The 144,179-nt window shown below is 42.0% G+C and overlaps 2 long non-coding RNA genes and 1 pseudogene across 2 annotated transcripts in view; 2 read left to right on the forward strand and 1 right to left on the reverse strand.

Moving 5' to 3' along the window:
- The first annotated feature begins 13,814 nt into the window (after positions 1-13,814).
- On the forward strand, positions 13,815-59,399 carry LOC134730415 (uncharacterized). Its single transcript, XR_010112171.1, has 3 exons — positions 13,815-15,298; positions 40,370-40,485; positions 57,708-59,399. It is a non-coding gene; the product is annotated as an uncharacterized LOC134730415 (long non-coding RNA).
- Positions 59,400-85,666: 26,267 nt separating this feature from the next.
- On the reverse strand, positions 85,667-87,429 carry LOC103786475 (heterogeneous nuclear ribonucleoprotein A1-like; annotated as a pseudogene).
- Positions 87,430-106,230: 18,801 nt separating this feature from the next.
- The window catches only part of LOC117980204 (uncharacterized), a 290,540-nt gene continuing 252,591 nt past the window's right edge, over positions 106,231-144,179 (forward strand). The window contains exon 1 of the long non-coding RNA XR_008625312.2: positions 106,231-106,896. This is a non-coding gene — a long non-coding RNA (uncharacterized LOC117980204). The remainder of the gene's footprint in view (positions 106,897-144,179) is intronic.

A 144,179-nucleotide genomic window follows, 5' to 3' on the forward strand; every position in this document is an offset into this window, starting at 1 on the left:
TGTTTCTGTGTTTGGTGTTTTTTGAATGAGGTAAACATTTAAACAGGTGCACTCTGAGTAAATCAGATTCCCTCCCTAATGTGGGTGAGCCTCAACCCACCAGCTGAAGGCTGGAATAGGACAAAGACGGAGGTCCCCCGAGCACGAAGGAATTCTGCCAGCAGGTGGCCTTTGGACTCCAGCTGCAACTCTTTCTGGAGTACCTCCAGCCTGGCAGTCTACTCTACCAGATTTTGGACTCATCAAATCTCCAACAAATTCCTTGCAATCTCTCTGTCTCCCTATATATAAATATATGTGCACGTGTGTGTGTGTTTATGTGTGTCTGTGTGTAAGAAGAGAGACAAGAAAGAAAGCCTTTATTGTCAGAGGAGAAGTAAGAGCAGGTGGACTCAAAGATCTCAAGCTGTGGTTAGTACCTTCCTAGTATTCAAGACCATGAAAAAGAACAACATTTCTTTTCTTCTCGTACAGCCATCTCACCTTCACAAGTTGAATGCACTCATGGACCACTGAGTGAATCCAGCGTATCACCCTAGTCTACACTTTGGGTACCATTTTTATCTTTGTTTTTTGATGGTTTGTTTGTTGGTTGGTTGGTTGGTTTTTGCCATTCCACACTAAACAACACTGTCTATTGTTTTACCCTGGGCTTTAAAAAAAAGGCTTGATACAAAATGCCTTTCCTTTCCCTTAAGTCTCTCCCTACACCACATTTCTCTGTTTGCCTTCCCATAAAAATGACTTTTATTGATTTAGTATATGCACCTGCAAGGCACTAAGAAAGGGAAGGTCCACTCTATTGTAAGAATTGGCACAAAAATCAACCCCAAACTAACCTTGATCTTATCTAGGAAGTGAAATAGCCAAGAATCCTCTAAAATTAAGGTGATTCCAGACTATAAGGGTGAACGCAGAAGCAAATGCTGTCAAGAAATGCGGCGTTTCTTACCTCAGTCATTAATGACCCACTAGCATAGCATGGTGGACAGGTATTGATTGCAACCTTCCACACAGTTTTGATTCCTATCCTGTCTCACCATGACTCAGTTTTCCTATCTATGACATAAAAATAAAAAGAGAGAAATTATCTCAAAGTTTCTGCAAAGATTAGTGTGAGCAATGACAAACACTCAATCTCTGGAAAATGCCTTAAATCACTAATGGAAAATTCATGAACAAACGTTACCTCTAAGAGAATGAGTATCACAGCTAAAGAGAACCTTCCTTTTCCTTGCAGCCATTCTCTTCAAAATAAGGAGCCTGATGTTTCACAAAACCATCTGTTGCCCTCTTCTGTTATTACAGCTGAATGCTTCAGAAATCATTCTGCACCACTAAAAATAAAATCCACGTAGAACCTGAAAGAACCAATGCCAATTACTGGAGCCAAATTCAGGTTGTATTTTTAAAAGTGTCTATGAAACCATCTATAAATAGAAAGGCTTTCCTGTTATTTTTAATTACTTCATTTTAATGGAAACAGACTCCAGTTGGTGAGGATGTGGTTAGGATGCCATGGCACAGGGCCTGCCCTTCCGGACAGAAGGCTGACTCCAGCCAAAGGAAGCCAGGGGGTGGCTCAAAGCAGTCAAAGCATCTTCAGTGCTTACTCTTGGTTGTTGATCCCAAAGCCTCCTTAGAAACCTCCTAGCGTGTCTCCAACCCTTTCAAACATGTGTATATTTCTATAAGTCAAATGACAAGTTGATTTTCTTATATTTAAGGTAAATGTGGACCACAGAGAGTTTCTCTGTGAGCTGGAAGAGGAAACATTCCTGAGTCAAATGCTAGGGCAGTGCCACAGCTCCAGGGTCTGCTGGCAGAGGAGTGTGTCTCAGACAGGCATCTCTGAGAGGCAGTGTGCCAGTCCAGTCCCCCAGAGCCAGGGAGCCTCCCACCGCATGCCGCCTCACAGGGCAGGAAGAGGGCGCATTACTGCCTCACACTGGCTTAGGGAGGACAGGGAACAAGGAGACAGCCCAGGGGACTCTGGCAGTGGCCCTCATCCCCAGACCTGGATGGGAAGCTAAGAGTCTGGGCAAGTCCTAGCTGGTGGCTCTGGTCTGCCTGTGTGCCACCATGTGCCACCATGAGCCACAGGAAATAAGCAGCACATCAGATGGGAAGAGTGAGGCCCTAAGAAATCTATTCTGCTTCTTGTGGCAAAAGCTGAGCCTTCATGCCCCCGGCCTCAAACAGCTCCATCTCCTGCTGCAAAAGTGTGCCCCAGAGCTACAGCCTGACTGGCCAGGCAGATATTAGAGTTCCTTGTCTCAGATTTCCTGTCTGGGTCACTAACCTGAAGGCCATGACAGACCAGGTAATACTCATCCACCAGTATGAGGGTGTCACTCTGCCAGTTACCTACTGTATGGCCTTGGGTGTGTTCCTTAGCCCCTTTGTGCCCCTCGCTTTCCTCAGCCATAAGAGAGGGGAGATAACTGCAGCTGTTCATAGGGCAGTTGTGAGGATTGAGTAAGTTAAGTCAGTAAGGACCCTGGGGTCATTCCTGGCACATAGTAAGCCCTATAGAAGTTTTTGGCAATTAGATCATTACATGTACAAGTTAACGTAATTGAGAATATCATGGATCCATAGGATGGACTGATTGTGTGTTAACAGGAATTTCTTCTAATCAATTATGTTCTGTCTCTGACAACAGCAGTGAAATGTGAAATGTGAAAGTGTAGGTGTGTGTACTCCTGCTCATGAAGGACAAGTTAGATAACTTGCAAGTATTATGATGCACCTTATTTGTTCCCAGGATGATGATTTTGTCATGTTCCTGTCTCTGTCTCATGGGAAGCAGGTAACGGGGCCATCCATTTGCATGTGTAAAATAAAACAAACCTATAAAAGCAAAACGTGGCGACAAACCACAAGTGCTTCTATCCTCATGGTTTCCACGGTGCCTGTCAATGAGCGCTCATCATGGCCCTCTCCTGGCCTTCCCACTGAGTGAGAGCTCATTTGACAGGCAAGACAGCATCTCCAGGCCCTCTCCTGCCACTTGAAGGAGGCCTCTCAATCTCTCTGGCCACTAGCACCCCAACTCACAATGAGGATTTTAACAAGATGAACCCTATATCCCCACCTTGACTTCTAAATTGTATATTGCAGAGAGAGTGCTGGAAAAAAAAAAAGAAATGAAATGAAGTGAAAAAAATGAAAGAAAAGAGAAAGGATTTGCTAACCCATGACATTTATGTCTAGAGGACTCACAAATGAAAATTTGAGAAAAAGACATGGTTATTTCTCAGCAAGTAGAGTTTCTTAAACATCATGTGCCAACCCCTCCTTCGAGGGTTGCTTGTATCTTCTTGGGTGTTGGTGATTCTGGTGCCCACGTTTCATGATGCTGACACAATTCATTTTATTATCAGTAGGAGAAGAGCAGTTACTCAGGACAGCCATGCTAGCCTGGACTAATTTGGATAAATTGTCCCACGCCAGAAATAAACAGGCCATCAACCCCAAATGTCAAGCATGACACAAGGAAGCTGGAAGGACCCACCAAACTCAAGGATTCTCCTAGCACACAAACTGAGGAAGAACAATACATAGGACTCCAAGACTGGAGATGTTCCTTCAGTATGCTATCTTTTGTATTTATGCTGGGGTGCAGACGGGGAATTAGAAGCAAAGCACTGTAGAGTCCCTTTTGGAATATTGACCAATAATTTTATAAAATGTACAATTTTATTCAAAATTAATCATAGGTCATTGGAGTGGATCCTATATGAGTGGCTTGGTGCTGTCCTCCCAGTAATGAATGAGTTCTCACTCTTAATTCATTCAAGAGCTGGTTGTTTAAAAGAGCCTGGCATTTCTCTTGCTCCCTCTCTTGCCATGTGACACGCCAGCTTCCCCTTTGCCTTCTGCCCTGAGTAAAAGCTTCCGCACCAGAAGACAAACAGATGTTTGTGCCCTGCTTGTACAGCCTGCAGAACCGTGAGCCAAATAAACCTCTTTTCTCTACAAATTACCCAGTCTCAGGTATTCCTTTATAGCAATGCAAAATGGACTAACACACCTGTCTACACCACTTAGTTCAATTTATTAATTATATTTTGGGGGTTGTTTAATCAGCATATGTTGGCCTTTGCATGTCAGCAATTGAATGAAGGTGATATTTAGTTGGTTTTGAGTCTTTGCAAGCGAAGACCTGGCATAAGTCACTTAAGACATCTTATTTCTATTTAGATCAGATTTCCCAAATCTGTGACACATGTATATTATATAAATATATGATATATAATATTATATATTATATATTTTATTTATATATAATATATATAATATATAATATATATTTTATTTATATTTTATTTATATATAATATATATTATATATAATATATATTTTATTTATATATAATATATAATATATATTATATATAATATATATTTTATTTATATATTATATATAATATATATTTTATTTATATATTATATATAATATATATTTTATTTATATATTATATAATATATAATATATATTTTATTTATATATATTATATATAATATTTTATAAATAAATTAAATATTATATATAATATATATAAATTGAAAATAGCCTTCTGAGGCTTGCTGTATTCTGCCTGGACTATTTCAAGCTTCCTCAAGAGGGAGATGAAGGTGGTTCCACGTCCCTGTGTGATGCGGACGCTGCAGGATGTGGCCCCTCGTTCTGGGAGCTCCTGGAACTCTCTGAACTTCTTACCCAGGCTGTTCTGGTGCTAGAACATTTTTCTTCAAAGATAAGTTGAAAAATCTTGTTTGCAAACTGTCAAAGCCCCAGAGGCACCACTTTCTCTGAACATCCTCATCTGTAGCTAACATTTCTCTTGTGACAGTAAACCAGGTCTAAAATTCAATTTCCTGGTATTCTGACGTAAGAGCATGATGACGCAGGTACCATTAGACAAGGCCTAGGAAGTTTTGGCCAGGAGCAATTCTTTGTGTGATGGGTTGAAAAGAAAAGCCTCATGTAGATAATATTTAAGTATATGGAGCTATTGAGTTATCCTTTCCAAAAAGTGATACTGTTGAGAATACTTTTATTGAAGAATTTAAAAATTCCATGGCTATGACTTTCTTAAATTTTTAATCATTTATATAGCTATATTTGTGTTGTAATTTGAAGGAGATTGGGCCATGACCACTGGACAATGTCCAGGATACCCCTTGGCCATCTTGACCTGATCGTGGTCTTTAAATACTGAAAACCTTGGCATACTGCCATGCTTCCAAGCTCTTTGCCCTACTTGCCTACCAAGGGAAGCCTCTAGATACAGAAAACATGGACTGAAGAAGGACTCAGCGTTTCTCAGAGGCAGCAGTGCAGAGAAGAAAGGATGTGAGGCAAAAGGCAAATGACTCTAGAGAGGGGGTGAGTGTGTGTGTGGTGTTTGGACAAAGTTGAGGACAACGTGGCCCATGGCAATGAGTGGCTGGTGTGTCTCTGCCTTGTGCTGGGTGGGTCTGGCTGTGTGGCACTTGGTGTGGCAGGTGACTGAGGACTTTTGCACCCACCTTGGCAACGTGGCCTGAGGAGTGTGCCTGGAGCTGGCTGGAGTCAGGGAGGCTGGGGATTGCTTATGGAAACCCAGGGGGCCTGGGCCCTAAGGCAGCAGTGCTCACTCACCTCCATCTCCCCCAGATTGGCAGCTGCTATGGGGGCTGGGGTGCTGCAAACACAGCTGGACCCAAAGTCTGAGTGTAAAAGACAGCAGTGCACTTTCATAGCTGTGGCCAGACATAGCAACTGCTCCTGGTAAACCATCAGAGAAATATAGATATATTCTGACAAAAATAAGAATCATCCTCTTCTCTCAGTTCCATACCCCGTGCTAACCAATATTAATGGTTATATTTATATTTGTATAACTGTTATTTTTTGGGGGTGACCTTTTCTTTTCAGTGTGGACAGTAATTATATGCTGCATTTCTACAGTTCTGGGAAGTGTGCCATGTTCGTTTTATCTGATTTACCTGCCTTAGGTCACCATCTCTGGAATGAGCCACGGAGGGTGAAGATGGGATGGGATGGATAAACGGGCTGGAGATCAGCAGGCCAAGAAGGGTCTGTAGCCCATCAAAATTGAGAGGGAAATCTGGCTCCCGCAGTGTCCTCCAGCGCCCTCTGCTGACAAAACTCAGCACCGCACCAGCGGGTGAAGGAGGAACGTTTGCCGGGCCCAGAGCCAGGATCACAAACAGGCATTGAAGGGTGAATTTGTGGCTGTAAGACAATATTTTAGTCAACACCACAGAGTGTAAAAGTGAGCATTCAGTAAGCAGTAAAGAAGACCAAAATCCTTGCCCCCCAAGGGCTTGCATTCTTGCCAGAGGAGACATGTCAACTCAACAAATAAGTGCAATGCACAGATGTGGGTGGTGATGACTGCTAAGGTGGGAAATGAAAGAAAGGAAGTGGTTGGGAGTGCATGGAAAGTTTCAATGTAGACTCCGTGGGGGCTGGGAAAGACTCCAAGACATATAGGCCTGACAGCAGTGAGGGAGAAGCATGTACCAAGGCCCTGTGGTGGGAGCATTCCTGGTGTTACAAAGGTAAGCAAGAGAGCCAGAGTGACTGGGGTGTAGTGAACATGGGAGAGATGAGGTCACAGAGGTAGCAGGCCTGAAGAGTGTGTGCATGTGTGTGTGAATATGTGCATGTATGACAATGTGTGTATGCATGTGTGCACATTTACGTAAATGCATGTAAATGTGTGTGCATGCAGTTGTGCAGGTGTGTGAGTGGAGGCATGTGTATGCATAGGTGCACCTGTGTGAGTGTATGCATGTGTGTGCACATGTGAACATGGCTACGTGCACATGGATGTGAACACAAGCATTTATGCATTATAAATATAGTTTATAATGCATCGCTTATACTGCAACATGGCAAGCATAGTTGTATTATAAACAATGCAACTATGAGAACATGTGCACGTGTGTGCAGTGTGTGCATGGGCATATTTCTGCATGCATATGTATATGTTTGTGTTCTCAACAGGACTTAAGAATCCTTGTAGACCATTAGAGAAACACTAACTTTTACTGTGAGGAAAACAGAAGCCACTGGAAGTTTTTCAGCAGAGGAGTGGCAGAATTATCTCCGTATTTTAACAGGATCTCTGCAGCTGCTGTGGTGGGAGACTTGGCTGTCATGGGTCAGGGCTGGGAGCAGGGGCTCCTGGAAGGAGGTGGGGGACAATAGTGGCTTGGCCCATGGTGGAAGCAGTGGAGATGCTGAGAAGCAGGCAGGCTCTGGATGTATTTTAAAGATAACACCAACTGGATTTGCTGAGGATATGAATGGAGATAGTGATTGGTCTGAAAGTTTCTAACTGAGGGATTGTTTGAGCTGGTTATTTTTTAAAGGGGCCGGAAAGTGGATCTTCCAGCAACTGCAGGATAAGATAAGAAAGAGGTAGTGAAATCACTTTTAGGAATCGCTCAGCTCATCTGTTATCTTCTGGAAGAGGGCAAGGCACCACCAAGGGCCACTAACTGGTGAGGGAGGGCTCCCCCGGGCGATTGTGCCCATCCCGGCTGCTCCCTCTTGAACTTGGCCATGTGACCTAAGGATTCCAGATGAACATTGACATTTGATTTCATGTGCACCATCTTACAGTAGAATTTCTGACTGGCAGGCTAAACTGATCCCTGCACAAGAGAGATTATGTGTCTCCCTATCAACTTGAAAAATAAACTCAGGAAATTCAAGAACTCTGAATTGTCAGAAAATAGCTCTGCCCTTCCACCAGACCCACGAGGAACATGCTGAAGACCACATGAGTGATGTCGACAGAAGCATTTGTCCTTTTCCTGACTCTTTCAAATCATTTGGTGAGAGGTGTTTCGTTTCTGTTCAGATGCAAGCTTCTTCCCGGAGTGGAGGCTTAGAGGCAGGCTCTGTGGCATGCGCTCCCTAACTCTACATGGTGCATTTTGACTGAAGTGAATACCCTGAGAAGGTTTTGCAGAAAAATCAAGGAGATAAATGAAAGGTTTCCCTCAGTGGTGGATGTGCAGAGTCTCCCTAAAATGCATGTATGTGAGCCATAAACCTCTTTGCCTATGTAAATACCCAGCCATCTTCTTTCCTGTTCTGTTGTGAGCCCTCTGAATCAATACGTGAGCATTCAGAACTATGATGTCGCTTGAAGGCCAGGGTTTCAGAAGTTGTCCAGCGTAGGAGAAAATGCAATTCACTTTCAGGATGCTGTGTGAGGGCAGGAAGGATCCTCAAGCCCTTCACCCTTTGCTCAGCGCTGTTAAACACTCTCAGAATTAGGACTTGCTCTTAACCACATGTAAATGTAAATTACTTTCCAGACCAAATACAAACCAACCTTTATCATCTTCAGTTTTGAATTCTTTGTGCCTCTCTAGACAAGCATTAGCAGAGATAATTGAAAATTTGCAGCATTTAAATCTATGTTTTAAAAAATGATTCAGGAAGCTTTTCGACATCTTTAGACTATTACAGTGTCATTTATTCCTGCCAAGAGGTCTACCAAGCAGTTTTGACCCAAATGTAGTATCTCTAAGTATCTGCTTCCTCTGGCCTCCCAGTAGACACAAGTGACTTCACTCTTGTCGCGGATGTGTCTGGCAGTGGCTTGGGTCCCCTTGATGATAATAAGAAGCGTCCCTTGTGTGAGGGCCCCTGGGACTTTTCTGGAGAAGCAGCAGCATTAGCTCAGCCCCACAAATTATGGCTGTCACCAGTGGCTGGTGCAAGGGAGGAGCCCCTCCTGAATGTGCTGAATCTCTCTGCCTTCGGCACAGTTCACCTTGAGAGAGAGTCAGGCTGGTTTTGGGAATGGATTTAGAGAGGAGTACTTTGACTCTCCTGCCTAATGAAGATTTGCTGTGTTAAGGCTCTAAATCATTGAAGCCAAGAACTACTAATAATTAGAGCTGATAAAAGCATTAAGGAAACCTTTAATCCCCTGGTCCTGGGAGCTGGAGGTTTGCACAGCCTGTCATTTATGCACTGAAACGACTGGTCTTAATGGGGTTAGCATGTCTGAGATTGGTAATTATTACAGGCACTGCTTGCTGAGCCTCCATGAGGCATGCTTCAGCCCTGAAAGATCTTCTGGGGTGTTGTTTTATGACTTTCCCCGGCTGCTTTTGGCTGGCTGAAAATGAACACAAACACTGCTGCAAAATTGCTCTTCAGGAAGACTTTTCTGAAAATTTGCCCACAAGTGTTTATTTCTTTTAGGCATAAGGAATCAGAATTAGTGGTAAATATCAGAGTATAATTCTTAGATACTCTCACTGTTAAATCTATTCTTTATTTGTAGATTTTTATTTTCCTCCCTTTCAAATAATTGCATTGATTATATTACACAATAATATCAGCCTTTGAAAAATATTTTTCATTACCAAAAATTTGCCTGACCTGGATTGTGAAGTCATTTTTTTCATAAAGAAGGTTTGATGAACATGTTCATTAATCTACACTATGTTTATTGGGCAAATTTATAGTTAAACCTGTATCTTCAATGCTCGAATAATGTCTTAGTCCTTTTGTGTTGCAATAAAGTGATACATGAGGCTGGGATATATATATATATAGATATATATATATCTATCTCCATATATATATAGATATATATATGGAGATATATTTGGATATATATATATATGGTTTATTTGGCTCATGATTCTGCTGACTGGAAAACTGAGTCTCTGGTGAGGCCTCAGGCTGCTACCACTCATGGTTAAAGGCAAAGGGGAGACGGCGTATACAGAGATCACATGGCAAGAAAGGGAGCAAGAGGGAGAGAGTGGAGGTGCCAGGCTCTTTTTAACAACCACTCTTTTGGGAACTAATAGGGCAAGAAGTCACTCATTACTGCGAGAACAGCACCAACACACTCAGGAGAAATCTGCCCCCGATCCAAATACCTCTCATTAGGCTCTGCCTCCAACACTGGGAATCAAATTTCAACATGAGGGTTAGAGGGGGCAACATTCAAACCACAGCTACTAAGCACTTGTTTGGCTTGCATTTGGTGTGTATTCTTAAAGACAGGAAAAATAAAAGGGCTGGTCACTGGCAGAGGAATTCAGAACATGTTAATATCTACAGTACTTGGGCAAAAGCAGTGAGTAGAAGTGGCAATACACTTTAATAAATGTGCCTTCGAGAATCGCTTGAACCCAGGAGTTGGAGGTTGCAGTGAGCCGAGATCACGCCACTGCACTCCAGTCTGGGCAACAGTGTGAGACTCCATCTCAAAAAAATAAAAAACTAGTGCCTGGAAGGATGTTCTTCATTAACATTGGCTGTGACTTTAGCATGGGGATCACTGACATGGTGACATTTTTCTACAGTTCCAAGGATGCCACCTTCAAGTGTGATTGGACTAAGATTATGAGAACCCCCTCACTGGGGTCTCTGACCTCCACCCCTTTCCATTACTCTAGCATCTCACAACTGAGGGCTTCAGTCAGAGAAACTCTTCCCCACTCTTTTTCCATGTTATTTACAGCCTTGTTCACCAAGATTGCCCTATAAAAATTGGTCCTGCTGGTCGTTGGTGTTTTTACATGGAAATTCAAGTGTTATAATTCTAATGGAATTATTATAAACGATGGTTCTTATGTTTTATTTAGGCACTTCACCAAATGACCTCAGCAGAGTGGGAAAGTCTCACGTAGGTGACTTGCTATGCCCAGTAGCCTGCGTGTCTCTCCACAGATACAGACTTCCCTGTAACTTTACTATTTTGGGGTTACTTATGTTTAACAACCAAAACATCCTGTCAAGTTTTAGTAAATCGGGTGAGATATCTAAATTATGTTAATAATTTTTTTAACACTTTTCATTTTGAAATAGTTTAAGTCTTAAAAGAAGTTGCAAAAATGGTACAGAAAGTTCCTACATGTCATTTCCCCAACTTTTCCCTATAATCTTCCTTAGCCATAGTACACTGTCAAAACCAGGCCATTGATATTGGCACAACCCTATTAGCTCAATTGAAGACCTAAATCAGATTTCACCATAAGTCTGTATTTTTAAATGGTATTATTGGCTGAGTTTGTCTCTTACTTGCAGCCTAAAGCATTCATAACTGAAATATCATGCAACTGTAAGTATATAAGCACACAGACACATCATTTTTTATTTTCTGATTGGATTTTCAGTAGACAGACACTTGGGAATGTTAACTTTAAAAGTATTTAATAGACATTTCTGTCCTACCACTAGAGCTCACAAATGGACTTGTTTTGAGAAACTATATGTTATTATCACAAAACAGGATGATTTCTTTTAGAAATCTCTCCCATGGGTTAAGGGTTCATTTTCACTCCCATCTTCTTTTTTCAATGTAAGTGATTGTCTCTGAATAATCATGTTTGAGTTTCTGTCCTAGGCAAGCCTGAGGCTCACTAGATTCTGCACCCCTTCAGGGTATGAATCTCACTAAATTCATCTTTCTAGTCTCTGTATGTAGTAGGGTCTGTTATACTGTAGGTGCTCAATAAGCTCAATAAATGTGTGTTAAGTGAGCAAGTGAATAAATGACCAGATGCAGATGGCATGTGGCATGTTGTTCAGCCTGTGATGTGGATAAATGGGTGGGTAAAAAAATGGTAATTTTGTTGATGCCACTCTACTAAAACTCACTTTTACATTTCGGAATGTCTGTTCTGGTAAGGCATTCATTATTTTAGTGAATACAGCTGCACTAGGACAGAGTTGGCCAGTCGTACCCCTGGCTGGTGTTGGACATGGGCCATCCATTCAGTTGTCCCTGGGGTGATTCTTAGAGGCAATGGGGGAGGTTTCTTACCTTGACCCATTTCTTCCACCTAACTGTGCCTCAAGACACACCAGAGAGGGTCATACCATAAGTCAGACGCCTATGAGAGGATGAGACACCTATGAGATGATGAGACACCTATGAGAGTATGTTTCCAGACTGACTCACTTTTAGGTCCTTTCAAGCAGCAGCAGCAGGAGACTGAAAGCTGCTCTTCTCAAGACCTGGCCTTCACATGTACCTTGTGGGGATGGGGCGGTCTCTGTGTATAGGAAGGTCTAGAGCTATTGTGAACCTGGACCAGGGCTAGCAGGGCTAGCTGTGGGCAGCTCAAGGGCTGCAAGGGGGCTTGAGAACAGTCAGTGTGGAGAGAGGCTAAAAAGGAAGAGGACAGACGGGGTGATGGTCTGTCTGGCCAGGCAGGCTGGAATGGCACTGAGCAACTTGCTCCACATGTTGGTCCTTTCCTTGCTGCATTCCACTTTTGGCATCAAGCACTGTACCAGTTAGGGATGAGCTTCAGCTGCTAAAAACAGAAAACTCAAAATGACAGTGCTTGAACAAGATTTCTATTTCATGTGTAAGTCCTGGCCAGCACTGGCTCTTCATCACAGCAGGGATCTTGTCGAGCTGCCAAGCACGGCCCTCATCTTCCCAGCCCTGGTGTACCCTCGGCCATCCTGTCCATGCTGCTAGCGGACGGATGGAGCAAGAGGTTGAGGAAGGGCACAAATGTGCATGCCAACTTTCCTACAGAATGCCCTGAGAAGCCGTCTCTGCACACTTCTCTGACATCCCATGGGCTGGAACTTAGTCACATAGAGCACACCTATCTACAAGGGGAGCTGGAAAATGCAGTTTCTATTCTGGAGAATAGAAACTCCTATCAAAATGCCCAGTTCCATTCTGATAGGAAAAAGAAGAAAACAGATATTAAGGAGATATTCATAGTCTCTGCCTAAAGGTTAACCCTGAAGTGTCATTTACATACCTGAGAGCACATTGTCCAAAATTGTCAGTCATTGTTATCTAAATTCAGTGGCAAGAACTGTCCATGGTCCAAGATCTTGTCCTTCTTGTAAGCTAAAATGTTAGCTTGTCACAGTTTCATGGATGCTAGTGGAAGACATGAAACTCCTGGGTCAGAAGGAAAGGACAGTTCATTGCTCATGGCAATGGCAATGGTCAGAGTATCAGCATCTGATTCCCACATGATGATCCTAAGGAGAGCACAGTGACACATTCACACGCAGCAGGTTTTGTTACAGGAGACCAACCCTGAACACAGGGAAGCCAAATCTTCTGACAATGCCTGTCTTTGCTGAGGAGGGAGATATGACCTCAGTTCTCCAAGGCTGATCACTGTCCTTGACAATGACCCAGAGGAATGGCAGACACTGCCTTGCAGACACACCAGGGCCCATGGAAAGCTGTTCCACATTCCGTAATTACGTTCCTCCAATCACATTGTTCCCTAGTGTCTCTGTTTTCATTATAGATCTGTCAGATCACATATCATGCGACATCCAGGTAGCTAAAATACTGTAAGTGAGGGACTTAGCAAGGGAGTCAGGCTGAAAAAGGTTTTCCTTTCCCCCTAGTCTCTTAATTCCTTTTGGTTCTTGGTTTTTCCCTCATTACAAGGCAGATGCTGAATGGCCAGGACTCAAAGCTTCTTCCTCATAGGAGAGAGGCCTCAGTCAGCTGAAAGGAGGAAGCCAGACACTTATCTGATGCTGTAAAATACATGCTTATGGTGCTCTTTGGACAACTGTGGGTTTGCCTTTGGGAAACAACAGTTTCTATTATTTGCAACTCTGTCAGTGTCACCTATTTATATTTTATTAAACTCATTGAAAAATTCATATGTCAGATCATTCGGTTAAAACATTTAAAGGCCTAGTATCTCATCATATGGGGGTTTGGCACCAATTAATCTTACAGGAAATTTGGTTTCCCATCCGTCCTTGTCCTCCCACTTCAGGGTCCACCTGCTGGTGGCCTGGGTTTCTCCAGAGGCAGGTCCTCCCAGCATCCACATTTCCTCTTCTGGAACACTGGGGACAAAGGCTGGAGAGCCCACCAATAGCACTACCATGACCTCCTGGCATAAGGAGACAGATGACTGCGGCTTATGCCTTCAACACTGGCTCTCTCTGAGTACGTTTTACACTTGCTGGTGGGGGCCACACTGGGAAAAAATTTCCCTTTGCATTTTCCTTCCATTCACAAAGAGTCAGCCCCCAGCATCAAGACGGAGCAGCTGTCCAAAATTAGATGCTACTGCTCTCATTTGTTGGTTAAAAATAGCTGTTCTGCACCCTTTATGCCATCACCAGGGGCTGTTTTCAGCCAATGTTTATGACAGAGAAAGACATTTGCTAATTCGCTGCTTATTCAAGGAGAATAGAACTTATTTGTTGTTCCCCTGCAAATAGACAACTGGGGATGTTAGCAGCAATTTACTTGCATTTTCTTAGGATTTGCAGGGTGGTTTTGTGATAGGAAAATGGCTAGTGAGGAGAGAGGAAAGAAGGGCACACATTGAACCTAATATTTTAAAAGAAGCAATGAAACTGGGCCCAGCCAGCGAGGCAGCCTACGGTGCTGGACACATCTGATAAAAGGGGAATCACCAAACTTGCCATTTCAATGGAGTGAAGCCCAAAGGAGCCGGAGCGCCTCGAAGGTTTGCAGTCCTCCCTCCCCTCTAACCTCCGAGGCCTTGGGTTCGTCCGGAGCGCCTGGAAGGTTTGCAGTCCCCCCTCCCCGCCACCCCCGAGGCCTTGGGTTCGTCCGGAGCTTCTAGAAGGTTTGCAGTCCCCCCTCCCCGCCACCCCCGAGGCCTTGGGTTCGTCCGGAGCTTCTAGAAGGTTTGCAGTCCCCCCTCCCCGCCACCCCCTAAGCCTTGGGTCCCCAGAGCGCGCCCAGGGCTTTTTTTTTTTTTTTTTTTTTTTTTTTTTTTTTGAGACGGAGTCTCGCTCTGTCGCCCAGGCTTGAGTGCCCTGGCGCAACCTCGGCTCACTGCAAGCTCCGCCTTCCGGGTTCACGCCATTCTCCTGCCTCAGCCTCCAGAGTAGCTGGGACTACAGGCGCCCACCACCACGCCCGGCTAATTTTTTGTATTTTTAGTAGAGACGGGGTTTCACCGTGGTCTCGATCTCGTGACCTCTTGATCCGCCCGCCTCGGCCTCCCAAAGTGCTGGGATTACAGGCGTGAGCCACCGCGCCCGGCGCAGGGCGTGCCCAGGGCTTCTGATGCCAGAGCCCAGGAAGGAGCTTTTGCCTTTTGGATTCAGGGCTTCCCTGTACTCTCACAGAGTCAGAATGGCCGTATGTTTACATGTGAAGCCCTGGGGCTCCCTGGCCCCTTCCTGGGCCGTTCTCCACCTTTTCTCTTCTCACCCTTTGCTGTTCCCTGAGTCCTGCGATCCATAGTGAAGAGGCCAGAGGCCCGGATGGGGAAGTGCCGGGGGCAGCCGTGGCAGCTTCATCACAGAGGTGCGATCTTTTTATCTCTGGTAATAGTGGCATGAAACTATTTTAGGGGTAGTGCCAGTCTCCGGGAATTTTAAAGTTCAATTTTCTGGGAACAGAGTCTGAAGGCATTTATCTCCAAGGCAGCGTTAACACTGAACTTTAAAAGGCCAAGCATGGAGGAAAGCCTTTTTAACACATGGCTTTTGGATCTCAGGGTGGGCCGCGAAGGCAGCCAGCCAGAGACCAAGATTGCACCTGTCCCAAGACTGGGTATAAAAACAGAACGGTGGACACAACTCCAAGAGAAGGTTTTGGCCAAATGTCTTGAATCATAGAAGATTTGACTGTAAACCTACTCCACAGTTTCTATTCAGTGGATGGTTTTTCTGAACTGAGCTAAGATAGAATTGGATATTGAAGAGCTAAAGTGTTTTGATTTTTAAAATTTTTTATAATTTCAACTTTTATTTTAGATTCAGGGGATACATGTGCAGGTTTGTTACGTGGGTGTATTGCGTGATGCTGAGGTTTGGTGTATGAAGGATCCTATCATCCAGGTACTGAGTATAAGTACCCAAGATTTAGTTTTCCAACCTTTGCTCCTTCCAATAGTCCACAATGTCTACTGTCCCCCTCTTTATGTCCATGGGTACTCAATGTTTAGCTCCCACTTGTAAGTGAGGACATGTGGTATGTGATTTTCTATTTCTATGTTAATTCACTTAGGATAATGGCCTCCAGCTGTATCCATGTTTCTGCAAAGGATATGATTTCATTCCTTTTTATGGCTGTGTATAATGCCATGCTGTGTATGTTCCACATTTTCTTTATCCAGTCCATTGCTGATGGACACCTGGGTTGATTCCATGTCTTTGCTACTGTGAGTAGTGCTGCGATGAACACAGAAGTGCATGTGTCTTTTTGGAAGAACGATTTATTTTCTTTGGGTATTTACCCAGCAATGGGATTGCTGGGTTGAATGATAGTTCTGTTCTTAGCTCTTTGAGAAATCTCCACACTGCTTTCCACAATGGTTGAACTAATTTACATTCCCACCAACAGAGTATAAGCGTTTCCTTTCTCCGCAGCCTTGCCAGCATCTGTTGTTTTTTGACTTCTTAATAATAGCCATGCTGACAGGTGAGAGATGGTATCTCATTGTGGTTTTGATTTGCATTTCTCTGATGATTTGTGATGTTGAGCTTTTTCTCACATTTGTTGGCTGTTTGTAGGTCTTCTTTTGAGAGCTTGTTTGGAGGTTCTAGCAGGGGAGCGCAGCTACTCGTATACCCTTGACCGAAGACCGGTCCTCCTCTATCAGGGATGGTCGTCCTCTTCGACCGAGCACGCAGCTTCGGGAGGGACGCACATGGAGCGGTGAGGGAGGAAGGGGACACCCGCCTAGCCAGCCAGATCAGCCGAACCAACCCTGGCGATCAATGGGGTGACAGATGTCGCAGCCAGATCGCCCTCACATCCAGGTCTTCTTTTGAGAAGTGCTTGTTCATGTCTAAAGTGTGTTTCAAAGTTCAATGAGACATAGACCCAGTAATGCAGACATGAACATATTTGTCCTGCTTGAGAATGTGTCTCAGGACATGGGGATCTTCTCTTTGAGGAGCTGTTCTGCCGATTCTGGGCCCTCTCATACTGGCTGGAAGGGAAGGAAGGGCCCCGTGCCCGCTGATGAACTGCACTTCTGTCTTCGTCTCTTGCCAAGACTTGCTCAGCAAAAACGTGCAGTGGGGGAAGAGCAGGAGTCTAGGTGCGTAGGCACAGCCAAGGGTCTCCTGGATAAAGGGCGGGCTGGGTTCCTGCAGTGTGACCTGTGCAGTCACTTAGGGCTCCTGTTCAAAGGGCCCAAGCCACATTTAGTCTCTGCTAACTTGAAATTCTTCATAATTTTTGAATAAGAGGCTCCAATTTTCATTTTGCATGGAGACCCGAAAGTTATGTGGCTTGTCCTGGTTACAAGAATAATGAGGAGAAAAGCCAAGGGGAGGGGGAATAGGGGCAAATAGGAGTGTAGTTGAAAAAACGGAATGTTTAAGGCAGAAGATCATATATTTTAGGGTACTTTGCAGACAGCAAGAGAGGAGAGTGAGAGAGAAATGACGATGGTTCTTCATCATAAAGAAAAAATAAAAGACTAATTGTGTCATGTGGCCTCCAAGATACTTGGAGTAAAAGATGGGTTGGTTCCAGGTAAATCTTAGCTCCAGGTGCTGCATGGACAGCTTCAGTGTTTGCATTGTCTGGAGTTAAAATAAACATGAGTTTGCCTGCATGGTCATCTCCATTTTCAGCAGAAGTCAATTAGGAAATGATTTTCTTCAAACCATATTGACTTTTTTTTTTTTCAGAAAGATTTGATTCCTAAATGACAGGGTGACTAAAGATCAAATCATTTTTCCGTTACATTTAATGCGGGAGGTTTCCATTTTTTAGGCCTCCCTGCAGAAGAGTTTCAATTGCATTTCCGTTTGTTCTCCAAAGGCAGTTTTACAGTTCTCTGATTTACGCTAAGGTCAAGAGAAGGTTTGCAAGCTGCCACAGAACATAAATTACAGAACCTCCTGACAAAATGGTGGGTCAGAAAAGTAACGTGGAATACATTAGTGAAGGGTAGATTAACATGCCTTTAAGTGCTAATTTATTTCTCAAATGTGCAGCTTGAAGTCTTTCTCTCCTATCACTAGGCTCAAGGCTGAGTGTCTTCCATATTGATCAGGAGCCTCTGCAGCAGGCACACGCAGGACGCTGTGCTGTGCTGTGCATGGTGAGAAGTGTGACTCACTGCTGGTGAGAATTATTCAGCAGACAAAATGAACTGGGAGGAAGTGAGTGATCTTTACCTCTTAGGCGAAAGGATGCAATTATCAAGGAAACCAATGCACAGAGCACAAAGCACCAATCATGTATTTGGCTCTCCTTGGTGTGTTTCGTGGTGCATGGTGAGGGGTGCACAGATCTCCAGGGTTTGCAGTCCTGCTGGGAGAGGAGAGTCACAGACGTAAGTCATTCAGTGGCAACCCATGGCTGATGGCTTGCAGGAGGAAGCCAAGCCACTGCTTGAGGGAGAAAGGCATTGTGTGTGAGATTCTTCTAGAAGGTGGGTCTTCAGTAGACCTTGAGGGAAGAGGCTCGTGGGGGTGTTTGGCAAGGATGGGGGAGGCCTGTGGGGGAGGGGCGCCTAGAGCAAAGGACAGATGATGGTGTGAGTCACTCTGGGGAGTGGCATAAGTAAGGCAAGTAACCCCGAGAACTGTGTTTCCTACGAAGGCAGTGGGCACAGGGTTGGGAGTCAGAGTGGGGACAGACTGTGGGTGGGGTCAGGGTCTCCTTCTTTCTACACTGCTCAAAGTGATCCCCCACCGGGAGGGGGGTCGCGGTGCTGAATCCCCACAGCCATTGCTGACCATGATTTCAGGAACAAAGAAGCAATGTGCATCCCCCTTAGCAGCCCTCATCTGAGCTTCCTGGGTCCAAGGCATGAGGCCCAGGATTAGATATGGAGAGAGGACTAAAACTCCACTGAACTCATGAAATTGGTGATCCGGTTAGAAAGAGAATCACATGCAGAGTGTTAAGGCTAAATATCAAAAAACTGCAGAGGAAGGAGGCATCACTGTGACCTGGAGTTAAGTCAGAACAGATGTGGTGGAAGGGTCAAGGTCCAGAGGAGTCTCAAGCAGGCACATGCCTGGGCTCCTTCATTCATTTACTCAGCAAAGAATGTGGCCACCATGGACCCTGCTGAGTGCTGGGTGGACAGCAATGATGGACAAAGATGTGGAGCCAAGACAGACCACAGATATTTAAAAAACAAATCATTAAAGTAATTTCAGATGCCAATAAAGAAAATAGACCAGCGCGACAGGATAAGAAGGATGAAGTATGGGGAGGAGAGTCTGATTGGATCATCCTGGGAAGTATCTCTGAGAAGCAGCGTTTTCAAGGATACTTGGATGATGGAGATGGGGTCAGGGTGGGAAGAGAGTTCTCCCAGGAGAGAAGGGTGTATGGACAGAAACACACATGGCATGTGTAGGAGGTGAGGAGGTTTGCTGAGCTCCCAGCACTGTTCTAAGAGTTTCACCTGCATCAATTCATAATCACCCTAAGAGAGAGCAGGGATGTGTTTCAGATTAGGAATGCGAGGCTTGGAGAGACTTCACCGCTGCTCCAAGGTCACAGTTGGAAGGGAATGGGGCTGGACCTGGAACAGCAGTCCCTCTGACTCCAGGGCTGACTTGCTATGTGTTTTCTCAACATAATCCTCCAAACAGCCTCATTGATCAGCCAAGTGGGGCTGGGGAAGTGGAGCTCTGTGCCCAAGCTGGGCCCCAAGTGCCAAGAGCAAATAGAAGAGCTGGGAAAAGAAGCAACATGTCAGCTGTATTTCTGTGGTACGCCATTCAGCTGTGGGGCTTTGCAGAGCAGCCTCCTGCACTCATACTGGATGAGGAAGACCAGGAAAGATGATGCACCCTAGGCTGGAAAATGCCAAGCCCCTTAGGGAGTAACACAGCAAACACTCTTAGTGTATTTTTTCTCAGTGGTTTAATGGAAATACCAGTTGTAGGAAACTAATGAATAAAGAAGATCTGAATTTTACTTATAATGAAAATGCAAGGCATGATTATCTTTTAATGAGAATCTCACTTATTTGGGATTTCCCACTGAAGAGCACCAAGACAGGATATTTCTAATTTTTTCAATTATGCAAACTTTAGAAATTAAAATCCAGAATCCATGAAACAGATCTCTGGATATTTGTTAAAACATTTTTGAGCTTTGTTTGAAGTAGTCCATGAGACCCATGAGATCCATATTCTTAATTCTGATTCAATGTCATATGTCCATTTTGGGTCTGTACATAATTGATTCTCTAGGCTGTGCATATCTTTGTACCATCCTTGATGCTACAGACTTCAGGGAGCACTGCAAAGTTTCAGTGTGAGTTCTCACATACAGAGGCTTCTTTCTCCTCTGTATTCTTTCCTCTTGCCTCTAGTAAAGACAAGGTTAGAAGAAGGGTAGAGGTCTCTTTAGAAGCTTGGCTGCTGTCTGTGGCCTGGGGCCTCAGCAGGAAAAGCAGAGAAATCAAGAAGGGACTGTCTATTCTACTTTAAGTGACGTCCACAGTGCATTTAGAATTTTAGGAGCGTAATTTCTTATTCCTGCACGCTCCTTCTTAGTAGCTGGGGCCTATTTTAAAGTCATGAGGAACACAGAGGGCTCCTCCTCATTTGTCGTCATCTGAATTCAGACACTGAGAACATACAGGGGGCAGTGAAGTGTTTCTTCTGTTGTTGGTTTGCCTTAAATTAAGAGATAGCCCCAAATAAGCAGGCCATACCTTCTGCAGAGCTGTGGAAGGCCTCATGTCCATCCCTCCATGCTACTTTCCCTCCTCAACCCCCACCAAAAAAAGATGTGTTCATGTGGAGCCTGTGAATGTGACTTTATTTAGAAAAGGACTCTTTGAAGATATAATTAAGAACCTAGAGAAGAGGGGTTCAGCCTGGATTATCTGGGCAAGTGTTCTCATCCTGGGTTGTTACTTCTTTTCCTGTGTAGAAGTAAAATACCGATTTGCACAAGGTGTATGTTTGAGGGGCACAGAGGTGGAAGTGGGTTCAGAGTCAGGCCCAGGTGAGTGTAGGTGGAAGTCCTGGGGGCTTTGCTTCTTTGCCGAGGTTGCTCCTCTGCAATCCTTTCTCATTGGCCCACTCATTAATTCAGCAGATCATTAGTCCAAAGCCAGTGCCATCCAATTATAGCCAGCTCCCTAGGTGAGCTAAGTTCTTCTGCTCTCCAAAGCTTGAGAATGGCTGGCTGCTGTTTGTCCCAATCTTAAAATGGCTTCTACTGGCCACTTTGAGCTGGTTGTGGACACAGGCTGTGCAGAAGGTCCTGGGGATGCTACCGCCACCTGCTCCCCAGCCCTCTTTTAGTGTGAAGTGGGAATGCTAAACCTGTGTTTCCCTAAATCCCTTGCATTTAGGGTCTGGATATAACTTAGGTTTCGCCCTGTGAATCCTTGAGCTTAGACTCAGTCCCGATGGGGAGGGGTGGGCATGCTCTCTGTTTTTTCATTGCAGAGGTGGTGTGGAGCTGGCAGCTGCTGTGGAAGCTTCTGGAGTCAATGGGTGGCTGCTGCACCCTGCAGCTCCCTCACCATTGCAGGATGGAGCTCTCTTGGTTACCTGGTTTCCCTATGGCTTTGAGCGTTTTTCTTGTGTGTTCATCCTGGAATTTGTTTCTTTACTGATATGGTTTGGCTGTGTCCCCACCTAAATCTCATCTTGAATTCCCATGTGTTGTGGGAGGGACCCAGTGGGAGGTAATTGAATCATGAGGGCACGTCTTTCTCATGCTGTTCTTGTGCTAGTGAATATCTCACAAGATCTGATGGTTTTATTTTATTTTATTTTATTTTTATTTTTGAGATGGAGTCTCACTCTGTCACCCAGGCTGGAGTGCAGTGGTGCGGTCTCATCTCACTGCAACCTCCACCTCCTGGGTTCAAGCCATTCTCCTGCCTCAGCCTCCTGAGTACTTGGACTAAAGGTGTGCACCACCACGCCCAGCTAATTTTTGTATTTTTAGTAGAGATGGGGTTTCACCATGTTGGCCAGGATGGTCTTCACCTCTTGACTTCGTGATTCTCCCTCCTCAGACTCCCAAAGTACTGGGATTACAGGGGTGAGCCACTGTGCCCAGCTGATCTGATGGTTTTATAAGGGAGAGTTTCCCTGCACAGTTTTTTTGCCTGCTGCCATCCATGTAAGATGTGACTTGCTTCTTCTTGCCTTCTGCCATGATGGTGAGGCCTCCCCAGCCACATGGAACTGTAAGTCCATTAAACCTCTTTCTTTTGTAAATTGCCTGGTCTCGGGTATGTCTTTCTCAGCAGCATGAAAACAGACTAACACATTTACCCTTCCCAAGTGATTCTGTGAACACTGGATAATTTATAAAAATTCCCTTTTGCTTAACAAGGCTATAGTGGGTTGAATGCTACTTTCCCTCCTCAACCCCCACCAAAAAAAGATGTGTTCATGTGGAGCTTGTGAATGTGACTTTATTTAGAAAAGGAGTCTTTGAAGATGTAATTAAGAACCTAGAGAAGAGGAGATCAGCCTGGATTATCTGGGTGGGCCCTAAATTCAGTGACAATGTCCTTATAGGAAGAGGAGAAGGCTGGGCGCGGTGGCTCATGCTTCTAATCCCAGCACTTTGGGAGGCCGAGGTGGGCGGATCATGAGGTCAGGAGATCGAGACCATCCTGGCCAGCATGGTGAAACCCTGTCTCTACTAAAAATACAAAAATTAACCTGGGATGGTGGTGGGTGCCTGTAATCCCAGCTACTTGGGAGGTTGAGGCAGGAGAATTGCTTGAACCCAGGGGGTGGAGGTTGCAGTGAGCCAAGAGGGTGCCACTGCACTCCAGCCTGGTGACACAGTGAGACTCCATCTCAAAGAAAAAAAAAAGGAGAAGACCACGTGAATGAAGGCAGAGATTAGAGTGATGCGGCCACAAGCCAAGGAGCTTGTGAAGGCCAGGAGCCACTAGAAGCTGGGAGAGCCAGGAAGCATCCTCCCCTAGAGCCTTTGGAGGGAATGTGGCCCTGTGAACACCTTGCCTTTGGACTTCTGGGCTCTAGAGCTGTGAGATAACAGTTTCTGTTGTTTTAGACACACAGTGTGTGGTTATTTGTAGAGAAGCCTCAGGAAGCAAACACGTCTAGCTAGAGAGGATTCTGTTCTCTGCAGTGGAGGCTTGACTTACTCAAGTTTTATCTCACAGTTGCAACTAGCACAAGGCTGGAGCATTCATAAACTCAACTGAAGGCTTGGAGAGGACATAAAACTATAACACTGTGAAACCTTAGCTCTGGCTTCTCAATATCACTGGCCCTGGGAGCCATTGGCCAAACTCATCGCAGGGTCATCACCAATGATCCATCTCTTCATCTGCTTCCACCATTGGCTATTGCAGAAACCAACTGACCTCAGATGGAAGTGCCCGGAGACAGCACTCTTCCTCTTTTTTTTCTTTTTTCAGACGGAGTCTCGTTCTGTCACCCAGGCTGGAGTGCAGTGGCACAATCCCGGCTCACTGCAAGCTCCGCCTCCCAGATTCATGCCATTCTCCTGCTTAGCCTCCCGAGTAGCTGGGACTACAGGCACCCACCATCACGCCCGGCTAACTTTTTTGTATTTTTAGTAGAGATGGGGTTTCACTGTGTTAGTCAGGATGGTCTCGATCTCCTGACCTCGTGATCCGCCCGCCTCAGCCTCCCAAAGTGCTGGGATTACAGGCGTGAGCCACCATGCCTGGCCAGCACCCTTCCTCTTACAGACAGCATGCTTTCTTCCTCTGCCAGCCAAAGGGAGCAAACAGAACTCAAATATTTAACATCAAACAATGTCTGCAGAAATGTCCTAGTCCATTTTTATATAGGGTGACTTATTGACTATGCCTCTTCCTTCCAGAACAAGCTCTGGAATTGGCCACTACAATGTTATTCCATTCTGGCTGCTATAACAGAATTCCATAAACTGGGTGGCTTAAAGAATAAACATTTATTTCCCACAATTCTGAAGGCTAGGAACACCAAAATCAAGGCCTGGGAGATCCAATGTTTAATGGAGGCCCAATTCCTTGTTTGCACGTGAGCATCTCATTGTGTCTTCACATTACAGAGAGCAGAGAGGGAGAAAGCAAGCTCTCTCATGTCTTTTTGTAAGGGCACTAATCCCATTCATGAGGGCTCCAACACTCATGACCTAATCATCTGCCAGATGCTCCACCTCCTACCATCCCCTTGGGGACTGGGCTTCAACATACATATTTTTTTGGTGGAGGGTGAGTGGGACACAAACATTTAGCTAATAGCAATGATTTAAGCAAAAAGGCCCACTGGGGTTTTCCTGGACTAAGAAAGAAACAACAACCTCCCCCACCCCCACCCTACCCCCAAACAAAGAGCTCAGTATTTCCTCCAAAGATAAATACTGTTGCTTCCCTAAAAGGATAGGCAGTTTAAAAGAATGTTTTCCACACTCCAAGTGCATCATTGCTGCTTGGGTTCTTCAAGGTTGCAGGAAGATAAGACCCTGCTGGGCGCCATGGCTCATGCCTGTAATCCAAGCACTTTGGGAGGCTGACGTGGGTGGATCACCTGAGGTCAGGAGTTTGAGAGCAGCCTGACCAACATGGTGAAACCCCATCTCTACTAAAAATACAAAAAAAAAAAATTAGTCGGGCAGTGGTGGCAGGTGCCTGTAACCCCAGCCACTCGGGAGACTGGGGCAGGAGAATTGCTTGAACCCAGGAGGCAGAGGTTGCAGTGAGCCATGGCCTGGGTGACAAGAGTGAGACTCCATCTCAAAAAAAAAAAAAAAGATAAGACCCCGATGATGTTTCTTCTCCTTCTGTTCCCCGACGCAGTCTCTAGCCCACACCCTGGTTTGAGCTCTCAGCAGATCCTCCCACACTCTCTGCTTCCATTTCTTTGTCTGTGTTCTTCAGGTCTTTTGTCTGAAGTCCCCTTGTGCAGCAAGAGAATAAATGGTCCTAATATTGCTAATCTTTGAACAAAGAAATTTCCAAAAAGATCCTCATAGGATGCATTGCTCAGACCCGTGGGAGTATAGGCCATCAAGTCCTTAGTCTTTTCTCAGCTATTCATCCTTCACAGCAGATGTGTGGTCTTACGTGGTTCCTCTCTTTTTTGAGCCAAGTATATGCACAGCCCAAACAGGCTACATCAGCTTAAATGCACTGGAGGAAGTTCCAGCTCTTCCCACTGATATGATCTGTTTTATCAGTTTGTCAATATGCCAGCTGGTGGAATTGCTGCTGATGGCAGCATAAAACATCTCGAGGCAGACACCAGCTGTTGGCAGGACAGCAGCAATGGCCGAGAGGATACCAGGCTCCTGCCGGGCTCCAGCACTCTGTCTTGCTTGACTTACATTTTGTTTGCATTAGTAACTGATATAAACCCCAGCTGATCAGGGCTCAAAGGGCTTCAGGGGATGTAGTTGTGTATGGAGACAGAACTGCTTAGCAGAGGTGAGCCGATCACTTTATTGGCAGTGGCAACCCAAGAAAGCAATGGTAATTCCAACTGGCATTTCAGGCATGGAGATGCTGGGGGCTGAGTGTAGGAATGATTAATGAAGGTGGCGGGGGCCGGGGGGGGCGGGTGTCCTTGCTTTCTTTAGACTTAATCCTTCTGCTGTGGTCAAGCCCATTCTGGCCACCAAAATAAGATTCTCAAATAAAAAAAATAATTAAAAGATATATAGGAATTCCAGGAATGGCAGAATTTAAGTTCTTGTTGTGGTGAACTATGGCTGTGAGACCAAACGAACTGCATCTGCATATAGCGATAATGTGGCGTGAGAGGGAGGAAGGATCTCAATGCCTGCAGGTGTCAGGATGTGCATGTGCACAGCCCATCCTCAGAGCCTACCTAGATGGCGCCTCCTACCCTAATAGTATCAATGCAGCAGGTGTTTATTGTAAGAGCCAAACTGTGTACTAAACATTCTGGGCATTTTATGTTTTAACCCACTTGGTGCTCGGTCATTATGAGCGGTATCTACATTTAGCACTGCATTTTGTAGATTCCACACCTGAGACGTGGAGAGGTTGCTTACTTGTCCGGTGGTGCAGGGCAAGGAGCAGAGCTGACATTCAATCAGTTGGTCTGACTGCAGAGTCCACATCTCAACCGTGAAGATCGTGGCTCAGAATTGCTGTGGACAGTTCCAAGCTGTGTTGGGGACATTTGTTCAAGTTCAGCCTGAAACATCGTTCAGAAGCTGAACTCACCTGTCATGCTTCCAAACCCACTGGTTGTTTAATTGATCTTAAAGTTTTCAAGGTCTGAGACAAAACAAATTCTCTGGTCCCTGGTTAATGGCAAGAGGAGAGAAACGTGATCAGAACGCCTTTGTCTCAGGTGGAAATGGGGGCCCACCATGAGGCATGCACTTCTTTTTCCCACGGAAAGCTAAGATGATACAAATGTTCCATCAGCGAAAAGTTCAACAAGCAAAGAGACAGCATAGCAGGGTGGGGCAATGGGCTTTGCAGCCCGAATGGGACCACACGGGCTGGCTCTTGTGATGGTTGTTAAACAAGTTGATATTTGTAACACCCATAAGAGACAGGTCCATAGTTAGTGCTATAGTAAATCATGATATACATGAAAATGGTTACACAGTCCTGTTAGTGGACTTGAGATTGAGTTCTGACTTTCCTCTCCAATGATAAAATTTGTTTTTGTTAGAAATTTATCCAGTCAAACAATATTAACCATCGAGTTACTCATAGAGCCGGGAAGATTTAAAAATGCATAGATGAGCGAGACCTGCCAGAATCACATTGCATTTTGGATCTGGGACTACATAGCCAACTTCTCAAATTCCCCTGGCCTCCCAGTGTCCTGGGCCCTGGTCGTTGCTCATGGAACAGCCTGATCTTGGCCACCACGACAGCTGCCACTGCTCTTCTGTAGGCCCTGCCCCTTCCTTGGCCTCCGCCAGGGTGGGCGTGTGCATCACCTTCCTGTCCTGGGGCAGTGCTGGCTCCAACTGCCACTTCCTGACCCTGAGGAAGTCCTGGACACAGGACCTGATACTTGCAGCAGCTGCCAGGAGGGGACCGGTAGCACAGCTTAGCATGTGGAAGCTATGGTCCATGGGACACACTCTACCAGTGTGAGACAGGAGAGGGGGAGTGCACACCACACTTCCTCTCTCCTCCTGGCTCCAGGGGACTGTCCCGAGGCACCGGCTCTGTCCCTCCGTGTGGCAAAGTGCAGCGAGGTCCTGTGCCCTGTTCTCTGTGAAACAGCGGCAGCACAGCCCTGCACCATCTTGGACTGGCTTTCCCTCTCTCCCTGCCTCTCCTCCCTTCTCCGTCTTCTCTCCACCCTGGAATCGCAGCTCCTCAGATCCAGTAGCCCTTTAGTTTGGCCTCAGGTTCTGTTTTCTGGGAAACCTGGCCTGAGACCTGTCTTGAACTGCAATATTCTCCTTTCCGTTTTCGACGGATGCGTTCGATCCGTCCAAACCCTTCAGTCCTCTGTGGACAGGTCCTCCCTCTTCATCGTCCAGCCTGGTCCAGACGGTCAGCTTTATTTTTAGGGGCTCCGGTATCCATGCCTGCTGCCACTGCCTGACTCAAGTTTCCTCCCATCTGTCATAGGCGTCTGCCAGGACCTCCTGCCTTTACCAGCTTACTCATTGTTGTAATGTCTTCCCACTAGCCTGATGCATTTTTCATCCCCTTACAATTCCTTAATCCAAGCCTTGCAGAATGAGCTCAGGGAATGTCATTGGAATCTGGCATGACCTGGCCTTGACCTGTCTCTTCCCAGTTGCCGCCCATTTGCTTCTACACGTTGCAGTCATTTATTCAACATCTCCTGAGCATCTTCTAGGTGCAGGCCCTGTGGGAGACACTTACAACATCAAGGTCAGCATAAAAGGCAGTCTCTCAGTTTCCTGTGCTGCCATAACTAATTAGCATGATCTTGGTGGCTTAAAACAATAGAAACTTGTTCTTTCACAGCTCTGGAGTCTAGAAGTTGGTTCCTTCCAGAAGTTCTGAGTGAGTAATCTGTCCCAGTCCCCTCTCTCAACTCCTGGTGGCTGCCGGCCGTCCTCCACAGTCCCTGGTTCTTGGCTGCGTCCCTCCAATTTCTGCCTCTGTGTTCATGTGGGCTTTCCCCTGTGTCTCTGTGTTGAATCTCCTCTTCTTTTTCTTATAAGGACACAGGTCATTTAGGGTGAACCCTAAATCCAGGATGATCTCATCCCGATATCCTTAATTTAATTACATCTGCAAAGACCCTATATCTAAATAAGGTCATATCATTAGATATGGGGTTTAGGACTTGGAACTATCTTTTCTGGGGGTGGCATTCAACTCGTTACAGGCAGAAGATGATTTTTCATTCTCATGCAACTTCCTGGGGTTGGCATTTAGGAGCGTTAGAGGTTAGCTGTGCTGCCTTCGTTCATCCTGCACGCTCCTCCCTCCCAGAAGGGTATTTCCTTCTCCGTCTCCTCCTCCTTCCAGGCACAAGTTAAAGGCTGAGTTTCCACAGAGGCTGACTGGGCGGCCTCCTTCCAAGCTGCTTCTACCCCTCACCTTGTGTACCCTGAGTGTGCGCTGGAGTCATCTGTCTAGAGTTTCCCTCCCTTTCTGGGTTGTGACCTGCTGGAGGACCAGGGATGTCTGTGGTACAGCGTCATTTGGGTGATGTTTACTCTGAAGAAAATGGAGACTCCTTCCTGGAAGATGACTCTTTTTGGAGTTCTTTCATTACAGATTTTTTTTTTTTAGCCTAATAACGTAGTTTAGACATTGGTTGAAAACAGTTGCATGAATGACACTTATTATGTGTCTTAACCCTTGAAGATTTCCATGAAAGATAAATACATAATAGTCATTGTTACTAAGTAATGTATCATGCTTCCTTTTTAGAGTTAATATCTTTGCTCTTAAATACTGTTTACTCAATTTTGTAGACCAAAAAGCCTTGAATGTAATGCATTTTAAATGTTTCTTTATTTTATTTGGCTTAACAATGTTGATGAAGAAAGCCCCCAAAGGGAATATAGATGAAAGTAAATTCTGGTTCGTGCTTCTCACTGCCCCATTTCTATTTATTTAAAGTAACCATCAGCAGGTGAAATGACCCACAAGTTATCATGCTGTGAAAACATAAGCAGCAGATTACCCCATTTTTTATATTGAAAGCAGTCTTGTGAGCTACACCTATTGCTACAACTTTTACTAAAGCATTTATTGCTTATTTCATGGATTGCTAACTCCTTGGCATTGGTTGGGATGGCTGTGAGGATTTATGGATAAGTCTTCGTGGGTCTCTCTCTGGAGAAAAAACCAAATGTCTCTCTCCCTCAGTTGAACACAGGACGTTGGGCACTGTGCTCAGTCTGTCACCAAGGCAGGCAGAAGGGAAGCATGGACCCATGACCACTCTTTCTGGAAGAAATTAAAGAGGAAATATATCTGGCATATTATCTTTTCTTAAATGGATATTTTCCTTCAGTGGTAACTAAATGCACATAATACAACATTCTAAAAATATAAATTGGTCAATATACTGAAAAATGTCTTCTTCCCTTCCTGTCTGCCAGCTGCTGAGTTCATATCCCCAGAGGCAATCCGTTATTCGCTTTTGTCTGTTACATCCTTCTGGAGACATTCCACCTCTTATAGCTAAATCGGTGACACAGCATACATACTGTTCTGAACCTTGCTTCCTTCCCTGACAATATGTTTTGGAGCTTATTCTATATAAGTTCTATTTCAGTATAGGACTGCAACATTCTCTTTTACAGTGGCATACGTTTCTTACCAGTAATATTCTGATATTTATTTAACAATTATATTACTGAAGATCATTTGATATTTGAATCTTTTGCTCATACAAACAAGTGCTGCCCTGAATATTCTTACAGATACACTGCTGTACATATGTATGAGTATGTCTGTAGGATATGTTCTTAGAAACTGATTTGCTAGGTCAATGTTTATGTGCACTTAAAATTTTGAATTCCACTGTCCAATCATTCTTTGAATAATTTTCCCCAGTTAATATTCTCGCCAGAAAAATGTGGCAAAGCCTGTCTCCCCACATGCTCACCAGCACAATGCATTACCCACGTGTGCAAGTTTTGTGATCTGATAGGTAAAAAATTTTATGTCACTGGAGTTTTAATTTGCAGCTGTTTTATGTGTGCAGTTTCTTCATTCATTCGTGTATTCATTCTGCTGTAATTAGTTGAGCACTGACTGTGCTCTGGGCTCCGCTCCAGGTGCTAGTGATGCAATCCTGAACAGAGCAAACCCCAAATCTCCTATTCTCATCCAGCTTACACTCAGAGGAGACAGGGAAAGGAAAAGCAAATAGGTGAAATAGACAGCCTATATGATGGTGATAAGTTCTCCTAAGAAAAATAAACCAGGGAAGGGGGTTAAAGAGTGCAGGTGGAGGGTTGTATTTTCCATGGGGGAGAAGGAGGCCTCCTGGAGTAGTTGATGTTTGCACAGAGTGAAGAAGACCAGGGTGAAAAAGAGACCACAAAGGAATCTAGGGAGGAGATCCACAAAGACAGAGCAGCAAGCGCACAGGCAGTGAAGAGTCATATTCTAAGGGACTTGCTCAGCATTCATGCTGCTCATCAATAGTGCATAACAAACAACCTGAAACTGAGAGGTTAAGCAGCAATTATTTTCATATGCTTGTGGATTCTGTGGGCCAGGAATTTGGATAGGCCTTAGTGGGGATGCTCTTCTAGCATCTTGATGTTTGGGGCCTCAGCTGAGAAGACTTGAATCTTGGAATCTGGGAATCCGGGTGACTTGAAGGCAGGCACAGGAATCATCCAGAGGCTTTGTTGATCACATGCTGGCACCCGGGCTGGGATGATTCGAAGGCTGGGCTCAGCTGGGACGGTTAAGCAGGGCACCTACCTGTGGTCTCTCCATGACACTGGATCACTCCTTGCAGGCTGGCTAGCTTCTGACAAAAAACATTCTGATGGAAAATGTTCCTAGATTGACACAGGAACATGCCCAGGGGGGTGGCATAGACTCTACCTCTTTTATCAGGGTAATGACAAGGTCATATTATTGGGAGATGTGTTAGGGTTTACCTGAAAAACGGAACCTATTGTATACACACACACACACACACACACACACACACACAAAAGTGTTAAACTTATATATATGTATATATGAGATAGGAATTTATTTATTTATTTTAAGGAATTGACCAACAGGATTGTGGGGGCTGGCAAGTTCAAAACCTGCAAGGCAGGCTGGAGCCCCAGGGAAGAGTTGATGCTGCAATTCCAATCTGAAGCAGTCTGGAGGCAGAATTCCTTCTCCATTAGGTGACCTCAGTCTTTGCTCTTAAGGCTTTTAACTGATGGAATGAGGCTGCCTCACATTATGGAAAGCAGTCTGCTAATCCAAAGTTTGTTGATTTCAATGTTCATGTCTAAAAAATACTTTCATGGCAACATTTAGACTGGCACTTGACCAAATATTTGGGTGCTGTGGCCTAACCAAGTGAACACTTAAAACGAACCATCACAGGGGAATATTGTTGCTGTCATCTTTGGGAAATGTCATCCTCCACATTATGTTTGAAAGAGAACAAGGGAACTGGGAATGTTAGAGTAGGGGAGTGAGGAGGAGCAGGAGGAGGTCAGAGAGGCCACAGGGCGCTGATGTGTTGGGGCCTTTATGCCACTGGGCTCTGGCTTTGACTCTGCAAAAGGAAACCAATGTAAGGTTATGTTCTTAGAAGGGTCACTCAGGGTGCCCTGTAAAGGACCGTAGAAGGGAACAGCATGGAAGCAGGGAGCTCAGTTAGGAATTGCAGTAATCCAAACAAGAGGTTGATATGGTCCTTTTAGAAGATGAAGCTGAGAAGGTCTTGGACATGTTAGGGAGGAGAAAGTAAGGGAGGAGTCCAGAATGATTCCATGTTTTGAGTAAGAAATGGAAAAATGGATTTGAGAATATTTTTATATGTTTCATTTGTATTTCTTGTTCCATAAACTCTCTTGTATCTGTTCCCCATTTTTTTCTATTGCATTTTTGACCCTTTCCTTAAAGATTTGTTAGAGCTCATTATGTGTTGAGAAGATAAGCTCTTGTGAAATAAATTGCAGAGGTTTTTTTCTAGCTACTTGTTCCATAATCTGGATTTTTTTTTGTCACTTAGAATTTATATTTTTGCTTCCTGCAGTCTAATTTGTTTGTCTGTTATATCTCCTGGGATCAAGCTTTCTTATTTTTTGATGGGAATGAACAAAGTGTGAGGCCGACTTCTTTGCATAAAAATATTTTCTTCTTCCAGTAGGCTTGGAAAACAACATTTGTGTAAGCCAGGATTTAGGAGTGATAAAGGTTTGCAACTAACACATTTATAAACACAGTTTAAACCGCTGTCTTCACTGTTTGTTCTCCCAAAGCCCCATTTACAGGACAGTTGTATCTTAAAGGACCTTAATTGAATTTTGATTCTTTGCTTTCCTCTTTACTACCACGTCTGATAGTGATTTTGGCAGAGAAATGAAGTAGGCAAAAGAGAGGTTGAATAACAGAGAAGAGAATCTAGAAATGCTTAGTTAGTTATTGAATAATTGAGTTGAAATAGTTTTTCTCTCTTCATATTATGAATTTTAGTGCTCTAACCTTTCACTTGCATAATAATTTGGTTGAACTGTAGTCAATTATACTTAACATAAACCTCCCAATAATAAGTATTTATGAAATCAGTTTTATAAAACAAACACATTATTCTTGGTAGTACATGCTTTCCAGGAACACGTCTTGCACAAAATCCTTTACCTTCACAGAACCAAATATTATTTACATATTGATTGTCTCTCTCTGTGTGTTTGAATATAATAAAAACAGATTGTACTTTATCAGTTTGATAAGAAACTCAACTTTTTATTCTCAATATGTTAAGTTTGGAATTCTCGTTAACAACGTTTAAGGCACATGATCACAAATCTTTGAAATTGGGTAATGCTTCTCGCATCTCATGAAGAGTGTTCTAATGAGATAATCCAGCTTGGGTTTTGATGAATAACAGATACGGCACATATGCATATCATATTCTTTGTACTTGTAGTTCTTAACAGTAGACTCACACTCTATCTTGGTCATACTCCAGGGTAAGTGGACCCTTCCTATTTTTTCCACTTTAGGGCCAGCAGTGCAGCTGCTCAGAATCTGTTCCTATTCCTTTCTAGACTGAACTCCTCCCACACGATTCCCAGTTTCTTTCTTTTTGAAATGGGCTGTTGTTCATTCATTTAATAAGGGTGTATTAACCAATTACTGGTACTCAGTACCATGAGTCATACAAGTAAACGTAAAATATGAATTTCTCTCTTTTTGAGGAGATTTGAGGCTATTCAAACAAAACCACTATCAACAATGCATGACCAATGGCAACTTCTCTTTTGCGGAAGAGTGTATAGAAGAGAGAGCTGAATATGGCTTGGAATCTGGGAAAACGTTGGAGGAAAATGGAACTTAGTTGTGGCCTTGCAACTTGTATAAGACCTGGAAGAAGCAGGGAGTTTGGGGAAGGACCATGTTAAGGCAGATGATCATCAGTTCACTATTCTAGAACTTTATGGCGCTACCACACTTTGACTACTGTCTGTGAATTTTGCTAAATTTGTAATTATGCATGGATATGAAAGCAACATACAAAGAACTCTGAACCCAGAAGACAGATTGTTGATGTCTACTATTCAGCAACTTAGGTTTTTGGAAACAGAAATTGTGTCTTTTTCCATAAAGAATGGAATGTGTTGAGGGAAGCTTCTGTAAACCCAATCCCTCCTTCCCTCCTCAATCCACCCCATTTGTGGTAGTGTCTTAGAAGCACTGGGGGGCCTTGTCTTCTTACCTCCAGTTAATGGGTGTGTTTGTGGCATGTAGGTGTCAGCAGATGCAGATGCAGGGTGCTGGTGTAAGAGAATCACATCCTGGCTGGGTCAAGCTGGCCCAGGTCCCAGTGCATAGAAATAAAGACCCAGTCCCATCACTGAGCAAGGCTTTAGTCCCTAAATTTTGACTGACTTAGCTCCAAGACCAGACAGGAAGGAAACTTCAAGGTCCCTTGAACTCTTTTATCTGAGAGCATAGTTCTCCTGAGTTGGCTGCCTTCCTCATTTTCTGGGTAACGCCCTGACCCCCTAAACTATACATTCATAGTCGTGCCAAGAATAAGGCATCTGTATCTCCCCAAGTCACACCACCCCAAATGCTTCTCCAAATAGGACGAAGGGCTAAAGAAGAGAAGAAACAGATGTTTACACTTCTTTACTCCATGTCTGTTGCAGATCGAGTTGTGTTCCCCAAAAGTATATGTTAAAGTCCTAACCCTCAGAACCTGTGAGCGTGGCCTATTTGGAAATGGGGTCTTTGCAGATGTAACCAAGTGAAGGTGAGGCCATACTACATAGGAGTGAGCCCTAATGCCATGACTGGTGTCTTATAAAAAGAGGGAAATTTGGACACAGAGACACAGGGGAGAAGGCTGTATGAAGATGCAAGTAGATCCTGCAGTGATGCAGCCACAAGCCCTGGAACACTGGGGATTGCCAGCTATGCCAGGACCCAAGGAAGAGGTGAGGAAGGACCTTCCTAGACCCTTCAGAGGGAGCACTGCCCTGCTGACACTGCCATTTTGGACTTCTGGCCTCCAGATTGCAGGAGAATGAATTTCTATTTTTAAAAGCACCTAGATTGTTGAACTCTGAGTTTGTTATGGCAGCCCTGGGCAACGAAGACTGGGTGTGATGGTTAAGTTCAGGTGTGAGTTTGACTGGGTTAAAGGATACCCAGATAGCGGGTAGGGTGTTATTCCTGGGTGTGTCTGTGGGGTGCTTCTGGAAGAGGCTGGCATTTGAATCAGTGGACTGAGGAAGGAAGATCTGCCCTCACCCTGTGTGGGCGGGCACCATCCAACCGGCTGAGGGCCTGGATAGACCAGGAGTGGGTAGCCATAGAGGAAAACTGCCCTGCATATGCTTTTTTTTTTTTTTACTATTTGGATTGGTGCAGAGAACTGGAGAGCAAGAAGCAATGGGGAAGAAACCCATTTCTGAAGCCCTTGTGCCCTGAGAGCAGGCAATTAACAGGCAGCTTTGGTGTGAGGAGCACTGCAGAAGCACAGCCCGGGTGCCAGGATGGCACAAGAGACACCACCCATGTCTCGAATGTGACACGTCCCAGAGGAGGGAACAGCGAGCCTGGGCTGCAGGCTGTACTGGCAGGAGTCCTGCAATGGAAGAAAGCATGTACTGGATACTGTGTGATAAGAGAGTATTCATTATTTATTGCTGTATAACCAACTACTGCAAAACTTAGCAATTTAAGGCCACAGATATTTCTTATCTCACAGTTTCTATGGGTCAGGAACCCAGGGGTTACTCTTGATTGTAGAACACAACTTAGCTAAGCAGTTGAGCTCAGGGTGTCCCACAGGTTCCAAGCAAGGTGTCAGCAGGGGTTGCTGGCATCTCAGGGCCCCCCAGGGGATGACTCTTCCGAGCTCATTGGTGTGGTGGTTGGCAAGATTTATTTCCTTGTGGGCATTAGTCAGAAGCCATCCTCAGGTTCTTGCCACCTGGGCCTCTTTGAAGAGCAGCTTACCATGTGGCAGCAGGATTCATGGAAGTGAGCTGCAGGATTCATGGAAGCGAGCTGAAGGAAGGGTCAGAGCGAGCTGAGCCTTGGAGGGGCGTCTCACCATGACTGCCTATTCTGTATTTCAAAGGCAAGTCTCTAGGTCCAGCCTTGAGACCCTCACAGGGAGGGGCTTACACCAGGGCATGAACACAGGAGCAGGGGTCATCAAGGCCTTCTCAGAAGCCCCCAGCCCCCAGGCGTGATCCAGGCACAGGCCTGAAGAGAAAACATGGGACGTTCATGGAATCGTAGCCAGGAGTGCAGGGGAGAGGCAGGGGCCTGCAGAGAAGGGAGCCGGGGACCCCGGGCAGTGAGCCGGGCAGAATCACCGGGAACAACTGGGATGGAAGCTCACTTTGGGTTCACTTTTGTCTAGAACCACAAAGACACCAGCAGGCCTTCCCTCCCGCTTCTCCTGATGGCCTGGCACTTAGGAAGGACTGGCGTGTGTGTGTGTCTGTGTGCATGTGTGTAAGAATGTAAGTACATGTATATATGGGTACTTGTGTGAGTAGTATGTGAATTTGTGTAAGCATGTATGTGTGCATGTGTATGAGTGTGAGTACATGCATGTGTGTCTACGTGTGTGAGCGTGTGCATGTGTGAGTGATGCATATGCGTGCGTGTGTGCACATGTATGAATGTGTGTGCGCACGTGTATGGATGTGCGTGTGTGCACATGTATGGGTGTGTGTGCACATGTATGAATGTGTGTGTGCACATGTATGAATGTGTGTGTGTGTGGGTGTGTGTGGCTGCTCTCTGGCTCTGCTTGGATTGAAAAGTGCTGAAAGTTCATCATCCTTTCAGTGCTCAAGTAGCTTAAACAGAATCTAGCACAAAGGGCTGTGTGTGTGTTTTTTTTTAAAGCTTTATTTTGTTGTACAGAAAAATTGGAAACCAAATTGTGGATGCACTGCGGGCAGCAGTGGTGTCGGGAGAACATCTTGGCTCCAGAAGGCTGCGTGCTGGAAACGTACCTCTCTACACCCATGCTTGATCTCTGCTGCTGCCTGGGCCAGCAGCTAATCCCGCCTGGCCAGCAGCCGCCTCTTCTGCCCAGCCCCTCTGACCTTGGCTGGACAGCTGAGGCCACCTGGGGGCCTGCTCCACTTTGAGGCTCTGCTCTTTGTCTAGCAGTGAGGCTGGCACCGCGTTTTCGCATGAGCTGAGCTGACCCAGTTCTGCTGACGGATCACCAGCCAATCCTGGGCTGTTTATTTCCCCTCCTGCATCAACCAGGCAGCCCGCTGTCCTCTTATTTTTGTCTGGCAGTGCCAAGAGAGGCTGCCATAGGTGTGCTAAGTTTCTGATTTCTGTGATCATAGCAAGATTGTCCTAAATTAGACACAAGGTACGTGTGCCCACACACTTTGTTGCTATTGTTGCTGTATTTATGTTGTAGATTAGGAGGCTGCCAGTTGCCTGCTCATAGCCCGTGGGTGCAGGGGTCAGATGGCTGCTTTTATTTCCACAGGGTTATTCCCATCAAGCCCTGATCCTGGTTGTGGTGCCACAGCCTTGCAGGCATTGATGAGGGGGCTCTGCCCTGGGGCTGGCTGAAGAGGATCCCTGAGGCTGACCCAGCACTGAGCCTCTTGTGTTTCAGTGAGGGCTGCCAGGAGAGCTGGCCCAGGGTCCAGAGGGGCTCCTGGTACTCTCAGGACCCTCAGCCAGGGTATAGGGATCCCTGGCTTTGCAGAGGTCACCCATCGGACAGACTTCCTCATTTTCCAGGGCTGGGAGAAACCTTTGGCCTATCAGTGTTTTAGTTCCTTCCAATGAGTTTATGTTGCATCTTATTTATAGCACGTTTTGAAAATTTTTTTTTGATTAACAGTTTTAAGGAAAAAAACCAATGGAAGTTAGAGGGCTCCATTATGCCTTAAGTATTTTGGACATTTGTGGTCTACAGTAGACTCGAGTGGAGAAGTTTTGCTTTCCCCACCATGACCATTAACTTCATACCTAATGTAGAGTGTTTGCTGTATTTTACCTTAAATTATGCCACAGAATATCATTTTTTAAAGAGCTAAACAGTATGTGTACCTCAACTGGAATAATCAACAGGATTGTATAGGACAGTCTGGATTGAGGCTTCAAATGCCTGATTTGGGGAAACAGACCAGCTCTCCTTGTCGCATCACTTCTGCGATGAGAGCTGCCTGACATGGCAGGAGCTGTAATTCCTGGGCCTCCATTTAAACCTCATGAAATGGCTCTTATGCTTCCAGTGCCCCTTTCGGTGGGCCCCAATGTACTAGCAGACTTACCTGGGCAGGGTCTTTGATGGAGACATGGCCCCAGAAGAGGTAGTAAGCCCTGACTGCAGGAGGTAGGCACGGCACCTGTGATGAGAGAGACTGGGCTTCCTGTGAGGAAACCACTGTCTACAAAGAACTGCATGCACAAAAGTCAGAGCAGACAGGTGCAGAAGTCACATTGTTCAGAGATAACTGGAGCACGTGGCAGTCTCTCACTGTGTTCTAAGGTAGGTTCTTATGCTAAAAAATGTGGAGTCTTGATGGGGTCCTAGCTTTTCTTCCCCCACACCTAGGTTGCCATGAACATATTCTCTTTTCAGAATCCCCTGGAATTGTCTTTATGCAAAAGGGCTTATCCTTCCCTCCCTCCCCCTCTCCCTCTTTCTTTCTTCCTCCCTGTTAAAATCATGGCACTCCTCTTGTAGGAAATCTTACTCCTTTCTAAACTGCGCCTTAATTAAAACTAAGCTTTTCAGCCACACTCTTTAAGGCTGTTCATTAATCACACACTGCATACATAGTTCAAGGGTTTTGCTGACTCATCCCCTGCCATGGGCTCTCTGCCCCGCCCCGGAGCTTCTTAGAACAAATGGGATAAACCCACTGTTTCTTAGAGAACTCATAGTCTCTATTTACCTGGGCACTATTTTACTTCCCTTGACTCTAGCTAAGTGGCTCAAATAAGAAGAAAATAACTTACAATGGAAGATTGGACTCTTGTGCTCATGAAGGGTTGAACTGCTCATTGTCAAGAAGAGGTTCGTCTTTGAGCCTTCAACTCAGTGTGGGCGGCCCCCAGGTCCAGGCTCAGCATCATAGGGGAGGGCACAGTGCGGTGATGCCCTCATCACAGTGGAGATGTCTTGGGGACACTTTGTCCCCCAGGCTGCCGGCCTTCACCACTGGACTGCAGCTAGGTGATCTGGGTGGACAAATGGGTTAGACCTTCTGTTAATACGGCAGAAACTAAAGCTTTTGAGAGACAGAAATTACGATGGTATATAAGGCAGAAATGAAATTTACTTTTAAAATATACAAATTGCACAAAAGTTTCAAAACGAGGAGGAAAAATGTTTACAAAGACCCTACTGAGCTTTTGTTTGTTCTTTTCTCAGTGAGTGTGTGAATATGTGTGACTGTGCATGTGTGTGAACGTATGAGTGTATGAGTGCACGTGAGTGCATGAAAGTGTGTGTGCATGTGTGCATGTGTGTACGTTTATTCATGTGTAACTGTGAGTGCATGTGAGTGTGTGAGAGAGCATGGGTGTGAGAGTGTGTGCATGTGTGTACATGTTTATTATGTGACTGTGGGTGAGTGTATGAAAGTGTGTGTGTGCATGCATGAGTGTGTGTACATGTTTATTCATGTATGACTGTGAGTGGAAGAGCATATGTGTGAGACAGCATGGGTGTGAGAGTGTGTGCACATGTGTGTACATGCTTATTAGTATGTGACTGTGTGTGAGTGTGAGTGCTTGAGAGAGTGTGTGAATGGGTGTGAGTGTGTGCATGTGTGAGTATCCAAGTGTGGGTAGCTGTGTATATGAGAGAGGGGTGAGTGTGTCTATTCGTGTATGTGCATATGTGTTTGAGTGTGTATGAGTATGTGAATGTGGCTAAGTGTGTATGTGAGAGTTGTGTGAGTGTGCAAGAGGGTGTGTATGCATGTGTTTATGTGTAACTGTGTGTGAGTCCATGTAAGAGTGCGTGTGTGGGCGGGTGTGTATGAGTATGAAAGTGTGTATGAGTGCACAAATCCAGGAACGTTAAATTTGAGTTTTATGTTTTATATCGGTGGTCCCATCCCTAACCCTTTTGGTACCAGGGACTGGTTTTGTGGAAGACGATTTTTCCATAGACCGAGAGGGCTGGGGGATGGTTTTGGGATGATTCAAGTGTATTACATTTATTATGGACTTTATTTCTATTATGATTACATTGTAATATATAATGAAATAATTATACCACTCACCATCATGAAGAATCAGTGGGAGCCTTGAGCTTGTTTTCCTGCAACTAGATGGTCCCATCTGGGGGTGATGGAGACAGTGACCCTGAAGTGTGTTGCTTTATGTCCACTCAACTCTAATCTCATTTTGGTTGCTGTCACTGCAGACAACCCTGCTTCACTAAGATAGGACCTTGAAAATGGAAGCAGGCTTTTCAGTGCTTTTGTGGCAATCTCAGGATATTCTTTAACAATCCAGAATGTATGGAGGTTTGAAGTTGTCTCAAACATACTTCCAAGGCCACATCATTTGCAATCTCAAGCAAAATGATGGTGATCCTCTTCTAGCACGGACAAAGTCAGTTCACCTGGCTGATTCATAAATGCGTCGCAGATCCATTCCTTCTCAGTTCGGGGGTATTTTGTGATTGGGAAGTAACGCTCAAGCTCTACTGAAAGCTGAGGTAGGTGATCATGCACCAGCTGGGGGAAAGAAGGCCCTGGCTCCGTCTCTTTCACAATCTCTGCTAATGTTTGAAACATGTCAGTAATCCCAGTGTTCACTTGTCGCCCCCATAATTCCAGTTTGGCTTTGAATGCAGCTGCTTAATCTACTGACTATCTGCCGACTTGAACACAGTTGCCGTTCTCCCCTGAAGTGACAGATTAAGTTTGTGGAGTAGGTTGAATGTGTCACACAAGTAAGCAACGTTTGCAGCCCATGCTGTGTCACTGAAATGTGCTGCCAGTGGTGACTGCTGTTTTAAAAGAAATCTCTGGAGGGGCTCTCATAACTCAAAAACTCTGGCCAGTGTTCTACCTTTAGAAAGTCACCTCACTTCTGTGTATCAGAGAAGCCATCTCATCCTATCACACGCATGTCATTCTAAGCACACGTGTATCAGAGAAGACGTGTGTGCCCTGCATCCATCTCCTCACAGAGCTGCACATACAGACATGATTTAAGGGCATGTACTTTAATGCAGTTGATAACTTTAATTATATGCTGCAAAACTTTGTTAAGTGCAGGTGACATATTTTGACTATGCAGAATTTCTCTATGGATGACACCGCAGAGACTCACATTGAGAAGTGACCTCTTTGACCCAAGTAGTGAAACCAGAAAGCCATTCAGTCATGGCAGCCACTCTGTCTGTGCATACACTGACACAAAATGGCCAGTTCAGTTTCCTGATACGTAATCATTTGAAGATTTGAGTCGTTCTGTAGCTGTGGTGTTTGTTGACAGCAAAAATACACCTAACATGTCTTCATGCACATCCTCCTGAAGATATATCTCACAGAAACAAGCATTGTTGCCTTGTTGTCAACATTGGTAGACTTGTTAACCTGAATTGTGTACCAAAGTGACTCATTAATCTCCTCTGACAATTGCGCCTCAGTATCCCCTGATATTTCATCAATTACTCTGGTTACGGTGCTAGCCGAAAGAGGAACATGTGCCACCTTTCAAACTGCCACCTCTTCTAAAAGTTCACGACAATTGTCCTTAGCAGCAGGCAGGATGAACTCTTCACCAATAGTAAAGGGCTTCTTAGCTTTAGTAATGCAGTTAGCCACCAAGAATGATGTTCTCAGTGCAGACACATTTGATGAAGGGGTGGCCTTCACTAATTGCTTCTGTTCTTCATGTTCATGTTTTTTCCTTTGAAAAACTCCAAAGGCATATCTTTTAATGCAGAGTGCTTGGTATCCATGTGGTGAAGCAATTTTAAAGGTTTCACGGCTTCATTGGAGAGTCACCACATAGTATACAGAGTGGGCTTGGAAAATGCGAATCACCTGTTGCAATTAACCTGTAATTTAAATAGGACTCTTGGTCTTTTCTTCTAAATGCAGCTTGCTTTATGTTGTCAGTCTTAGGGTGTTCTGCTGTCTCATGATTGGGTCTTTCCCCCTTTTCAAATAAGCTTTCCAGTGACATTTGTTTTTTACTGATTTTGGCTAGGGTTAGCTTGTGGGCTTACCGAAACTGTTACTGAGACAATTGTCCAGTGCAGGAAAGAGGCGTGGACAGAAGTGGTAAATAAAATAATGGTAGGCCATGCGTGGATTAAATTAAATGTCAGATTCTGACTTAAAGCCTGCCATCAGATGCAACTGTACGATTGAAGTACATCAACTCACTGGCCACCAGAAAGCCTTCCACCAGATGCAGCTTAATTGTCGCTTGCCACCGTCTGATAGGGTTTTGATATGAGTCTGCAAGCAATTGATTTGTTAGGGTCTTTGTGCAATCAAACCTCTTGCTACTGTTAATGTGTATTTTCAGCCACTCCCCACACTAGCATTACTGTCTCAGCTCCACCTCAGAAAATCATCAGGCATAAGATTCTCATAAGGAGCATGCAACCTAGATCCCTTGCATGACCAGTTCACAAGAGGGTTCACGCTTCTATGAGAATCTAATGTCACCACTGACCTGACAGGAGGCGGAGCTCAGGTGGTCGTGCAAGCGATAGGGAGCGGCTGTGAATACAGGTGAAGCTTCGCTGGCTCACCCGCTGCTCGCCTCCTTCTGTGTGGCCAAGTTCCTAACGGGCTATGAATCAGTACCGGTCTGTGGCCTTGAGGTTGAGGACCCCTGTTTCACATAACATTATTCATTTATTTTAAGTTTTTAATTAGCTATAATTTTTGCCATGTAAACAATGGAAACATGAAACACAAAGAGGTAATTTAGTAGTCTTCTGGTTTCAAAATCCCAAGTGTTTACATTACTAGGCAATTGATTTTGTGTGTGTGTTTGTATCTGTATGCATGTCTATTAGTAGTATCGTTTTCTGCTGCTCCTTTTTAGAAAAGTGGTTGAAAGTTAATGATTACAAGGATGACCCATAGACTTGACATCATGTTTGTAGTCTAGCTTTCTTTTTCTTTTCCATAGTGAGTATATCAATGGTTTGGTAACTATTTTTCAATTTTTCGAATTCGGAATTAAACAAGTACTACCTTCATTGAAGTACAATGCTTTTTATTACGTGTTAGGTACAGCGTTGGCTGGTAGTTTTCTCTCTCTTCTTTGCAAATCAGATTTTAGAAAAATAAATTGATTTATTAGAATCACTGGTTGTGGTGCATGCTAGTGGGGGGACCACTGCTAATGGAATATTGAGCACATTAGATAAAAGGTCATGTCCTTTCAGGAACATGGACAGAGCTAGCGGCCATTATAGAGGCAAAGTAATGTGAGGACAAAACACCAAGTGCCACATGTTCTCACTTATAAGTGGGAGCCAAATGATGAGAACACATGGACACAAGAGAGGAACAACAGACACTGGGGCCAACCAGAGAGTGGAGGGTCGGAGGAGGGAGAGAAGCAGAAAAAAATAACTATTGGGTACTAGGCTTAGTATCTGGGTGATGAAATAATCTGTACATTGAACCCACGTGACACAAGTTTACCTGTATAACAAACCTGCACATGTACCCTGAACCTAAAATAAAAGTTAAATAAACAAACTACTAAAGCACATGTGATCACAGAGGTTTCAGTAAGCCCTGGATAATTTTAGAAAGTTCACAGCCAAATCCAACAAGTTCATTGCTCACCACCTTTTATAATATTTCTTCATTGTAGGACATTTGTAATTCCGTCTTGGTTTGGCTTCTTTCAGAAGGCTGGATCAGGGGAGCTTGGTCCTTTCTTTAATTTCTGCTATTATTTATTTCTTTCTCTTTGGCCTTGACTATCTTTGACCCTTGGCCATTATGATAGTGTCTAGTCTCACTCATTTCTTTTTTAGATAAGCATTTTGTATTTTTAGCTGATGTTGGAATGGGACTTTTTTCTAGTATATTTTGTAACAAGCTATTGGTAACACAAAGTTGTAGCATTTTATATTCATATTGAATTTGACGAACTTACTGTGCTTCTAGATTAGTTCCAATGGCTTTTAAAAATAGGTTCGTTTTTTACCCCCTAGGAGTCCCCCTGTACTTCTAGGGGGAAAAAAAGATACTTTCACCTATTTTCCAATGGGTTTTCCTCTTCTTTCTGCTTTGTACCTTATAATATCTTATGTTTAACTTCCAGAAACATGGTAAACATTAGAGAACTTATCAGTCATAATGCTCTGATTCTTGATTTCAGTGGGAAGGTTGCTTGAGTTTTAGATAAGATTTTTCTTATCGATTTAAGATAGCTGTCCTTTATCATTTGAGTATTTAAAAAAATCTGTTTTGCTAAGAATTTTAATCTGTAATTGTTGTTGAATTATACCAAAGGCCTTTTAAGTGTCCATTAAAATATTTGTTTTCTGATTTGATCTTTTGAGGTGACAGGTTAATATTGTAGTAATAGATATCTTAATGTTAAATTGCATATTATATTTTGTTGAAATGTTCTTTAAATGCATTAATTCAATTTGTTGATAGTTTAGGATTTTTATATCTCTATTTACATGTATGCAACCTCTGTCAAATGACGGTATCAGATTGTGTTAGCTACTTAAAATGAATCAAAAAACTTCTTATATTCTCCTGCACATTCTATCAGTGTCATTAATGATCATTTCCTTGACTCTGTAAAAGAATTACCCGAAGACTTATAAACATATTTGTGGCTTTAAAATATATATAATTTATATGTTTATATACAATATATATTTTACACATAAATAAATATTTTCTATATTTATATTATATATTATGACATATTTGAATACATATAAATATGCATTTATAATATATTTATATATTTATGATTTACATTAATATATTATAGTAATATGTTTATATAAATATATACTTAATATGTAAATGAATATAATAAATATATAAACATAAACATAAAAATATAAAATAGAATATTATATATAATACATAATATGTAAATAATATATAATTATATATTATATATAAGTATAAAAAATAAATAATACATATTCTGGAGTAGTTCTAGATTCAGAAATCTCAAAGATAAGATAGAGTGTGTTTACATACCCACACCCAATTCCTCCTGTGAACATCTTACATTAGAATGGTACATTTGTTACAACTAATAAACCAATGCTGGTACATTTCTATTAGCCAAACTCCATTCTTGATTCAGAGTTCCTCGGTATTTTCCTAACGTCGTTTTCTGTCCTAGGATCTGATCAGGAAGCTACATTGCATTTGGGCACTGAGTCTCCTTAGAGTCCTCTTGGCTGTGGCAGTTACTCAGATTTCCCTTGTTTTTGTGACGTTGGCAGTTTTGAGGGACACTGGACAGGTGTTTCACTGAATGTCCCTCTACTGGGATTTGCCTGGAGTTTTTCTCATGCTTAGACTGGAGTCCTGTGTTTTGGGAAGGAGGACCACAGAGGTGAGGTGCAGTTTTCATTGCATCATATCAGAGGCATGTGAGTACCAGCATCATGATTCATCACTGCTGATGCTGGCCTTGTTCACCTGGCTGAGGTCCTGTTTGTCAGGTTTCTGCCGCACCTGCCCTTCCATTCTGTCCCCTTTATGAGGAAGTTGCTATGTGCAGCCCACGTTTAAGGCGTGGCGAGATATGCTCCATCTCTTTGAGGACAGAGTATCTGCATAATTTATTTGGAATTCTTCTGCATGCATGGGATATTTGTCTCTTCTTCCCCATTTATTTATTTATTCAATTATTTATTTATTGCAGAATGTCTTCATGGATATCAATCTTATACTTTTGGCTATTATTCAAGACTAGTTTGTTTATTTTGTTGCTCAGTTTGTTCCAGTTCTAGCCACTGAGAGTGTCTTCGGTTGGCTCTTGTGTCCTTTTGACATTGTGAGATTAGCTTCTTTTTTTTTTCTTTTTCTTAGCATTTTCTTACTTTCTGGCATTATGAGATGCTCCAGGCTCATCACAGAATTAGCCATTTCTCTAAGGAGCCCTGGTTTCTTTTATTGCAGAATGGTATTAGAAAGTAAGATCTGGGCTGACTTCTGGATACCTAGGGGTTAACCCTGCTCCACGAGGAGCAGCTAAAAGATAAAAATAAAAAAAAAAATAAAAGAAACTAAGATCTGGCTGCTAGGTTTGTGGTCATTTATGGAGGTAATTTTTTTTTTTTTTTTGAGACAGTGTCTCACTCTGACACCCAGGCTGGAGTGCAGTGGTGCCATCTTGGTTAGCTGCAGCCTGCGCCTTCCAGGTTCAAGCTATTCTCATGCCTCAGCCTCCAGAGTAGCTGGGACTACAGGTGTGTGCCGCCTGGCCCAGTTAATTTTTATATTTTTTGGTAGAGACGGGATTCTCTATGTTGGCCAGGCTGGTCTTGAACTCCTGACCTCAAGTGATCTGCCCGTCTCAGCCTCCCAAAGTTCTGGGATTACAGGCGTGAGCCACTGCGCCCGGTCTATGGAGGTAATTTTTGATGACAAGTATTTTGAATCTTTTCTCAAGTTTGACAATTGAGATTTTTCTGGGAAATCAACTTTTCTGAGATTTTAAGTTTAATTGGCATATACTTGTACAAAGTATGTTTTATTATTTAAAAAATGTTATTTCTATATGATTTCAAGCAATTTTTGGATTATTTTAGCAATTCTATTTGATATCTTCTTTTAATTTATTAACATTCATTTTGATCTTTACTGTTACTTTCTTGGGGACCACATTTTTTCCACTTTTTACATATATAATTATTATTATTATTATTTTTTTTTGCGTAGATGCTTAGTTTTTATCCATGGTTTCTCTTTTAATAGTGAAATCCTTTAAAGAAATGAAATTTGCTTTTAAATAGAACTTTGGCCACATACCCTGGGATTTGACAGACTTCAGCCCTAACTAAAATGGCAGACTCTTTAGTTACTTGTGAGGATGTTTTAAAAGATCTGGATAGAAGTGTTTTCATTGAAGCTGTTACCAATGCCTATTTTTTTCTGCTACCTTATAATAAATAATATATTTATTACTTATAAATAAAGTCATTTTAAAGCTATTCTGTATCTGTGGTGTCTGCAGGAGTAGAGTACCTCCATGAATACATATTTATGTGCTTTACATTGTCCACAGCCTTGGTGTCAGTCATCTGTAATACTGAGAGTTCTAAGTCCTGCTCCATTTTCGTTTTTAATCAAATGTTCTTTTTATTTCAATCTCCTTTTCTGTGCAGATTTTGAGGAGACACTATTTGACTCTTGAAAATTTCATGATTATTTTCCTTGTCTTACAAATTATCCCTTAACTTGATGTAAATGCTCTTCATTGTCACATTTAATTCATTTTGTCTTGAATTCTACTTGGTCTGCTGTTAACAGTTCTCTGATTTCTTTTTTGTCATCTTCCTTCATCTTTTTGTTTTTAACTTGTGTACGTTGTTATTTTAGTCTGTCTTCTGTAAGCAGCCCATTGATTGACGTTGCTTGTTAGCCCAGTTTGAGTGTCTCTGTCCTTTCTGTTAGGTAGAGGTTTGCCTGATTAAATATATTACTGCTGGGCTGGGCGCGGTGGCTCACGCCTGTAATCCCAGCACTTTGGGAGGCCTAGCAGGGGTGGATCACCTGAGGTCAGGAGTTTGAGACCAGCCTGGCCAACACAGTGAAACCCCATCTCTAATAAAAATGCAAAAAATTATCTGGGCGTGGTGGCAGGAGCCTGTAATCCCAGTTACTCGGGAGGCTGAGGCAGGAGAATCACTTGAACCTGGGAGGCGGAGCTTACAGCGAGCCAAGATCTTGAGCCATTGTACTCCAGCCTGAAGAACAAGAGCGAAACTCCGTTAAAAAAAAAAAATATATATATATATATTTTGCTGCTGAGGGCATGTTTAAACTGTCCTCAGATCTTCTTCCTCCTCCTCTCTCTCCCCCTCTTCCTTCTTCTTCTGTAGGGAGGTCCTCCCTCAAAGCAATATCCTGGATAGTGGCCATATTTTCAGTTCAAGCTCTCCAAGGAGATGCCAAAAAATCACAATCCCAGCCACCCTCAGGCAGGGATGCAGGCACGGAGCCAGCTCTGCCCATCATATGCACCCATGCTCATTGGATCCTGAAGAGCACAGGGTGAGTGCCTGGTGGGCAGAGGGGGCCTTATGAAGTCCATTCTCTTGGGTGAGGAGCAGCAGCTCTCTTGTTAGGCAGCCGGGGTGATGGAGGGTCTGGGTCAGAGGTGCAGGTACTCATCATCATGGGGCCCATGTGTGATGGCACAACACAGAGATCTTCATAGGGCACGACCCCTCGTGCAGACTGCAACATCCTTCCTGGCTGACCAGCGCCCACACTAGACTCTTTTGCTGGATACCTATTATCTTCAGCAATTTCTTCCAACTTAAACTGGTCACTGTGGGGTCTCTTCTTACCCCAGCTGGCCAGCGTGGGGTGGGTGTCTTCTTAGGGCATGGGGTCTTTTCAACAAAACCGTGAATGATACCAGGAACAAGGAGCTAAGCTCTCAAAACCAGTAATGTCATAACATGTAGACTGTGCAGGGAAGGACAGGTCTCCCGTGCAAGGGATCTCACCAGTTGCAACAGCACCAGCAGCACCAGGAACAATTGCGTGCATGCCACAGGGTGCCCTAGAGGTGGAGTCTAAGGGCCTTCCTTTCCTGGGTTTCCTGGGTTGCATCCTCGACTGCCTTTCTCAGTTAGTTCACAGAGGCTGTCTACTGATCACCCACCAGTCCCTGAACAACATTATACAAAAAGCCATGCAGTGAACCGAATGTCCACATCCCATCAAATTCCTAAGTTGAAATCCTCACCAGCAAGGGTATTGGGCAGGAGGGTTTTTGAAAGGTGGTTAGGTCATGAGGATAGCATCCTCATGAATGGAATTAGTGCCCTTATAGGAAGATACATGAGCACTCTGGAACTCTCTCCACCCTGTGAAGATACAAGAAGTAGGTAGACTCCAACCTGAAGAGGGCCCTCCGCAGAACCCACTGTGATCTCAGACTTTCAGCCTCCAGAACTGTGAATTCCTGATGTTTATAAAACATTGAGACTATGGTCCTTCGTTATAACAGTCTGCAGTAAGACAGCTGGTGACACATTTACATCTCAAATTGAATATTCAAATCAGGTTATACTGCTCATTTAGGGTCTTCAGGCTTCAATGAGTTTATGATTTAGCCTGGTGAGCAAGGGGTCTCTCTACAAAGTGTCACAGCTGGCAGACTCCAGAGAGCATTTTCCTGGGACCATCACTGGGTGTGGTAGAGTAGGGGAGGCAGCTGTCTATTTCTGGTAGGTGCAAATGCCCTCATTTCTAGAACAAAATTCTTGGTCGTCTCTTTGGAACTGTCTATCTTGTTCTGGTACAGAGAGTGGAACATGTGGTATGTTTTTTGAGAGTATTATTTACAATGTTTCCATATTTGCTATAGGTAGAGGGAATTTTTCCCAGATGGAAAAATGTGGTTTGTGATGCTTTTGCAAATTTTGCTTTCTTTGTTTTTCTCATCCCCAGCCTCTCACAAAGTCCCAGGCACCACTGTGTGAAGTTCCTGTTGTGGCCGCAACAAATGCCCCACACTTAGTGGTTTAAACCCACACAAATGTATTATCTTACAGTTTTGTAGGTCAGCTGTCTGATATGGATCTCACTGGACTAAAATCCAGGTGTTGTCAGGGCTGTGTTCTTTTCTGGAAAAACCATTTCCTTGCCTTTTCCATCCACAGTTTTCCACCCACATCGCTCCCCCTTCAAGGCCAGTAATGTTGGACTGAGTCCTTTTGAGCCGCCATCTTCTGGGTCTCTCTCCAATTTTCTCATCCACTTTGACCCTTGCGATTACACCGACTCCTCCCAGATAATCCAGGATAATCTCCCCATCTCAAGGTCAACTGATTAGTAACCTTAATTTCATCTGCCTTTGCCAGGTAATCTAATGTGTTCACAAGTTCACATGTGGACATCTTTGAGGGTCAGTATTCTACCCAGCACATACTTAGTGGTTTATGCAGTTGTAGAACATAGTGGCTGTGCTGAATTTGGGAGGAGGTGTGTCAGTCACAGCTAGTGTATTACTTTGTTTTCATGCTGCTGATAAAGACATACCCGAGATTGGGCAATTTACAAAAGAAAGAGGTTTAATGGACTTATAGTTCCACATGGCGGTGGTGGGGGGCCTCATAATCATGGCAGAAGACAAGGAGGAGCAAGTCATGTCTTACGTGGATGGCGGCAGGCAAAGAGAGAGAGCTTGTGCAGAGAAACTCATGATCACACGGTCCCGCAATAGGCTATCTGCAAGCTGAGGAGCAAGGAGAGCCAGTCCAAGTCTCAAAACTGAAGAGCCTGGAGTCTGATGTTTGAGGGCAGGAAGCATCTAGCATAGGAGAAAAATGTAGGCTGGGAGGCTAGACCCATCTCTCCTTTTCATGTTTTTCTGCCTGCTTTATATTCACTGGAAGCTGATTAGATTGTGCCCACCAGGTTAAGGGTGGGTCTGCCTCTTTTGGCAGCACCCACACAGACACACCAGGATTAATACTTTGTATCCCTCAATCCAATCGAGTTGACACTCAGTATTAACCATCACAGTTAGCATGTCACCATACAAATGTAGAATTTCCTAATTCGACTTTCAAGTGGGGCAAACAATTATTTGGTACTATGGAGTGCCAGTAACTGCAGTGCACTAAGCTGCTGCACAGAGGCTCCTAGCTATGGTGATTTTTGCTTGGGATTGAAATCTGTGTAACAAGCTTCATCATGGACCTGAATGAGATGGTTTCAGTATGGAAAGGTCAGAGGCTCCTGCACTTCTCTAGGACATGTGGACTTCACAGCTATCTCTTAAAATTTTTAAAATAATTTTAAACTTACAGAAAAGTTGCAAGATAATACAGAGAGTTCTTTTCTACCTCTCACCTAATTTTCCCTCTTGCATAACCATAAACAAGTATCAAAACTAAGAAGTTAACATTGGTACATTACTGTTAGCTACGCTGCAGGCTCTAGTTGGAGACCACTGGTTTTCTACAAATGTCCTATCCTGTTCCAGGATTGCATCTGGTATCCACTTGGTACGTGGCTGCAATGTCTCCTCTCTCAGTCTGTGATAGACCCTTAGGTTTTCTTGTTTTTTATGTTCTTGATACTTTTGAAGTGTACTAGTCAGGTATTTTGTAAAATGTCCTTCAATTTGGGGTCATCTGATATTTTCCTATGATTAGATTTAGGTTATGCATTTTGGGAAATAATACCACATCCAATTTGTAATCTGGATTTTGTGAATAGGTAGACATTTAGTTCACTTTCATCCTGATTTCCCACAGGTAACATCCCCCCCCTTGTATTATCTCCCAGTCCTTTGCCCCTCTCAGGAACTAAGTGTTAGAAATCGTCCCAACTCTGACGACCCTTTCCTCCAATGCATTTCATCAACACATACACATGGCTTGGCTGTCCCTTGAAACTGCTTCATGTATAAGACCATAGTCTCTGGATCTACTTTTCTTCAATAAATCCTGTTACTCTTATACTTCTGTGCTTTCACTTATTCTGAACTTGATGCGGTTTCCTCATTCTGATCTCTAGTTTTACACCTTTCCATTTTCTTCCTCCTGCATCCTTCCGAAGGTTGTTTTGAAGATAACATGAGATGATGAAGGGACAGCATGGCCTGGAGTCCAGGTGTGAGGCAGCACTGGGATACAAGCCTCTTTCTAGCTTTGCTCATCTCTTCTTCAGTCAGTCCCTTATTCATCTTTCATCCATGCTGTCATTGGCAAGGAATTGACCTTCTGTTGCCATTCTCATTTTCCCTTGGTGAATTCAGTCAATCCTTTTGTTCTCTGTTCATATTATGCAAATATAAAAATCAAAATAATCCTGATAATGTGTCCTGCTAAAAGAAGAAAAAAACTATCTGATCTCACTGGGATCCAATGCAGTATGACTCTCCTTTATCCATTTTTAAACAAGTTCTAATTCTGAACACTTTCCCCTTGCTAGAGTCCCTAAACAGATCTCTTTGCTACACATCCCACCAGAATGTCAAACAGCATCTGTCCAGCTTGCTTGCAAAGTCCTCCTCTCCAGCTCCCAGTATACCAGGGTCTGTGCATAGTCTTCTTTCCTTTCTCTTCACTGTCTTAGAGGCAAGGTCTGTTCTTTTCTCTGAGGCTAACCCCTTTGCCACCTTTCTCTGGGCCTCCCTGTGGCAACAATCAGTTTTTCTCTGTCCTTTGCAAGTCCTTTCTCTTAACAACAAGATACTAGTATCTTCTTTATTACAAAGAAATTCTGTAGTCTCCTATACTTACCTCCCTTCTCACTCACGTTCTCCAAAGCTTGAAATCATGCTCTGCCTCCAGGTCCTCACTTCTTATACTAAAATCTGGCTTTGTTTCCTCCACACTATTAGAATTCTTCAACTTAATTGAAACACGTAATGAATCTAACTCTGCCTGGGCTGCCCGTGACATCTGCCGTAACTAAGACATATCAAAGCCCACTCCTCTAGGCTTCCATGACAATCGGAGTAATGTCCCAACTCTCACTGTCATCCCTCCATCTCCTTTGGGAGTGCAGGTTGCATGGTGCATTAGTCTGTTCTCACACTGCTATAAAGAAATGCCTGAGAATGGGTAATATGTAAAGACCAGAGGTTTAATAGGCTAATGATTCTGCAGGCTGTACAGGAAGCATGATGCTGGCATCTGCTTGGCTTCTGGGGAGGCCTCAGGAAACTTACAATTATGGTGGAAGGCAGAATGGGAGCCAGCACATCACATGGCTGGAGCAGGAGGAAGAGAGTGAAGGGGGAAGTGCCACATACTTTTAAACAACCAGATTTCCTGAGAACTCACTCACTGTCATGAGAACAACACCAAATGTGATGGTGCTAAACCATTCATGAGAAACCTCCCCCATGATCCAATCACCTCCCACCAGGCCCCACCTCCAACACTAAGGATTACAATTTGACATGAGATTTGGGTGTGGACACAGATCTAAACCATATCATATGGCTACTACTTAACTGTTGTCTGTGCTTCTTCCTTCATCACCTCTCTCTTCTTTTTCCATCTCTCCCTGAGTCCTTTCATCACTTTTCATGGCTTTGACCATTGCTTCAATACAGAGGACTCAAACTCTGTGTTTCTAGTCCTGTCTTTAGTCCTGAGCTTCCCAACTCTCAGCCCCACACTCTTGTATCCCAGAAGCAGGATACAAGATGCATCATCTCTGTTCTCCTTACTGTTCTTACTTCCTGCTCTTCCTGCTGGAAGAAGCTGAGCATAGGACAGTGTTCCTGGTTTTATGAGATGTTCTTTCTGCTGTCCGTCCAAAGTTCATCAATGGGAACTTTGAAGTTCTCTTCTTTTCCAGAATTTTTGCAGCATTTAGCTCTACTTTTCTCCTTTTGCAGCCTTTACTGCCTCACAGTTTGGTTTCCATTTGTCATATGGAAGCTCCTAGTTTTCATGCTTGGTTCCATTGATTCTCATAGTTGTATGTCATCCACGTTTCTTTGGTTGATACCAATACTACCCAATTGCCAGTAGAGCTTCCCCAAACGTTAGCTTTAGTGCAGTCCTCACTGCTCTGCTCCAAGCTAGAGGAGCAGTCATTCAATTTGCATGGACCACAGGCATCTTGGACTCAACATGTCCAAGTGGAATTAATTTTGTTCCCTTCTGGAACTCTCTTTTTTCAGATTCCCTCTGGTAGTGAATGTAAAGAAGCCAGAAAATAGAAGTTATCCAAAGCCTTTTCCTCTCACTCATTCCCAGGGAAGTGCTGGAGGTTGCCTTCCCACTATCTCTGTGTTTTTCCCTTCCTCGCCACCTATGGGGCTTTTGCCTTAGTTCAGGTTCTCATCTATTAGTCTCCTAACTGGTTTCCCTGCTTCAATTCTTTTTCACTTCTAGCTCAACCATTCCACAAAGGACAGAGAAGAAAATTCGAAATGTGAATCCAGTCTAGACCTTGTTCTGACTAAAATCTTTCAGTGGGGCTTTCCATCATCTTCAGAATGAAATCTGAGTTTCTTAACCTGTGTGTATCAGTCAGCTCTTGCCACGATAATGCTGTGAAACAGAACATCCCCAAATATGGTGGTTTACAATGACAACCCTTTGTTCTAATGCTCATGTGCCTGCAGGTTGACTGGTTCAGTTGTCCCAGTTGGGGCTTGCATGGGCCTCCCTGTTTCAAGTTACAGGTCAGCTGGGCTTGGCTCTGCACTGTGGGTGGGGTTCAGGCCTGCTTACTACACATGGGTTGAAGGGGCAATTGTCACTTGGGGCATATCCTTCATGTGGAAGATAACTGGGATAAAAGAGGGTGAGTAGAAACAGATGCTTCTTGAGGCTATAGTCTGGAACTGACACCTACTCACTTCTAACTACCTTTCACTTGGTAAAGAAAGTCTACATTGTGAAGTATAACATAAAGGAGGCAGGAGCATGTACTCTGCCCATGCTGAGAGACATGCAAAGATACAGGGAATGGGAAAGGATGTAAAACTCAAGCACATGGAGTGCATGAAGCACTGCAAATGACAACTCCACTAGCACAGGTGACATAGCATAAATCCCTGTCCCACCTGTCTTCCCGTCCAGATCCATCTCTCTCTGTTCTCAAGTTTCTTTTTCCATGCTAGATCCTATTTCACCAAACTACTGTCTGCATCCTGGACACCTGTGCTCTTCTCTCTGCACTTTACACATATGCTTTCCTGTGCCTAGAAAGACTTTCCCTCCACCCTGGACTTGGAAAGCTCTACTGGCTTCTCTAGATCCAGCATTGATATCTCTGCTTCCAAGACATCCTCACTTTCCAGGGTGGATTAGGCTCATTACTCCTGTTCCTACTACACCACTCTCACCGCTCTCTGCTCCATTTTTGGAATAAATTATTTATTATTCCTATTCAGACTTTTCTGAAGATTACAAGCTACTTGACTTCAGGGTCTTCATTGTTGATTCTTGCATAGAATCAAGTCAATTCTGTATGCTCAATAAATATTTGTTGAATAAATGAGTGGATGTGTGTATGGGTGACTGTTTCTGAGCAGTCATTTCATTATCTAGTTCATGTACTAAAATGTTTGAATATTACATAATTATGTTAAAAACAGATTTAAAAATTTCACACACATTCAAAACCATTTAGAACAACAGTTTTTCTCTGTCCAACTTTTGTGATCATCTTTGCTTCTTTTAATAGTTAAGCTAATTTAGACTTGAATATTGTTTTCCCTCATATTTTGGATCAGATTTCTTTTCTTTCAACAACATATATTTTTGGTGGCAACTGCATAGCAGCTTTTTTTGTTTTTTATTTTGCCTCAGGCATAAAGCAACCTTATTTCTCCCATAAAAGGTGAGCTCAAAATAGACCCCTTATTACCATCCCCAAATTAATTCAAATACCACCCAACTTTTACTTATTGTACTTCAGAACCTGTGTATGGATTATTCTAATATTCTGAAAAATGAAGTGAATAAACTTTCTTAATATAAGCTCAGCTAGCAATAATTGAGTCACATAAAATGTGACCTGTCAAACTCTGAAATTTGTTTATGTCCAAGTGAAGGACTTTAGGAACATAAAATTCAAATATAGACCAAATACTTGGACTTTGAATTTGTCCAAAAATCTGAGCAACCCTAGAAATCTGTTAATTCATGTTAAACTAGAAACTGAAATTTTTATTTGTCAAATACAAAAGAACTACGTTATTACATTCTAGTTGTTGTTGTTGTTTGGCCTTAAATTTTATTTATTCAATACACATTTTTGTAGCATCAACTTCCTGTAAGGCACAAAGACCAAAATGATATCCTTTCTTGAATCCTCTTACTAGGACCCTTGGTTTCCCATACTGTGCATTCCCCCTCACCACACTGAGTAATAAACAAAACTTGTTCAGCCACAGGTGTGTTCCTGGTGCCCCTTGACTGGAGGATATTGACAGCACTTAACAGAAGATCACAAATAATATTGACTGAAACCAAAAGGTTTTATTGTCTCACTAAAATGTTGGGTGGTGGGCAGTCCAGACTGGTGTGACAGCACCTGGATGTCCTCAGAGACCAGTCTTCTGCTTGGCTGCTCTCAGCACGTGGCTTCCATCACCAAGTACAACTCATGGTTCAAGAGGCTGCGAGAGCTCCAGCCATCACACCTGCATCTTATGCAGCAGAAATGGGAATATAGAGAGGTAAAAAAAAGGATGTCCCTCCCACTTGTATCAAACCCTTTTAAGAAGACTTCCCAGAAATTTCTGACAAATTTCACTTATATTTTATTGACTACAACTTAGTCACATGGCCACACCTTGTCAGAGGGCAGATGGGAAATGCAGTCTTTTGGCTGGGCACATTGCTGCCCCAAAGACAGTCAGGATTCTGTTACCAAGAGACAAAGAGAAAAGTGACAAGAGGTAGACAACGTCATCTCTGTTATAAAGTGCTTCTGCTTCTTTACAGGTCAAATAAAAATCATGTTTGATTAAAACTATACCTTGCTCCCATGGATCGAATGTCCATGGTTCCTAAAAGATACTGGGAGCTGCGTGGTTTGCATCTGCCCTCTGCACCTCTGGCCTTGGGTCAAAGTACTCCTGTTAGGCTGGTCTTTCTTGCCTCAGGACTTGGACACTCTGTTACCTGTGATGGAGGAAATCCCGCTACATTTTTTCATCTCCATATATTCTATTCATCCTTCAGGGACCCGTCAAATCCTCTGGCTGTAAAATCCAACTGTTCATTAAGCAAATGAGCCTCTTTGGGGCTGGCACTGTTCTGGGCACTGGGGACAAAACATCCTTCTGACCATGGCACTTCTATTCTGGGAGGAAAGAGACATCCAATACATACATGAATACATTGTTCTGTAATGGGCCAAGTAGGATAAGTCCTGGAGGAAAAGTGAGGTTAGAGCTGCCAAGAATCTTTGAGATCTGAATGGGAAAAAAACGTATTCAGGACCCCTGGTGAGAGCGGATGGGCCTTGTGATTGGGGTTGAATTGCAATATAGTCCGGATTCCTCTGCAGCTCTGGACCCCACATCCTCCTCTCCCCTATCCTTTCTTATTTTTCCTGAATAGGAAAAGGAGTTAGAAGGCAATGAGATGGAGGTGAAATTTTAGATGGAATATCCATGGAAAGTCTACAGAGAAAGTAACATTTGAGTGGGAGCCTCAAGGCAGGGAGAGAATGAGCCTTGCTGGTGGCTGGAAGAGCATTTGGGTGAATAGCTGTGCAAAGGCCCTGAGGGGGCCACTTGATTGACTTATTCAGGAAACAGGAAGGAGGCCAGTGTGGCTGAAACAGAAAGTTTGAGAGGCAGGAGTTAGGAGATTAGTTCTGGGAGGTGATGGGGATCAAATCACACAGGCCTTGGGGGCTGGTATGAGGCCTTCAAGTGAGATGTCCTTTGGGGAAGGTGTATGTGACATTATCTGATCATATCGTATCTTTTGCTTTGTCTTTCTGTTTAGCATAGTTCTTGCCAGATGGAAATATTTGATACAGTCTGAATGAAACTTTGAGATTGATTTGCATTTTCTCATTTAGTGATGAAGAATTGATTTGATTATTCTAGAATAGAATATTTAAATCTTTTTTAATTTAAATTTTTTATTTCAATAGCTTCAGGGATGCAAGTGGTTTTTGGCTTCATGGATGAACTGTAAAGCAGTGAAGTCTGGGAGTTTAATGCACATGTCACCCAAGTAGTGTACATTGTACCCAATAGGTAGTTTTTTATCCCCCACCCCCCCAACCCCCGAGTCTCCATTTTCTACTATACAACTCTGTACGCCCTTGTGTACTCATAGCTTAGCTCCCTCTTATAAGTGAGAACATGCAGTATTTGGTTTTCCATTCTTGAGTTACTCCACTTAGAATACTGGCCTCTAGTTCCATTCAAGTTGCTGGAAAAGACCTGATTTTGTTCTTTTTTATGGCTGAGTAGTAAGAATACTTTTTAAATAAAAAGATTTACTTTTTCTTTACTCAGACTTTGAATGTTTGAGACTACCTTGGCCACCAGATTGTGTTACCTGGAAGTTTGGTCCCAAGCAAGAAGCCACAGGGAGAGACAGCGAGGCAACTCTATGCACAGGCAATGAACACTGAGACTGATATCACTGAGACTTTCAGAGGACAATGGACTCATTATGGATCTCACATCTTTCCTAGACTCTGTTCTTTGCTCTTGGGTCTTCTCTACTCAGACTACCTGCCCCCAAATGCTCCATCCTCACCAAAATATAAAGATTGAGAAGAAAGTAGGACAAAGGGTGTGGAATAAAAAATGTAAGATTGGCTATCACCCCAAGGTGATCAAATCCAATGTTGGCTTTGCTCCAGCGGATCTGAGACCAATTTTGTATCAGTCCCAGAGCACAGCGAGCCTGTTCAGGCTCTTGTAAGTGAGGACCTGCGGTTGAAGAGTAAAATTTTTGTGACTTTAATCCTTCTTTTCTCCGGACTGGAGGGTCATGATGGTACAGTGGGAATACCTTGGGCCTGGCTGCCGGGCCGACCTGCACAAAGATGGTTGTCCCTGTGGGAGGGGCACAGACACTGTGCAGTTTGCACACAAAAACAGAACTAGGGTCTCTGGCAGCAGAAATGAGTCATACAGAGAGCCATTTAGAGGTTTCTCAATACAGTTCTTGGGCTTATTAAGGTTGAGTAATGGCAATTAGTGTGGAGGCAAATTGGAACAACAGTGACAGTGTTGATTATGAAGCAAATGAAAAAGCTCAAAAGGAAGGCATTTTCTTGGAGTGCCTCAAAGAATTCTGCCCTTTAATTATCTGCCCTCTCAGTGTTAGAGAGAGTGAGATTTCACTGGAAAACACTGGAGGGCCATTTGTGGTGACACAGAAGCCTCTCGTACAGACAGGAAGCAAATGAATGGCAGGGGATGTGAGTTTGGACGGAAGGGCTGTCATGGGGATTCAGATTGGATTCTAGAGTCAGGTGCATTGTGGTCCTTGCCTGATGCAGGAGGTTTGGACTCAGATTTTTCTGAAGACAACATAAGCAGAGAAACAAGGTGTGAAGACAAGCTTGTTTGAGGATGTTGGCACCGTGACAAAGTTATTTACTGTACCCCATCCCAGTGCCCAGATGAACAATATGAACATGATAGGGATGCAGTTCACATGTGTTCCATTTTAGAGTTTGCTTTAAAAATTTATATCCATGTCATAACCTTCTGATTAGGATTTGAGAGAACTGATTGTCAAAGTGAACTATATTTTTAGGAAAGTGTTATTTTATATTATTCTGATGCTATAAAAGCCAAGATTGCTAAACTGAAGGACTCTGTAACGTGAGAAGCATATCATGTTCTAAGTATCCCTAAGGTGTCTCTCTTGACCTCAGCACTAACAGCTGGTAATGGCAGGGATTGCTGTTATTTCACATGTGACCCACGATGGTGAGACATACCCACCCAGGGCGAGGGGGAAGAGGGGAGATCGCCACACATTTCCAGCTGGCATAGCAATTGTAGTATTAAGAAGGTGAAAGATTCATATCTAATCAGATAACCCCAGATAAGTGTGTCTTGGGCTGTTGTCCCTGTGGCTTTAACAAGTCACTTGGTGATGCACAAACTGAATGCAGCTGAACTCTGGCCAGGGCTATGATGACTGCTTTTCATAGCTTTGAATTCTATTAAAAACCAGAATGAAAATGCTTCTTGTAAAATGCTTGTCTCTTAAAAACGTAAACAAGATGATACAATTTATCCAGAGTTGAGGAAATATATCCAGTTTAAATTTTATATACATTTAAAGGCAGCCTACATATAACATAGAAATGAGCTATCTATCTATCTATCTGTCTATCTATCATCATCATCGTCGTTGTCATCGTCATCATCATCATCACCTATTGTATTTGTTTTTGCTCTGTAAGTTACCACACACTTAGTGGTTTAAATCATCACCTAATTATTCTCTCACAGTTCCCTAACTCAGAAGTCTGTGGAGGCTCAGCTGGGCTCTCTGCTCAGTGTCTCACAAGGCTGAAATCAAGGAGTCAGCCCAATAAGGCTCTTCCCTGGAGGCTTGGAGGATGAATCCCTTTCAAGTTTCTTCAGGTGGTTGACAAAACCCAGTTTCTCACAATTGTAAGACTAAAGCACCTGTGTCCTTGTTGGATGTTGGCCAGGGGTTGTTCTCAGCTGCTGGAGTTTCCCTCAGCTCCTGAAAGCCTCTGTCTTATCCCTGAATGTGGCCCTGTTCTAAAATACGGTGTATTAATAGAAAATTTGAGACTCAGTAAAGCCAACAGATTGGGAGATAATTGCCATTAAAAAATACAGTTTGTTGGTCACAGTCCCCAGAGGAGCAGGTTACACCACATCACAGGTGGCCACCAGGTGGGTCAGGAGGGAGAGGGAGCAGGAGAAATGTGGGCAAGAGCCTTGACTGTGGTTTTCATCAGGAGGGAACAGGTGAGGCAGGGCAGCATGCTCCAGATTGGTGAGTTTGAATAATTTCAGCAGGCTCTGAAGCATAGGGGCTGTCTCTAGTTGTGGGACCAGTGCAATTTTCCCATAGAACTGAAGCTTTAGAAACTTACATTTGTTTTATCTGAGTTCCTTTCTCAGGAAACTAATAGGCCATCCAGATAGTACAATATCAGGAAACTGAAATTTTCCAGATCACTGTATCTGGACAGTAAGATGCACCTGCTGCCTGCTAAAAAAAAACTCCTCTTTCTTATGCCTCCTTAATTCCCTGCTATGTAAACCCTTTACTTTAATCAGTTAGAAATTAATTTGAGATTGATGTTCTGTTTCCGGCTGACGTCGCCAGCATTAAAGTCTTTCTTTCCTGGCAACACTTGTTGTCTCAGTGATTGGCTTTCTGTGTGGTGAGCAGCTGGACCTAAGCTGAACCCCTAGTGTTTTGGCAGCAGTTGTCTGATACCTGGCCTTGGGATGATTAGGGCAGGGGTGCATAGTGGTCTTCTGTGAAAAAAGGGGGTGATTGAGGGTATGTGCTCTGGATTGGTTGATTTGCATTTAAAAGGCATATTTCAGGTGAGCTGCTTGCTATGTTTAGAACTGGTTAACCCTGGGAAGGGCAGTCTCTCCAGAGTCAGCAAGGCCCCAGATGTTAAAGCATTAGAATACAGAAAATAAAAGACATGATTAATACAGTCACCTCCATTTTCAAAGCCAGCAACCGTGCATGGAATTCTTCTCATGCCTTGATTCTCTCTGACTTCTCATTCTGCCCCCATCCAGAGAAAACTCTGTTGTTCAGGGCTCATGTGTTTAGACTAGACCCACCTGGATAACCTCCCTTCCAAGTAACTCAAAGTCAACCATTAAATAACCTTAATTACATCTGTAAATTTTCTTTTGCCATGTGCATGATGTAGTCATGGGATGATATCCCATTGTATTCACAGTCCTGGAGATTAGGGTAGATTAAATTAAGGCATTGGCAGGCCATGTTGGGATTCCATATATATATATATATATATATATATATATATATGGAAGATATGAAATAATTATATATAGGAAAATATGGAAAAACTTTATATATATATATATATATATATATATATATATATAGTGTTTGATCATTGAAGAACATTTGAGGCTGGGCATGGCCCAGTGCTTTGGGATGCCAAGGTGGGCAGATAAAATCACTTGAGGCCAGGGGTTGGAGACCAGCCTGGCCAACATGGCAAAATCCCATCTCTACCAAAAATATAAAAATTGGCCAGCATGATGGCACACACCTGTAATTCCAGCTACTCAGGTGGCTGAGGTACGAGAATTGCTTGAACTGAGGAGGGGGATGGAGGTTACAGTGAGCTGAGATTGCACCACTGCACTCCAGCCTGGGTTACAGAGCAAGACCCTGCCCTGTCTCAAAAAAATAAAAAAATAAAAAAGAATATTTGAAAAAATATGAAAAACTACACAGAGGAAAATAAAAACCACTTATCATTTTGTCACCATTAATATGTTTCCTTTGAGTTTTTATCATCCATATTATTTTCACAGCTAGAATAAAAATGTATTCACAGTTATGTGTCCTTTTGAATTTCAAAAAATTTTCCATGTCATTGTACACTCCTTGTAATAATAATTGTCAGCATCTGTAAACATTTACAAATGAATAACTTAATATCGGGTATTTAAGTGATCTCAAAGCTTTGTTAATATTTATGATTATTCTGAAAGGAGGTTCCTAGAAATAGTATTACTAGCTAGGAAGCTGTAAACATTTATGTCTCTTGATTTATGCTCTCAAAACAGCAGAATCTGGTATCTTTCTCTTTGTCTTCTTGTTTCCTTCCTGTCTCCCTCTCTTCACTTTTTTTAGTATTTAAGTTTTCAAAAATAGAATATAAAGATAGAAAAGATATCCCAAATTCATCACTTTTTTTTCCTATGAACAAAGAAAAACTCATTCTTCATCATCTACTTCATTGTCTACACAAAGCCACTTGAGTATGAAACCCATTCTACACCTGCTTGACTATTAATAAGCAACTGCCTTTTAGTATAGAATAATCAGAGATGGGACTCACTTAAATGATATGATTTCTGAAATCCCCACTAGTAGTCCAAGGAAAGATTGAAGCTGCTTTTCCTTCTAACATGCTTTTCCCTGGTTCCCAGGATCATGTGCCAACCCGGTACTTATAGGGAGGTTCCTTATGGAATCCCACAGGAGTCCAATCCTTGAGCACTTTCCTCGCTTTGGTTTCCGTGAACCCCTACCTGTCCATGGTATATTCTCTCATCTGTCTGCTTGTAATTTTCCCAGGGGACCATTGGGTGAATTAAGTAGCTATTATCCAAATAGGTTAGTGGGTTTGTTTTAAATAGGTTTATTGTTTTGTTTGTCACATTCTACAGCATTGAATTGTAATGTAATCTTGTCCTACAGGCAGAGGCTCACCCAACATGAAAGGTTTTAATTTTTGCCATTTAAGCACTACTGTGGACTGGATTTCAGTAGATGGGCTCCTTAAATCAGAGGATGCTAATTAGTCCACAGACTCCTAGGGTTAGAGAAGGTGGTAAAGGGGTCTCCTGAAAAATTTGATGGATATTTCCAATGAGTAACAGCCAAGTATAAAGAGGTCCCCAGAGAACCTCTGCCTGGACTGCATACTGGGACGAGTGTGCACTGGGGTCGAGTCTGGGGAAGTTCAGGCTGTTTGTCGGGCCGGGGAGGAGCCTGGCCTCTCCTGATCCTGGGTGGTAACCTGGGTTCAGTCTGTGAGGCAGGAAGCCCACTGGCAGGACTCTTGCCTTGCTGAGAGTCCTTGTTTCCCCCTTTTTTCCTTTTCACCCAATAAATTCTGCCCTTCTTACCCTTGAAAGTGTCAAATCTTTCATGGTCGTGTGACAAGAACCCAGCTTTTAGTTGAACTAAGGAGAAAGTCCTAAAACATTACCACTTCAATTATTAACTGTATCCATGTGCCTGTTTCAGAATCTTCCATGGTTCATTGCTGCTATTGGTCATCTCTACAAAAGGGAATGTCTGAATGGCAGACGTACTTGGTAAATTCAAGACATTGCCTTTTCTCCCTAGCAGGAATTCAGCCTTGTTAATATTTAAGATTTATCAACAGTTCTCTTTAAGGTCCAAACCATTACTTATGCTAAAATTGATCATTGTGCTAACATGAAAGGATTAATCAGCTGCAAATTTAATTGATCTAATGTGATTTTCTATAGCTTAGCCTGTTTCACATTGTTCACAGCCTAACATGGAAGCCGACTTTACCAAGGATCTTTGAGGTGGGTGCTGCACACTGGTTCAAGCACATGAGTATAGAAGGGTACCTCTCACTTACCCCTTGATGGATCTCAAAGTTTCAACTCAGTATTTGCTTCTCACCGTACAAAATTTTTATACTACTCTAAATTATGCTATAGTAAATTATGTTAGTTTGAAGTCTTATGGGATAAGAAATTAATACTTTGACAATAAGTGTTAGGTAGCTGGGGATGAAACTTGATTACTGCTAGCCTTTTTATTTTTATTTTTTGTAAAATGCAATTAGGCCTATAAGCAGATAGGCTTGCTTCTACACCCCTAAATTCTACTTATCTGCTCACCTAGTCACTGAGTTAGTCCTCCCCTAGAAGAAAGCCCCTCACAGCATGATGGAGAACAGAGTAGCTTGCGTGTTCTGTGCAGGCAGGTAGAATGTGCGGGGGAGAAGAGGGGACTGCTCAGGCATGCCCAGTTTCTTCTCCCAAACCCACCAATGGGTGAAGCCATTTCAACTGCCCTGACTGGGATGAGTAAGGGATAGGACAAAGGGCTGGGAGTGACATTCCTATGTAGCTCCTTCTCTATGCAAGACAATGAAAAGGACAAAAATGATCTTTCTGACGGCCTTCAGGACAGGATGAGTGAACCAGCCAGTTATTGTGCGTTTTCCAGAAGGCAGATTTGGAAGCTTTTGTTTATAAACACAGCTTTCACTAAATGCTTAGTCTAGTCTGTGGATTCCCTAAGATCTCTGCATTTTCTCTTTCTCTCTCTGTTTCTCCTTTAGGCCTCACAGATATATTTTGTTCTGTACCGAGTCTACCAACACACGGTAGAGTGTATGAGTCAGGCTTTTCTGTGATAATGCTGTGTATCAAACAAGCCCAAATATCAGTGGCTTACAAGAGCAGGTCATTTTTTCTAGCTCCAAGTTTTGCACCTTGGCAGGGCTTGGCTGCATCAGGCTCCAGACTGTGTTGGGTTAAGGTTTCCTCTGTGTGTTTTCCCACTGTGGACCATGGGTACGTGGGACCTTTCTCATGGCAGAAGACAGAATCACAAGAGCTGAGTAAAGTCATTAGGTGGCATCTGAAGCTTCTGCTTGCATCATGCCTGCTCGTATTCAACCAGCCAGTGCAACACATGTGTTCAGGCCCAGCATCATGGGGAGGGCAGGGTGATATTTGCTAAACAGCAATACAATCTACCAGACAAAAGATAAAGTGGGGCAGGCAAACATGGGAGTGGCCAGGACTGCATGTAGTGACCCATTTCTTTGGTTTGGTATCTTCTTTCTTGCTCTGGAGTCAGATAGAACTGGGTTTGAATCCTGACCACAGACCCATGAGTTGCACTAGGTGATTTGTGACTGAGAGAGGCAGGTTGAATAGCCAGATGAAGTCCTGGGGCAAGAGTTTTCCACAGGAAGAGAATGGTAGAGACCAAGGCAGCAGTGTATTTTGGATAATGGTGACCCAGCAGTTCAAGGAAGGAGCGACGTCTGAAGAAGTTGCCATGGAGGAGGGATGGTGTATTTACATATTTAGGTAGATAAGAGAAAATAAAGCTAGTTTATTGGCTCATGTGAAAGATTCCAGAAGAGAAGGAGAGGCTAAAGTTCAGAAGAGAGAAAGACCACAGGCAGATCTGAGGTACCGGCAGAGATGCCATCATGAGCACAGATGGGCTTGTCTCCAAATCCCTTGGATGACCGGGGTGAAGATATTGGTTGGTGGGGAAACAAAAGAAATTGAATCACTTTTGTGGATGAACAAGAAGGGAAATTATCCAAGCATGGCGTAGTAGGGGCTGCATGTGTGTTCTGAAGAGAGGAAAAGACTGATGTGTCACAGCAGTCATGAAGAGAGAGCAGGTTAGGGGTAGAAGGAGGGTAGTGCCATTGAGATGAGAAAGCTGACTTTGCTGTGACCTCAGTTCCCATATATCTGCATTTTCCCCATCAGCACTGAGCTTCTGTGGGCTAGAAGCTGGGGAAATAGGCAGAAGGCCCAGCAGGTGCCTGAGCAGAGGGCTAATGTGCTGGTTTAGACCAGTCCTGGCAATTAAGCCTCTGATCCCAGCGTGGGGGAAGGGATTGAGCCCAGATATGGTCATTCTAGTGTCCAGGAGGACAGCAGGAGATGCAGTGGAAAGGAAACTTTCAGAAGCAAACCCTGACTCTATTACCAACCCCCAGTGTGGAATAGCGCGGAAAACCATCTACAACCCACCACTCCCCAGCTTTTATCTTCTCTTGACTCATTCTTCATCAGGATGGGCTATATAATTTTCAAGGCCTGGTGCAAAAATTAAAAGGCAGGGACCCTTGCTCACAAATGATGAATTTCAAGATGGTGACAGCAGAGTATTAAGCCAAGCGTGGGGCCTTCTAAGTGCAGGGTGGCCCTGTGGGACTACAGGAGTCATATGCCAGGAAGCCAGTTCTTAGCCCTTGGCTCTCAGCCCACATGCCTTCTGTGCGTTTTCTCCCCTTTCCATTTTTGAATATGCCACGTCCTCTCTCCTCATTGTTCCTGCTCACCTTCTACTGTAGAATCAAAATCCATTTCTAAGTCAGCTCTTCATGCTTTCCCAGGACTCTTTCAGTGTCCATCAGTGCACTTATCTTCCCATGCTTAGCATATATTCTACATAAGGTTGTTGAGTGAATGAGTGAACAAATAAATAAATGGTGAACTTTGAAGAGTCACGTCCAATGGAATAAACCAGAAGGAACTCTGTCCCCAGTACCCCTGTATGGGAATGAGAGTCTCCAGGTTCCTCTCACACTGAAGAAAGTGTTATAAGAGTCTGATGTGCTGCAATCACTTAATTCATGAACTTGTTAAGGCTCTGCCCCATAACAAAAGAGATCGGAAAATGCATGGTGTGAAAATTATGATTTACTCCTAAACCTTAAAAATGTACATGACTTAATATTTGCTTTAAAATTGGTCTTTGCTTTTTTCCCCAAAACTATTTGAGCCTGTTGATAAGAAAATAAACATGAGCTGAGTCATTCGGATGGACACAAAACCTCAACATTGTTAACAGGCAGGGGAAGGCAAGGACACTGCACACAGGTACGCGGTAATATAGTTCTTACGTTTGAACATTGGACTTGACAAAGAACTTCTTTTTTTTGAGATAGGGTCTTGTTCTGTTGCCCAGGCTGGAGTGCAGTGGCGCCATCTGCCTCCTGGGTTCAAGAGATTCTCCTGCCTCTGCCACCTGAGTAGCTGGGATTACAGGCATGTACCACCATGCCTGGTAAATTTTTGTATTTATAGTAGAGATGGGGTTTTACCATGTTGCCCAGGCTGGTCTCGAACTCCTGAGCTCAAGTGATCCACTTGCTTTGGCCTCTCAAAGTGCTGAGATTACAGGCTTAAGATACTGTGCCTGGCCAAATTAGGTGCAGAACTTCTTGAAGCTATAGCAGAGACAGGGGAGACACGGTTCTATAGGATTCTGGTGGTCGGATCATGTTCTGAGTGGTGCAGAAGACTGCACCGTAGATGTGTCATGGATGGACCCGGCATCCCAACCTGTCTCGACAAGCTGCATCTCTCCACAAGGATCCTGGGATCCCCAGCAGAGGGGCTGACAAAGGGATCATTTTTCACCTGATGCTTCAGCCCCAGCTACTAACTGGAATTCATGAGAACGAGTCTGTCAAGGTAGGGGCTTCCTCCACTGAGGCCAGGTGGGTGCCACAGTCCAGGACGACCCAAAGAGCGCAGGGCCAAGTAAGGAGCCCAGGACCACCCAGGCCACGTTCACCAGGCACCCTGAACCCCAGGCTCCTGGCTTCCACTTGGAAAGACAGGGCCAGCCTTGGGGAGTTAGAGCAGGAGGGATTTGCCCTGAGCCTTGAGTAGAGCAGGTCTGCATCACCCTAGGGGGTCTTTCCCAGCTGGTGCTCTGGAAGCTCACCCAGGCCAATCTTCTCTCACTCGTTCCAGGGAAGCCCATGTAGAAAGAGAAGGAACGGGGCTCGGCACAGGGAGGCACTGTTTAGTTTTACTTAAAAGCTGAGAGTATATTACCAACCTGTGGTCTAGTGAGGGCTTATGTTTGGGGAGATGAGCTCATGTCATCAGGAGTGCTGCTTCCTGACCTCCTAGCTCAGTGGGAAAACAGCTTAGAAAACCTTGTGGGATCAGGAGGAGCATGTCCTGGTGCATCCCTCTGTCTTTCTCACATTGGCTGTTGACAGTCACAATGGGCCTTTGACAGGAGCTGGGCAGTAGCTAATTAGGAGCTCAGAGGGGAGATGTTCTGCGCTGTGAATTGAAGGGTGTCCTAGGGCTGGAATTTTAGAAGTGTCAGTAATGGTGTTTTCATTGTTATGTAAATTAAACAGGCACATTCCCACCCTCCCAACAGAGGATCAGCCCACCTGACACACTTGACAGAGGTGAAGAAGTTGGGGAGAAAGGAGGTTCATAGGGTTGTGCATAGGCAAAAGGCAGAAGTGGCATTTCTGTGTGAGACACCCAGAAAAGGTAAAAATATTTTAATGTTATACATCCCAAGGACAGTTAAGTGATTTTCCTTCAAACACAGAGAATAATCTAAAACAAAGCTAAGCAAAATTGTACACAATTTGGAAGAGACACAAGCTTAATAATCCAATCTTTATGACTAAGGCAAAATAGAATAAACAATGAAAAATATCTCAGCAGGAACTTTTGAAATAGCAAGTATATGGAAACTTTCTTTGATCATGTTGAAACACAACTGAAACTAAATATAAATTATATTTGTATATAATATATACATTATATTTTGATATGGTTTGGCTGTGTCCCCACTCAAAGCTCATCTCAAATTGTAATCCCCATAATCCCCACCTGTTGAGGGAGGGACCTGGTGGGAGGTGACTGGATCATGGGGGTGGTTTCCTCATGCTGTTCTTATAATAGTGAGTGAGTTCTCTCAAGCTCTGATGATTTTATAAATGTTTGACAGTTTCTCCTTCACATGCGCTCTCTCTCACCTGCCACCATGTAAAACGTGGCTGCTTCCCCTTCCACCATGATTGTAAGTGTCCTGAGGCCTCCCAAGGACATTATTCACAGAACTAGAAAAAACTATTTTAAAATTCATATGGAACAAAAATGAGCCTGAATAGCTAAGGCAATCCTAGGCAAAAAAAAAAAAAAAACCAACCAAGGCTGGAGGCATCATGCTACCTGACTTCAAACTATACTACAGGGCTACAGTAACTGAAACAGCATGGTACTGGTACAAAAACAGACACATCAACCAATAGAACAGAATAGAGAGCCCAGAAAGAAGACTGCATGCCTATAACCATCTGATCTTTGACAATGCTGACAAAAACAAACAATGGGGAAAGTACTCCCTATTTGATAAATGATGCTGGGATAACCATATGCAGAAGATTGAAAGCAGACTCCTTCTTTACATCATATACACAGATCAACTCAAGATGGATTAAAGACTTAAATGTAAAATCTGAAACTATAAAAACCCTGAAGACAACCTAGGCAATACCATTCAGGACATAGTCATGGGCAAAGCTTTCATAAGGAAGACTCTAAAAGCTATCATGACAAAAGCAAAAATTGACAAGTGGGATCTAATTATACTAAACAGCTTCTGCACAGTAAAATAAACTATCAACAGAGTAAACAGATAACCTACAGAATAGGAGAAAATATTAATATTTGCAAACTGTGCATCTGGCAAAGGTCTAATATCCAGCATCTATAAGGAACTTAGATACTTTTACAAGAAAAAATGAAACAACTCCATTAAAAAGTGGGCAAAGGACATGAACAAACACTTTTCAAAAGACATATATGCAGCCAACAAGCATATGAGAAAAAGCTCAATATTACTGATCATTAGAGAAATGCAAATCAAAACCACAATGAGACACCATCTTACACCAGTCAGAAAGGGTATTACTAAAAAGTCAAAAGATAACAGATGTTGGTGAGGTTGCAGAGAAAAGGGAACACTTATACACTGTTGGTGGGAGTGTAAATTAGTTCAACCATTGTGGAACGCAGTGTGGCGATTCTTCAGAGCTAAAAACAACTACCATTCGACCCAGCAATTCCATTACTGGATATATACTCCCCAAAATGTAAATCATTCTACCATAAAGACACATGGATGCGTATGTTCATCGCAGCACTATTCACAATAGCAAAGACATGGAATCAACCTGAATGCCCATTAATGGTAGACTGGATAAAGAAAATGTTGTACCTATACACCAGGGAATACTATGCATCCATAAAAAAGAACAAGATCATGTCCTTTGCAGGAACATGGAGCTGGAGGCCACCATCTTTAGCATTAACACAGGGACAGAAAACCAAATACTGAATGTTCTCACTTGTAAGTGGGAGCTAAATGATAAGAACTTATAAACACAAGGCTGGGTGTGGTGGCTCTCTTCTGTAATTCCAGAACTTTGGAAGGCTGAGCTGGGGGATCTCTTGAGGCTAGGAGTTCGAGGCCAGCCTGGCCAACATGGTGAACCCCCCAGCTTTACTAAAAATACAAAAATTAGCCGGGCATGGTGGCACATACCTGTGATACCAGCTACTCATGAGGCTGAGGCACGAGAATCACTTGAACCCTGGAGGCAGAGGTTGCAGTGAACCAAGATAGTGCCACTGCACTCCAGCATGGGTGAGGAAGCGAGACTTTATAAAAAAAAAAAATTATGAACACAAAGAAGGAAACAACAGACACTGGGGTCTAGTTGAGGGTGGAGGGTAGAAGGAGAAAGAGGATCAGAAAAAATAACCATTGAGTACTAGGCTTAGTACCCAGGTAATGAAACAATATGTACAACAAACCTCTGTGACACGAGTTTACCTATATAACAAACCTGCACATGGGCCACTGAGCCTAAAATAAAAGAAAGATACAAAAATACGTATTAATGTAGTATATTATATGTGTAATATATTATATATTTTATTATAATATTAGATATTGTAATATTATATTATGATGTACAATACAATAAAAATAAATACCTTTAGGAAGTAAATGCCCCTGTAGATCTGAAGGACGCTTAGAAAGTCATGGGAGGTTCTAGACCTGCACGTGATCAGAGCATGCCAAGATAAACATCCTCGCAAAGTTTTTCTTTCCCTAAGACATGCAGCACAGAGAACACTGAGGTCCACATTCCTGGCTTCCTGGTCGACCTCCTACACTTACTGGCCTGATGACCTTCTGGCTCATTTTGTTGTGGGTGAAGTGGAGATTATAATGTTGCCAACCTAACGGGACTGGTATGAGGATCCAGTGAGTTAACACACACACGAGGCCTGCAGAGCCGTGCTTGGCATTCAGTCAGCTCTCGTGACTGTCAGCCTCAAGGCTACATAAGCCAGTTCTGGGGATGCTGGCCACATGCTTAGAGACAAGGCTGTCCAAAGAAGCCACTTATTGAAGTCCACCTCCAGTTTATAACCTTCTGGCTGGAAATACATTATTGCACTTGGATTTTGTGATATAACTTGAAATAAGCATTGACTGACTTCTTGTAACTGACCTGGATATATTGTTGGCTAACGTATTATGGAGAACTATTGTATGTGCTTTAGGAAGAAAAGCACTAGTTCATTTCAGTGAAATCAGGTTAAAAATAATTTAGGAAATTTAATATAGAGTATTGACCCGATTGCTTTTGGAATGTGAGGACTCAAGGCAGCAAGCACTAGTTGCAATCAAGCCCAATTACAGGCTGTTTCTTTCCGATGCAGAGGCTTATGTCACTATTTTGAGGTTAGAGAATAAAATATCGATTGAACTGGAAATAGAATTCAAAGCAATTTAATAAGCTCAAATCCTGCTGCTGTTGTTTTCTTCATTTTATTCAAAAAATACTATATGCAGCTGGCCTTATAGCCGTCTGTTTGGGGCAGTTTGTCTGTGGAACAGCTAATTAAGGGGAAGAAGATTTGTCATCTTAAAGAATGCTGACAACTCTAACGACTCTCAGGGGAACAAAATCTTGTTAGAAAACTGTCTCTTTTGTTTTCATTGCTGCTTATTTGGTGTGTCTTTTTGATGGGCAAGGAGGATATTTGGCTATTCTCTGAAAGGGTGCACACCTTCCTCAGAAGGGAGCAACTCATTTCTAAGCATTTTAATTTTTCAATTTTTATTTTTCTTGCTCAATACGCCATTCTATCTCTGTGGTCTAATAAAAATGCTTTTAATCGTGATTGCAAATACACATATATGTATATATGTAACATAAAATTTGCCATGGTAATCATTTTTGGGTATAGAATTCAGTGGCATTAATTGCATTCACCATGTTCTACAACCATCACCATGATCTATTTGCAAAACCTTTTAATCACTCCAACTGTGGCCTATTTTTGTATTAGGAAGACTTGAGCATGATTCTGTGTATCGGGGACTCCTCTGGGTGTTTCCGGTGGAGGCGACCCCTGAGGAGAAGAGGCTGCCCTTGTCCCTGCGATGGCTGCAGGGCTGGAGTGCGGAGGGCCATTGCTGCTGGGCAGATGTCCTTGGATTTGAGCTCCATCGGTCAGGGGGTTTGGGATGAGCATGGGATAAGTAGTCATTTTTCTGCAATGTAAGGCCCTCATGGAACAGTGCCTTCCCTTTATTAATTTTTCAAAGAATCAAATCAACTTTGTAACCAGCGATAGCCTTTTCTCCATCACATGGCTCCTCCCTCCTCCCAACAATCAAACACAGAAAACAAAGCATGGCTCCTGCTTGTTGGTTTTGGCAGCCGGAGCGAGGGAGCTGAGTAATGAAGCCCCCTCTGTTTTATCGCTTACAGCTTCCGCAATCCTTTTAAGAGATCACATGGGAAACTCCGGCTTTTGAATTTCGTGTGTTCACAGTGGGTGACAAAGGGGAGGCTGAAAGAACAGACCTTGCTCTTTAAGGCCGATTATTTGCTTTTCATCCAAACGTGGTTAAATTATAACCTGGCCCATTCTTCATGGAGCTCTATGAAGTTTCTAACAGAAATTATAGGAGACCATCTGTTTTTTATTTCTTCAGTAAACAAACCTATTAAAAGTGCACTTCTCCCTCACAAGCCTGCAGAATTTGAAATGAACACTGAATAATTTAATGATTTAAAAATAATTTAACCTATTTGGTCCATTTGAATTTATTTAAAAACAAAAACAAGGCTTTAGTGACTTACTGGACAGAAATGATATTCAACTTTGATAAGCTCATTGGGTGCTAATAAGAATTGAGTTATCATATCTTCATAGAAATCTTTTCTTCCTAGAATCAGCTAACCATTTAGAAATTTATAATATTAATATTTATTTATATTATTGATATAACATACTAATAATATATCAATTATAATAGTAAAGGTAATATACTTAAGTAATAGTATACTTAATATAGTAATATACTTAAGTGTAATATATACTTAAGTAATAGTATACTTAATATAATATAGGTAATATATAATAATTGATATATTAATATAATGCCATATATTAAGTATTCATTTATAAATATTAATATTTAGTGCTATTTGCTTAACTCAATCTTGGAAATTTTATTAAAATAGATTTTGTAAAAAAAAAAAAAAACACAAAAACCTAAGAAAGATGTTCTTCTCCTCTCAAGGAACTTATGTTTTAGGCTATACCCATCAATATGGGCAATATCTGCAACATCACACCAGGAAGAAACTTGTCGAACATGTACATGAGGCTACAGAAGGCCATATTCATAAGCTCTTATTGCTGTGGCACTCAATTTGAATAATGTGAAATGTCTTGTGAACTTCAGAATTATGAACTATACACAGAGAAGAGATAGACATGAAATTTCTGAGTTGTTTTGGCTTTTGTTGTTATTTTTGTGCCTTCCTATACCACTTGGAAAGGCTGAAAAGGGGCAGGGGTGTACAAAAGCTTACTCTAGGCTCAGGGATGTAGAGAAGGTCTTGAGAACACAGCAAGAGAAGAAGAGCAAAGAGGGCACGGTGCATGGGACTGGGTTGGCCTGGATGGGAAAGGAGAAGAGCGGGACCACAGGTGGACACAGATTGTCACCTGGGCTGGTCCCCAGGGTGTGTCAGCCCCATGGTCCCCAGGTGTCTCCACACCACCCTGTGAAAAATGGCCACCTGGCTGGGCCCTTCTTGTGGCCGATCCTTCATCCTGACCTGTCTTGCCCATCACCTGGCTTAGGTGATGAAGAAATGGGAAGGGCTCAGGTAAGCATAGGCCTCAGGCCCCAGGAGAGCAGAGACACCACAACTAGAAGCAGAAATTCTTCAAAGAATACAATTCTAGGAATTTTAAAAAATCAATGAGATTTTTATTATAGAAAAAACCAATTTTGGGTTTTCTTTAGCTCCCAGCTTAGTATTATTTTTATCACTCCAAATGTTAGTCAAAATAGAAATAATGCTGAATGGTGAGCTAAAGGACACGCCCATGATCGCCATCATAACATCAGCACTCAAGGCTCTGCAGGTGGTCATTGGCTGTGCAGGCCAATCTGCAGACTTAGTCAAATGCAGTGTTGTGGATGAAACGCAGCAACTGCTCCATCTGCTAACACAGCCAGCTGGCTGGCCCTGAGCACTTCTCCCTGCCTGTCTGTCGTAGGCAGCGACGGGGATGTTGCCAAGCTCATTGTCTAGGGCTTTTTATACCTCGGAGGAGCAGAGCTGGTGCCCTAGTGCATCCTGGTCCCCATGTCAGGGAGCTTGGTGGGATAAGCTGGTTCACACTGTCACTCAGCACACATCAATGGTGCAAAGTCACATACACACACACACACACACACACACACACACACACACACACAGAGGCCTTGGATGGAGGCCTTTCTAGTTCCACTAGAAGCAGGAGAGAATGTCAGCATGGGGTGCTGGAAAGTCTATTTGCATGGACCTCATTGGGCCTTTGGGGGAGCACACTAAAAGGCACATTGGAGATGATGGTGACTTCCCAGGCTGAGATCCCAATCACAAGGACAGATAATGGTTGTTCTTTGACCTCCAGGTGTGTCGGGTCAGTTGGGAAACCAGAGAGCTTGCAAGCATTATGGGAATAAATGTTGGGGGCTGTAAGGAAGGGAAGATCTGGAAAGGGGCAGTAAGGAGTCTTAATTGAAGAAAACCACTGCAGCCTGCAGCCCTTGAACTAGAGTCCAAGCTTGTGGGAAAGTCCAAATCCATTTCTGGGGTGTGAGGAGAGAGGCCATGGAGACACAAGGACATCTCCAGCCACCCTGCAGGCTGGATCTCAGTGCCTAGTGGGGGCTTGGGCCATTGTAGGCCAATGGTGATCAGGAGGACAAGCTGGCTGTGGAGCAGATGGCAACAGGGACCACTGGGATGGACGCGTACCTCTGAGTTATCTGTCACCCTTCCCCTGTCCTCACTGTCCAGAGGGATGGCCACTGCCTCACCTGGGCCCTTCAGCTGTTACGTGAGTGCCTCTTGTTAGCAAGCTTGAACCTGGAGCCATGCAGGGAAGGGGATTCAGGGAAACGCAGTCACCTCCTTAGATGGGGACAAAGGGGCTGAGGACAGCAGACAAGGAAGCACACAGGCACGATCGGGGGCCTGGAGCACTGCTTCAGGTGGTCAAGTATAGGAAGCACTCCTTACATATGTGGAATATTCTTTCAGAACTGGGTTTGTATTTGAAGGAAGAGAGAGGTAGAGCGAGTCATGACAGTGGGGTGGTGGAGAGACCAGTGGTCCTGAAGTCGCACTGTTTTGTGGCCTAACAAAGTCTAAGAGGGTCTTTTCCTGCTCCAATGTAGCCTCTGTGGCCAAAGATTGATCAGGTCTACCTTGGAAAGTAAAGAAGGGACCTGGCTTCTATCTGTGACACTTGGAGGTGATGTCACAGGGAAGAGCCATCTCTGAAGCCAAGAGAGGCCTGGCCACAGCATCAGGAACCAGTATGGGACAGTCAGCTGGGGACATGGGGTCTGGATGGAGTGCCATGGCTTGTGGCCTTTTGAAGACAAGACTGGAAGCTGGAGGTACAAGAGAACTGAACTTGGGCAGTGTTGGGCAGGATGAGAACAGCTGCCAACCAGACAGGAGATCACCTGGGCTTCCTAGAGCACAGGAGAGACTGGGAACTGGGGCTCCAACAGTTACCCTAGGGGGCAGCGGTTTTGTGATTGGCCCCATTGTGCACTGATCACATCCCAACTGGCATGGCCTGAGCGCCTCTGTCTTGTAGGAAAGGGCAGCGCATGGCTGGGGTCCTGTAGGTCTCATCATGGTTTGCGGTATTATGGGTTTTTAAAATATGAGATCGTTTAGAGATATACACTTAATCCTTCAAAGCACCAAAGTAAGAAACACTCAATGTCTTTATTGATACCATTAGCATTCTCAGATTCCTTGCGTATGGCACATATTGTACCTGAGATGGAATTTTTTAGCCAGGTAGTCATAACACAGCATGTTTTTTTGGTTGGTTGTTTTCTTGTTTTTTTTGAGACAAAGTCTTGCTCTGTCACCCGAACTGGAGTATAGTGATGTGATCTCGGCTCACTGCAAACTCCAAGCTATTCTCCTGCCTCGGCCTCCCAAGTAAATGGGATTACAGGCACGCACCACCACGCTCAGCTCATTTTTGTATTTTATTTAATAGAGACGGGGTTTCACCAGTTGGCCAGGCTGGTCTCGAACTCCTGACCTCAAGTGATCTACCCACCTTGGCCTCCCAAAGTGCTGGGATTACAGGTATGAGCTGCTGTGCCCAGCCAGCATTTTTGTTAACAAAAACTCTCAGAATTAACAAGATAGCCTCTTTCAGTTGCTACAGAAGACCGCAATATTTGACTATAGAAGTCAAGTTGAAGTGAGCTGATTTGATGATGAACGTTTGAGCTTGCTTTTGCTTCTGGTGCATGTGTGTGGATTAAGGAGGGAATAGTTCTGGGGGGTAAGAATGTTTTAGAGGAGTTAATAATTAACAAGACTTTATTCTCACAAACCTGAACACTTAATATTTTTGGGTAGAGTTACTAAGCCAAGGCTTGTCCGAAGTCTTTAAGAAAGAACATGGGGTAAAAATTAACAGGCAAGAATAGTTTCCTTTCTCCTAAAGGCTTATCAATTGCCAAAGAAAATATTTCAACGAAAAGACATTTCATAAATATAAAGCTAAAATTTCATAACTGAGAGTGATGATGCAATTGGTTTTGTTTCTCCAAACACAGACACTTTAATTCAATGGGAATTTAATAGTTTAGGGATTTAAAAACCATGAGATGGTTTCCAAACCCAATAGATTTATCTACCCTAATCCTCCCATTCTCCACCTGTCTCCAGTGGAATGTGGTCAAGACGGGCATCACAGGCTTGTGGGAACTGGGTCACCAGAGAGCCCTGAGGGATATATTTTACCAGACGCTAAGCTGTGTTGGCTCGACTTCGGTTTAATTTCTTTGCCTAAGCCTTGCCTTCTGGCCAGGCGGGTGTCTCAGTGGTGCATCCTGGAAACTTGGTGGGTGGCGTGGCAACACTCTCAGCGGTTCACTGAGGGTGCAGGGGATGGTTTTGTCCCATCAGCACTGCACGGTGGCCCGTCACTGACTCTTAAGCAGGACACGTGTCCAGGTCCAAAGAACTTATCAGCAACATTAGTTCTTTTCTGGAATGAGCCAAGAAACAAGTCCTAACTGTGATGCACTTTTTTTCGGTCTGGACTGGATTTTGTACAGCATTTACCCTTGATCTCTGGGAAGGACAGCCTTCTCCTCATGATACGCAAGAGACACAACCCAACAACCACAGCCAAGGAAACTGGTTTCTTTAATGTCTCAAGGCAGCTGGGCAGGAGGGGCTCTTGGAGGAGGAATTGCAGCATCATGTCGTCAGAATTCCATCAAGCCCTGCCGTGAAGGATGCTTCCTGTTGCGGCATTTCATAATAATCTGAAATCTAAATGGGAAGTTCAGCAACGGTAGTGACAGAGGGAGGAGAGAATCCCGTCGTTAAAGGGAATTCCAATCTTGCTGTCTGAGGCCGCAGTGCCCTCCGTCTTCTTGCTTCTTGCCCTCTGGGTGACAGGCAGACCTCATGTGGGGGTTGAGTAGTCATTACTCACTGGGGCCAGTCTCTTCTTGAACCCCACGTTCTCACGTCAGAACATGCTCCTGTTATTTTACAGTCTCACACTATCCACAGTGTAAACATTGTTTTGGGGGACACATGTTCAGGTTCCATAGGTATCCCAGCCTAGGGGCCCACCATGGTGAGAGGAACACAGGGAGGAATATATTACTGTCCATTTTGAAATAACAACAATGACAACAGCAGCCACTACTGTAATAATAGCTGACGTCTGCTGAGGATTCCCACGAGCTGAGCACTTCACAAACATTGCCCCCATCCATCCTGATGACCACCCCGTGAGGCCGGCACTTTTAGTGACCCTGTTGTAAGATGAGAAAACTGGAGGCAGAGAGCCAGGCGAATGCCTCCAGGCGCACACTGCCAGCAAGGTGCAGGGCGGGGTGTGGCTGCCAGGATTCAGTCAGTCCTCTGACACTCAAGCGGTTTCCATTTTTCTCTTTCTCATCAGGCACTTTGGAGGCTGGGGAACAGGCAGTAGATATGGAAAGGGAGGCCAGCTGCGGTGGCTCACGCCTGTAATCCCAGCACTTTGGGAGGCTGAGGCGAGCAGATCACTTGAGGTCAGGAGTTCGAGACCAGCCTCGCCAAATTGGTGAAACACCGTTTCTATTAAAAATTTAAAAAATTAGCCGGGTGTGGTGGTGCACAGCTGTAATCCTAGCTATTTGGGAGGCTGAGGCACGGGAATCACTTGAACCTGGGAGATGGGGATTGCAGTGAGCTGAGATGGTGTCACTGCACTCCAACCTAGGTGACGGAGTGAGACTCTGTCTCAAAAAAAAAAAAAAAGATATGCTAAGGGACTTCACTGTAGAGCTTGCCATGCTTTGTTCTTATGGAGAATTTTTATTTCTTCCAGACCATTTCCATATTGTCCGTATTTTTCTCTCCCCAGTTCAGTTAGGAGCCTTGTCTGCAACACAGGAGTTCCTTTAAAACTGGATGTCCCATACTCAGGAACAAACATTTTCCATTTGCACCAAATTTATCGCCTCTACTCTGCTGGTTCCCTTTCTTGTAGGAATTTACATGATTTTCACACCATATCACAAATACTTATTTTGAGGTCTGTCTCTCCTACTACTCCAATGGATGGGTGGGTTTGTGGCTGTGTCCCAGTGGGTGCGCACTGCATGTCCCTAAGTGAGTATTGAATTGAGCAGAGTCACCAGCTCGTTAGAGCCTCCCTGCTGTATCAGGTCGTGTGTCCTCTGCCATGCGGAGAAAAAGACTTGAAGTATCTCTCGGCATAATCCAGATGTTTATGTAGTTGAGGTTTTACTATATTTGCACTCTTTTGTTCTGAAAAATGTCAAAACGGAAGCAGTTTTGAATTATCTGTGAATCAAATTGAGTATCTGTGAATGTGAAAACTCTTAGCTCAGTTCTGGTAGTACGATCATCCCAGGAGCTGAGTCACTCTGTGTTTGGTTGGGAGGTTTGGAGGGTTGAAGAAGTTTGAAGAGGATCAAGTACATGCTTAACTGAGTTCTAGATGCTTAGACAGCTCCCAGTGATGCCATCCGTCTACCTGTTAGGTTAGGCAGAAGAATATTCTTTTAACAGCATCATGGGAGGCTAACCAGTGATGTAAAGTGACTTTTCTTGAAAAGGCTGTAAGATCATCAGTTGTGGAGCCTGGGACAAGATGCAAAGACAGAGTGGATGAAAGTGAAGCAGCTGGCTTTCCCCACACAGCCACATCACGGTGGGGAGTTCAGGGGTCGGCTGGCAGAGCCATGGGGGAGGTGCTGCCTCACACCCACCTGCCAAGCCCTGGGCTCATATGCAATCGTCTGGTTTTCTCCAAGAGCAAAGTAATGGCCCATCTGATACAACACTGGGCACTGCCAACCTCCTACTTGTTCCATGCTGGTCCGACAGACTCTTGGGGCCACAGAGACAAGAGTGTGGGTAGGAGACCACACTTCACAAGGTCTCTGCTAGGTTATTCTGCACAGTTTCCATGGAGAAGCAGTTTCTGATTTCTGGGCTCACTTAAGCATGCGCTGGATCCTCTTAGTCTTCTTTTAGCCTCTAAACTTCCCAACAAAACACAGGAAAGCCATCATGCTGGGGACTCCCAAGGCACCTTTCTGTTTTGTAACTCAGGTTCCATTCACTCTTACACACTGCAGAGGCTCTCAGAGTGTGGTTGGGAAAAGCCTGGATTTGGAGAAGCTCCAGGGGCCCGATGAGCTGAATATTGGATGTGTCAGCGTCTCTGCCTTGGTCCTTGTTAGAAACTTACCACCTGAGATCTTTCTGTCTTTTCCAGACAGAATTTAAAATTTTGTTAGCTTTCCCTTTCTTTTCTTTACTTTTGTTTCTTTCTTCTTTCTTAAATGACAAGCAGGAGGAAGTGATTTTGGAGGCTTGTGAAAAATGATTTTCAATCAAATTTGCCCCAAAACAGAAAAATGTTTGAAATGCATGGTGTTATAGAAAGTTTATATAAAAATAAAGAAAACACATTACTCATGGAACCAGTCACTGTCACTGATTAAAACTCGGTCTTAAGCAGAGAGTCTGGGTAGAGCAGAGAGAAAAGTCAAGCACATAGCCGTGCTCTCTAGGTGTGCCCATTTACCTGCAGTATTGTTGTAAATTGAAAATAAAATACTAGGCCAGGCATGGTGGCTCACGTCTGTAATCCCAGCACTCTGGGAGGCTGAGGAAGGAGGATCACTTGAGGTCAGGAGTTTGAGACCAGCCTGGCCAACATGGCGAAACTCTGTTTCTACTAAAAATACAAAACTTAGCTGGGCGTGCTGGTGGGTGCCTTTAATCCCAGCTACTCAGGAGGCTGAGGCATGAGAATCACTTGAACTCAGGAAGTAGAGGCTGCAGTGAGCCGAGATCACCCCACTGTGCTCCATGCTGGGAGACAGAGCAAGATCCTGTCTCAAAAACAAACAAACAAAATAAAATACTAACCCACATCCCTCCAGTTGAATGGACCCTCTTGGCCAACGGGGGTCCCCGAAAAACTTGAAAACCTGAATTCCCGACCACGATGGGAAGGGAGGTCTGCCACATCTCATTACATGCCCTCCCTTTTGTAGTTTAGGCACAAAAGCCAACCAGCACTAATGTTAACATAGAGATGGTAAGATGGACGAACAGACTCTGTGGCAATCAGATGCCAAATTATAAACAAGCCTAAGTTTAGGCACAACAGCCAACCAGCACTAAGGTTAACATAGAGATGGTAAGAGGGACAGAACAGACTCTGTGCCAATCAGATACCAAATTATAAACAAGCCTAAGGCCATGCAAAGCAAGGGTTAAATCAAGCTGGCAGCCCATCAGTCTCACTACAGGGCATCCTTAGCTTAACTTAAAACATTCTTTTCTGCTGACTCTAAGTTTCTGATAGAGCCTGATTCCTTTAATCAATTGCAAATTAAAGAATCTCTGAATCTGCCTGTAACCTGTAAGCCCCTACTTCAAGATACCCCATCTTTTCAGGCTGAACCAATGTATACCTTCCATGTCATGGTTTATGCCTTTGTAACTCCTGCCTCCCTAAAAAGTGTAAAACCAAACTGTTACCCCACCACGTCAGGTGCACATTTTCAGGACCCCTTGAGACTGTGTTTCTCCAGGCCGTGGTCACTCATATTGGCTCAGAATGGACCTCTTTAAAAATTGTATAGAGTTTGGTTGTTCTGCTAACATTGTTTTCTGAATGATTAAGATGCAGAGATGCACCATGCCTTGCTGTGGGTTGAGACCAGGAAATCTGGATTAGTGTTGCTGGTTCCGTACTGCCAGATGGAAGAGCCCTCTCCTGGCTCCATCCTCCGCAGCCTGCAGACTTTATCCCCGGCTCAACTCTCAGAAAGACTGTCAGTGGCCTCCTCCTCCCTAAAGGGTCCTGCTTGCTGCTTTTCCTGCTGTGCCTAAATCAGTTTTGTATTTTAAAATTTATCTTGATCGACATTGCATTTAGAGCAGCAATTCTGAAATTTTTTTGGATCATGGGATATTTGGAAATCCCATGAAACCTATTATCTTTTCCCTGGGAGAAATGCACAGACTCATAAATCTGTGCTCATAAACGCTGATTGAGATGAGGACCCCTTCTCTGCTTCGGTGTCGTTTCTGAGACAATACAGTAATGTGAAGATGCTACGGAAAGTCAGCATGAGACCAAGGTCGGAAGCTGGCTCCTCAAAGGCAGCTTTGGGTCTTGGGTCTTGGGTCTTGGGTCTGGGCACCGGGCTAAGCTCACTGTTGCTCAGGGTTGATTCATTGCAGGGGCTTGCTGTGTTTCCTCCTAGTTGTCCTTGTTTGGAACTTGTCTGGTTTACCAGGCTTGTTAATATCAAACTTAGGGGAGCAGAGGTTGGGGTATCAGTTTCCTCCTTAGAGCCCTAAAGAGCCCCAGATTTTAAAATTCATTGACCAGTTCCTAGATAAATAACTCTGCCTACCGCAGGAGAAGATAATTTAATGCGAATGGGGAATGAAGAGAGTTGGAATTTGTGTAAACTATCTTCAGGAGAACTGGTTCCTCCTCACAGTGTATTTGTGTAACTAAGGCTATTACTTAAAGACTCTTACGTAAGAGGCCAACAGGATGAAGATCTGCTTCTCTTTAATAACAGTGAAAATATCCTTGCTTTCCCAAAAGTGATGTAGGGGCATTTTTGTCAAATTACCAAGGTTAGTCAAGATGGGCTTGTTTGAAAATTATTACAATATTGCAGAAAACTCACCCAGCAAAGCAATCTCTGTGTAGTATGATTTCCTGGATTCTGGCAAGGCTGTGGCGTGTAGTATTCCGTTCACTGCTGCACCTCTGTCTATATTGCATTCACATTCTTTCTGAATTGAGTAAAGAAAGATGAGCACATTCTTGGGGGAAGATTACCCTCTTTGAGTCTGGCATGTGGCATTTTTAGTTGGCTGTTTTGATGCAGCCGTTTTGTTCCAGAAACTTTATGACTCAGATTAGAAAGTATCTCATTAAACTTCTACGTCCTTAAACTATAAAGTGATATGTGAGCCCTAGAATCATCTTTCTGGAGAACTAGATTATTAACTTGATGTATGCTGGGAATGATATGGCCCTTGGTGTGGGTTGGGATGAGGAATGGGATAGGCTGTCTCTTATAGATCAACTGCATAAAACCAAAATTAGAATTTCCACCCCGGCTTGTCCTAGGCACAGCCATTGATCATCCTAAGTAATCTTTAAGAATTCGAAGCATGTTGGATGAGCAGTGTCTCTCATATTCAGATTTTGCCTGCAAAGTTACAATGGTCATAATTGTAACTTTCCTATCCTAAAAAAGCACATATTGTCTATATAATCTTTGTGATGGACAACTTTGCTACTATCTCTCCTGTGCCCTGGTTCTTCCTGGAACTGGTATGAAATTGAACAGCTTGTTAACTGTGTAAAATCCCTGATTCCAAGGAAGTGTATCATACTAGATCTCCTGTCTTCCAGAAAGTGTTTTCTTCCATCCAAATATCTGTTACTCTCAGAACAACAGACACCACCCAGGGCTCAGAAAGCTTGTTTCTAAAGATTTTGTGTTAAAAAGGGAAGAACGCAGGCATGATCAAATATGTGGCAAACTTTGTGGTGTGCCCAGTTGGAATGTTGACGTTCAGGGGTAGAGCATCAGGAAAAAGCCACATTCATGTTTGGTATTGTTTCAAGCCAGATGCCCTTGGTTTAATTTATTTGTTAGACTCATCGAGCATCTGCTACCTGCCACATGTAATGCCAAGGTCTAGAGTTAAATAAGACACAGACTGTGCTTTTGAGAAATTTACCGACATGTGAAGGCATTGACAGGTTTGAAGACCATCATAATACCAAGAAGAACATGGAAAATGTCATGAGAGAGGAAGGGAGAGATGGGGAAATTTGCAGCAGTGGAGCACGTTCTGAATGGGGATGTGAGATCATGTCTTCCTAAAGGGTCACTTGAAGACAGCAGCTGGGAGAGTGTAGGGTTTTCATAGACCGACTGTGGAGAGGTGTTGCAGCCAGAAAGAACATTCTAGGGCCATCTCTGAGGAAAGGGAGTGTGGAGGTTCAGGAGGTAGTGGATGGCCTGTATCGGTTTCAGGCAAAGCCCTCTCCTCGGAGACCCTGGGAGAGAACCTAGAAGGATAAGCTGACAACGCGGTGACCATATGTCTTCTTTTCCCAAGATAGCCCTATTTACACCTGATCTCCCAACACTTCTATTATCACCATTGCTAATTCTTCCTCTCAAAAATATCTTGGTTCAGAGAGACAATGAATGATACAGATGGGCTGGTATTCTTGGTTAGTATTGTTAATACAGCAAATTTCTTCCATTCTGAAAGAACTATTTTCATTGTAACTACTAATTTAGTAGGATATGCATTTTTCTTGACTTTTTTATGTTAATGGAGCAGAGTAGGAAATTGTATGTGATATGGTTTGAAATGTCTAAAGAAGGACCAACATCCAAAAATCTCTCCTGCAGAAATGCCTGAAATTCAAGAATATAGTGCCAGCATGGGTAGGTAATGAGATTTATACCAGGCACTGTACAGTTTTTGCTAGTTTATTTAAATTATTTAATCTTGGCAACAACCCCAGAAGAAGTAGGGATGGTTTGTTATGTCCGTCTGTTAGGAGGAAAAACAGAGGCTCACAGGGCTAACTCAGGTCCTGAAGGGGTGGAGCTAGGGAGTAACAGAGGCGGAATGTGAACCCAGGCAGTCTTCTTAGCTAAAAGCCATGCTTCAGCCCAGTGAGGAAAATCACACAATTTCTGGGAGTTTGGCTCTTAGGATATGTTAACCATGAAGGGTATGAAAATGATGGAGTCTTTCAATTTACAAAGCACTTTTATTTGTTTTCTTATTTACTCCAAACAGCAATGTATAGCAAATAGTTCCCCTACAGATACTCACAGACGTTAAACACCTAATGAAGCTTCATAAATACCTAAGCTGCTGTTGAACTGGGTCCCAGTTCAGATCATTAGATTTCAAGCTTCTTTTCACACATAGTTCTACCTCAGTCTTTGCATTCTATGAGTAAATATGTTTAATGGATACTTACATGAGAGATGACCCCCGGCTCCTGGGGAAGTGGGTCAGGACTGGAAGGGGATGAGTCTGAGGAAGGAGGGCCAAGGGTCAAGGGAAGGTCAAGTGCAGAGGACTAGAGGTCTTCACTTCACTTACACTTCCCAGGGTTGTCCAGGATTGATCATGTGGGAGTCAATTCCGTGGGAGGCTTCTAATCCCTAGGCTGATGATTGGGATGGTGAAACATGCTAAGATCTCACTGTTAGGGAGGAAAGCCAGGTGGTTCTCGTGTCTATATTACCATGATTTTAAAAGTGCAACAAAGCAAAACATAATAGTTCTACCTTTTACATCTTGCATTCCTAACGTTTTGGGGATAAGTTGAGTTTTAGAGACATTCACATGCACCATTGTGTTTTCTACTTAAAAGTTACACAATATTAAAATAATAACCGTCACGATCTCTTTATAATGAATGCCACGACCCTCCCTGTGATTCATCTGTTTTGTGGATGTTGGAGCGTCTCTCGGCTAAGGGGGTAATTTTTTCTTTCTATGTGGCAATTTCATGATCATCTCCCAGTCAAATGCATTTGGTTTTAAATCATTCCCTATTCTAGAATTATAAAGGTTCACAAAATTTTTAAAAGCAGTTTGATGTTAATATTACAAGAGACATGGGCTCCTTGGCTTCTTGGAGGTAAAAGGCACTGTAGAAGGACATGACCATCCACTCGGCGTGGCATCTATGAAGGCCAGGTGACAGAGGCTGTGGAGGGACAACAACACCCACTTGGCATGGTGTTTATGAAGGCCAGATGACAGAGGCTGTGGAGGGACATTGACACCCACTGGGTGTGGCATCTACAAAGGCTGGGTGACAGAATTTTAAAGCTAAAATTCTCTGAGGAAAGGCAAAATAACTAAAATAAAATAAAATAAAATAAGAAGTCTCTGTTTTGAATTCTTTTTTTTTTTTTTTTTTTTTTTTTTTTTTTTTTTTAAAAAAAAGACATTTATTCAGCGTCACGATCAGACTATTACATTTAGCAATCAACAGCATGGGGTGCAAAAAAAAAAATCTACATTAAAACCCTTTGTTGGAATGCTTTACACTTTCCACAGAACAGAAACTAAAATAACCTGTTATACAATTAGTCACAAATACAGTCCTCGAGTTTTTTGCCCATACACATGAGTATTTGTCTAAAACATGTCTTCTTTGTAGCAGCTAGGCCCTGCCACCACTGTGCTTGGCTGAGTTCACAAATCTGTTGTAACCTGTAGCTTCCCTGTCACTTCTCTGGCTCTCCTCTCCTGCTAAGCTTTGTTTCCTAATTAAAATCTTCTGCCACTGCCATAGCTACTGCTGCTGCTGGAACCGCCATAGCCACCTTGGTTTCGCGGTTTTGCAAAGTATTGGCCTCCACCGCCATAGGGGCCAGAGCTTCTGCCTCCAAAATTTCCTCCCTTCATGGGTCCAAAATTTGAAGACTGATTGTTGTAATTGCCAAAATCATTGTAGCTTCCACCACCTCCAAAATTGCTTCCATCATTACCAAATCCATTATAGCCATCCCCACTGCCACCATATCCACCACCACCACGGCTGCCACCAAAGCCACCACGACCACTGAAGTTTCCTCCACGACCGAAGTTGTCATTCCCACCGAAACCACCTCCACGACCGCCACCAAAGTTTCCAGAACCACTTCGACCTCTTTGGCTGGATGAAGCACTAGCCATCTCTTGCTTTGACAGGGCTTTTCTAACTTCACAGTTGTGGCCATTCACAGTATGGTATTTCTGAATGACAATCTTATCCACGGAGTCATGGTCGTCAAAGGTTACAAAGGCAAAGCCCCTTTTCTTGCCACTGCCTCGGTCAGTCATGATTTCAATCACTTCAATTTTTCCATACTGTTCAAAATAATCTCTTAGGTGATGTTCTTCAGTGTCTTCTTTAATGCCACCAACAAATATCTTTTTCACAGTTAAGTGGGCACCTGGTCTTTGAGAATCTTCTCTGGAGACAGCTCTCTTTGGTTCCACAACTCTTCCATCCACCTTGTGTGGCCTTGCATTCATAGCTGCATCCACCTCCTCCACAGTGGCATATGTGACAAACCCAAAGCCCCTGGAGCGCTTGGTGTTTGGATCTCTCATTACCACACAGTCCGTGAGCGTTCCCCATTGCTCAAAATGGCTCCTCAGGCTCTCATCAGTTGTTTCAAAGCTCAACCCTCCAATGAAGAGCTTCCTCAGCTGTTCGGGCTCTTTAGGAGACTCTGACTTAGACATGACGGCAGGGTGACGCCGCCGAAGAAGCATCGTTAAAGTCTCTGTTTTGAATTCTAACTTAGGTCAAGAAGGCAATTCAACTTCTGAACTGGGTCCATATTTTTGGAACAAGGTGCACTGATTTGACCTATTTGGGTCAACTTCTACGGAAACATCCGTAGAGGCTCAAGTAGAGACAATTCTGTGTTAGAATCTCTTTCTGCTTCTGACTCAGGCTGGAGTAATTATTTCCATACTTGGGAAGCAGTTGCCAGACCATTTTGCCCATAGTAATTTGTGAAAATTAAAATTAACTGATGACTAGTTCCAGTGAAATGCTAGTGCACCTACTCCCCATTCATTGCCACAGGCAGTGTAAATGGGTTAGGTCTTATGGAAGGAAACTGGGTGGTGTAACCAAAATCTGCCTGCAGATCCTCAGGGATTAATTCAAAAAATAGAGAAAAATAATTGTAAAAAGTGATATTTGAAATGCTGTTAAAATTGTGAAGGCAAAAATGTGGGAGTAGAAAATAAAATATAATAAATACATTTGGTAGGATATTAAACAATATGGAAAAGATAATTATGAAGTCTAAATAGTAGCATGTGGGAATACGTTTGATGATACAAGAGTAAATTATAAAAGGATACACAACTTTACTTCTGCTCTATTCATAGCTATAGGAAATTGAAAAGCAATTGATTGCAATTGCAGAATTACTCCATTAATGCCGTTACAATGATGTTTATGCCAATGACAACAGCAGTAGAGTAGGAAGTGATTCATGCGCACCTGAGAGTAAGCCAAGGAAAGCCCAAAAGCCCACCCAGGAATCAGGCATAATCCCTAGAGAGCACACAGGGAAGGAAACCTCCAGGCATGGCCCTTTGCAAGGTTTTGATTTTTCAGTGCTTTGATCTCTTGTAAATTTTTTCCTCTCATTTTAAAAGAAGAGTTGAAGAGAGAAATAAAGCTGTTGTTGATAGGAATATGCCAATTAGATGTTCAGAAACTTGATAGAATGAAGCACACTTTTTATGTTCTCACTCTTTGGGTGACAAAACCTGGTCTATACAGACGCCCTGATGCAAACGCAGAGGCAGTCATCCACAGAGATGCCATCATGAATGCCCACTGCACAAAGATTACTAGGTGGATGTGTTTATGCTTACACAAATCAAATCAGTAGCCCTACATCTTAAATATATCGGTGTCACATCATCAGCACTACTTTTATTTTTTGGCCATGAAAATCAATACTTACCTAATTTTCCAGGGGAGTTTTATTTATGTTAATTGTGGAAAAAGACTAGGTAATGATGCATGGGCATGGGCTTCTCAGATACCCATCTCAGGAGCCACAGCAAGAGAGAGGAAGAGATTGACAGAAAAGAAAGCCCAGCTGAAAACATAAAACAAAATCTATGAGAAACCTGAGAAGGCTGGTATCTGTGCTCCTCTTTAAGGAAGAAATAATGGTGGGGAGCAGAAGATTGCCAGGGAACCCACACGTGGAGGATGATCCCTTTTTACTCTTTTCCACGTGACTCTGAGTGAGAGTGTGAGGTTGGAGTTGCAATCTAGGCAGGCCAATCTGGTCTAGCTGGTAGATGCCCCCACCTTCAACTTGCAAGTTTAGGAGATACCCATGGCTAGGTGGGCAAAGCCCTGCCAATGAGGCAATCAGTCTGTTTTCCCAAGGAGCTGCGTGAGTTTCCATCTACTTCCAAGAAGGCAGATTTCCCACTATGATGGTGGGTTTGGGAAACAATCATGCCAGTTAAAGAGAAGGGTAATGTTCAAGGAATGATCTGGGAGGGGTAGGGAGAAAAATGCAATGAGAGGAAGTGGCAGGAGGGCTGCCCTTCTGTGTCTTGCATTCCAACTTTGCCTTGTGAAACATTGAGAAATGACAAGAGGTAATGGCTTGGACATGAATCCTGTCTGAGTGGAGGATGTTGGGACTGGAAGGTGCTTTGTGGGCTAGGTGCACCTTATACCTCAGTGGGGTCAGAAGTATGAGTGGTTCTCTGCCTTGAGAGCTGCTCCTGCTACCCTCAAGGTCTTGGTCCTTCTCCCGGTCAGTAGCTCTAGCTGAGACAGTGGACCATCCTGTGGCAGCAAAGAGGAGCTCACAGGGAAACATGATGAGCCAGATGACAGGCAACCAATGAAGCAGCCTTTAGGAGGTCAGAAAAAATCATCCCAAACCTAAGAACATAAATTTAAAATAAATGTTATAATTATCTGCAAAAAGATAAGGGAGAATATTGGCAATACGAATTATGAACAAGTGTTCATAAGGAAGAATCAAGTGGATACATTGAATAATCAAAGCATAAGCGGCTGGGCGCGGTGGCTCACGCCTGTAATCCCAGCACTTTGGGAGGCCGAGGTGGGCAGATCACGAGGTCAGGAGATCGAGACCATCCTGGCTAACACGGTGAAACCCCATCTCTACTAAAAATACAAAAAATTAGCCGGGCGAGGTGGCGGGCACCTGTAGTCCCAGCTACTCAAAAGGCTGAGGCAGGAGAATGGCGTGAACCCCGGGGGGCGGAGCCCGCAGTGAGCCGAGATCGCGCCACTGCACTCCAACCTGGGCGACAGCGAGACTCTGTCTCAAAAAAAAAAAAAAAAAAAAAAAGCATAAGCATTAAAATAATAAGAAAAACTTCAATGGACTGATTCAGTGATCAAAGGGAGTCACTGCAGAACCAATAATGAGCTGGATGACTGGGAAACTGGGAAGGAGCCTTCAAAGTGATGAGAGCAACAAAAACAGAAGAGTACATCTGTCTACTAGGTGTCTTGGAAGAAAATAAAAAAAACATGGATGGGAGATCATATTGGAAGCACTAATAACCCAGTATTCCCAGATGCGAAGAAAAATACATCAGTATAGAACAGGGAAAAGTTGAAAGCATTCCACTTGAGAACTGGAAGAACACAAGGACACCCACTTTCACCACTTATATTCAACATAGTACTGGAAGTCCTAGCCAGAGCAATCAAGAAAGAGAAAGAAATAAAGGGCATCCAAATCCGTAAAGAGGAAGTCAAACTGTCACTGTGCACTGATGATATGATTGCATACCTAGAAAACCCTAGAGACTCATTCACAAAGCTCCTGGAATTAGCAAATGAATTCAGCAAAGTTTCAGAATACAAAATTAATATACACAAATCAGTAGCTCTGCAATACACCAACAGCAACCAGGCAGAGAATCAAAATCAAGAACTTAACCCTTTTCACAATATCTGAAAAAACAAACAAACAAACAAAAAACCCCAAAAACACCTTAGGACTATACCTAACCAAGGACGTGAAAGACCTCTACAAGGAAAACTACAAAACAGTGCTGAAAGAAATCTCAAACAACACAAACAAATGGAAACACATCCCATGCTCATGGATGGGTAGAATAAATATTGTGAAAATGACCATACTGCCAAAAGTAATCTATAAATTCAATGCAGTTTCCAGCAAAATACCACCGTCATTCTTCACAGAATGATGTGATGTCTTTTTTAAGAAAAACAATCCTAAAATTCATATGGAACCAAAAAAGAGCCCACATAGGCAAAGCAAAAGTAAGCAAGAAGAACAAATCTAGAGGCATCACATTACCTGACTTTAAACTATATTATAAGGCCATAGTCACCAAAACAGCATGGTACTGGTATAAACATAGGCACATAGACCAATGAAACATAACAGAGAACCCAGAAATAAAGTCAAATACTTACAGCCGACTGATCTTCAACAACACAAACAAAAACATAAAGTGGGGAAAGGATACTCTATTCAACAAATGGTGCTGGGATAACTGGCAAGCCACATGTAGAAGAATGAAACTGGATCCTCATCTCTCACCTTATACAAAAATCAACTCAAGATGGATCAAAGACTTAAATCTAAGACCTGAAACCATAAAGATTCTAGGAAATAACATCTGAAAAACCCTTCTAGACATTGGCTTAGGCAAAGACTTTATGACCGAGAACCCCAAAGCAAATGCAACAAAAGGGAAAGATAAATTGATGGGACTTAATTAAACTAAAAAGCTTCTGCACAGCAAAAGAAATAATCAGCAGAGTTAACAGACAACCCACAGAGTGGGAGAAAATCTTCACAATCTATACATCTGAAAAAAGAATAATATTCAGAATCTACAAAGAACTCAAACAAATCAGCAAAAAAAAAAAAAAAAAAAAAAAAATCCCATCAAAAAGTGGGCCAAGGACACAAATAGACAATTCTCAGAGATGACCAACAAGCATATGGAAAAATTCTCAACATTACTAATTATCAGGCAAATGTAAATCAAAACCACAATGCGATACCACCTCACTCCTGCAAGAATGGCCATAACAACAACAACAAAAAATAGATGTTGATGGGGATGGGGTGAAAAAGGAACACTTTTACTCTGCTGGTGGGAATGTAAACTCTCACAACCACTATGCAGAACAGTGTGGAAATTCCTTAAAGAACTAAAAGTAGCTCTGTCATTTGATCCAGCAATCCCACTTCTAGGTACTTACCCGGAGGAAAAGAAGTCGTTATACAGAAAAGATACTTGCAAAGGCATGTTTATGGCAACACAATTTGCAATTGCAAAAATATGAAACCACCCTAAATTTCCATCAATCAACGAGTGTGTAAAGAAAATGTGGTATATAAATACCATGGAATACCACTCAGCCATAAAAAGGAATGAAATAATGGCATTTGCAGCAACTTGGGTGGAATTGGAAACTATCAATCTAAGTGAAGTAACTCAGGAATGGAAAACCGAGTATATGTTCTCACTCATAGATGGGAGCTAAGCTATGAGGATGCAAAGGCATAAGAGTGATACATTGAACTTTGGGGACTTGGGGGAAAGAGTGGGGGGTGGGAAGGGATAAAAGACTACCCATTGGCTACAGTGTACACTGGGTGATGGGTGAACCGAAATCTCAGAAATCACCACTAAGTAACTTACTTATTCATGTAACCAAACACCACCTGTTTCCCCAAAACATATTGAAATAAAATATACAAAATTAAAAAAAGAAAAGTATATATCAGCATAAAAACTCATAGAGTAGCCAGTGACAAAGATAAATTAAAAACTCCAAAATAAAGTAACCGCAACGAAATACAACTTGCGCACAACCTTAGGCATATTAATGTAAAATTGTAATCAAAACAAAGAGATGATTATAAAATTTTTCAGAGAGAAAAAAATCAGATCATCTAGGAATAAATAAAAACCAGATCTAAAAATCTCATTAGCATCACTGAACGCAAGAAGAAAATGGAATAAAGATCTTCAAGTGTTAAAGAAAAAGCTGTCATTTAAATTAATGATAGTAATATAAAAATTTTGCTGGACATATGAAGACTCATGCATTTTATTCCGTATAGATCCTATCTGTAAAACTTTTTAGAAGATCTATTCTAGCAGAAGGATAAATCTAGAAGAAAACAATGAAAAATAGAGGATACAGACAAGTAAAGTAATTGGTAAACGTTACTGTTGTGTAAATAAGCAATGGATGCAAGAATAAATAAATACCCTCTTGCCATTTGGAGCAAAATTCGAATAATACCAATATGTTAGTTGGGTAGGTGGGATGCGACATCTGGTGGGAGATGAGTGACTCTTTGGATCCATTTGTTTGTATAAGAAAAACCGTGGCTTTTGATGAGCTGCAGACATTTGTGTAGAGAAATAACAGAAAGTATGGCCTCAATTGTTTCAAGATGAGCACCAGAAAAATAGAAAAGGGGTCTGTAATTTTCAAACCAGCAGAAGATAACTTTATTTAAAAAAAGCAAGGTTAGAAAGGAGAGGACAAGAAACAAAACAAGCATGGTAGGTGGAAAACACAAAATAAAATGGCTAAAATATGTCCTGATATAACAATAAGAACAAGACATTTAAGTGGGTTAAATACTTACGGTATTTAAGATGTGTAGATTGAATTTTGAAAAAAATTTCAGGTTGTATTATAAGAAATCACAGTTTATTTTCAGATAGAGACAGAAGAGAAGAGAACAACAACAAAAAACATAGAAAGGTTCAGTAAAGGGATGCAAAGAATATACATTAGAACTAAAAGCCAATGCAGCAACTTCAATATCAGACAGAGGCAACATTTTAAGGTGAAACACCTTCGTGAAGAAAAGATAGAGATTTTGCATCTAGAGCTAAGAAACTACTCAAAACTGCTATTTGTTTCTGCTTGATGTAAAGAATGAAGACAAAAAAATCATGAAGCTATGAAACCTCATAATGTGGTCTCAAAATATTTAAGAGCTGGCGGGGTTATATGGAGGAATAGAGAAATATACAATTGTCATTAGAACTAGCCCTTATTTTAACTTGGTAGATCAGTATGATTTAGTAAGCTATACTAGAATCCCTCATCACCAAATAAAAAAAAAAAAAAGAAAACAGCACAAGAAAAAAAGATTGGGCTAATAAAATTAAAACCTGAAAAGATTTAACATAGACAAAGCTCTGGCAAAATGAGCTTATTACTTGATGAAGTGATAAGAAAATGTACAAATAAAAATTGTGCTGATTGACTAAGGAGAAGTAATTTCCAATAATGCTGGTGGGCTACGGCAAAATTGGTAGTAAGGTTCTCCTGCAGAAGTAAACACTGGCACAGCCACTTTGGAAAGCAATCTGGCAGTACTTAGTGAAGCTGGGTATATAGATATACACAAAGTAACTCTTCTTTTATAGTTGCCAAGAAATCTGCTCAGACATCCAAGAAGACATGGACTCTGTAGCCAAGAATTGGAGGAGTCTTGGTGCTCAAAAGTAGGGGAATGGATAAACAGGGTGGAGTGTGTGTAGAGAATGTGATTACATGCAGAGATGTATTGCATAATCACCATGTAAATAAGTTAAAACACAACAACACTACTATATATATAAATGAACATATAAGGATACATCTGTGGGAGGTAGATTGGGAAAATATTTAATAAACAGCTATTATGTGTAGTACTGCAATAAACATGGGCATGTAAATACTATTTAGCCATACAAAAGAGTGAAGTTCTGTTATTTGCAGCGACATGGATGAGCTTGGAGGACGTTATGTTAAGTGAAATAAGCCAGGCACAGAAGCGTAAACACTGCAGGTTCTCACTCATTTATGGAAACTTGAAAAGTTTATCTCATAGAAATAAAAAGCAGGATAGTGGTTTCCAGAGGCGGGGCTGCATATTGGGGAGTGGGGAAAGACAAAGATTAATTAATGGGTACGAAAGTCCAGCTAGACAGGAGGCATAAGTTCTATGGCATTATAGGGTGACTACAATTAAAAACAATTTATTGTATATTTTCAAATAGCTAGAAGAGCATATTTAATAAAATTTATTTATTTTACTTTTAAGTTCTGCGATACATGTGCAGAATGTGCAGGTTTGTTACATAGGTATACATGTGCCATGGTGGTTTGCTGCACTTATCAACCTGTCATCTAGAGTTTAAGCCCCGCATGCATTAGGTATTTGTCCTAATACTCTCCCTTACTTGCCCCCGACCCCTGACAGGCCTCAGTATGTGATGTTCCCCTCTCTGTGTCCATGTGTTCTCATTGTTCAATTCCCACTTATGAGTGAGAAGATGAGGTGTTTGGGTTTCTGTTCCTGTGTTAGTTTGCTGAGAATGATGGCTGCCAGCTTCATCCATGTCCATGTAAAGGACATGAACTCATTCTGTTTTATGGCTGTATAGTAGTCCATGGTGTATATGTGCCACCGTTTTTTTAAATCCGGTCTATCATTGATGGGCATTTGGGTTGGTTCCAAGTCCTTGCTCTTGTAAATAGTGCTGCAATAAACATATGTGTGGGTGTGTCTTTATAGTAGAATGATTTATAATCCTTTGGGTATATACTTGGTAATGGGATTGCTGGGTCAAATGGTATTTCTGGTTCTAGATCCTTGAGGAATCACCACACTGTCTTCCACAATGGTTGAATTAATTTACACTCCCAGCAACAGTGTAAAAGAATTCCTATTTCCCCACAGCTTTGGCAGCATCTATTGTTTCCTCACTTTTTTATAATCGCCATTCCGACTGGCGTGAGATGATATTTCATTGTGGTTTTGATGTGTATTTCTCTAATGATCAGTGATGATGAGCTTTTTTCATGTTTTTTTTTTTTTTTGCCACATAAATGTCTTCTTTTGAGAAGTGTCTGTTCATATCCTTTGCCCACTTTTTGGTGGGTTTGTTTTTTTTTCTTGTAAACTTGTTTAAGTTCCTTTTAGATTCTGGATACAGACTTTTATCAGATGGGTAGCTTGCACAATTTTTCTCTGATTCTGTAGGTTGCTTGTTCATTCTGATGATAGTTTCTTTTTCTGTGCAGGAGCTCTTTAGTTTAACTGGATCCCATTTGAACTTTGGCTTTTGTTGCAATTGCTTTTGGTGTTTTAATCATGAAGTCTTTGCCCATGCCTATGTCCTGATGGCATAGACTAGGTTTTCTTCTGAGGTTTTATGGTTTTGGGTTTTATGTTTAAGTCTTTAATCCATCTTGAGTTAATTTTTGTATAAGGTGTAAGGAAGGGGTCCAGTTTCTGTTTTCTGCATATGGCTAGCCAGTTTTTCCAGCACCATTTATTAAATACGGAATCCTTTTCCCACTGCTTGTTTTTGTGAGTTTTACCGAAGATCAGATGGTTGTAGATGTGTGGTATTTTTTTCTGAGGTCTCTGTTCTGTTCAATTGGTCTATGTATCTGTTTTGGTACCAGTACCATGCTGTTTTGATTACTATAGCCTTGTAGTATTGTTTGAAGTCAGGTGATGCCTCCAGCTTTGTTCTTTTTGCTTAGGATTGTTTTGGCTATATGGGCTCTTTTTTTGTTCCATATGAAATTTAAAGTAGTTTTTTTTCTAATGCTGTAAAGACAGTCAAAGGTAGCTTGATGGGAATGGCATCAAATCTATAAATTACTTTGAGCAGTATGGCCATTTTCACGATACTGATTCTTCCTATCCATGAGTATGGCATGTTTTCCCATTTGTTTGTGTCCTCTCTTATTTCCTTGAGCAGTGATTTGTAGTTCTCCTTGAAGAGGTCCTTCACATCCCTTGTTAGGTGTATTCCTAGGTTTCTTATTCTCTTTGTAGCAATTGTGAATGGGAGTTCATTCATGATTTGGCTCTCTGCTTGTCTATTGTTTGTGTATAGGAATGTTTGCGATTTTTGCACATTGATTTTGTACCCTGAGACTTTGCTGCAGTTGCTTATCAGCTTAAGGAGTTTTTGTGCTGAGACAATGGGGTTTTCCAAATATCATGTCATCTGCAACAGAGACAGTTTGACTTCCTCAAACAGCATATTTTGAATGTTCCCAACACAAAGAAATGATAAATACTTGAAGTGCTGGAAATACAAATTACCCTGATTTGATCACCCTATACATTGTAAACATGTATCAGAATAATCACAATGTACTTATTACATGTGTGTAATTATCATATGTCAATTAAAATAATACTAAAAGCAAAACAAAAAAAGATAAGAGGTCGAGCTCAGTTTCATTCTATGAATCCATGAATGTAACCTTGGAGATACTAAAATCTGCCTATTTCTTTGTCTTCCAGCCTGCAAACTTTTTCAGAGCGCTTCAGTCTTCTGTTGCTTCTATACCATTATTAGTTAATGTAACAACAGTAAGAATGGAAGACCCAAACACCTAGAAAAGAATCTTCAAATGGGATTGCAGTCTTCTCTTACTTGAACAAGTTCTCTTCTCTTACTTGAACAAGTTCTCTTCTCTTACTTTTAGCTCCTGGGGACTGATGCACACAGCTGTGGAAATGATAGTAAGGCTCTTTGTTAGAGCTCTTGTGGCTGCCTGGAGATGATGCTGCCTTGGCCATGGCCTGCTGTTATCCTCGGGGAGCTGGGACGTGGGCACATGGGCATGCATTTCCCCCTCAGCACTAGCTCCAAGGGACAATGTGCAGCCCTTGCTGGTATGTGACATGCTCCATTTCTTTTTCCCAGTTCTATTGAAAATTCTGCTTGAAAATGAGAATGAAACAAGTTTAAATGCCACACCCCACTTCTGCCCCAACTAAGTTTTTACATTTTGGGTGATTTTTAGCAGAATGGCATATTCGTACAAAAATATGTTACGGATGCTTTCATGGAAGGCTAGCATTTCTGAAATAAATAGCTTTTCCTTTTTTTAAAAAAACATAATGACAATATATAATCAGTAAACTTTAATTTATGCAAACCCAGAAGCAACTCATGTCATGACAGCCTATATTTTCCTGTCCAACCTGGAGGATATTGAATCTGTCTGTTGAGACATGATTTTGCATTTCAGAGGAGGGTTTAATCCCAAAGGAATTCTGGTGCAACAAGGAGAATTTCTCAGACTTAAGTGAAAAGCCAAGCTCCTGTAAATGGCACGTCCTTTCAGACGATGGGGAGATCAGATGATGCTCACATTAACTCTTGGGCTCGAATCCTGGCTGGGCCACTTGTTGGCTGTGTGACATCAAGCAAGTTAATCACTGTTCTGTACTTGGATTTTCACATCTATAAAATGGAGATAATCATGGGACCTACTTCGTAGAGGTGTCATGAGGATTGAATGAGTACAAGTAAAGCATTTAGAACAATGCTTGGCATACAGTAAGCACTTAATTAGTATGACCTATTTTTTTTTAAATTACTTTTATTATTATTTGCCAGGAGATGTAGTCCACATTTTGGTAGGCACAGGAGAACAGCACAATGAGTTATGTGAAATGTGCTTTATTCCCATTTAGATGCGTGTATCAGGCGTTTGTTAATTTTGACTGCTTTCATTCTGAGTAGTTTTCCAATGTGTGAATGTTTATTATTCATCAATTGAAGGATATTTGAGTTGCTGTCAGTTTTGTCAATTATAAGTCAAGCCTCTTTTATCAGGGTTCATACAGTGACTAACAGTGACCAAGAATGTCAGTAAGTTTCTCTATGAAAAAAATCACCACCAGGTGTTTGAATTTGGCCATGACATAAGCATTTCTTTGGTCGATTTTTCTGTGCTGATCACTGGCAGTAAAAACCCTCACCCACCCCTCAACCATGACCTTCAGCTCTGCCCTGACATCCATGCTGTATTCTCATCATCCAGTATTTTATGGGTCATTTAAGAAGTCATCCAGTTTGATGATCTTCTAGTTTATGTTAATCTAAGTGTGAAATGAGGACAAAAAGGAAAGGAGTGAATTAAACTATATCATTACAATTCTGCAAGTTTCCAATTAATGGTGAATACTTTACTGTTATGATTTTTATCTCCTGCTTTATTTTCTGACCTTGCTAAAAATCAGTACCTGTGTGGGTTATAAAGTGACTTTCCCATTTTTATTTGTAATGGAGATTTTAAAAAATTCTTTAATATTCTTCACTTTTACAGAATACTGTTTTGTGAATATTTTAGTAAGAGGTTCCTTTTCAAACTTATTTTACAAAGAAATGCTTTAACTTTTTCATTAACATGAACAGACTTTCAGTGGCAAAAGCCAGCTATTGTGTATTAGAATTGCCAGTTTCTGTGTGTAGACTCAGAGATGTGAGCCTTGTTAAAAAGTGCAGTATCCAATGTTTCGGGGTTTTTTCTTACTTTTCACTGATGATCATTTTACTATACCTTATACATTGTTCTGTTTCTGTGGCCCAGTATTTGGGTCTTCTGTGCATTTGTGGTCTATATATTTTTAAAGACTTCATTTTTTAGAAAAGTTTTAGGTTCACAGCAAAATTGAGTGAAAGGTTCAGAGATTTCTCCCTGCCTCACACAGGCACAGCCTCCTCTGCTGGGGTCAACCCAATCCAGAATGGTACGTTTGTTACAATCGATCAACCTACACTGACCCAGTCATCTCAATTATCACCCTATACTAACTTAATTATCACCCAAAGTCCATAGTTTACATTAGGGTTTCCTTTCGTTTTTGCACATTCTATGGATTTGAACAAATGTGTATGACATATATCCAGCATTATAATATCATACAGAATAGTTTCACTGCCATAAACATCCTCTGTGCTCCGCCTGTTTATCCCTCCCTCCCCTCAACCACTGGCAAGCACTGGTCTTTTTACTCTCTCCACTGTTTTGCCTTTTTCAGAAGGTCGTGTACTTGGAATCATACATTATGCCGCCTTTTTGGACTGGCTTCTTTCACTTAGTAGTATGCATTGAAGGCTCCTCCATGTTCCTTCACGGCTTGATAACTCATGCCTTTTTAGCCCTGAGTAACATTTTATTTTCTTGATGCACCACAGTTTACTTATCTACTCACCTACTGAAGGACAGCTTGGTGGCTTCTTCCAGGTTTTGTAAATTATAGATAAAGCTGCCATAAACATCTGTGTGCAGTTTGTGTGTGTGTGTGTGAACATAATGCCCTTGATATTTTTTAACATGTACTGAATGAACTTCTCAACTTATTCTAATCAGCAAAGAGGATGGGCCTGATAGGGTAGGGGAGAGATGATGAAAGGGGCCCTCTGCTTTTTTTAACTCTCATCTTTTCACATGGTACAAACAACCTTTGCTGGGATTCCTTTCACATTTGCTGAGATTCTCAGAGCAACCTAACTTCATTTGGAGGCATCCTTATATTTTACCCCAGAGGAGATATTGACCATCTGTACTCTTCCATTTTCTAAGAAATGTATGCAGTTCAAGCCAATTAAAAGGTTTATAGGAAGGATTTGGGCCACTGCCAGCATGCAGAAGGCACATGTATCCAAGGTGCACTGTGGATCTCAAGCTTATTTATCTTCTAAGAGGTGCAGTTTCTCCCTGGCATTGCTGGGAACAGAGAGACCGTGGGGCAGCCCTCCAAAAGATGCTGGTCTGTTCAGTGCACTCACTGAACTGGGCAGCCAAGGGGAACTGTTCTCTAACAAGTGGTATTCTCAGAGCTGGCTTTCCAGGGCTAGCTCAGACTCTGACAATATTTGTAGAATTTAATTTATTTAAGCTTGTTATTGAAAGAAACCAGCACAAATGCTTTGGAATCTCTTCTATTCACTGAGCAAACTTTATTTCTATTGTATTAGTCTGTTCTCACACTTCTAATAAAAACAAACCCAATACTGAGTAATTTATAAAGAAAAAGAGGTTTAGTGGACTCAAAATTCCACATGGGTGGGGAAGCCTCACAATTGTGGCTGAAGGCGAAGGAGAAGCACAGACATGTCTTACATGGCAGCAGGCAAGAGCATGTGCAGGGGAACTCCCCTTTATAAAGCCATCAGATCTTGTGAGACTTATTCACTATGATGAGAACAGCAACAGGAAAACCCACTCCCATGATTCAATTACCTCTCACTGGGTCCCTCCCACAACAGGTGGGGATTATTACAATTCAAGATGAGATTCAGGTGAGGACACAGAGCCAAACCATATCACCTGTGTATCACTCGGGATTTTTTTTTTTTTTTTTTTTTTTTTTCTGCTAAAACACGGGATATCCTAATGAGTCCATTTCATCTTTATACATTTCCTTTAGTGTGCCACTGAGGAAGAACCTCTGCCCTCGACCCTTCCCAAACGTTGTTTCTTAGGGTCTGCTTCTCTCAGCCTTCCAATGGAAATGAGCCTCTTAACCGGAAATTGCCTGCCTTAAAACTCTCTCCCAAGCCAGAAAAGCGTCCATTTCCTGGAGAGGTTGTCGTGCTACTTCATCTTCAGCTCCTTCACCAAACCCACCCCCCTGACAATCACTGGTATGTTTTCTTCCCCTATAGTTTTTTCTTTTATATCATATACATTGAGTGTCATATACATTGAGTTATGCAGTTAACAGTCTTTGGGATTTTGTTTCTTTCACTTATCAGAATGCATTTGAGATTCACCTCTGTGGTTGTATGTATCAGTGGTTCTTTCTTTTTTTAAAAAAAGAAGAGTGGTTCTCTTCTCTTTTAAAAGTTTCTGAGTAGTATTCCATTTTGTGAATGTACCAAAGTTTGTTTATCTGTTCACCAGCTGAAGGCCATTTGGGTAATTTCCAGTTCTGATGATTATGAATCAAGCCACTATAAAAAATCACATGCACGATTTGTTGTGAACATTAGTTTTCATTTTGCTTAGGTGAATACCTAGAAGTGGGATTGTTGAGTTATATGGTAAATGCATATTTCACTTTGTAACACATTGTCAAACGATTTTCTAAAGTAGTCACAAATTTTTGCATTTCCAACAGCTGTATATGAGAGCTCTAGTTGCTTCGTATGTCTCTAGTACTTTGCATGGTTAGTTTAAAATTTTTTAAAAAAAATCTTAGCTCTTCTAGGTGTAATGATATCTCATGTGGTTTTAATTTGCTTTTCTCTAATGATAAATGATGTGAACATTTTTTCGTGTGCTTATTTTCCATCCACGTATCTTCTTTGGTAAAGTGTCTATACAAATCTTTTTCTGTTTTTTATTTGTATTGAGTTTTGAAAGTTTATGCCTTCTCTTTGCAAGTTCTTTATCAAATATGTTCTTAGAGAGTATTTTCTTCCCAGTTGCAGCTTGCTTTTAAACATTTTACTGAGTGTCCTTCAAAGAGAAGGAGATTTTACTTTCAATGCAGACCAATTGTTTGATTTGTTTCTTATATTGTTTATGTTTATGTGTTTGTCTAAGAAAGCTTTTTAAAATTTATTCTCATTTTTAAAAATGTTTATTTTAGATTCTGGGGTACATGTGCAGGTTTGTTCTATAGGTAAATTTGTGTCATGGGGGTTTGTTGTACAGATTATTTCATTATCCTGTTACTAAGCCTAGTACCTAATGGTTATTTCTTCTGATCCTCTCCCTTTTCCCCAAGTAGGCCCCAATGTCTGTTTTCCCTTCTTTGTGTCCATGTGTTCTCATCATTTAGCTCCAACTTATAAGTGAGAACAAGTGGTATTTAGCTTTTTGTTCCTGCTTTAGTTTGCTAAGGAGAATGGCCTCCAGCTCCATCCATGTCCCTGCAAAGGGCATAATCTTATTGTTTTTTACGGCTGCATAGTATTCTATGGTGTATATGTACCACATTTTCTTTATCCAATCTGCCATTGATGGGCATTTTTGTTGATTCCATGTCATTGCTATTGTGAATAGTGCTGCAATGAACATATGCACGCATGTGTCTTTATGATGAAATAATTTATATTTCTTTGGGTGTATACCCAGTAATAGGATTGCTGGGTCAAATGGTAGTTCTGTGTTAGCTCTTTGAGGAATATTTCCTCAAAAGAAAACACTGCTTTCCACAATGGTTGAATTGATTTCCACCCATACCAACAGTGTGTAAGTGTTCCCTTTTCTCTGCAACCTCACCAGCATCTGTTATTTTTTGACTTTTTAAATATGGCCATTCTGGCTGGTGTGAGGTGGTATCTCACTGTGGTTTTGATTTGCATTTCTCTAAAGATTGGTGATATTGAGCTTTTTTCCTATGCTTGTTGGCTGCATGTATCTTTTCTTTTGAAAAGTGTCTGTTTATGTCCTTTTCCCACTTTCTAGTGGTTTTTTTTTTGTAAATTTCAAATGTTTTTTATAGATGCTGGATATTAGACCTTTGTCAAGTGCATAGATTGCAAATATTTTCTCCTGTTTTGTGTGTTGTCTGTTTACTCTGTTGATAGTTTATTTTGCTGTGCAGAAGCTCTTTAGTTTAATTAGATCCCATTTGTCAATTTTGTCTTTTGTTGAGATTACTTTTGGTGTCTTCATCGTGAAATCTTTGCCAGTTGCTTTGTCCAGAATAGTATTGCTTAGGTTGTCTTCCAGGGTTTTTATAGTTTTGGGTTTTATATTTAAGTCTTTAATCCACCTTGAGTTGATTTGTGTATACGGTGTAAGGAAGAGGTCCTGTTTCAATCTTTGGTATATGGCTAGCCAGTTATCCCAGCACCATTTATTGAATGGGAATCCTTTCCCCATTGCTTCGTTTTGTCAGGTTTGTTGAAGATCAGATAGTTGTAGGTGTATGGCCTTATTTCTGGCCTATCAATTTTATTCCATTGGTCTATGTGTCTGTTTTTGTACCAGTAGCTTGCTTTTTTGGTTTCTGTTGTTCTATAGTATAGTTTGAAGTGGGGTTGTGTGATGACCCTGGATTTGTTCTTTTTGCTTGGCATTGCCTTGGCTATTTGGGCTCTTTCTTGGCTTCATATACATTAGAAAACAGTTATTTCTAGTTCTTTGAAGTATGTCATGGGTAGTATGACCATTTTAATGATACTGATTCTTCGTATCCATGAGCATGGAATGCTTTTCCATTTGTGTCAACTCTGATCGCTTTGAGCAGTGTTTTGTAATTCTTATTGTGGAGAACTTTCATCTCCCTGGTTAGGTACATTCCTGGGTATTTTATTCTTTTTGTGGCTATTGTGAATGGGACTGTGTTCCTGATTTAGCTCTCAGCTTGACTGTTGTTGATGTATAGGAAGGCTAGTGATTTTTGTGCATTAATTTTGTATGTTGTTTATCAGCATAAGGAGCTTTTGGGCCAAGACTATGGGATTTCCTGGATATAGAATCATGTTATCTGCAAACAGGGATAGTTTGATTTCTCTCTTTCTATTTGGATGCCATTTATTTCTCTCTCTTGCCTGATTGCTCTGGTCAAGACTTCCAACACTCTGTTGAATAGGGGTGGTGAGGGAGGGCATTCTTTTTTTGTGCCGGTTGTCAAGGGGAATGCTTCCAGCTTTTGCCTATTCAGTATGATGTTGGCGGTGGGTTTGTCCTAAATAACAATTGTTATTTTGAGATATGTTCCTTCAATGTCTAGTTTATTGACAGTTTTTTAACATGAAGGAATGCTGAATTTTATCAAAAGCCTTTTCTGCATCTGTTGAGATAATCATGTGGTTTTTGTCTTTAGTTCTGCTTATGTGATAAATCATATTTATTGATTTGTGTATGTCGAACCAACCTTGCATCCCAGGGATAAAGCCTACTTGGTCATGGTGGGTTAGCTTTTGGATGTGCTGCCAGATTTGGTTTGCAAGTATTTTGTTGAGAATTTTTGCATCAATGTTCATCAAGGATATCGGCCCAAAGTTTGTGTGTGTGTGTGTGTGTGTTTGTGTGTGTCTTCCAGGTTTTGGTATCAGGATGATGCTGGCTTCATAAACTGAGTTGGGGAGGAGTCCTGTGATGGTTAATACTGAGTGCCAACTTGATTGGATTGATCAACACAAAGTATTGATCCTGGATGTGTCTGTGAGGGTGTTGCCAAAGGAGATTAACATTTGAGTCAGTGAGCTGGGAAAGGCAGACCCACACTTAATGTGGGTGGGCACAATCTAATCAGCTGCCAGTGTGGCTAGAATATAAGCAGGCAGAAAGATGTGAAAAGAGAGAATGGCCTAGCCTTCCAGCCTACATCTTTCTCTCTTGCTGGATGCTTCCTGCCCTAGAACATCGGACTCCAAGTTCTTCAGTTTTGGAACTTGGACTGGCTCTCTTTTGTTCTCAGCCTGTAGACATCCTATTGTACGACCTGGCGATCATGTGAGTTAATATTTAATAAACCCCCCTTTGTATAAATATCTATTCCTTTAGTTCTGTCCTTTTAGAGAACCCTAATACAAATTTCTTCTCGAATTTTTGGAATAGTTTCTGTAGGAGTGGTATTAGCTCTTCTTTATATATCTGGTGGACGGTGGCTGTGAATCTACCTGGTTGTAGGTTTTTTCTTTGGTTGGTAGGCCATTTATTACTGATTCAATGTCAGAGTTCCTTATTGGTCTGTTCAGGGAATCAGTTTCTTCCTGCTTCAGTCTTGGGAGGGTGTATGTGTCCAGGAATTTATCCATTTCTTATAGATTTTCTACTTTGTTTGCATAGAGGTGTTTGTCATAGTCTCTGATGGTTATTTGTATTTCTTTGGGGTCAATGGTATCATCTACTTTGCCATTTCTAATTGTATTTATTTGAATTTTCTCTTTTCTTCTTTATTAGTCTAGCTAGCAGCCAATTTATCTAACTTTTTGATGTGGGCATTTAGTGCTATTAATTTTCCTCTTAACACTGCCTTATTGTCTTAGGTGTGTCCCAAAGATTGTGGTATGTTGTATCTTTGTTCTCATTAGTTTCAAAGGACTTCTTGATTTCTACCTTAATTTAATTATTTACCTGAAAGTGATTCGGATGCAAATTGTTTAATTTCCATGAATTGTATAGGAAATCTTTTCCTAAAGTCACAAATATTTTCTCTCCTGCATTTTCTTGTAAGAATTGTATAGTTTTAGGTTTAAATTTTGAGTTAGTGTTTATAAATGGAGCAACGCATAGGTCAGCTTTATTTATTTATTTGCATATAGATGCCCAATTGTTCTAACACTGTTGCAGAGAGTATTCTTTCCTCATCAAATTATCCTTGCAACTTTGTTGAAAATCATTTGTTTATGTCTGTGTGGGGTCTGTCTTAGTACCCTCTATTCTTTTCCATTGATTTGTGTGTCTACCCTTTCATTAATACCACATTATCATGATCAAAGTAGCTTTATAATAAGTCTTGAAATCAGGACATGGTGAGTTTTTAAAAGTGGTTCTTCTTTATTTTTCAAAATTGTGTTTACCATTCTAGTTATTTTGTCTTTATGTATAAATTTTATAATCAACTTATGAATTTCAACAAAAATTCTGCTGCTGCATTTTTGATTGAGATTGCATTGAATCTAAAGACAAATTTGGGAAAGAACTGACAAGAAAATTGAACCTTCTAATCAATGAATATGGTGTATCTTTCCAGTTATTCAGGAACTTTTTCCTACTTTGGTGTTTTGTGGTTTTCAGTATAGAAATCTTGCAAATCTTCTGCTAATGTAAAACTAGTATTTCTTTTTTGGTGCTATGGGAAATGGTAGGTTTTTAGGTTAATCAATGTGTTTAATCTGTTTCTATGCCCATCATTGAATTCTTTTCCTTCATCCTAGGTTGACTTTACTACTTTAAATTTCCATCTTTGTCTCTCTGTAAATGTAAATTGAATCATATTGTGCACATTATTTCATAAACTTTCCCCTTATAATAAGCTTCATTTTCATAGCTGCCATCCCTTGAAAACATGCAACCATTTAGTTATGTAGAATTTTTAAGTTTTAACTATTAGTAAAGACAGTGAACATCTTTGTGTATATAATTCTTAAATAAAAGACTACTAATATCTTTTTAAAAAGTTTTCTGTTTCTTATTGAAAAACTTTTGATGGCAAATCACTTGAAGGGAAAATTTATTAGTAATATATTTAGTCATAAATTTGTAGTATATGCAGAGTTCCAAAATGTTAAATGATATTAGAAGTCAGGTTGAAATATAAATTATTTATATACATGTTCAGTTCTACCATTTCTAAGTCCTGTTAACCAGATGAGATTGGCACAGTGTTTCTACTTGATTTTCCCAATTAATTTTTATACTCTGGGTATAGATGATGTGTATTGTCCATTATATGACTATCCTGCAACGCCTTTAGCTCTTCCCCTTTTGGTGGAGGTAGTGATATTTGATTTGCTGCCATTACAGTCATTGTTCCAGCAAGCACCATTGTGCATATTCCTACATCCAGGTTTGAGGATTTTTCTCCAGTGTATTTTTTTTTTTTTTGCCAGCCCCATCATTTGAAACTTCGTGTCATTTTGTTAGGAGTGTCTTGTGAACAGCATATGGCTATTTCTTTTAAATCAATCTGGCAATCTGTCTTTCAGTAGGCAGCTTCAGTCCTGGTATGGGCTGTAGCAAGTACTGCTGCTGCTGTCCATCCCCTCTGCCCACGTGAGTTCTCCTGCATGCAGGTTCTGACATCTCTTTCTACAGTGGTGGAGTCAGCCCTCCTTTTTGCTTGGGGACATTCTCAGGTGCTGCAGAAACTTGCTGTGCCATGGACAAGTTTATTGTGAAATCAGGAGGTTTCATAGGGAGCCACACGGAGGCAACCGTGGTGAGTCGGTGCATGAATGCCTCCCCAATCTGATGGGCGATGCTGCAGTTTGTTTCTCACGGTTTCAGAGGGACCCTCTGGGGACTGAGCCACAGGTGCCCCAAGTGCTAACCCGCTCATTGGTGCACCTTAATTAGGTTAATCACATTTCCCCTTTCTCACCATGCTTGTTGGAATCATCACTCAAATAAACTACCTGGACGCAAGTTCTTGTCTCAGGTCTGCTTGGGAGTCCACACTAACGTTGTTTGATTATAAGTATCAACTCTTTTTTGTGTTTTCTGTTAACCTTGTTTTTAAAAAATTCTTCCCGTTATTTCTGTCTTTTACTGGATCGATTTAGTTTTCTTTGGTTTGTTCATTCTTCTGGCTTGGCACCTATAGATTACCTTTCTATTCCTTCAAAGATTTCTTTAGCTTTTGAAGATATACACATCAATATAAAATTTCTAATACAGTCCAAATTTACTCTTATTTTGTTTGTTTTATTAAGAAATACAGTGACTTCAGTATGCTTTAACTTTCCCTCCTCTGATTTCTGAGTTTTTCTTCCCTTCATATTCCTTTTAATTTTTGTCAATATTTTCTTATTATAATTTTTAAAATGCTTAAAGGTTAATTTGGTCAGTCAACTTATGTAATCAATTTCTATGCTTCTCATTGTTTCTTGAATACCATTAATTTGTCCTAGGTTTATTTTTATGCTTTTAAAATACATACTTTAATAGTTTTAAAATTATTATGTAGAAATAGCCAAGGCAGTGGTGGTAACCTTTCTTATTTTTGTAATTTGAAAATGTCTTCACTTTCCTTTCACTTTAGAATCATAGTTTCTTACCTGATATTTAGTTTCTTACCTGATATTACTTTTCACTGAGTTCTGTGAAGATATTATTTTTTTCTGGCATCTATTGTCATCTGTTGTCATTGATGAAATATTAGCTTTCAAACTAATTGCTGGTTTCTTTGTAGTTAATCAGTATTTTCGGTCTGGTAACTTTCATTACTTTTAAAATACAAGTGATGTTTTATATTTGAATAATGGTGTTTGGAGGGATTCTGTATGCCTTTTTAATATTTTATACTTTTTGTGTCTGTGTCCTATATTATAAACACATTTCAAACACAGTTCCTAATTCTGTAATTTAAAAAATGTTGTCTGTTTATGCTTTTTACTGCATATTTTCTAATTAAAAAACTTTTTTTATGTCCAGAATTTTTAATTGACTTTTTCATAGCTATTATTCTTTGTTTTAGTTTCAGAATGTGGCTTTTTTCATGAAATGCCATGTTTTGCTTTAATCTCTGAATATCAAAAATATCCTTATATTAAGGCCACTTTTTACATTTTAAAATTATTATTTTTGTCACTGGGGGTCTCTTAATTAGGGATTGTTCTCAGGGTCAGTGTTTCTCAGCTTTGATTTGTAGACTCACCTTGAGATTCATTCTCTCCCTTTCTCCAGGTTTTACCCCCTTCCTGCCCTCCTAACCTGCCCAGCTGTCTAGTCATGTTGTGGTAGCCTTCACCTTGTTTCCCCAGAACCCATTCCCAGGACCAGGTTTTATTCTGTTGCTTCCATGGTCATACTTGGGATATCTCCAATGTTGTCACAAAGCAGTCTGGAGTTGCCCAGGCTCAGATTCTACCTGCAAGCCTGGGTCAGCTTCCCCTTGCCTTCTTTGCTAAGCAGCTAATATCAGCCACAGCACACTTGTTCCTACTTTTACCTTTCCCTCATGGGAAGTGGGATCTGATTGAAATGAGTTCAAACTGGGAGCTTAGCTGTGATCCCTCCTAGTTGCTTCTATCTGCCTTCAGAGCCAGAACACAGCAGGTGCGAGGCCAGCCTCAGTTTCCCCTTTGTATTTCTTCCCTTTTCTGGCCACCGAGATGCTTGTCTCACTTTTGCGCTGTGATATCCCGCAGATTTTCTCAACTGCATTTTCTCTGTCATTCCTATGCATTTGGTGGTGATGGTGGCGATGAATGAGGGAGGGGATATTTGAAGTATGAACTCATCACACCATCCAGACTATAAGTTCATTCTTTCCCTTTCCAAAAGAGTTCTAATGTAAACTGAAACACTATTCTAAGGGTCTCAGATTTCAAGTGAGATAAATCAAAATTAATGAAAGAGTACAGCATCATCATGTAATCCTAAATTCCTGGTTTGAAAATGGTGTTTTGAAGGCAGTGGATTTTTTATGATCCCTAAAAGGATGAAGGGAAGTCTACAGGGAGAAATGTGGGTTCAATATTCTAAGAAATTCATGGGGCTGGCTTACTTACCAAGGCACCAAATGGCTTCAGGGGAATTTATACTCTGATTAGTGTAAGACTTTAAAAGATAAATCTGTAACGGCTGCAGAGAAGCAGCAAAATTCATGGCTGGCCATCTGGCTTGGTTTTATTAACCTATTTGTTCCAACTGTGCTTATTGGCTTCTGCAGATAGGAAGGATGAAGATGAACTAGCTACAAGAAATTTTTAAAGGACTTCTGAGATTTATCTCCTTCTTTTCTTAAAATAATTTGTGAAAGACTGAACTGTTGTGTAAGGTGGTTATTCATTTAACAGGCATCATGTCCCAGGTACTTTCTCGAACACCAAGCAGGGAACACCGAGGAAGGCTCGACTCTTGTGTCCAAGGGCCCTCTTGTTTTGATGCTAGTCATATCCCATGTTTTCTTGTTTTCAAATTCTTAACCATATGTTAGAAATTTTTAAGAGCTCGATGAAAATCTTGTACAGGCCATATATAGGGTTTTGTTTTTAATCTCTCCCTCCCTCCCTTCCTTCTTTCCTTTGTTAGATACAAGATGTATTCCTATTTATGGTTCCTTCTGTAATAAAAACATTTAGGAAAGAGGCTGCCTATCTGCAGGCAGGATCCTTAGGTCTAAGGGACCAGAAGGAGGGCATCATGGTCAATTTGGCATTTTCGTCCTGAGCTCTGAGTTAAGTAGGCTGGCAAGATGCTGCTTTGGAAGAAGAAATCAACTAGTTGTAGCAATAAGGAGAGAAAGAAGTGAAAGAAAGAAAGGAAGGAAAGGAGACCTTCCTGATAACTCCCACTGTTATCACATAACTTTAAAATTCTTCCCTTAATCAGTCCTTTGCGATCTGATATTTGACCTGAAAGAATACCGGTGAACACCTGTATCCCACTCTTAGCTGCAACGGCAGGATTGGGTGTCCCGCAGGCGAAGAGCAGGGTGAATGAAAGGAGGTGGTCAGCATGGGTCTCACCAGTTTCACAAGGGATGTGAGGACAGGCACCAACGGCTGGGGGTAGGGGAGCAGCCTGAAGGTATGGGGGCTGTGGAGCCAGAATGTGCTGGGGGAGCCAGGACATTGGGAGTGGGGACAGTCATTCTCAAGGGATTTTCATTTCTTTAGGAAATGGGTGGTTTGGGATCTCAGTTTTAGCTGTCCTTCCTGCTTTCATTGTTAATCTCTTATTTACTGGTGTGACCTAGAAGTATAGTGGCATCACCAGGCTTTATCTCTGGGACACTGAAAGCCAGGTTTGGGTTCCTTTTGGGATTTTTTTCAGCTGTTTTTTTTCTTCCCCCTAATGCTTTTCTTGAGAAGATGGACAGAGATAGAAAAAAAGGTCAGACAATGACAGAGAGAAGTCATTAATTCAACAAGCATTTAATTTGGCCTTAACCATCTGCTGGGGACATAATGGTGGAGAAGACATGAGATTCAAGGAAGGCAGAATGGGTAAACAAAGAAACCAGTACGTAAGGAAGGGAGTTGCAGATGGGGACGCGTGGTGTGCAGGATGTGGGAGACGAGTGTTTCCCTTGTCCCCACTGCCTCCAATGCTGTGCTGTGTTTATTTCCCAAGGTTATGAATTTGTGTAATAAAAATAGTGACTGCCGTCGATTTCACTGGTAATGTGTGCCCAGAACAGCACATGCATCTGCTCATTTACTCCTCACCATAATCTTATAAAGCAGGTGACATCATTTTCCCCACCAGGAAACTGAGACGTTAGCTAACCTGCTCAAGGTCATGTAGCTAATGAAGAACTGAGCAGGAATGCATATCCAAGCTTGTCTCTGTAGTCTGTGTTCCATGCAGAGATTAATTGCAAAAATGTGGCTCCCCCAAACAGGGCATGCAGGTCTTTTGGGGTGCTATGGTCTCAGTCAAGGTAGCTGTATCTACATTTTAGGACTCTGAGGCACTGCTGGAAGGACCTGACAACCCCTCTGTCAGTTGCTGAGATCAAAGTGAATGGTATCAGTCTTCCTCCCTGTTCCCCATGCTTAATATTTTCTATGCACATGTGTATTATACAGTTGTTTTTGTCAATCATTCTCTTGTTATGATGCTGGGCTAAGAGTAATTACAAGGAACAGCTCACTGTCCCTGAATCTGTAGAATGGCTGCTCCTTTGTGTGTGTGCCTGCTATGCTGGGCAGTAGTTGGCGGGAGCTCAGGGATCACCCACTTCTGCTCTGAATATGGACAGTTGAGGGGAGAGTATTGACTTTTATTTTTGGCATAGATCTCCACATGTATGTACACTCTCTGGTGTGTGTATGTGTTTACTAAGTTTGAATCTGCTGCTGGCCTCAAATAACCCCCTTCTTGACTGTAATGAGGCCATATTTTGTTTTCTCTGTGAATAAATGAGATCCAAAATTAACCAACATCTGCAGAGCTTGAGCTGACACGATGCTGCCTCCTCTTCCCTTGTCTTTTCCAGAACAAAAAACAGTTTGCCATTTACTCTGTTCGTTCTACTTTTTGAAATATCCATAAAAATGCTTTTTCCTAGAGAGCGAATTTTATGCTTTGTGGTATCTTTTCCTCAAAAATTTTGATGATTTTCAGATGAGTGATTGAATTCAATCCAACTTAATGAGGACCCTGCTGGGTGCCAGACCTGGAGCATGGAGTCAGCACATGCTGTCCTGGGCCCCTCCAGGCTGCAGGCTCCCAGGCCCTGCCTCTGACCTGGGCTTCCAGACCACGCAGTCCCCATGCTCCCATCTCTAGTCAAGCCATTGACAAATCCCATAACCTCTCTGACATTCGGGTTTGCCCTCCATTGCCCAGCATTGCCCTGGCAAAAGCCAGGAGCAAATTGTTACTTTTTGCAGGAATGAGCTCATGAATTTTCTTTCCTAGGTATTTTGACTATTGGGTCAGAAAAATATAAATGATAGGTCAGCCAGTTTTGATGAGTTTACAGATAGCGTTATTTTACATAGATACATGCTGATTGTATTTAGGAGTTGAGTGTTTTATGATTATGTCAAATTAAAGTGTTAAGTTACTTTATTATCTTAAAGAAGAAAGTCCCATTAATCTATCAGAAGGTACAGGCTTTGTCTTGGTAGTAAATCTGAGGAAAAATTTGCATTATGATGGAAAATAATAAAAACTGTATTTAAAAAATTCAAGTGAGTTATGCTTTCAGAAACCTCAAGATATAAAGTAAAATAATATTAAATGGATATAAAAAGACATGAAAATCAGCATTTCCTCAAGATTTTAAATGAGCCTTTTCTGAAGTCTTTAAAGTGCACTTTAATTTTAAAGATCGTATCTATTAAGCTTCACAAGAAAGAAATGCATTCTGTGACAAAAGGTAGACTTTAAATTTTATAAATTTGTGCTAAGTCAAGGTAGTCTTCTGCCATCTTTATTCTTTATACCAAATTAGTAAAGTGGTTTTTTTTGTTTGTTTGTTTTTTTGAGACGGAGTCTTGCTCTGTCACCCAGGCTGGAGTGTAGTGGCGTGATCTCAGCTCACTGCAACCTCCGCCTCCTGGGTTCAAGCAGTTCTCTGCCTCAAACTCCCGAGTAGCTGGGATTACAGGCACCCACCACAACACCCGGCTAATTGTTGTGTTTTTAGTAGAGACGGGGTTTCACCACCTTACCCAGGCTAGTCTTGAACTCCTGACCTCGTGATCGACTCGCCTCAGCCTCCCAAAGTGCTGGGATCACAGGCATGAGCCACTGTGCCTGGCTAGTAAAGTTTTATACACAGCATCACTGTTGCCCCACAAATCTCACAAAAGCAAGTTAGGGGTTTGTGATCTGAGTTATCCAGACTCTTTATTTCCTGTATGCATGAGTATATTGCATGCCTCACATACATCTTTTCAAGCTTGACTGATCATAAAGACAAACTGAAAGAACTCACCCCAGACCCACTGATTCAGAATCTCCAGGGGAGGACCCAGCAGGAGGCCCAGTGGATCTGATCTTCAAAAAAGTTCAGAAGCACAGTTTAAGGATGTTCTTGAGGAGCTGTAGATAGGTGATATCATGGCCATCTCACCACCTGGCTTAGTTCCAATTATAGATTAATCAATTTAACTAAATGTTGATCAAAGGGATGGACAATAAAAACACTTAGGACAATCGAGAGCAAACTGAATCCAGAAGTTTCAAATGACTCCTTCAAATGGTTCCTTCCAACCCTGACTTGAAACACCTGCCTGATACAATGGAAGATAAAACGTACAACAATGGCACAAGTTGTGGCATTAGTGTTGGATGCCATTAATGAGCATCTCTAAGCACTGCGGAAAACACATTACATATAGAATCTCTAATCCCCCCCACCCCCCCGCCAAGAACTGTATATGTCTAATGAAATTGAAGCTATGATAGTTTGAATAACTTGTTACAATGATATACCCAGTATAAAGGGAAAGATGAGATAAGAACTTTTCTCGGGATAATTGCAACATCTACAATGCCTTGTCGTCTCTGACACAATAATAAAAATACCCCCAATAATGCCTGGCATTGATAGGTGCTTTATAATTTGCAGAGGAATTTTACAAACATCATCTCATTGAATATCTAGCCAGATGTGTCTTCTCCATTCTACAAAGACATCACAGCCATTCCAACACCCACTGACGCTTCACTAGCACTGTTATCCTCATCTGGAATCCTCCTCTCCTTTATTTATCCACATTGCCCTCATTCTCTCTAAGGTCTTGTCAAGTCCTGCGTCCTTCACTGAGCCTTCCTTACCCAGCTGCATCACAGCATCATGGAGAAGTTACCTGCAGTTTAACACGCAATTTTACTGTGGTCTGTCCTGTGTATTTTGCTCTGATGGCTTTAATCCTTTCATTTATTTCATATGATTGTGACCATCTCAGTGTCCCCAATGTTATTATGAGCTCTTTGAGGGTGGCTGTCATCCTCATGATGCGTCTGTGTCCATTGCAGCTGGCAAGGTTTGGTAGGTACATACCTCTCATTTGGTCAGTGATTACCAATGGCAGTGTACAAAAATGGAGCTTCCCCACCTTCATGCTGGGAGGCACTCATAGATTCCCTCAGTCTATGGATCTGCTGGATCCCAGGCCTGTTAGTGCTTGCTGTTAGCAGTCCCAACATGTATGTCAATGATCTGAACTGTATAATTTCCTCTGGCTACCGTGAAATTTTAAAAAATGTTTAAAAGGCTTGGAAGCACTGTAGCAGCCAAATGATCAGATGGATTTTTGGCCTTTATTGAAATAAGCCATAGTTATATAGAGAAATTCAGAGGGTGCTTAGGATAATGATAAATGTATTTTAAAGAACTAGTCTCTTGTAAAAGTGCAAATTGTGCATGCCTGTTGAAGAGGTTGATATTAATAGCAAAACTAGAACATTCCATAATAAGTCAGACTAATCCTAGAAGTGCCTCATGGCTACATTTTCTATTAATGTAGCATTAGTTTCTAAGGAAACTTTGTAAATATACTGTTATCTAAGCATGTGGTCAATATTGACCATGAATTTAGAAGGAACGTTTTATTTTATTAAAATCTTACTCAAATATCTAGAAAGGAAAACACGATGTACACACAAAGGAAGTGTTCAAAAGTGAGGAGTGTTGATCTTTGGCAGTTTTCACACTACATTTGGCCCTGGGAGCTGTATCCCAGGACTTAAGAATCAACTTGGCTTAGAAGGCAGTGGTGCCAGGGGCAGGGCCAAAGTCAATGGCCGGGAGAACAGGCTGGCAGAGTCAACCTGCATGTGTGGTAGGCACTAAGTGCTTTAATGTGTGAAATCTTTGTTCTTGCAATAACCCTGGCAGGCACATAGTAGCCTAATCCTGATTTTCTTAGCGGGAATGGTGTCAGGACTGAACAGATTCCAAAACCAAGTTCTGTAATCAAAGTGCAGAATAAGGAAAATCCAAATAACCTGCCCCAGACAAAGCATTCCTGTGTTTATGAACTCAGCTTTGAGCATGGAAACTCATGGCTCTTGAGGTGGGAGGAAGGATAACTAACAATTATGGCTCCATTTTTGTCAATGAATCTGGATGGCATCTTTTCAGTGGCCTCTTTCTCGTATCTGGACCAGGTTTGGATTTACCCAAAGTCCAGTATTTAAAGTATAAATATCTAGGAAAAATTCTCAACTGGTTTAATACCTAATATTTTATGCATCTCTAATTTCTCAAACTCCTTCTCCCAAATAAGATGGGCATCCTGGGGGATGAGATGGAAGGATGGACAATGCTCTCTGAAACTCCTCTTAGAAGCTTCCCCTTGGAGACTCAGTGTAGGCTTAAGTAAGGGAATCTATCAAGCTGCCTGGTATTGAAAATGACAAGGATTTGTGGTACTCAGTGGGGATTGTAGAAGGGAGGGGCACCATCTTAGAAGGAATGGACTTGCCACAAGGAAGCTGGTGCTGTCTCTTCTGCATCTGCAGAGACTGTCTGGGATTGGTGGAAATTCATCTACATGGACAAAATTGGTGTCTTGCAGATTTTGAAGGATCCTGAGTCTGTTGTCACTTATGCAAAGTGGTTAACTTAGAGGCAGCCCTAGGTGGCCATAATTGGATGCTCTTCAGTAAGGATGGTATGGAGATTAGAGATGACCACACATTCTTTGCTACTCTTCCCTTTGAAAGATGGCATATATTGTTCCTCCTCTTGAATCTGGGCTGAACTCATGGCTTCCTTGACCAATGGAATGCAGTGGAAGTGATGTCTTGGGACAGCTAAAACTAGGTGACAAGAGACTATGTGGCCTCCATTTCCATTCTATGTGGCCATTCTATGTGGCCACCAATGATGGTGAACATTGGGGTGTTCACCAGCAACATCTTCCCTTTTGGGAGGCTCCCTCTTGGAATGTAGTCAGCATGCCTTGAGAAAGCTCAAGAAATCCAATGTGGAGGCTCAAATGGAATGGAACTGAGTTTCCTGTCTGATGGTCACCTGATGAGCACCTTGACATCCAGCACAGCTGAGCCCTTGGATAACTGCAGCTCAGCCAGCATCTTATTGCACTGCATGGGAGACTGCAAGTGAAGCCCCCCACAAGCTGAATGCTTTCTGGATTTCTCCCTTCCAGAGGCTGTAGTCCTGCCTCTGTTCCCAGAGGACCTTGGTCTTTCACTGCAGGCTGCCTTGAGCTGATGGTCTGCAGGCCTCTGTGTCCAGGTATTTCTCAGCGGCTTTCCCCATCACTGCAGCCTTCTGGCCACTCTTTCTGTTAGAATGGCCCCCTCTGCTGACAGTTTGTTTGGACTCTGAACTGCTGTTTCCTCTCACTGTGGAAATTATGCTTGGTTGACCAGGTAGCACCTTTCCTCACCATCTTTACACTCCCACTCAGCTCCACCCAGCTGAATGAGAGCTTCTCAGTCCTTTCTGCACTGGTAGGGCCTAGCTCCTGGGGGCTGCGGGTGAACCTCTGTTCTTAAATATCAGGCTGCAGTTTGTGCTGAATGCTGGCGGTAGGTCCCTGGCAATATCTAGCATTGAGTATTGTCACCTTGGTGACCCACATTACCTCATGGTTGCTAATCAATTCCATTACTCTTTCTGCCGTCCAAACAGAGGATGACCTTGTCAAAAGATCACTATTCTGTGCTTTAAGGCCACATTCTCAGAACTCATTTAATTGTCAGGAGGCACTTGTTGTCAGGGAGCCCTTGGAGCCATGTAATCCCGGCCCAGACAATTGAATAGCAGTATCCAGAGAACAGAGCGGGAATGCGTCTACACGATATTGTTTCACGACTTTTGCTCCAAGTCTCAGGACATCCTAGTGTGCTGAGTCATCACCCGCTGGACACAGCCCAATGAATTTCAGAGACAGTTTCTACAATAATTGCTTATCCTGATAACTTTTGACTTTCTTGGGCCTCTCCAGTCACCCAATTGATGTCTCTTGTTTTTAGTGTTTCCTTTATTCCTTTTCCTCTGCCAAAAGGAAGAGGTCTCTCATATTGGGTCACCTCTTGGAAACTAATGAAATAACGTTTGTGGAAGGTGCATGTGAAAACGTTTTCACAAAATGTGAATGTCTTCACATTTTAGTTTGAGTTCTTTCATACCATATCAGCACGGAATCTCCCCAGTTCTCTGCATCAACAGTGACTGAGAAGAGCCAATATAGACACTGCCTGGACTGGTGAAGGCCAGAAATTTGAACTTACCAAATTCTTTTCCCATGTTTCCAGAGACAGAAGTGTCTCATGGCATTGCTACCCATGGAGGATGAGAAGGCAGCTCTGGCCCATAAGCTTTCAGGGACCTGTGCTATTCAGCTCTCTCTTCCCCTCAGAAATGGGGACAATGGCTGCTTGATTCTGGCTTTAGGGCCAGGAGTAGAGGCTGTTTTTCATAGGCCCTCGCAGACTGATTTTTAATTATGGCTCTTGGAGCTTCCATATATATGTGTGTGTGTGTATATATATATATATATATATATATATATTTATTTATTTATTTTATTATACTTTAAGTTCTAGGGTACATGTGCACAACGTGCAGGTTTGTTACATATGTATACATGTGCCATGTTGGCGTGCTGCACCTATTAACTTGTCATTTACATTAGGTATATCTCCTAATGCTATCCCTCCCCCCTCCCCCTACCCCACAACCTTTTTGATGAGGGTAGAGGGTGCGTTAAGATCCACCAGGACTCGCTGCTCCTGCCCTGGCCATCTGGGCATCCTCCAGGGAGCAGGTTGTCCCCTTTCTAGGTTACTAACGAGGCTACACGCTGAGAAATTGCTGCTGACTTGCTGTGTTGGACAGAGCATGATTTTGCACATTGGTTCATCCAGTTTTATAATGACAAGGAAGGGGAAACATAAGTACATTGACAATCCACTCAGATAATCACTCTCCCAGTGTGCCTGCCTGCTGCTGTCACAAACAAGGAAGCTGACTTAGCTCCAAATTTTAAGCCAACAATGTTAATTCATTTCATGTAAGATTTCAGACAAGAAAGAGGTTCCAGAGTAGTATTCCCTTCAGTTTTTCAGAAGTCTCGTTTTTAGATTATAACTTACTTTAATGAATTTAATCCAGTGTGCACATATGATATTCATGGATGTTCAGATTGTACCATAAGAAATCTATGATGATGTCCTTGTCTTTAGGCAGTTCCCAGGTTGTGGAGATAGGACATCAGGAGAATCTGTGAGAATGACAGGCAACCTTGTGAGGTAGTAAAGTGGTTCATCTGTATCGATTTGCTAAACTTTTTTCTCTTTGAGATCTATTTCCCCTCATGGAGCCCACAATGAACAGGATCAAATATTCACAGGACTCATGGGTCTAGGTGAAGATTTTCCTCTAAGTGGGAAAACGTGAGATCCCTCTGATGTAGGGATCTAGGGATTGTAGGATAAGGGACTCAGAGGGCAAATTGCATGCAAGGACCCTCATCCAACAGCTCTTCTCCCCATGCCTCCTGCCCTCCCTCATCACTCTGGTATTTATCCACTCCAGGAGTTTAGGAGAAAGTGATATTTTGTGCTTATTTGAAAAATAAAGATAGTGTCCTTTCAAGAAATGCATCTTGTTTGAAATTAATTCCAGAAAGTAGATGATTTGCATATTCCAAAGGCAGTGAGTAGATTAGACTATAAAATGTGTTTCTCTGGAAATTATTCTTTGGTTAGTGCAGTAGCTCCTATTTCTAGAGTTAACGCTTTTTAAACATTGAATTGTTTTATCTCAGGTTATCAACTGGACAGTTTTGTCTTCAGTGTGGCAACTGAGTCATGCACCTCGGATCCCAGAGCTTACTCCAGTTTCCTACCTGGAGTACGTGCATAACAGACCTGATTGTGGCTGGTGTTCAGGGAAACTATCCAAAGGTGCTATTTCTTTGTTTTAGAATATATTTATGATCAACATGATTGCATCTCCAGGGAGATGCAACTTAGCGATATTAAACTAATGTCTTTTAATCTATTAACTCAAGCAGAACACTGCAAAATGCCAGACCTCTGAATGGACTGTTTTTCTACTCTGCACAATTTATGAAGAATAATTATATTCTAAAGCCCTACATGAAGGTGGAATTTTTATTTTTCTTGCCTTAAAAGATGCATGTATGATTTTTTGGGGAGGCAGTCCTGGTGCAGCACAGCTCTGTTTGCATGTGGGTTGTTCAGATATTTAAGGCTGGGTTAATCGTAAGGAATCTTATGATGTTAAAATGAATGGATATTTGAACTTAGAGGAAATCAGAATGAAAACTCTGAAATCAGGATGAAAGTGTTTTGAAATACTGAGAGGCAAAAAACTTAAAAATATCCTTAGCATTGAACAAGCAGTGTCAGCACTATAGGAAATAAGCAGTGTGTTATCAGCTCTTCTGCACATAGAAGATTAGAGCAAAGTTCATAACCCTATAAGTTCTTTGAAAAAAATTGCAGTATTTAGAGACCAAAATTACTGAATACCATGAAAAGCAATTTTTTGACACCTACTACGATTGAAATGAAGGTCAGCAAAACTCTCCAGATAGTTGCTTAAGGTCACTGAAGTCTTAGCAAAAGCTGGGTCCCTGAGTTAGCAGGGAGAAGAGCCTAGAGCTGGAGCTCATTGTCCCTGTAAAGACATTTGAACATGAAAATTAGTCATTGACAGAAAAAAGTTATTGCTTCAGATGGCCTAATCATGTTTCCACCTTCAGTGACCCAATGCATTTGGAGACTCAGGGAACAGGGGACTGCTATGTGAATGGGCTTTAATCAGATCTTCTTCCACCAGGGACCCACCCAGGCACATGCATATTCGTATGATGTCCCCACACAGTGTCTGGTTTGTCAGCAGAAATGGCAGATTTTGCCCTGACTGTCTGGGTATTGGAGACAACAAAAATCCTCTGGATATATTGCCCCATCATCTTTCACCATTGAAATCCCCCAGGAAGAAGATGGCATGAAATCACTGTTAGGTTGAATTTTAAAAAACCACTCATCCTTATCTAAACAACCCAGCCTTAAATATCTGAACAACCCACCTGCAAACAGAGCTGTGCTGCACCGGGACTGCCTCCCCAAAAAATCATACATACATCTTTTAAGGCGAGAAAAATAAAAACCCCACCTTCATGTAGGGCTTTAGAATATAATTTTTCTTCATAAATTGTGCAGAGTAGAAAAGCAGTCCATTCAGAGGTCTGGCATTTTACAGTGTTCTGCTTGAGTTAATAGATTAAAAGACATTAGTTTAATATATATATGACTTTTATTTAAAAAGATAAGACTACCTTTCAACTTTAATTTTAAACCTGGTGACAAATAATTCTTAGCTTACACTAAAAAAAGTAGAGGTCCCATGTACAGGTTGCAGTCATGGCCTGAGGAGCTAAAGGCGGTAGAGATTTGGGCCCCATCACAGCACTTGTGTTTCTGATGTCTTTGCTTACTTAGCGATTGAAATTTCTGCTACACTGATATGTCAGCTGATCTTGTTCCCAGGATTCACAGAACCTCTTTGCATTGGAAATAGTCTTTCTTGGCATTTCCTGGACAGTCAAGCATGATGTTACTTCTCTGAATGTCAATACCTCGTTGTTCCTATTGTCCTTCATCTTCTCATGCACCATGACCTTTGTCTCAGAATTTCTGGACCTGCTGGGTTGTTGGACCCTGTGCCATCCATTATGCTACTGACTCGGGTTTTAGCCAACCCCTCTGTTCTGGAAGCCACGTTAGTCCTTTGCTTGCTGGGTCAACACAGGCTTTGCCAATGTGGGGTGCCAGAGACAGACTGGAGACAGAGGGGGAAGACGCAGCTCATTCTCTCTTTGGATTTCTTGCCTGTGATCTTTGACCCAGCACATTCCTTTGACCTCCCATAGAAAGAGTGGAATCTGGTTGGTGGTTTTCTTTTAATACTTGTCGAAGAAGCCTTATCACACCCTTCGCAGAGACAGCAGCGCCAGCCAGCAGGTGCCCTCTCTTGAGAAGTTCAGCCCCCAGGCCCATGGGGCCCCTCTGAGCTCACAGACACCCTCATGTGAGGCCTCAGGCTCAGCACCATAGGTCCCTTCCTCTAAGCTTTCAAGTTTTTTTTAAATGCTTTAAGTTCTGGGTTACATGTGCAGAACGTGCAGGTTTGTTACACAGGTATACATGTGCCATGGTGGTTTGCTGCACCCATCAACCTGTCACTTCATTAGGTTTTTCTCCTAATGCTATCCCTCCCCTAGCCCCCCACCCCCCGACAGGCCCCGGTGTGTGATGTTCCCCTCCCTGTGACCATGTGTTCTCGTTGTTCAACTCCCACTTATGAGTGAGAACATGCACTGTTTGATTTTCTGTTCTTGTGTTAGTTTGCTGAGAATGACGGTTTCCAGCTTTCAAGTTTTAATGATTCCAGTGTTTTCCTGTTTTTCTCTCAGCCTTAGTGGTGACAGCTGTGATAATTTAGTGCTCCTATGGGACACCTTAATGTTCTCTGTCTGTCTTTTTAGTTAACTAGTTAACAGTTCTTTCCACCTGGCTAATGGTTCTTTATACTAAATTTTTTGTTACATTAACTGGTATGATTCCTGGGCCCTGAGTAATATAGATGACATCACTAATGATGTTAAGCAAAATTCCTCCATCAGCAATTTCATTGGCAACACGAATGTGATCTAAAGATTGTTTTAAAGGTGCCTAAAATTGTATTCCTAATCTCTTACAAAAGGACCAGAATATGGGTTTTAAACCACCAAAGTTATTCGTGACACATAGTTATGTCAGTCAAAACTCATGGTGGCAAGTGACACAAAATTTAGCTGAAGCAAAAAGGGGGGAATATTGGCTCATTGACTGAGTGACATAGCAAAAACTGGGCCCTTGAGTTGTCACGGGAGGACAGCTTAGAGCTGAAGTTCATTGTCCTTGTAAAGACATTTGACTATGAAAATTAGTCATTGACAGAAAAAGCTATTGCTTCAGATGGTCTAATAATATTGCCAACTTTACTGACCTAATGTATTTGAGGGCCCAGAGGACAGGGGATAAGGCCTGCCTTCAAATAGAGCTGGGCCAAAGCACTGAATGTCCATCATAATATCTAAGCCTGGTTTTCTCCATTGCCTGCCTTGCTTTTCTCTCTTCTGGCTCCATTCTCAGGTAGGCTCTTCCTCGTGAGGTCAAGATTGCTCCCAATAGCTCCCAGCTTATTCTTATTTTCTCAGCAATCCCAGTGGAAAGATAGAATCTCTGCTTTCAACATCCACAGAAAAAGCCCTGGGGTGATTTCCGTGGCTCTGGATGTGTGGTATCCATCCCTGGAGCTTGGAGCACACTACATTCTTATTGTCTGGGGTCATATGACCACATCTGCAGGGAAACAGAGAATCTGTTTCACCCAAAACAAAAGGACTAGAACATAGTTGCAATTTTCCCAAGGAAAATGTAAGTGCTGTGACCATGAGGCGGGGAAATGAATGCTGAGCTGCAAAACCCACAGATACCCTCACCGTAGAGGCTCTGAACAAAGGAGAGAGAAGTGAGAAGGGTTGTCGTGGGGCCCTGCTCAGAGCACCCACTTCTGGAACGTGACTGGTTGACAGTCTTCAGACACCATTCTTTGGACCCCTCTTCACTCATTTGGGCCACTCCCAGCCACTGACTAAGCGAGGCAGAATACTAGAATTGGGCCATTTCTGCCTGATGCAGGATTCCTCTGTTGGGCAATGTTAGTTCGGCCACATTGCCTGGGCAAGGCTCTTTCAGTACTGCCCCATAGTCTGAGGCTCTTTCTACCCAATCCTTCCTGCTCTCTCTTCTTTCACAGGTGCCAGGGCTGCATTGCAATCTGGAAGCTCTCCTCACTACTCCTGATCCCTCCCTGTTATCCTTCACGGCATCTCCCTGAATGATCCTTGCCTGTAGAATTATTTCCTGGTGTCTGCTTCTCAGAGGACCTGAACTGACACAGCATGCGTGAATCTTTTATAGCTCTGTCCTCCAAATGGCTTTAAATTGTGTGTGCTCTTTGATTTTGGCTGATGGTTTGGCGGAGGTATTTAATCTCTCTACTGATAATGATGTCTGATGAAAGAAGACAAAGACTGCTGCTCGAACCGTACATCTTGAGGAAAGAAGCTGGTCCTGAACAGTGCCCCAGCCACGTTCAGATGTTCAAGCTTCCCATCCATGGTGCAGGTCACAGACAGGCAGACACCTTCATTTTATTTTATGAACTGTAACAAGAGAAAGTGTTCACTGAATTGTCTTGGTCATTAACAGATTGGAGGCAGCCACAAACTTTATGAGATTTCACTTGCTGAGTCACAGGGAGATATTAGTCAGCCTGAGCCTTTGATAGTGCCAGGCTCTATAGTGAAATGTTTAATGCTTTCCCATTTAATGGAAAATATACATTGTTGGTAACATCTGTGGGGCTGTTCAAGAAGTCAGAAACCGCAAGAGTTCCTGGCCTGACCCTCACTGGCAGGTGCAATGATTCTCAGATCTTTGTTATTTTCTGATTATCGTTACCCGGTTAGCCAAAATATGTGTTTTTATGAAAAATCGTGATAAATACTGTATTCCTTACTGGTGGCATTTTTCTTCTCAAAAATACATTAATCAAGGCTTTAGGCAACAAACTGGAATCTGATTGATAAAGTAAATCTTGAGGAGCTGTTCTGTGGGTCACAGTCCCCATTTTCCCCGTTGGTGAACTTTTAGCTTTCTGCTTAGGGGGATTTTGTCTTATTTAGCTCCATCTGATGAGGCTGAGTCCATTAGGAAACTCAGTGGAAGGAGCTGGAAAAATGAATTTCTAACCATTCTAATGGAAAAATCTACACTCTAAGCTGGAAAAAGGCTTTCCTAATGAACAAGGAGAATATTTTTCCTCGGTGGCCATGAGGTTGTGCTACTGGAAACCCCCAGGGCACTTGTAAGTGAAAAATAGAGCATCAGTAATTTGGCGAGAATTCAGAAAACAAAACTTTCTCTCTGTCCAAGACAATGACTGCATTTCTATTTATTTCTCTCCTGCTCAAAACTCCTAAGGATCACTCAGTGCTGCATTTCATTTTCACTGGACCCCAGTAGATGGTGGACAAAAGTATTTTGTAACAAATCTAGTATGACTTGTCATTTGTCTTTACAAGCATCGGCAAAATCCTATTAGAGTGTGCCAGTATTCTTTGTGTTTGTTTGTCTCTTAAGTCCAAGGCTCAAATTTACATAAAGGTGAAATGATTGACAACCAGCATATTTTAACTTGAAGCAGCTTTAATTTTGCTATGATTTCACATTGTTTCCTCATGTATGGAAAGCATAATCCTGGAAATTAGGTTTCCAATGAAAACAAGGACATCTCTCTCATTGCTGTATTATAGTTGTCTTAAAAAATTCCTCATCTTCCCAGTGTGAGGAAGATAATTTGACACAATGTTCAATCCTGGATTCACTTAACTTTGTCTTTTTTTCCACCAATGTAACTTCCAGCTTTCTGATGAGCAGGAGTTTTATAATGTATGATGAGTATAACTAATCTAGAATTAATTTCATATACAAAAATACTTGAGTCATATATGAATTGATGATTTTTACAGGTTTTTCAAGTATTTACTTGGCTATTATTCTCATAAGTGCACTCAGATAATGGTTTCTGATTTTGTGATTAAAAAATTATGGTCTGGGGGGGCTGGCTGGCAAGATGGCCAAATAGGAACAGCTCCAGTCTGCAGCTCCCAGCGAGACCAATGCAGAAGGCAGGTGATTTCTGCATTTCCAACTGAGGTACCCTGTTTGTCACATTGGGACTGGTTAGGCAGTGGGTGCAGCCCATGGAGGGCAAGCAGAAGCAGGGTGGGGCATCGTCTCACCTGGGAAGTGCAGGGAGCAGGGGGCCTCCCTTTCCCAGCCAAGGGAAGCCTTGAGGGACTGTGCTATCCAGCCCAGATATTCTTTACCTATGGTTTTTGCAGCTGCAGACCAGGAGATTCCCTCATGAGCCTACACCACCAGGGCCCTGGGCCCTGTTTGGACGGTTGTTTGGGCAGGCACTGAGCTAGCTCCAGGAGTTTTTTTTTTTTTTCATACCCCAGTGGTGCCTGGAACCCCAGCAAGACAGAACCATTCACTCCTCTAGAAAGGGGGCTGAGCCAGAGAGAAAAGTGGTCTTGCTCAGTGGATCCCACTCCTACAGAGCCCAGCAAGCTAAGAACCACTGATAGAAATTTTTCCTGCCAGCACAGCAGTCTGAAGATGACCTGGGATGATTGAGCTTGGTGGGGGGAGGGGCGTCTGCCATCACTGAGGCTTGAGTAGGTGGTTTTCCCCGATAGCGCTAAAAAGGCCTGGAAGTTCAGACTGGGCAGAACTCAACACAGCATGGCAAAGCAGCTGTGGCCAGACTGCCTCTCTAGATTTCTCTTCACTGAGCAAGCCATGTCTGAAAGAAAGGCAGCAGTCTCAGTCAGGGGCTTACGGATAAAACTCCCATCTCGCTGGGACAGAGCACCTTGGAGAAGGGGCGGCTGTGGGCGTAACTTCATCAGACTTAAACGTTCCTGTCTGCTGGCTCTGAAGAGAGCAGCGGATCCTGACTAGGAGGGTTCTACCAGCACAGTGCTTGAGCTCTGCTAAGGGACAGGCTACCTCCTCAAGTAGGTCCCTGACTCCCATGCTTCCTGACTGGGAGAGACCTCCCAACAGGGGTTGACAGACACCTCGTACAGGAACGCTCTGTTTGGCATCAAGGCAGTGCCCCTCTGGGATGGAACTTCCAGAGGAAGGAGCAGGCAGCAATCTTTGCTGTTCGGCAGCCTCCGCTGGTGATACCCAGGCAAATAGGGTCTGGAGTGGACCTCCAGCAAACTGCAGCAGACCTGCAGAAGAGGGGCCTGACTGTTAGAAGAAAAACTAATAAACAGAAAACAATAACATTAACATCAACAAAAAGAACCCCCCCTCCCCAACAGAAACCCCATCCAAAGGTCTTCAGCCTCAAAAATTGAAGGTAGATAAATCCACGAAGAGGAGGAAAAACCAGTGCATAAAGGCCGAAAATTCCAAAAACCAGAATCCTTCTTCTCCTCCAAATGATTGCAACTCCTCTCCAGCAAGGGCACAAAACTGGACAGAGAATGAGTTTGACGAATTGACAGAAGGAGGCTTCAGAAGGTGGGTAATAACAAACTCCTGTGAGCTAAAGGAGCATGTTCTAACTCTTTAGTGCAAGGAAGCTAAGAACCTTGACAAAAGTTACAGGAACTGCTAACTAAAATAACCAGTTTAGAGAACAACATAAATGACCTGATGGAGCTGAAAAACACAGCATGAGAGCTTCATGAAGCATACACAAGTAACAATAGCCACATTGATCAAGCATAAGAAAGAATATCAGAGATTGAAGATCAACTTAATGAAATAAGGTGTGAAGACAAGATTAGAGAAAACAAGATTGAAAAGGAATGAACAAAGCCTTCAAGAAATATGGGACAATGTGAAAAGACCAATCCTATGATTGATTGGGTTTCCCGAAAGTGACCAGGAGAATGGAACCAAGTTAGAAAACACTCTTCAGGATATTATTCAGGAGAACTTCCCCAACCTAGCAAGACAGGCCAACATTCAAATTCAGGAAATACAGAGAACATCACTAATATACTCCTCAAGAAGAGCAACTCCACGACACGTAATCATCAGATTCTCCAAGGTTGAAACAAAGGACAAAATACTAAGGGCAGCCAGAGAGAAAGGTCAGGTTACCTACAAAGGGAAGTCCATCAAACTAACAGCAGATCTCTTTGCAGAAATGCTGCAAGCCAGAAGAGAGTGGAGGTCAATATTCAACATTTTTAAAGAAAAGAATTTTCAACCCAGAATTTCATATACAGCCAAACTAAGTTTCATAAGTGAAGCTGAAATAAAATCCTTTGCAGACAAGCAAATGCTGAGAGATTTTGTCACCACCAGGCCTGCCTTAAAAGAGCTCCTGAAGGAAACACTAAATATGGAAAGGAAAAACCGGTACCAGCTACTACAAAAACACACCAAAATATAAAGACCAATGACACTATGAAAAATCTGCATCAACTAATGTGCAAAATAACCAGCTAGCATTATGACGACAGGATCAAATTCACACATAACAATATTAACCTTAAATGTAAATGGGCTAAATGCTCCAGTTAAAGACACAGGCTGGCATATTGGATAAAGAGTCAAAACCCATTGGTGTGCTGTATTCAGGAGACCCACCTCACATGCAAAGACACACACAGTCTCAAAATAAAGGGATGGAGGAATATTTACCAAGAAAATGGGAAGCAAAAAAAGCAGGCAGGGGTTGCAATCCTAGTCTCTGATAAAACAGATTTTAAACCAACAAAGATAAAAAAAAACAAAGAAGAGCATTACATAATGGTAAAGGGATCAACACAACAAGAAGAGCTAACTATCCTAAATATATATGCACCCAATACAGGAGCACCCAGATTCATAAAACAAGTTCTTAGAGACCTACAAAGAGACGTAGACTCCCACAGAATAATAGGGGGAGACTTTAACACCCCACTGTCAATATTAGACTGATCAACAAGACAGAAGATTAACAAGGATATTCAGGACTTGAACTCAGCTCTGGACCAAGTGGATCTAATAGATATCTACAGAACTCTCCACCCCAAATCAACAGAATATACATTCTTCTCAGTACCACAGCACACTTATTCTAAAATTGACCACATAATTGGAAGTAAAACCTTCCTCAGCAAATGAAAAAGAACAGAAAACATAACAAACAGCCTCTCAGACCACAGTGCAATCAAATTAGAACTCAGGATTAAGAAACTCACTCAAAACTGTACAACCACACGGAAATGGAACAACCTGCTCCTGAATGACTACTGGGTACATAATGAAATGAAGGCAGAAATAAATAAGTTATTTGAAACCGGCGAGAACAAAGAGAAAACATACCAGAATCTCTGGAACACAGCTAAAGCAGTGTTTAGAGGGAAGTTTATAGCACTAAATGCCCACAAGAGAAATCAGGAAAGATCTAAAATCGACACCCTAACATCACAATTAAAAGAACTAGAGAAGACAGAGCAAACAAATTTAAAAGCTAGCAGAAGACAAGAAAAAACTAAGATCAGAGCAAAACTGAAAGAGATAGAGGCACAAAAAACCCTTCAAAAAATCAATGAATCCAGGAGCTGGTTTTCTGAAAATATTAACAAAATAGACAGACTGGTAGCCAGAATAATAAACAGGAAAAGAGAGAAGAATCAAATAGACACAATAAAAAATGATAAAGGGGATATCACCACTGATCCCACAAAAATACAAACTACCATCAGAGAATACTATAAACACCTCTATGCAAATAAACTAGAAAATCTAGAGGAAATAAATAAATTCCTGGACACATACACCCTCCCAAGACTAAACCAAGAAGAAGTGGAATCCCTCAATAGATCATTAACAAGTTCTGAAATTAAGCCAGTAATTAATAGCCTACCAACCAAAAAAAGCCCAAGACCAGGTGGATTCACAGCTGAATTCTACCAGAGATACAAAGAGGAGTTGATACCACTCCTTCTGAAACTATTCCAAACAATAGAAAAAGAGGGACTCCCCACTAACTCATTTTTTGAGGCCAGCATCATCCTGATACCAAAACCAGGCAGAGACACAACAAAAAAAGAAAATTTCAGGCCAATATCCCTGATGAACATCGATGGGAAGATCCTCAATAAAATTCTGCAAACCGAATCCAGCAGCACATCAAAAAGCTTATCCACCATAATCAAGTTGGCTTCATCCCTGGGATGCAAGGCTGGTTCAACATATGCATATCAGTCAACATAATCTGTTACATAAACAGAACCAATGACAAAAAGCACATGATTATCTCAATAGATTCAGAAAAGGCCTTCAATAAAATTCAACACTGCTCCATACTAAAAACTCTCAATAAACTAGGTATTGATGGAACACATGTCAAAATAATAAGAACTATTTATTACAAACTCATAGCCAATATCATACTGAATGGGCAAAAGCTGAAAGCATTCATTTGAAAACTGGGATAAAGATACCATCTCTCCCCACTCCTATTCAACATAGTATTGTAAGTTCTAGTCAGAGCAATCAGGCAAGAGAAAGAAATAAAGGGTATTTAAATAGGAGCAGAGGAATTCAAATTGTCTCTGCTTGCAAATGACATGATTGTATATTTAGAAAACCCCATCATCTCAGCCCCAAAACTCCTTAAGCTGATAAGCAACTTCAGCAAAGTTTCAGGACACAAAATCAATGTGCAAAAATTTCAAGCATTCCTATATACCAATAACAGACAAGCAGAGAGCCAAATCATGAGTGAACTCCCATTCACAACTGCTACAAAGAGAATAAAATACCTAAGAATACAACTTACAGGGGAAGTGAAAGACCTCTTCAAGGAGAACTACAAGCCACTGCTCAAGGAAATGAGAGAGGACGCAAACAAATGCATAAACATTCCATGGTCATGGATAAGAAGAATCAATATCATGAAAATGGCCATACTGCCTAAAGTAATTTACAGATTCAATGCTATTCCCATCAAGGTGCTATTCACTTTCTTCATATAACTAGAAAAAACTACTTTACATTTCACATGGAACCAGAAAAGAGCCTGTATAGCCAAGACAATCCTAAGTCAAAAGAACAAAGCTGGAGGCATCATACTACCTGACTTCAAACTATGCTACAAGGCTGCAGCAACCAAAACAGCATGGTACTGACACCAAAACCGATATTTAGACCAATGGAACAGAACAGAGGCCTCAGAAATAATACCACACATCTACAACCATCTGATCTTCACCAAACCTGACAACAATAAGCAATGGGGAAAGGATTACATATTTAATAAATGGTGCTGGGAACACTGGCTAGCCATATGCAGAAAACAGAACTGGAACCCTTCCTTACACCTTATACAAAAATTAACCCAAGATGGATTAAAGACTTAAATGTAAAACCTAAAACTATAATAACCGTAGAATAAACCCTAGGCAATACCATTCATGACATAAGCATGGGCAAAGCCTTCATGACTAAAACACTAAAAACAATTGCAACAAAAGCCAAAATTGACAAATGGGATCTAATTCAACTAAAGAGCTTCTGCTCAGCAAAATAAACTACCATCAGAGTTAACAGGCAATCTAAAGAATGGGAGATAATTTTTGCAATCTATCCATCTGACAAAGGTCTAATGTCTAGTATCTACAAGGAGGTTAAAACAAATTTACAAGAAAAAAACAACCCCATCAAAAAGTGGGTGAAGCATTTGAACAGACACTTCTCAAAAGATGACATTTATGCAGCCAACAAACATATGAAAAAAGCTTATCACTGGTTATTAGAGAACTGCAAATCAAAACCACAATGAGATAACATCTCATGCCAGTTAGAATGATGATCATTAAAAAGTCTGGAAAAAACAGATACTGGCAAGAATGCGGAGAAATAGGAATGCTTTTACATGGTTGGTAGGAGTGTAAATTAGTTCAACCATTGTGGAAGACAGTGTGGCAATTTCTCAAGGATCTTAGAACCAAAAATACCATTTGACCCAGCAATCCCCTTACTGGGTATATACCCAAAGGATTATAAGTCATTCTACTATAAAGACACATGCACACATATGTTTATTGCAGCAGTATTTACTATAGCAAAGACTTGGAACCAACCCAAATGCCTATCAATTATAGACAGGATAAAGAAAATGTGGCACATATACACCATGGAATACTATGCAGTCATAAAAAAGGAATGAATTCACGTCCTTTGCAGGGATATGGATGAAGCTAGCAAGCATCATCCTCAGCAAACTAACACAGGAGCAGAAAACCAAACACTGCATGTTCTCACTCATAAGTGGGAGTTGAACAATGAGAACACATGGACACAGGGAGGGGAACATCACACAGTGGGGTCTGTTGAGGGGTGGGGGGAAAGAGGAGGGAGAGCATTAGGACAAATACCTAATGCATGCAGGGCTTAAAACCTAGATGATGGGTTAATAGGTACAGCAAACCACCGTGGCACAAGTATACTTATGTAACAAACCTGCACATTCAGCACATGTATCCCAGAACTTAAAGTAAAATAAATAAATAAAATTTAAAAAAAATTTAAAAATAAAAAATTATGTTCTGGAGGGAGGGTGAAATGAATTGTTCTTGAAAGGCTATAAAGTTTGTTATGAGTAAAGAGTAGAGATCTGATTTACAAAATAGTACCTATAGTTAAGAATACAGTATTTTGCATTTTAAAATATGTTAAGAGGCTAGATCTCATGTTCAGTGATTTTACCAAACAACTTACCAGCCAACCAAACAAACAATTAACCAACCAACCAGCCAACCAACCAACCAAACAGAAAATCAACAAAGAATACAAGGACATTTTTGGAGGTGACGGATATGTCTAGTACTTTGGTTGTGGTGGTGGTATCACAGGTATATGCATTTGTTCAAATGATTCAAGATGTGTACATTAAATCTGTGCTTTAGGGGTATATCAATTATACCTCAATAAAACTAAAAAATTATGGGCAATGTAACAATGGAAAATCCTTAGTACTGAGTAGAAGTATTAATGTGTCTGAGAAGCATGCATTAGTCTTTGCACTTAAATTATATTGATTTTTTGTTTAATTTTTCTCTGCAAACAATTTCATTCAGTTAGTTAAGGAGCACAGGCTGATTCTTTTATAATTGAAATTCAGAAAGGCAGAGTTTAATTGCCTTGATTGAATTTGCATTCATGCTGGTGTTTTTAGTTAGTAGGGTGTGCTAAATAAAACAAGCAAACAATCTTCATTACCTTTGGAATTACCAATCAAGCTCCTTTTCTCATTTCTGTAGGTCTTTACTGCCAATTTACTAAGAGCATATTTTCAGTATCTGAATTTTATAGGCTGTGGCACAACTGATTATGGCTAAAAGCTGACCAGGTGGTTGAGGAGTGGTTAATTGAAGGAATGGGCACCGTAATTACAGATTAAGTGAGGCATATTGGAGTTAGGAATCAAAGAGTCTCATCTGATTAACTCAGTTTTGTATAGAATTTTAGTTTTTATCAAAGTCATACACATACAGAGTTTAAACAATTTACTGTTTTAAAAAAAAGCAAAACACAACAAAAACAAAATAGTGGGCTTCTACTCTGCTGTTCGCCATCTTTGAGTCTTCTCCCCTAGAGACAACCACTTTCGTTTCTTTAGGCTCTTTCCTCTGATACTGACTCCATATTTCCATTGCTTGAATTTCCAATTATAAGAATTTATTTTGACTTCATATTACCAAAGGTGAGGATTTAAGGCTGTCTTACCTACCCCCAACATATACTCACTTTTCTATCCTCCTAACATGGCTATATGTCAGTTTTGGGGCAAAACCGTATTTAGAGATTGCGTTATTATTTCTACGTAAGCAATGTCCCACCGCTGAGCTGCAGAGTGTCCTAGGACTGTATTTATTTTATTTTACTTTTTCCCCCTGGTGTTAATTATGCCACGTATTTTATTTGCTTAGTTTTCTGTATGCCAGAGGCTTAATCACGCTAATCTCCCCTACAGAATTATAAATAAGATCTCTCTTATCTGGTCAAATACATCAGGGATTCTATTCATTTTATTTTATTGTTTTCCTCTGGAAACATCTCTCTTGAAGCCACCTATTCTTCTTCTCCAACCTGGAGCTTTCTGGAGCCTGCAGAGCTGGGTTACTGAAGCCCCACTTCATCACTGTCCTGGGAATTCTCATTGTCTCTGTCACTCCTGCATTGAATTCTGTTTGCTGGGCCCCATGTTTCCTCCTTTCTTAGTTGGATCTGTCGTTTGGTGGAGCATGTCCTCTGGTAGCTTCCGGAGAGAGGATCCATGAAGTGACTCTTTTAGAGACATTGTATATCTGAAAATTTCTTTTCCAGGTATAGAGTTCTGGTTTGGACATGATTTTTCCTTCTGTATTTCGAACTTCTAGATTCCAGTCCTCCTATTGAGAAGCCCAATGCCGTTGTGATTCCTGATCTTCTATTTCAACTTTTGGCATCTCTGAGGTTCCGAGATTCCAGTTCTGTGCCTTGGTGTGGGTCATTTTTAAAATCCCTCAACTGGACATTGTGTGGGCCCCTTCAATGTGGGAAATCATGTTCTTCAATGTTATAAAATTATATTTATATGGTTTATGTGATAGTTCCTTTCTTTCTGCTTTCTCCTTTTAGAAATTATATTGTTTAGATGCTAAACTTACCAGATTCTTCTTGTCCAATATTGTCTTCTGTTTTCCATTTTTGGGGGAGGTCATGTTCATTCTATTTTCTGAGCCAGGGTGATTTCTTGGTCTTTTAAATTCAAGTTGTTCTTCTGGTCTCCTCTCAATTCCCTTAGTCCTGCACTCTACTGCCCCATTTAAAAAAAACTCTGTGTTAATTCTCTTATTCTTTGTAATTACTCCTTTGATAAAATATCATCCCTTTTTTATGGATGCAAAAGTATTCTGTAAACCTTTATTAAAGTCCCATAGATGCCTGTAGAGTCCTTCTAGGATTTGGGGTAAATCAAGGTGGTAGAGCTTAGGTCCATGCCTGGATGTATGGAGAATATTTGTATTTTAAAGGAAGTGCAAGAAAAAAAAGGGGAGTGTGAGTGAGGTCAAGAATTAGGGGGAGCAGGAACTTAAGGCCAAATGTCTCCATGAAATGTCAGTGCATGGCAACACACAGAAAGCCTGTGGAGGGTTCACGATAGAGACCTTGAGGCAGTCCCATTTTATTCTCAGTCTTGATAGTTTCAGTCTACACCTGGATTGCAACAAATTTTGCTATACATACATGCATATCTCATATTCTCGTGGCTGTATGGAACCCCATCTTCTCCATACCCCTTACCCCCGTCCACCAAAACACACACACCCAAACGCATGCACAAACACACATACAAATACACACAAACACAACAACCACGCACAGTCACAAACATACAAACACACATACAGACACACACAAGCACACACAAACACATACATATGAACACAAACACAAAGATTCACAAACACAGGCACACACACACTCACAAACATACAAACACACATACAGACACAAACAAGCACAAACATACACAAACACATACAGGCGCATTTACACTCACAAACATACAAACACACAGACATACACAGCATGGCATGCACAAACACGCACAAACACAATACAGTTACACACAAACACATACAAGAATACACACAGTCACAAATGTACAAACACGCAGACACAAGCACACACAAACACACACAAACACATACAGACACATACACACTCATAAACACACAGTCACACACACAAACACATACATGTGTGGTGCACAGATGTCTTAACTGTGTCAGGAGAAACCTTTTTTCTCTACTAGTCATTTTCTCACTGTGCTAATAGTGTCTTCATTGACTTGTGCCCTTCAGCCCTTCTCTGTACAAAGGGGACTTTGACTAATGGGACTCAGCTCAAACTGGGGAGAATTTTCCGATGCTCCCAGGCAGAATTTATCTTTCCCTCCTCCGTAGTCTTGTGGCAGTCCACACTTGGAACTTTACGTTTTAATTTTGTTTCTATATATTTCCCCTCTCCAACTGCATCATCGCCCCTCCACAACCATAAAAAAATTTGCTGAGCACTTTTCTAAGAATAGGTTACCAAATGGACCCGTTTAGTTATCATAACAACTGTATAAAGTAGCTATTATTACCAACCTCACTGCCTAGGTGAAGAAGCGGAGGTGCAGAGGAGACGCGTCCCCAGCCCATGGTCCTCAGCCAGGGAGAGAGAGTTTCAGAACATGAGCCAGGCAGTGGTTACACGTCCCATGCCTTTCTCTGCGGATCTACTGCCCAGCATAGTGTGGGTGCGTTCTCAGGAATGCTCATTCATCAGTGAATTCGTTCATAATACATTCTTAAAAAGATGGCAAACATTTTGTCTTGGTCACAAGTTGGAACTCATTTAAGGTAAATGTGTAAAATGTTCTGGAGAAAACGGTTGTTGTGCTTGTCATTTATTTGTTTTATCAAACACTGGGCACAGGCTCTAAAGTTCTGCTCAGTGAAGTGATTTATGGAGGTAATTTGTTCATTGATTTATGTTTAATACCCCTGCCAATGCACTATTTTGCTTAATAGTCTCACTTTCCTGCTGACAGCTAGACTTGGATGGGGTGACTAATCCACCACAGGGTGTCAGGTGGGCCTTCCCAGCCATGCTGAGAGTGGCTGTGCTGTCTCACTGAGTAAGTCTCCACACCGACTGTCACTCGCCAGGCAAAGCTGTCATTGTGCAGATGCTGCTGAATACCCGAGCTCTTCCTTGCCAAATCCCCACCAACATTTTCTTCGTAATTACTCCTTTTATAAAATATCACTCCTTTTATACAAAATGAAGACATGGATGTGACCACTGGATTCTGAATTCTGGGGATCATTGGTGATTTCCCAAGATCAATGTCACCAACATCAATTGTTCCAAGTATGATGTTGCCAAATGATGGGAAAACAAGACCTATTGGAATGGGTGGAGGGGGAATGAGATGTAAGCGTTAGGAGGCACTAATGATAAATTTCTTCTAGAAGAAATGTCTTGTGAAGAGGAATTGAGATTGCAAGTGATATGAGGGACAAGGGAGGATTTTGTTTTTTAACATGGGAAGATATTTATAAACCAGGGGACATAAAACAGTAGAGAAAAAGGAAACTGATGTGCTGTTAGAATTAATAATGCACATAAAACTATGAAACAAATACAAATGAAACAGAAGAGTGGAGGGAATTATTGTTTTAAAAAATGTACTATGTCTGATATGAAAGAATTTATGTCTAATCATAAAAGAATTTCCCTGAAGAGCAAAGAGAGGGGACTGTGAGTGCAGTGGCTTACTCCTGTAATCCCAACACTTTGAGACATTGAGAAAGGAGGATGACTTGAGGCCAGGAGTTCAAGACCAGCCTGGGCAACACAGCGAGACCCCTGTCTTGCCAAAAAATTAATATAAATTAAGTGGGTACGGTCATGCATGTCTGTCCCAGCTACTCAAGAGGCTGAGGCGAGAAGTACAGTTGAGCCCAGGAGTTGGAGGCTGCAGTGAGCCATGGATCTTGCCACTGCACTCCAGCCTGGGTGACAGAGTGAGACCCCATCTCAAAAAAAGAAAAAGAAAGAATGAATATATCTACCAAAAGTGGGGGTATTTCTTTGACTCACTTTGGTTCTGGCACCTGGAACTTTTAATAAATCCTCTAATTACTTATTTGTTAGTTTTCAGTGTAGCTTTAATTGCTGAATAGGCACTATGAGATAAACTGACCAAGACTAGTCTTGCTGTGCACATTTGTATGGGGTCTGCAGTCATTTCTACATGAATGAGGCTTTTAAGAAATATTCCAATAAAATGACAAACCAAGTAACTCTTGCCAGTTATCTGATCTGTGAGTTACACATCTGCAGTATTGTAAAATGATCTGAAGCTCAACTATGACTGTCTCAGCCCTCTCCAGACCATGACATGGATGGCAGCTGGATTGATATCAATGGAGGGAATTTTGTTTCCTCTTTCACTAGTCCAGGTATTGCCACTTCCACTTTGAAGGAGATAATAAAATTTGTGTTTACCAGATTCCGAATGACTGGTGTATCTATTTTTTTTTCAGAAGATGATTTGGATATTATGTGGATTTTTATTCCCCAAAGAAGTATTTGTTGGTTGTTTATGACTTTGTGAAGATGCCTATGCAGAAGTGCAAGACTCTGGGTTACCCCTCCTCTTTGCTAATCATTCGCTAGAGGTGCATAGAGAGAAGAAGATAGTCTTTAGTGTATCTATGTTCATATATGCAAAAAGTCCCAAAATCTCTCACAGAGCTTGTCTTACTGCTGAAAGTAGAATGCTCTCCCTATCTCCTCAAAGATTTAGGATTTCTCTCCAGTCTCACTCAGGACAATACATCACAACTAATACAAGCTGAGATTATGTATTTAATTACAACTTCTGGTATAGTAAAAGGTAGTAGCTTGTATAAAGTCTAGAAAGAGAACAAAATAGTAAGAATATTATCGTATGCCTAAGAAATGGCTTACCAGACCAAAGATCAAAAAATACTGCCAATAAAATGTACCATGAATTCTGCATGATCTATTCAAAGTTGCTAAAGTGAGCAGGTAAAATTAACACCCAGTGATAAATATTGTCTCTTCCAACTGGAATTCTCTATGATTTAATTGAAAATGTATCCATGTTGCCAAATGATGGGATTACAAGGATGAGACATACTTATGTAAATTATATTCTTTGTCACTCAACTTGGACCTTGGCTACATACCAGGGTGGACTATTTGCTAGATATTTCATTAATAATAATGCTGTCTCCCACCTGCCATTTTGACCAGTGTCAGCTTTCTAGATCCTCCTCATACCACCATTAATCTATAATGGGCATTTCAGAAATATGAATTCGTTATAATATTTTTATGTTTAAAAGTAAATCCAACCAGTGAGTTATTTGTGGTCTGTTTGCGAGCTCACAGCAAGCTGGAGAAGACACATAAGAAAAGATAATAACTATACAACGAGCTACATAATACAATGGATGATAAAATAAAGGGTGTGTAAAGTCATAGAAGTCAAGAAAGAAAGTGGTTCAAGAAAAACGACCTGGTCAGCGGCAGCAAATACTGCTGCCAGGTGAAGTGAAATGAAGACATGGGTGTGGCCACTGGATTCTGAATTCTGGGGATCACTGGCGATTTCCCAAGGTCAATGTCACCAACATCAGTTGATCCAAGTATGATATTGCCAAGAGATGGGAAAAGAAGACCTATGGGAACGGATGGAGCGGGAATGAGATGTAAGTGTTAGGAGGCACTAGTGATAAACTTCTAGAAGAAATGTGTTGCGAAGGGGAACTGAGACTGGAGATGCTATGAGGGACAAGGGAGGATTTTACTTTTAATATGGGAAGATAGTTATAAACTGATGGACATAAAACAGAGAAAAGGAAAACTGATTTGCTGTTAGAATTAAGTTAGTAATTCACATAAAACTATGAAATACAAATGAGACAGGAGAGTGGAGGTAATGATTATTATTGTTTTTAAAATGTACTATGTCTAATTATGAAAGAATTTCACAGTCACCAAATAAATCACTGAAAAATATGAAAGGGTAAAACCAAACTATCCATAAATTAATCATTCATAAATAACTCGTTTGGTTATTTTATTAGTTCTACTCTGCTTTTTCATTCCAGTTTTATATTCAGTATTAATATGCAGTAGGAAAATTTCCTTCATTAATCCTACGGTGTATTTTTAATCATCTATCTTTGTTCATTTTTCCAAAGGAACTTCATGTCCATTCTGTGATGTTATAAAAATATACTATTGAGATTTTAATTTTGAAGAAATTTATAAATAACTTTACAGTAGTCAATCTTCTTATGATCACACTTCATATTTTTATGTTATTTTTATTTCTAGTTTTCTTCTTAAAGGCTCTACACATATCTTGTTAAGCTAGTCCCTGAGTATTTTGTTATTTTTATTATCATAGAATGTTTTTATTTTACCAGTTGTCACAACTGAGCAGTTGATCACTGATAGTAGCTCAGAGATTTTAAAGGGAGTTTTCCTTTGACAAGATGGATCTGGACCACTATAATGGAAAGAATGAAACAGCTTTAATTTGTGTAATTCTAATCTTTATCTAAAAATCAATGTCATTGTGCTGATTCTCGACTCAATGTATCATACTATATGCACTGAGACTGCATTTAGCCTTATACAATATGTTAGCTTCTTTTACATGGTTTCAGTGTCGTTTGCTTACTCACTTTTAGCCAAAAGTATGATTCAAGCATCTCCTTACATATTTCTCAAAGTTAATTATTCAAGCACATATTGTATAGGATTTGAACTTAATGGGGTTTGTACACCATGATCACTCACTCCTTTTGTTTAAGGAAACCTTACATACCTTGCTCTTTGCAAATACTCCTATTCACATTTATTTTTCTGAGGAACATATTCTGATGTGCGATGAAAAATAAACAAGACCAGATGTTTCTTTCTCTCTTTACTTTGAGACTAGGTATTTCAACATTGGAATGGTTCAAATATAATAAGTAAAATACAACGCTTGTAATAATAGTTTGTAAATAAATCTCTAATTGGCTGTCATGTAATTGACAAAGACATCTGCTTCTTGGCTGTTGTTGGTAGCATCAGTCTCACCATCTCTGTCCTGGTGGGTCTGTGTTTTATAAAGGCAAGCAGTGGTGCTGGGGCAGTTACGTTTCTGTTACCCCGTGATAGCCTGAAAAGAAGAGCCACTGGTATACGTATTCTCAAAACACTAAGAATGACACATAAACATTTATTTTTAATATTTGCAACTGAATAAGGCAACTTATAATTCAAAGCACTGTCAAACATTAAAATATAAAATTAGAAAGAATTCAGAATTCTGCTGTGGTAGAATTGCAATAACATGTTGTGCTCATGCCTGCTTCTAAAATTGTTATCAGAGTTCAAGCCCAGCTCATTGGGCGTTATTGTGTCTATTGGATTCTAGATGAAGTAGAGCAATGAAGGAGCGCTGGGCTTGGAATCAGCAGAACGGACCCAGTAGTGTGGCTGTGAAAAAGCCACTTCCCTCTAGATCCTCAGCAGTGAGAAGAAGAGAGGAGAGAGTGGGCCGTATGGCAGGCATGGGGACTATGGACGTTTGGGCCACTTCTTTTGAACCACAAGTAATTGTGCCTTCAGGGCCTGCTTAAGCCCCATCCTATATATTTCACTTCTGTAAAGTGCATGCCAGCTTTCTGGCCTACTGGGCCAGACACTGCTATGAGAAAAAGCGTGTTGTTGAAGAATTGAGAAAGCCCCTTCTGACTATACTGTACTTTGAGGTTTCTCTCTTGATAATGAAATAGGAAAAGAAAATTTTTATAAAGCCAGATGGTTTTAAATATTGAGTTCTGCATGTTAAATAAATGATTTTATTTGTCAAGGCATGAAGTGAAAAGCTTTTTATATCAGTATTTTAACAGTTTAATATTTATATTGGATAATTAGAACAGCTTGATTATTAACTTTAAAAACAGTAAATAGGACCTTAGATAGTCAGTTTTTCAAAATAGCAATGTAGGTACTATTGGAATCTGTTTTAAAGTATGATATACTGGTAAAATCTTAGCCTATTAATATGAATACAAACACTATAGAAATAGCCCTGGAGGTTAAAGCCTGGGTGTGTGAATATCATATTGATCATTCCTAAAATCACCAGCCCTAAGTTTACAGCAACACTTTTTAGTCCCTATTATCTTAGCAAAATTTACATTGATTGGGGAAGAAAGAAAATTCTATCAGTCCCTTTGCCATGCTCTCTGAAGAAGGGTACTGTTCTAAAGGAGCAAGATTTTACTTTTCAAAGCATTTTCCTTTATGAGACTTTCTTATTCTGCAGGTTTTGTTCTTTATATCCAGAAGAACTGAACCACTTACTATGTAATAAGCTCTTACATGTGACATACCTGTCACGCCACTTACCATGTTTCCATGACTATCATTGTTGTCATTTTACACCAGTAGAAAGTGAAAATTGGTGAGGCTCAGAAATTAAGGCACAAAGAAAGTCAGTGGCAAAGGTGGGATTTGACTTCAAAGCCCAAGCCCCTCTCACTTGCTACCTCTCTCTCTCTTCTCCCCTCAACAGCCCTTAATGGAAAAGCAGAGTAGAATAGCAAAATATCAAAACAAGTTATTTATGAATTCATTACCAGACCAAAGATCAAAAATACTGCCAATAAAATGTACCATGAATTCTGCATGATGCATTCAAATTTGCTAAAGTGAGCAGGTAAGATTAACACCAGGTAATATATATTGTCTCTTCCAACTGGAATTCTCTATGATTCAATTAAAAACGCATGCACGTTGACAAGTGATGGGATTACAAGGATGAGACATACAAAGTACATGCCAGATGTCTCCATTTCACAGACGAGAAAGCTAAGGCCCTGTGTGGATAGGTGACTTACCTAAGGCCATACAACTGGTTCAATAGTGAAAAACCCAGATCCCCGTCTATTTTTCGGCTCTGCCAGGCTTCTTGCTTCTTGCCATGGGTGCAGAAGCCCGTGTGTTTTGCCTTGGCAGGCTGGGAAGAATGCTGCGCTAATCCTTCTCACTGCTTCAGCGTTGGTGCCGCTTCTACCCTTGCTGTAATTTAAGACCTAAGTATTTTATTATTAGCTTAATTTTCATATCCTTTTGGATTTCATGTTTTGCAACGTGGCCTATGTTCTGAAAGGCAAAAATGTTTTTAGGGATGCTTGGCTGATTAATATCTTTGTTCTGGTCCTTTGTTAAAATTCATCCTCCTTTCAAGTGACTAAAACATTTAACTCAAAGCAGGGACATAGCTGGACTTTCTGGGGTGACTGGGGACTGCAGTGGTGGAGGCGAGAGGAAGTGTGGAGATACAGAGGTGGACTCAAGTCTGTGCTGTGACTCTTCTTTTCCTTACTGCTTCTGAGTTTTACCAGCACCTTTAAGTCAGGTGTTGCCCCAACTTACCAAAGAACCGAAGTTCAGAAAGCTTCTCAGATGATTTCATTTATTAGTTTATTTACTCACTTGATTTTATCCATCAATCTATCCATCCTTCAATAAGCATCTACTTAGCAGTTACTATGTGTTAAGCTGGTGCCCAGTCCTTATTTTTCCTTGATAATGAGAAATACCTGGGACCCACGCTACAATCCCCATGCTTTGACTATTCTAAATATGGTCCCTACAACAGTATGGATGCCACTTGGGAGTTTATTAGGGATGAAGACTCGCAGGCTGCCCCCTGGACCTACCAAATAAGAACCTATGTTTTAACAAAACCCTTCTTCCTCCTAGGGATTTGAATTACATCAGCATTGAAAAAGCACAGTCCTGGAGATCCTCGTCATCAGAGAAGCTTGGGACATGCTTTTGGGCATTGTGTTGGAGGGTTTTGATGCCCAGAGAAGTGTAAAGTATTTTCTTTGCCCACAAGATGCTCACCTTAAAGTCTCAAGGACTTTGCTTCTCAAAGTGACCTCCAAGGACTGTTAGTTGAAGACCACATAAGTTTAAATTCAAGAGTGCCCCAACTCTGTCATTAAGCCCCTGACTCTGAATTCAGGCATTCACCCTTCTTTCAGCCTCATCAAACTCTACTTTTGTTTCATGTTGTCCACCTCTCATGGGGCCTTTTATGACAACATGTTCAGTGCATTAGTCCATTTTCGCATTGCTATAAAGAAATGCCTGAGTTGGGGTAATTTATAAAAAGAGAAATGTAATTGGCTCACAGTTCCGCAGGCTGTACAAGAAGGATGATGAGGCTGGCATCTGCTCAGCTTCTGGGAAGGCTTCAGAAATCAAACAATCAAGGTGGAAGGCAAAGGGGGAGCCAGACGTCTCACATGGCTGGAGTAGGAGAAAGAGAGGGAGGGAGGAGGTGCCATACACTTTTAAACAGCCAGATCTCCTGAGTATTCACTATCATGACAACAGCTCCAAGGGAATGGTGTTTCTCAAGGGAACCATGAGAAACTGTCCGCATGATCCAATCACCTCCCACCAAGCCCCATCTCCAATATTGGTGACTGTAATTCAACATGAGATTTGGGTGGGGAGACAGATCCAAACCATATCATTCTAACCCTGTCCCCTCCCAAATCTCATGTCCTTCTCACATTGAAAAATACAAAGATCCCCTCTCAACAGTTGCCCAAAGTCTTAACTCATTCCAGCATTAACTCAAAAACCCAAAGTCCAAAGTCTTATCTGAGACAAGGCAAGGTCCTTCCACATATAAGCATGTAAAATCACTTGTTTTTGATTTCGCATGCTCATAGGTGGAAGTATCTTGTTACTTCCAAGATACAGTGGGAGTATAGGCATTGGGTGAATACTCCCATTCCAAAAGGGAGAAATCAGCCAATATAAAGGGGCTACAGGCTCCATACAAGTCTGAAACCCAGTAGGGCAGTCATTACATCTTAAAGCTCCAAAGTAATCCAGATCCCAGAATGGTAGCTCCACTGGCAGCTTACACCATGCACCTGGAAGAGCTGCAGGTACCCAACACCAGCTCATGAGGGCAGCTGTGGGGGCTGAACCCCACCAAGTCACAGGGGTGGAGCTGCCCAAGGCTTTGAGAGCCCGCCCCTTGTACCAGCGTGCCCTGGATGTGGGACATGGAGACAAAGGAGATTATTTTGGAGCTTTAAGGTTTAATGACTTCCCTTCTAGGTTTCAGACTTATGTGGGGCCTGTAGCCCCTTTCTTTTGGCTGATTTCTCCCTTTTGGAATGGGAGTGTTTACCCAATGCCTCCACTGTATCTTGGAAGTAACTAACTTGTTTTTGATTTTACAGGCTCTTGATGGGAGGGACTTACGTTGTCTTAGATGAGGCTTTGGACTTTCGAGTTAGTGCTGGAGTGAGTTAAGACTTTGAAGACTTTGGGTGACTGTTGAGAAGGACTGATTGTATTTTTCAATGTGAGAAGGACATGAGATTTGGAAGGGGCTGGGGTGGAATGGTATGGTTTGGATCTGTGTCCCCACCCAAATCTCATGTTGACTTGTAATCCCCAGTGTTGGAGGTGGAACTTGGTGGGAAGTGATTGGATCAAGGGGGTGGTTTCTCAGGGTTTAGCACCATCCCCTTGGAACTGTCATTGTGATAGTGAGTTCTCATGAGATCTGATTGTTTAAAAGTGTATAGCAGCTCCCTGCTCTCTCTCTTCCTCCTGCTCCAGCCATGTGAGACATTTCTCTCCCCCTTTGCCTTCTACCGTAATTGTTCATTTTCTGAGGCCTCTCCAGAAGCTGAAAAGATGCTAGCATCATGCTTCCTGTACAGCCCGCAGAGCTGTGAGCCAATTAAACCTATTTTCTTTATAAATTAGCCCGTCTCA

Source organism: Pan paniscus, chromosome 4 (genome assembly GCF_029289425.2).
Source record: "Pan paniscus chromosome 4, NHGRI_mPanPan1-v2.0_pri, whole genome shotgun sequence".
Classification (NCBI taxonomy): Eukaryota; Metazoa; Chordata; class Mammalia; order Primates; family Hominidae; genus Pan; species Pan paniscus.